This window comes from Emydura macquarii, unplaced genomic scaffold, assembly GCF_026122565.2.
Source record: "Emydura macquarii macquarii isolate MOO-44397 ecotype Brisbane River unplaced genomic scaffold, CSIRO-AGI_Emac_v2 contig_1451, whole genome shotgun sequence".
Classification (NCBI taxonomy): domain Eukaryota; kingdom Metazoa; phylum Chordata; order Testudines; family Chelidae; genus Emydura; species Emydura macquarii.
The window spans coordinates 24,966,519-25,110,697 of NW_027131588.1; the positions used below are offsets into that span (position 1 = coordinate 24,966,519).

A 144,179-nucleotide genomic window follows, 5' to 3' on the forward strand; every position below is an offset into this window, starting at 1 on the left:
GATTAATAATTGATGGCAACCGCCCGGCTCCTGCGGCGGTGGCGGCTGGAAGAGGGGCGAGGAGGGAGAAGCCGGGCGCGGGCGGGAGGCGCCGTGGCCCGCAGGGGAGGGGGCGGTGACCTCCCGCTGCTCAGCAGCATCCCTGGTTCTGGCTCCGGCCCCGGCCCCGGCCCCCGGGGGCCGCGTGGCAGCCGCGGCGCAGGGATGGTGAGCAGCCTCGCCCGCAACACGGCAGCAGGAGGGAGGCGGGGAGGGCGGGAGCCGGCGGGGGGGGGGGGAGGTTGGTCTTCCGCTCCCCGGCCCAGCTCTGCCGCCGAGCCACCCGCGGAGGGGCAGGAAAAGGGCGTTAGCCCCACCGGGGCCCGCCCGCTCGCCCGCGGGGATGTCCCCATGGTGGTGCCAAGGTTACAGCGCCTTGCAGCGAGGCGGGGAAGGTGTGTGTGTGTGTGTGTGTGAGACAGGGCGGGGGAACAGCAGCTGGCAACCGCAGCATCAAAGCCTTTCCCCTCCCGCTGAATCACTCCCCGGCCGTCCCCTGCTGCTGATGGCGGCGGGCCCCTTCCATTCCTCCCGCTCCCGCTCCGGGGGGAAGGCGGCCCTGCTGCCCGGCCGTAGCTTCACGGATCTCCCTGCACCGCGCCGTGCTCTGACCCACGCCGAGCCCCGGAGCAGCGGCAGGAGGCTGCCGGACAAGCCGGTGTCTGCTGCGAGCTCCGGGAACGCAGCACCTGGAGCGCGCGGGCGGTGGGCGCGGGGCGCAGGGCGGCGCGGGGGCTGTGTCTCGTTCACCGAGCTGGGCACCCTGCGAACCGCCCGGCAGCGTGTCCGCGCTGCCCCCGCGCATCTCCGGCTCGGGCTGGGAGCGGGGAGCCCAGTGCAGGCTCCGGCCGTGGCGGGGCGCCGGGCGCGGGGCGCAGTGGGGTGGCAGCGCCGTGGGTCCCGGCGCCTGAGCGAGTCCAGGTGGGCTTTGAGTGGAGCAACTTCTGCTGGGCCGAGGGACGCCCTGCCCTGCCCCTGTCCCTGCCCCTGCCCTGCCCTGCAGCGAGCGGCTCTGCCTGTCAGTGCGGCTGTTAAACCGCTGAGACTCGCACAGCTCGACCACGCCGAAGCCCGGTCCCTGGCAGCAGCCCGGGGCAGCGAGAGCTGGGCGAAGCTGGCAGCCAGACGGGATTGCCTGGGCGGCCGCGGCCGCTCGGGGGCCGGTTTTGCCGGCCGGCTAGCCGGAGAGGTGCTACCTCGCCTGGTGTTTGATGTGCGCCGGGCTCTGCCGGGCTGCCCGGGCAATGCGTGCGGACCTCTCCGAGCGGCTGTTTCAGGCGGTCCTTTTAAACAGGCGCATCCGCTGCAAAATTAGCGGGGAGCGGAGCCACTCCCGACCCGCACCCCCAGAAACGGAGCCCTCGGAGCTCTCCGAGCTGGGCTGGGCACAGCCTGGTGCCTGGTCCCTGTGCGCCAGGAGCGTTTGCCGGCGGCGCAGCAGCGTGCGGGGCTGGACTCTGGAGCCGGGCCGGGCCGTGCGGGGCGGAGGGAGGCGGCACTGCAGCGGCTAGCGAGGTGTGCTGCTCGGGCTGCCCTTACTCCAGCCGCCTGCTTGCTAAACCACGGCCGGGCCGGAAGGGCTGGGACGCCCACCCACGGGGAGCACGCGTGGGAGAGGCGCTGAGTGTGCGTGGCAGGGGGCCCGGCTAGAAGGGCGTTTGTCATTTGTCTCGGAAGGTGTTTTGCAGCCGGGTTGCAGGAGGCTGCTCGGTGTCCCTGTTGTGTACACACGCACGCCTGCTAAGGTCACAGCAGGGAAGCCAACGCCGCTCGGTTGGGTTCCGTGCACCGACAGCCCCCTGCGCTCCGGATCGCTCTGCTCCCCAGAGCCATCTCCAGCCGCGGTCCCCTCGGCACTAGCGGCAGCAAAAGTGGGGGGAGCCCAGAGGATAATGCATCTGCGGTCGTGTGATGGTTTATGCGTGGAAAGGAGGGCTCTGTGCAAACCAGCTGTGCACAAGTCCTGCTCGCTGACCCCCAGCAGCCAGGGCTTTGCTGGGGGCGGTGCTGCCCCTGTGCTATGTCAGAGCTCGGAGCTGTGTCAGCCCCCCCGTTGCGAGGGAGGCTGCATTTTGCCAGAACCGGTGTAGTGAAACACCTTGCGTTTTCTCTCCATGAAGGTTTCCCAGGCGCAGGCAGACTGGCCGTCCCTGTGGGATCAGAGGCAGAGTGTTGCAATCTCCCTCCGTGCCTTTCCTTTGAAACACACCAGCGAGAGGGAGCGCGCACTGGAGGTGAGGCGCTAGAGTAACATGTTGCAGTCCTGACTCAGGCAAAAGTCCTTAGTTCTGCTGGCAAAATCAGGACCATTATTTGAGCCCCAAAAGATGTGTGTGTGTGTGTGTGTGTGTGTGTATATAGAAGCCTAGGAATGTGTATTAGTTCCCCTGCACAGGGCGATCTGCTAACACACAGCGCTTTGCCTGGCGGATTGTGCACTCAACTGTTCCATTCTGGTGTCTTGATTTTTGTTTTTCATTTTTGGGTCTTTCCAGGAACAGCAGCAACACCTGTGGGTGATTGTGCAAGGCCCTCCTCCGGGTTTTGTTTTTGCTCTCCTGGCACTTGGCGAGCACTGCCCTGCTTTTAGAATATTTTAACATCACTTTACTATTAGTGGGGGGGTCAAAAGCCCCAAAGCCCCTAATTACTTTTCAATGGGACTTGTACCCCTAAGTAATTTAGGGCCAGATTTCCAAAGTTTAGGTGCCCAAAGAAGCACTAAGGTGTCTAGCACCCACTGAAATCCCTCTAGGTGCCTGCTGCACCTTTAGGCCTGTAAATACCTTGGAAAGTCTCACCCTGTATCTTTCCATGTCCTAAAATGGCAACGCACTGGAAGTGCACACTATTACATAACTGTAGCACTCCTCTGCTCAGCTCCCTATTCAGATGGTCAAAGGCATTTAGGTGCCTAACACCTATTGAAATCGACAGGAGTGAGGGGCCTATATACATGTGAGGAACTGGGACTTTGACCCCTTAGCACCGTCTTGGAATGCACAATCCAAAATCCCCATCCAGCAGACAGGAAATACGTGATCTGTATCGTGTCAGTGTTATTGTCAAGAGCTTAACAAGATTCAGTAAAGGATTAGGTGTTTATATTCGTAGGGAGAACATCCGCTGTTACGTCAGATAGAATACAAAAATCAAGGAAGAGATATGAGCCCTTATGTTTAGGGAAGAAACTTCCACTAGAGACACTGTGGAGTTTCTTGTACGTTCTAAAGCATTTGATTCTGGCCACTGTCACAGACAAGATAACGGGCAGCTGATCTCATGTGCTATGGCAATTCCTATGTTTCTTTGACAATCTCACCCTTTCTGTTTTGTTGGCTTAGATTGTAAGCTTTTTAGGGAAGAGACAGTCTCCTGCTCTGCGTTTGTGCAGCATCTAGCACGTTGGGGCCCCGACTTCCACTGGCATCCATTCTACATTGTTTATTTCAGAATCAGAGTCGTTTGAGGCAGTACTGACTTGCATAGGTTCAAGATGGGCATTAATGATGTTGGTAATGCTCCTGTTTCCCCATGGGCAAGTGGCTACTGTTGACCTTCTCCCACACTAATCTTCTCTAAAATGTCTGTGTGCCTCCCAAGCACCAGACTCAACATGCACAGCTAAGAATTCCACTATCAAAAGAACAAATGCTTAATTTATTCTTTACCAGTCTCTGGGGCTTTACTGTCGCTCTGTGTTAGCAGAATTTCCCTTATAGTTATTTAGCACTCTGCAGATTAACACACATGCAGCTAGAGGAGATAATACATACAGTAAGGTCCTTAATATATACCACACATCTTCTGTTCAACTCTCCTTGGGTTAAATCTCTGGGAATTCAGTAATACTACTATTAAATTATTAATAATAATAATAAAAAACCATGATAAGACCCAGTACTTTACTTTTTCAAAGCACTGCACAAATATTCCTCAAAGCTGTACCTTCCATTGACTCATTGCTCCCCTCTTACTCACAGGCAACGCTAGGAAAGCAAACAAACCCAAGAATGTTTCTAGCCTAGGAAAAGGTGAAATGGTTACAGCTGCTATGGGTCGGAAGGACCGCAGTTGGATCATCTAGGCCACGCTGCAGGAACTAGCCCAGTTGGGTAGCAGCTTCATGGTGGCAGTTTGCAGCAGGGAAGTTGGAGGAGGGCAAGGGAAGGATCTGAGGTGGCTCTTCCCCTCTTGCAAAGAAAGGCTGGTAGGCCTGCAGAGATCGCTTAGGCTGGAGTGACTTGACTTGGGTATGGTCTTTTTCCCTAGTGTGCTCAGCCAGGTATTTGTACCGGGGGCTAGGGTGTAGATCAAAGCACACTAGGAAACTATTCGTTCACGGCAGTAGAGTCCATACAGCCAGTTAGTGCACAGCGCACTGCTGCACTGCAGGTTTACACCCCAGCTTGCTGTGCACACTAACTCTCCACCAAGGCAATCCTTAAGTTTCTCTGTGCCTCAGCTGCAGAAAGGAAGTGGCAATGCTATTTCACATCGATGTTGTGAGGCTAAACTCATCGCTATTTGTTAAGCATATTGAGATCACCAGACTATGGCATCAAAGTGCAATGCATTACATTATTTTAGTGTCTACCTCTCAACCCACACTGCATTATTGCAAGCCGTATGTCATTATCTCTAAACCATCTCTGATAAATGGGTGTGATAGCTTTGAATATCTCCAGTAATGATGGCTATATAAACTCCCTTAGCTTACTCTATTGCCTAATTCTGATTTTCTGGTTCTAAAAAGGACATTGTCAGCTGTAAAATCCTCTCTCTACAAACAATTTTTATGTCCTATTACTACGCACACCTTAGAAACATGAACCTTTAGACATTTTGTGGTATCCCATTTGCCAGTGATTCAGCTCATTTTGTTCTTTAAAGTGTGATAATGGTACCCACTGCTTCTCATTCTGCTCCTCTCTCCCTGACATGTGCAAGGGCCTCTTGTGTAGAAGTCTGCCTGCTCTTCCACCCTTGAAAAAGTTTACATGCACTGAACTCCAGGCAAAAATGATGCATAATCATAGGTGTGACATCACAGCCATGAGTTATGAAAATGAACCAATCATATTTATGGGTGTGAGGTCATTATGAGCCTTAGCTGATCCTAGGACAGTTAGCGTCTCACAGCTCTTCTTTAATCTCTAGGAATGGTGCCTTGATGAACAGATTTTATCCTGTATTCTGTCCTCTGTTTTGGTCCAGGTTCAGCAGTCCAGCCCTATTCATGACAACATTTAAGCATATGCCTAAATCCTATTGACTGTAGTGGGACTTCAGAACATGCTTAAAGTTAAGCATCTGTTGAAGCATTTGGAAGGCCTGGGAAACTAAATTCATAACTCTCTTAGACACCAAAAATCATGGATTTAATAGAGACACTGGTAATAAATTACAGCAATCTGTAACCCACTATCCCTCCTTCATCCTATGACTGTAGAGATGTTAACTGCTCGCTTCACTTTGAATGGTCTCTTGCAGTATGTGTTAACTCTATCTGTTCCACCTTGAGCCTCTGGCCATGTCTACATTAGAGACCTTGCAAGCTGAACCGAAGCAGAAGCGCTGCTGTAAGATCTCTCGTGTAGCCACTCTGTGCCGATGGGAGAGAACTCTCCCACTGATATAATTAAACCACCCTTCCACAAGTGGCGGTAGCTATGACAGCGGGAGCTGTCCACACTGGGACTTCTGTTGGTGTAGCTCAGGGGGCATGTTTTTTCAAACCCCTGAGCGACATGAGTTATACCGACAAAAGTGCTAGTGTAGACACGGCCGCTGAGTATCGTTCCCAGACCTGAGACCACAAGACTAAAATGCTCCGATATGACATCTTCTTAGGAAGCCTCTCAAGGATGTTCCTCCAAAGGGAAGGTGGTCAGGAAAGCTTAGTCTCTACATTCTTCTGTCTCCAAGGATCATAAACAGGCATTTGAAAGGCCATCATCTTCTGGAGGGTCCTCAGAATCGATTCATCTGCAAATTACATCAGAAAAAGAGGAGAACAAGGTGAAAGAAGAGTCTTCCTTTGGCAGCCACTACACTGGATTACTCCTTAGTTGCATTCTGCTCTTTGAGGACAGTCAGGTCTTCCAGAAGACGGCTGGACACTTAGCTCTGGCCTTTCACATTCCAGTTGCTGTAGTTCTTGAAAAGGTACACAAGAAGTTGGATATCCTGGAGACAAAGGATTAAGGCCAGATGGCCCTACCAATAAATGAATGGATAATGGATCCAGCTGAGGAGATCTGGCAATGCACTCCTCTGGCTTCAGCTGCAGTTTAGAAAACCATCCTTGTGTATCAGATCCATATCTACTCTCCAGGATCCTTCCTTGGTGTTTTCTGCTACCTCTGAAAGGTGCGGGATGGGTAGTTCTTCCAAGATGATTCCCCAACCTAAAAAGCCATATAGGTTATGGTGTATTACATGAGAAAGAGAGCTTACTCCTTGGTCACCTTGTCTGGGAGAATTGTCAACTAGGAGGTATTGATGATGTAGTGCAACTTCCATCTTCTAGAGTAAACACCTCTAAATTATAGCTCTTCTCCCTGATTTTCACTTTCAGGTATGAAGACTGCCATTTAAAAGGGACAAGACTTAACCAGGCGTACATTAAGAATATTCTCTGATGCTTTCCATACTGTTGCTAATTCTGTTTCTTCAGTCGTTACTTTCAGGAGGCATTCCAGGCTCAGAACTTTTGTGTCATTCAAGGAGATCCATGAAAAAGAACAACAATTACCCTTTTGAAAGAGCTGACTTATTCAGTGGTAAAATTTATGCTGCCTTGAGCAGAGTCAAAGAGACCAAAACTATGGCATCATCTTTGCGGATATCCCCTGTCACTTCTTAGAAAGAATGACTTGTTGAGTTGGTGATCCTTACTGTGACCTGTCCGTGCCCACGGTAGCCCACCTGAAAATGCCAAGGTCAGGGCAGGTTGCAAAAGGAGAGCAGATTCTCCCAAAACTGGTGGGTAACACAAAAATTAGATTCCCTGACCAATCACAAACAGTGCTCCTGATTTCCCACATTGATTATCAAGAAGCTACAAGAAGAAATACACATTGCATTTCAGTCTCTGGCTCCCAATCAGCAACTAGGTCCAGTAAAGAGAGAAGTTTTTTAAAACTCCATTCCCTTTATCAAAATGTTCTCCTGATCCCCAAAGGGTCAGCCACATTACCAGGTCAGTATAAGTTTAGATCTTACTAAAAATACAACGCTGCCAGCCAATCCTCTAGTTAGTAAACTAAAGGTTTATTATAAAAGGAAAGAAACAAACAAAATGAGAGACGTTAAACAGTCAAAGCAATCAGATACATACAAATGACTTCAAACTCCATATATATCAGATTCTCAGCAGTATTGGAGTTTGCAGGCTTGTACAGTTCCTCTGGAGCACAACCAGTACCTGGATGGGTCTCAGTCCTTTGTTTCACAGTTTCAGGGGTAGACTAGTTAATCGAGAGGTAGGAAGCAGGAATGAAGACAAGATGGAGATAGTGCAACTGCGTTTTATAGTCTCTCGTCTGCCATGTGACTTGTTTCAAACACAAGTTCACAGCACATGGACAGGGAAAAGCACTTGCAGTCCTCCTGACCATAGGCAGGTCCCTGCATCTCCTGATGACTCATAGGTGCAGCCCTGACTTCTCTCCCGGGGCTCATTGTATAGGTGATGACCCTTTAGTGTCAGCACTGATGACTCATCATCTGCCTGGGGAGTGTAATCCAGTAGCACAGCACAAGTTTTTGGATACAGATATATCACGCATATCCATAACTTACAGTTCAAAGACGATACAAGCAGATAAACAATATTATCATACTTAGCAAATTATAACCTTTCCAATGATACCTGACATGGCATATCTTACAAGAATCATTGTAATTTTGTCATATTGGTATTAATAATATTATAAATGGTCACTCATATTCCAGACAGCATCACACCTACCACATCAGGTGCTAAGAGGGACATTCTTTACTCAGCCACCCCGTCTTCTATATAGGGACAGATTACATTAAACTCTGAACTGGAAGATGAAGGGAGGCTCAGCTGGTTCACCTCAGAGCTCACAGGCTGTGGAACCAAAAGTGTCTTTGCTGCATCTCAGGGTCCTGGAATTTCAGATCAGTTCTTCAGATCCTTTCCTATTCTCATTCAACATGGCAGCCATGTACTACTCGAACCAATGCGGGGGAGCTCCTCACCTTCTCCTGTGTTCAAAAGTGGGCTCCACTTGTGGGAATGGTGCCCGGAGAATTGTGTGCTCTCTTCTGTTCTTCACTCGGCTGGAAGAAGAGTTCCTTTATGAGACACTTGAGCCCCAGGTGTATGATCAGCATAAACGGTCTCGGAAAGCTATTGTCTTGACCTCCCTAGTTTACAGATAGTGTGCCCTAGAAACAGACTTGTTCCATTCTCCTAAGCAATCGTGTACAACAGTTTGAGATAATGTGTCGGGATTCCAATGTGGTAGGAGACACCTTTCCCCTTTATTGGGGTTATAGATTGTTGTATGCGTCTCTTCTATTTTATGCCTGCATTCCCATGGATTCCTTAGGATCATGATAGGGTCAGCTTGCCCATCCAGCGTCAGATGCAGCCGTCCCTTTGCTTCAGTACATCGGTTTCCCCTTGCTCTTGGGTAGTTGGGTGAATTTAGTGACTCGACTCTCTGACCAAACAAGCCTCCTCTCCTTCCAGGGCAGACAAGCCCTGAACAATAACAAACTGCACAGTACTTCACTGGCAGTCACCGTGCTCCGCTAGTGGACCCTCACACTCCTTCTGTCACCTCTTTTGGTCTGTTGCTTTCTTCTCTTAATTGATCCCCCTTTCAGGGGCAAAACCCTCTTCTCTGGGTCTGGGGCACTTCCCTTAGAAGTGTCAGCACAGCCATTTGTCCCCCCAAGAGCAGGACTCAAGCCCTGCTCCACCCCTGGGTTGCAGGTTTTTTGCACCCACCTCTATATGTGACCCACATCCTCCCTGTACTCTGGGCTCTGGCTCTAGGACCGTAAATCATGGAGTAGCTGACTGCCCTAACTCCAAAAGTGCACTGCTTCCCAGGGAGGGAAAGGGAGGGAAGGCAGAAGAACACCAAGCTTCCATGTGTCCTGCAGCTCACACAGAGGCCTCACAACACACTGCTGCTTTTCGGTAGCTGGCACTGGCTGTTTTTGCTTTTGTGCGTATTTGCATATGTTTTGCCTCTAAAGTTTCATCATAGTCCTCAATATTATACTTACTGTTTGTAGTTATTAAACAGGCTTGTTTCTAGATAACTCTCTGCAATATGGCACATGTATAATTAGGCATAATTAACTCAAATTAACCATATTAAATTTTGCTTCACTACTGTTTCCATATTTTGAAGCTGGATTAAATAGGCTTTGTGATTAACAAACTCATGTTCGAAGGGTAGAAGTATGCAGACTCATTCCGTTTCCAGGTTTCCCACAGTGTAGTTAAATAATGCTGTGCCTTGGAATGAAATCACTTGGTGCTCAGTTATTTGCCTAATTAACTCACCTTCTGTAGGTTTCCTCCTACTGAGAATGCAGAATCCTTGTGCTGTGTCTTCTGCACAACAAACTTAATGTGCAGAAGTCTCACAAGCATGGCGGGCTCCAGATAACCTGGTTTGCTAACTACACTACATGCATGGCTAAGTTACAGGCTGCTGCTCCGGCAGGTCAGGTCTCTAAACACAGAGCACAGGGAGTGCCGCTACACTTAGGTTATTTAAAATCTTAGCTGACGTTTTTTATTTTTTGTCCCCTTTGGTATTTATTTTAATTTTGTGCTATTGAAAAGTACTCTGAGGCCATGTGTTACAGGATTTGTATAAAGCAAAGTGATTGATTGAAAGACAAATTTCATTTGGCAGCACCCAAAAGATTCTAATATAGCTTGGTTGGAATGGGTGACCTACAGAATACCTACTGATCACATGGAAATCATTGGAGCTAGACATCACAGATCTCCTTGGAAAGAATCCACAGTTTCTCTTCTCAGCTCAGCCTAGAGTTCGACGGTTCTTCTGGGCGCTGTTAATCTGGCCCACTCAGTTCTCAAATCACTGTCTCACAGTGAGGAGCAACAGATGACAATGCTGTTATTTATTGTTGCAAGTTTTACCCTGGAACAATTATTTTTGTCCAGTTAATGAACATCTGAGAGTAGAATCACAATACAGAGGAGAAATGCTGACGTTCACAAAGCAGCACTTTTCAGTGCAAAAATAGCTTTTGGACAGCTATGGAGCAGTTCAGTCTCTCCTTCATTTTACAAGGCTGCATGGAGGTAGTCTCTCTCAGGGACTAATCAAAAACACTCATTGACTTTAATGGGCCATGGATCAGGCAGGCCCTAGGTTTTTTATGGTGCTCGTTAGTGTTCAGGATTTCAGTATTCAGAGTCAGTTATGGAACTTAGAGATTTCTTTTAGCTTGTATTGTTTGTTTAAATAAGAAATGATGCGCAATTTAATATTGACTCAACACTACTCACCTGTCAGATACTTGCCTGTGAAAACACTTACTTGCCTATGTGTTAAAGGCTTACCTACTACGTAAAGCATGACTTTTCAAAAGTTCTCAGCTTGGCATAACTCTGCACCTCCCAAAATCACTGGGAATTGTACCCTTGACTTCAACAGGAGCAGATTTGGCCAAAGCTGAGTGCTTTTGAAAATTCTGCCTGTAATTGAGATCATATTAAATCTTACTCCATTTGCAAAAGGTACCCGTGACTTTCATGAGCAAGTATCTGACAATTGAGTAGGGTTGGGTCATGAGAACTGCTAGCACAAGGGCTGTTCTTGAGTGACTTAGGGGCAGGCAGGGCTTGTTCCCTGGCTGACACATGCCACAGGGGCCTTGGGCAGCTGGGTCCCAAGTTAGGGCAGATTGGCAGATCCATGCCGGCCTCTAGCAGCCCCAGAATTATGGGGCACAAACCTCCCCTCCCCCTCCCTGTGCTGGGCTCTGCACTGGTGTAGGGAGGAATTTGGGGCAAGACTGCAGTTTGTACACATCACTTCAGCGGCGAGCACACAGTTGTTCCAGAAAATTTCATTTCCATGTTCTTATGTTGTTTTGTAACACACGTAAATATTGTTGATGCTGCTTTATCTGCTAATGGGCAGAGGGCTCCATTGAGTTATCCACAATGACCCAAAGGTCTTTCCCTCAAAGTTCATTCACAGCCCGGCTGCTTATGTAAAAGTTTGGACTGTTTTTGGCTATGTGCATTGCCTTACATTTTTCGTAGTTAATTTTCATCTGCATTCACTTCCCCAAATACTCCCATTTGCTTACATCTATTGGGAGTGTCTCAGAATCCTCAACAGCTGTTAGAAAGTAAAGCATCTTGTGTCATCGGCAGATTTAGCTATCCTGCTGGCTACATGCTCATCCAAATCCGGGAAAAATGTGTGTCCGGTATAGTTCCCATTTTGTCTATATTGCTGGTAGCTTTTGATTCAGCTATTATTTTCTGCCTTCAGTGTATGCTGTAATGGGTTCTATTCAGCCCATAAAGTCATCTTCCTTACCTCTTGATTTGATCACCTCATTCCCCTCTTTGAATCCCTCACTTCCTATCTGCCAGCACATCAGATGAAAGCTTTACATATCTCTGCCCCTTCCTGGTTACCCTCCTTGCCAAGATTCACATTACTCTGTCCCCTCCACTCTGCGGACATTCCTGAGTTTTGGCTGTCTGTTTGTCAACTTCTTGGAAAGTCACCTCTGTGCTTTCTTCCATGGAGCCCCCTAAATATGGTACAACCCTACCCCACTCCCCCACCCCTAGCTCATCTTCAGGAGTCCAGCCATATTTAAGTCCCTCTTAAAACCTCATTTCTGTTGGGCTGCGCGTAATGAAGCTAGCTGATCAGTAGGAAAATTCCCTATTTGTTGTTCCCCTCCAGTTAGCTGTCTTTAAATTGTGAGTGGCTCAGCCTTGAATGCATGGACAATGCCTAGCACCTCGCGGGCACAGCAATAAAATCATATTAATAATAAATTCCCTCTGAAATAAAAGTAATGCCAACCAGTGCCAGGATTTTTTGAACTGGGATTGGTAACAGTGAAGCCCTGCTGTTAAAATATTTTCTAAATGTCAAGTTTTTATGAATGAATTTGTTTGTTGTTTCTTGCCATGTCCCAGGACACTTTTGAAAATGAGACTTGTTTTTTTCAAGAGTCTTATCATGCAGTGAATATTTATATAAATCATCTTACAATAAAACAAACAATTTTCTCATTAGCACTGCAAGCTGCAAAAGTCAAATAACCTCTCTTGTGACTTTGCCAGGGAGAATGTACATCTGAAGGGTAAAAAAGACTTCATAAAGGGGACTCAAGAGTAACATTAGGCACTTTAATAAAAGTGGTGAAATTAGTCCCTTTGTCATCTCATATTTATTGTTTTAATTTCCTTGCATGTCAGACAGTATCAGCGAGTGATGTATGAATGCACTCATGTGCAGTATGCATATCCGAGCGAGAAGAATAACTATCGGAGGAGTAATTGGGCCAGGTTGTGGGCCCAAATCAGGCCGCTCTGTGTTAGTGGCACTGTGCAGCCTTAAAACCATAGGGGAGAATCCCTGGCTTTTGCGTAGGAGGTGTGATGTGTTGTGGGACTAGGCTGGGGGAAGGGACTATGACTGCACTCCAGCAGTCTTTGCCCATGGACTGGCTCCTCAGGGGCCATTCCAGCTATGTGTCCAAGTTTTGCTGGGGGCAAAGTCAGCCCCTACCAGTTCTGGGGGTTGGGGACAGTGAATGTGGCTTAAAGCCACCTTGGCCCCCTCTCTCAGGGTAAAGTTGGGGTAAAGCCTGTGCCCCCAGGTACACTGCTATTGTTACCCACACAAGCTAGATTAAAACTAGCATGGGGATGCCTACTTGTGCTACAATTGCACCTTCCCTTGCAGTGTAGACGGGCCCTCCACTGTGTCGCGCAGCACTCTGGTGCACGTGAGGATCTGACTTTTAACAGGTCATAGAGTTTATGTGGGTGAAAAGAGACATAGCTTCTAGCATGACAGTCTTTGTGATCTCTGCACTGCCCAGGCTGTACGGAACCAGAGAGTACAGGCAAAAAACGGTTCTGTTTGGGGCCAAAGACCTGCTAAACATCAGTCATAATCCTTGCGTGACTGGTATGGTAAGAGCTGGGCAGCCAGCCTGGCAAGGGGGACTGCCTAGCCAGAGAAATATGTTCCCAAGGAACTGTGGCCATTGTGAACTTGCTGGTCTGATCACCCCTGTACCCGGCAAGATAGCTCAGGACCTGGTAAGTCCATCTCTGGGAACACTAGCTGCTGCATACATGATCTGAATATTACCTTGGAGAGTGTGTGCGCGCGCGCACAGTATCTGCATGGGAACAAGACTGATAGCAGTCGGTGAGATATGCCAGACCTGACCCCAATTGTCCTCTTTGGCTGAATGTGCAGTCGGGCCAGCGAGAGAAATTTGGAGGATTCCTACACAGCACCTCTCATGAGAGTGTTCAGAGGAGATATCTGACTTTCAGAGTGTTTTCTCCTCTCTCTCTGCCCAGGACACAGAGGGATAGGCTCCGTTCTGCTGGCAGTCACAAGCCCCAGTTATTTCAACTTGGGACTATCTGCCACGATCAACATCACAAATAATACCGATCTTACCAGCTCCTGGTATCTCCTGCTGTGGCACTTCTGCTTCTGCTCCATCCAGGGATGGAATGATGTAGACCCCCCACAAAATGGCTCCGATGATCTAGTCCCGTCCCCCCCCCCCCCTCTCTGCACAGATTTTTATGGGCTGAAGTCAATCCTTTGGAGTAATGTTTTCAAGTCAGACAGCTACCAGAGATGTTAAATGGCACTAAGTTTGCCTAGTATCCCGCATTGCCATTTTTGTTATTTTGGTGTAGTTTACATAAACGGATCCGTTATTTAAAAGGTCTTTTGCAGACTGCTGGAGGGAAAGCATTCCAGCCAGGAGATTGATGCTAATCATTTGGGTCAAATTCTATCTGGAGCTACATACAGATACACACCAGAAAACATACTACTAGTAAAGAGATGAACGGGGATGATCACCCCAGTGATCCCACAGGCCCCAAATTGTGCTTTCAGGCATGATTGCACATTCAGCCAAAGGAAACAGTTGTGATCAGCTCTGGCATATCTCACCTACTGCTATCAGTCCCTTGTTCCCGTGCAGCTACTGTGCTTACACATTTTAGCACTGCTGGCCACCACACGCTCTTCAAGGTAATATTCAGATCATGTATGCAGCTGCTAGTGTTCCCAGAGATGGACTTACCAGCTCTTGAGCACAAATAGAGACTCGTACATGTGCCCTCTATTCTCTTCCTAAAACTGTCGGTTGAAGATAATGGGATGATCATTACTTCAGCTCTGGTATAACCACTGCTCTGGAGACTTTTCTTCCTCTCCAGATGGGTTTGTGTGCCTACCTTGCTCTGGTTCTTTTAATGCATCCCTCATTGTAGCACCAGATCACATGCCAGCAGTGAATAAAACACATGTAACTAGTATCTGTCACATGTGGTTATTTTCCCCACTCCCCTCCCCAGCAGGGCAACCTACATGAGGGCTTTTAAATAGCTGATGTTATAGGTGCTGGTGTTTCCTATCCAGTGAGTCCTAGCAATGGAGGTGTAGTGTTTGGTTTCGCTCCCTGCTTTCTCATAGACTGACACCCATTTGTAAGCATTTAGTACGGTCAGCCACTACGTGCATGCCACTGTTTTCTCTTAGATGAAATCAGCTAGTTGCATAAAGGTCAAAGCCACACACTTTCTCCCTGCACACTGTATAAGAGTTTTCTTCCATAGGAAGAATGACGCATCCCACATATGGAACAGTGCCTCTTTGGAAGGGTTGATCAACCAGTGACCGAATCACAAGGCATTTTTTTATTCAGTCTAGCAGGCTTTGGATCAGACCCTGAGTCTTTATCATAACACAGTAAATCGCCCACGTGTTTTTTTTATTCTTATATCTGTTTCACTAGTGCCACAGTATGCTACTCGCTCTGTAAGCATGCAGGATTCTGCCCTGAAAAGCTTGCTATCTAAAAGGGCAAACGCCAGAGATGGGGCAAGGGAAAGAAATACAAGATCCAAGCAAATTGCTCAGGGTGCTGAGTACGTGGTTGATTTGATCCGTTCAAATAAACTTGTTTGTGTATTCATTAGATTTAAATGATGAAAATGCAGCTTTCATTTCTCCAGGGGTTGGGGTTGAAATGGGGGCTGAGGAAGGGTAGGGGATGCAAAGAGAGAGGCAGAAAGTGGCACGTGAGAGCCACCCGAGGCAGGGAGAGTGGGACTGGCAGTTGGGGCAGGAACAGGGTGGGAAGAGAGGGGCCAGAAATCAGTGGTCATACAGCCACGGAGAAAACATTCAGGCTGAAGCGAATGGAAGTTTTGACACTGCATTCTCATAATGCTGGTTTCAGTGATGAGTGAGTGATTCCAGGAGGCTGGGAAAGCTGCTTCTTGCAGCCGCTGCTGGTCCGGTATGAAGAGAGGGAGGGAAGGCTACTGGGTTCAATATCCAGGGGGCGGGTCCCTCTGGAGCCAGTGGAGGGGATACACCTCTGTGCCCTTGGTTGTATGTGGTGGTGATAGCTGTGGGAAAGGTGCAGTGAAGGTTGGAGGATTGGTTATTTGTCCCTACAAGCTTCCCTGGTTCCTGCTGCTGTTCTTCATGTGGAGAAGGGTAGGGGGCACTGGTGTGTGTGGTCTATCTGGGTCAGCGGTTGTGGGGCAGGTTGTGGGTAGAAGGCCTTGACATACAGCTGGTGGTGGCTGCTTTGAGGTTGGAGCCTCTGAAAAAGGCATTAGGAGGCAGGACATTTCCTTTCCTACCCTTTTGGCTATGTTTGATTATTCTTTGTTCTGTAAACAGGCTCCCACAGGAAGTAGTTACATGCACTGTTACACAGCCTGATCCTGAGCACAACTGAGGAACCACAAGTTAATGTACACTCAGGATCAGGCCCACAGCAGAGGGGAAAGCTGTCTTGAGAGTAGTATGGAAATGCAGGGTGCGGGGATCAGAGTGGGAAGTAAATGGAACATGAGTTGACAGTGCTGCAAAACAGACAGATGGGGCTTTAGGAGGTAGCAATAGGAGCATGTAATGAACCAATCCTCTGCACAGGTCAAATCTCAGGAGTGCTGTGCTGTTCTGTTCTGGGCACCGCTTATTAGGAAAGTGAGAAAATCGGAGACAGTTAGGAAGGAAGCTGTAAAATGATAGAAGTTTGGCAAATAAGACCAATGGGGAAAGGTTAGAAGAGCTGGATGTGTTCTGTCTGCTGAAAAGGAAAGTGAGGGGAGATGGCCCTGCTTACAGATGTAGAAAATGCTGTTACAAAGATGAAAGGAAGGGACCAATTATTTTCAGTAGTCAGCGAGGGCAGCACGAGAAATAAAGGATTTAAGGTGCAACAAGAAAAAAAAGTAAAATAATATGACAAAACTTGCACATTTGGAGTGTTCACGGCCCAATTTAGCACCCATTAAAGCTGATGGAAAAGACTCTTCTTGACTGCAATGGGCATTGGATCAGGTTCTTAATTAACATTACAACAAGCAGTCAAGGTGTGTTGTGGAATGGTCAGCAGAGTCCTAGCTGAGATTACACAGCATGCAAGGAAGATCTGAAGCTGAACTCCACTGCCTACAGAGGGTGTGCATTTCCTGCACAGAGCCTCAAATCCCATCCTCTTCCAATGCAGCAGAAATGGCACTGGTTTCACTGTCATGAAGGGTAGGGTTTGCTGCTAATTCTGTAATCACGCAGTACTTCATAAATAATGCAATGCAGTAGGGTTTTCTCTAACCTCAGCTATACATACGCAGAAGCTTTCCATATATTTGTGTCATTCTGTAGGCTTACACTAAGCATATTAGCATAATGGTACAGTTTAGCTTTAGGCTCTGATTCTGCCACCCTTACTGATATTGAATAATAGTTGTACTTTGTGAGTAGTTCTACTGAAATCAATGAGACTGCGAACAGGGCAAGGGACCACTCACTATGAGTATGGATGACAGAGTTGGGACTTCAGTGAATTAGACTTAGGTTTTTAAAAAAATATTGTTAGCTCTACATCTTGACCTGATCCTCGCCCTAACTTTGGGTACGTACCTCTGAACAATAAACATATTATTCATTAATTTTATTAGTTCATAAAATGTTTCTCATCCTTCAGAGATTCATTGAGTATGAATTTTCTAATATTCTTCATTTGACTCTCTCTTTGTTCTGTCCCCAGATTTCTTACCCATGTGACCTCTTCCAAACGTTTAATAAAAATCAACAATTAATTCACTGAATATTGGTGATGCTTTCTATAAACCTGTTTCTTTAATATCCCCGGAGAACTTGTTGCATGTAGAATAGAAACCTGCACAGTAATAATTTGAAAGTTAAATATATTTCCACCTTCAGTCAGTGCATGAAAGTCAAAAGTGATTTTTTCTGATAATCTAACATGAAAGTGCGGGTCCTGATTCTCCACTCATTTACACTGTGCAACTGGATTTACTCCAATGGAGGTACTCTTAATTTACACTAGGGCCAATGAACTGTGGTTTGGGTCTCCATGGGGATTTCCCAATGATACAGTGAAGTAGTAAGAAATAAATAGTGATATGTCTACAGTGTGACTAATTCAGTAGTCCTTTGGAAGGCAACACTCCCTGTGAAATTAATAGGAATTCTATATGAAAGTAGGGATATTCAATATCTGAGGCTAAAAAGGGAATTGGGCACTAAAAGTGAAGTTTGTGACATGCCTAATTTACATGAAAACTGGATTAAACTGGAATGAGGGGTGAGGCTGTTCCTACTTTCTCCGAAATAAGGGGAATGGACATCCTAATAGGAACTCAGCATGATTGGGTAGTAAAGGGCTCTTTGATGTAGTGGAGAAAGGCATAACAAGTGTCTGGAAGTTCAAGTCAGACAACTTAAAAGTGGAAATAAGGCACTTCTTTTTTTTTTTTTTTTTTTTTTAATCAGGGAGGGTGATCAACCACTGGAAACAAACTACCTGGGGAAGTACTGGATTTTCCATCTCCATCGCTTGATGTCTTCACATCAAGACTGGGTGTCTTTCTGTAAGATGTGCTTTAGCCAAACACAGGGTATTGGGCTCAGTGCAGGGATAAATACAGGGTGAAATGTAAGAGTCTGCAATACACAGAAGGTCAGACTAGGTGATCGAATGGTCCTCCTTTTGGCTTTAAACTCTATGCTCTATGAAGGACTAAACTAGGGTTACAGGATTTGCCTTCGTGGTTTGATAAAGCATAGCTGTTAGTGATGGTAGGCATTGGAAGAATTCGTGTTGTTTAATAATCGTATGCATTCGCTGTTACCCTGTTTTACTATACTGCCTTTGAGCTATGTCGCTTCATGGGTTACTGCATACTTTCCAGTCAGCTGTTTTCACCTGCTCTTTTGCTATATGCACAGAATTGTTCACAATCTGGCAGGGCTGCTCTTTGGTGGCTTGGTTCGGATCTCAGTGGGCAGTTGTGGGTAACTGCTCCTCTTCCTGCAGAGTTCTTAAGTATTGGACGCCATGGGGCACCATTCGGTCACCATTCTTTTTCAAGAGCTCTATGGGGCCGTTAGGGTTAGTAAGGTGGCATTGGGCGGGGTGTCTTTGGTAGGCTGGTGGCACCACGATGTATGTCTCTGAGATCATGTCTGATTCAGGTGAGGTGCTGCAATGCCTCATCCAGATTGGGGAATGGATGAGAGCAAATTCAACTCAGGTGAGCCTGACGTGATAATGGGCTGGGGAAAGCAGCCAGAGGCCGTGGCAGAGGTCGTATCTTGGAAAATGTGGGAAAACCAGAACACTGGAAAAGCCTGGTAGTTGTTGTTGTTTTGTTCACACAGTGCACACTTCCTGCCCTCTGCAGGGACCTGAGCAGTAACATTGTGACATCAGAGATAATCGGCTACTCAGCACGCTCTCCCTCCAGTTCATCTGCATACGTGGGGAGAGGCACTAGGCCCTGGTTGTCATGGCAATGGCTGCCTTATACCTGGTTTCCCTCAGAGGACCATCATGTTCGTAGAAAGCAGGATCCCAGGAGGAGCTGGGATGGAGCAGACTGGGTTTGGAGCAGCTCCAGCTATGCTCCTTTGGCCTTGCCCTGGGTAAGTGCCATGGTTTCTTTCCAAAGTTGTTTGTTACTTTCCTCGAAAGAAGATGCACCATTCCAGCTCCTTTTCATGTAGATTCTTTAAAAAGGCGGGAGATCCTGGCTTTGAGTCTTGACTCAGCTTTCTGTTACACGATTTAAAAATGTCATTTAGAAGTGGCAATAAAACGTGTTTTGTTTGAAACAGTTTAATTTAATGACCTTCAGTATATTGGTCAACGTGGCATTGAGTGGTGAAATACGGAACTTCACAAAAATAACTTGGGGCAATGAAATATATATTGGAGACAACCAATGCGTAAGTGCTTTGTTATTTTAATAGCACACATGTAAAAGATTTTCTTCCTCTTAAAAAACTAAGGAAATTAACAAATAAACTTCATTTAATGGTATAATATACTAAACCATACAAATTAGGAAACACAAAGTAAAGATTAAAAAAGATATAAGGTTGCAAAATCAAGCACTCTCAAGTTAAGAAATTCCATACTGAAAGTTGCCTTGCAACCTTAATTTGTCCCCTTTTTGCATGTGCATTATGATAGTCTTTAATTACACAAGCCCATACTATGTGTAACGCAGGACCCCTGGTTCATTCAGTGCACGGGATGGATCTGCTCTGGAGATAAATCAGGGAAATATAGTAAAGAAGGCTGTTGTCTATAGGATCCCTGCCTCGTTTGTTGCAGAAGTTGGAAGGTTTGTAGTGAATGAGGCAGGAGCCTGCAGGAAGAAAAAAGATGGCTCTGTTGTTAGGACAGTTGCATGCCACCTTGAAGACTTGGATTCTATCATTGACTCTTCCACCAAATTCCTATGGGATGCTGGGCATGACACTCACACCAAACTTCGCACAGGCAATCATTTCTGCATGTTTATTAAAGTCTGCATCATAATGCACACGCACAAGGGGGCTGAATTCAGGCTGTCTGGGCAACACTTACGATGGCATTTCCTAACCTGAGACTGCTTGTCTCTGCAGCCTTTTAATTCCTAACTTTGCATTTCTTAATATTTTATGGTTTCGTTTATTGACGACAGCAACCTTAACTAATATTCAAATAAGTGTTTTGTTTGTGAATGAAAGACGGGGTGCCAGGCTGGCCAGTATGTGTCTGAGCTCTGGAACTTCATCTTCGTGTGTTCCAAAATAGCCTGAATTTGTTGACTTTCCAGGCATGCTAAAAGGCATCTGTTTGAGAGGGCTGAGGTTATGTTTCCTCATTGATGAAGGGGGTAAGTGGCTGGCTGGCTGAGTTCCTCTGGCACTGATGATTTTAATGTTGATCATCATTTGATAGTATTTTGATAGTATTTATTGTATAATTAAGGATCTTAGGGCATCTAAAGCCTTTGATTGGCATCTTTATTATTTTAAATCTAAATAACCTCCCCCGCCCTCCTCTAAAAGCAATAATTCATGATGCTTTGCATGTGCATTTAAGGTTGCAGGAAAAAATATTAGATTGCATTATTTGAGATACAGTATTGTTTCATAATGCATATGCTCAAAGGGTCAGCGTTAAGGTCGCCTTTCCAACTTTAATATTTGTGTTTTCTGACTCTTGAGTGTTAGTGTGCGCTTATTGCATTTATATAAATTTTTGCATTTAATTTCCCAATTTCCCAATTTAAAAATTTAATTTTTTTAAAAGGGTGCAAAAAAAAAAAGTGTTTGCAAGTTCCTCTATCTGACATATTGTTGCTAATGGGTCTTGTACCATAATCCTGAACTGTTTGGTTCGATGCTTCCTGAATGCTGCTATCCTTAACGAGGGCCACCAGACGTCACCTCTCTTGACTGAAGCCCCTGAGCACCCGGGTTAGTAAATATTATTGTCTGTTATTATATTGCCCCCTTCATCGATTGGGGTACCTGACCTGCAGAAAAGTTATATACCCAAAGTCACACATCAAGTAAATGTCAGTAGGAGAATAAATACATTGGTTTCCGAATTGCTAATTCACTCCCTGACTGATGGTGGTACCTCCCAGATAAGGCACATGACCTGTCTGTTTCAGTATGGCCATCTCTAAAGTGAATGTAATAATAATGCTTTTTGCTTACACTGTGTAACATATTTTCCCTGTAGATCACAGTGCTTCACATGTGTGGGGAAAATCCTGTTCTCCATATTTTTACAAAGAAGCTCTGGGAGGCAGAGTGATGGTAAGACCAAGCTGTAATGCCTCACGTTATGTATGTAAATCAAAAGTTTTTCAGAGGTTCTGAGGACCCCCACATTTCTCACTGGAGCTACTGGGCTCCCACCTTTGGAATATTGCCGTGTCTAAAATGACATAGCTAGTCAGTGGCAGTTTATATGCTGCAATGCTGGGCAGCACAAATGGAATGCATTGCACAGTCCTCATTTGCAGCCTAATGAGCACTCTGGAGCACAGATTAGGTGAAAGAAATTGCAATTCTCAGTGGAATCCCTCTGGTATCTCATTGCCTTAGTGTGCTCCCTTGCCAATTAAGGCAATTAGGCTGGGAAGTGCCACAGCATCCCTACCGGTATGTATATGTGTGAGGGAGAGGACTGGGGAAAAGGATGCTTAAAGGGGGAAGAAGGAGATTACTGTGGAACTCCAAAAGTGCCAGCGTTTTTCAGTTTGTCCACAGGACCAGGAGAAACGTTGGATTCCTAAGAATCCCACAGAGCTGCATTATTGTTTAGTAGATCCTGCCCTGCTCTACTTGTAGTGGAGCCGGGGCCGTTCTGCAGCACAGAGGCTGGATGCCAAGGCCTTGTGCAGGGAGTGCACATACCCTGTGTGTCACCTCGCCTAGATATCATGCAGCGGGGGCCCGTCCAGGGGGCCAGCGTGGAGACTGTTGCAGTCTCAGCTCTGGCACTACTATGGTGTGATATGGGAGGACATTTTCAGCCCTTGCCCCCTATGTCATTCCTCTGTACTCAGACTTGGAGCAGGGCACAGGGTTTGCTTCTCTCTTAGTGTGCTAGGCTGTTGTTGGATTACGTGGGGTATGCGGTACAATAACTTCCTAATGGGGCAGTCGATCGATCCTCTGGGGAGACAAGGTGAGTGAGGTAGTAATATCTTTTGTTGGCCCCACTTCTGTTATATATTAGGGAGAATTTAAAATAGCTGAAACTTCACTCTGAATCACCACCTTCTCCTATAAACTACATTAAAGAAACTGGGAATTAAAACCAAGCCTTAGTGACAGCTGGATGATTGATGAATGGCCAGTTTGATTAAAATGCGGAGCTGTTGTGCACATGAAGAGAATCAGCTAAAGCAAATCTAACTTGAGTTAAACATTTGGTTAGATTACGAATTCACTAGAGGAAGCGACAGAAATACCCCTTGTGCACTGGAGACTGCATTTGTCTACCTGGTAATCAGGCTGATCTTTGCTGGCTTTTCAAAGAGTTTAAAATTAGTCAGTTATGGATTTAATTTCCAGCTGTGCCATTTTTGCCTCCAAGGGTTTTCCTGGAAAGCAGGAGTGTGTTCCCTTTTCTGTTTTCTCTAGAACTCAAGTGCCGCTGCAGACATGTTGGGGAATAGATACAGACTTTGTTTGGCACCTGTAGGAGGTTCTCTGCATCTTTGCTTTTTTCCCCTTAGATTATTTTTCATCAGGGTTTTGTCTGCCCTAGAAGATTTAGGCATTGCCAGCACCAGTATTGGTCCCTGCCATACTTGGACCTGATCTCATGCCCAAAGTGCTGCCACACCACAAAAGGAGCTGCAACTCCCAGCTCTGGGGTGCTGTGCAATAGGGTTGGGAGAATTTACCCAGTGCCTTTTGGAGTTGCCATTTACTTTCACCAGTCCCACAGTTTCCAAGTTACCTGTGTCTTGAAACCTAGCCCGTCCCAGTCTCAGCCACCTGACCTCTTGCTCTCTAGTTGTCTCCATAGAGCTTCTGCTCAGGAGGGAGAAATTGACATACCAGTCAGCAGAAAGTCTCAGATTTTACAGTGGTGGTCCTAGCCTCTAAAATGTGTTTAACATTTCCTAGGAGTTTCATGTAGAAAGCAATTATACTGCTTAGTCAGTGATAACGTTCCACTTGTTCCCTCGTATCTTGAGTTTTATGGCATCGCCTTATTTGCCAGACTCAGGAAACATCCCTTTCCAGCCACCATCTTTCCCCAGATCCAACAGTCCAGACAAAACATTACTCTTCTTTAGACCTGTCTGGAAAACCTTAAACAGGACCGTTTTCCATCAGAAAAAACAGTTCAGTTATAATCAAAACACTTTGTCAAATTGTGTCAATTTCACCAAAATTTTGATGAGGGAGAAAAAGTTTTATGTGGAGGAAGTTCTGACAATGTTGAAAAGTCCCATTTTGACATTTTGTGGAATGAAACTTTTTACTTTTGACATAGCTTTTCATTTCAAAATTTAAAAAAATATATTATAACATACAATTCTTTAAAGCAATTTTAATTTTTTTGCTTTTTAGAGAATTTCAAAGTTTTTGGGTTTTGCTCCAAATCAGAATGAAAACAGATTTTGAAATCTCAATATCCTCTATGAAATGGCATTTCCATTCTCCACTCAGCTCTATTCCTGATACTTGGCTGGGATACTTTGCTACGATGGACTCAAACTCTCAACAGTCTGAGTTGGTTTCTCTACCTTTGATATCGTCCCCCATCATTTTGGGAGAGGAGATCACCCAGGGGATTTTAGGTTACAGATCAGCAATAGAAGTGTATTGACATTGACGCCTGTGTTTATTTCATGCATGTACATTTTTGCATGTATTTGCTTTCGTGCCTGAACAGCCCCTGCAGGGAGCACTGTCTCTTGCCAGTTGCTTGGCAACACGGCTGTGACAGCTTTCACACAATCAGAGCAAACCTGCAAGGGGAATTCTTGTGCTCCTGTTGTCTGGTGTTTGGAAGTGAATTCCTCAAGCAGGCTTGCCAGTTGATGTGAGAGTATTTGTGGGAGCACAGCATAGCAACTGGCAAATGGCAAGGCTCCCGGGCAGAGCTGGCCAGCAGAAATTTAACTGTCAATTACTTTCAGTGGATGTTTTTAAACCTACAGATACTGCATAGGGAGAGTTAATTGTCATCTACCATTTTCAGCCCTGCAATACATCTGCCAGGAACCGTTTTCCATCTAACTGCTCAAGGCCGAGTTGTGCAGCTGCTGATGGGCGACTCACCAGTGATGAGTCACTATATAAGGGGGCTCAAGTGGGGAAATGGATGAAAATATAAAGACCCAGTTCCACTGGAGTGCTGCAGCCACTTTGCATGGCGCTGCTGGCAGGATTGGGCCTTGGATCCAGCATATCCAACCCCAGGGTAAAGGGGACCCTCAGAAGGGGGTGAGCTGACACAGGCTTCTGTGCACCCCGCATCCCTCACCTAGGATGATCAGATAGCAAGTGTGAAAAATTGGGATGGGGGTGGAGGGTAATAGCCCCAAATATTGGGATTGTCCCTATAATATCGGGACATCTGTTCACCCTACCCTCACCCTCTTTGGTGTCAGCTCAGAGCCCATGGCTGAAGGAAAGGAGGCTCCTCTGATGCATGGCTCTCTGGCCTCCATTTTGATCCTTTTGGTAATTAGAAACTGGTAGAAATTAGAACAGCCTGAAGGCTGATCTAACTTATCCCTGGGGACTGGCCTTGCACACAGCAGTGACCTTAGTACCATCTTTGCATGCCCCTAGCCCTGACCTTAGCTCACTTAGGTCACCTTAGATCTAAGTGACTGTACACTTAGGCCTTAGCTGAGAATCTGGCCCAAGCTATTTACAATTATTATGATTGTGTTACTTAACTGCTGTTTAACTTGCCAGAATCTTCTGAAAGGCATAATGAGAGGGTGAAGTTATCCTTCAGTTCATTCAGTCTCATCAGCTTTCTGTCGATACTATAGATTGTGTTTGGTTCGGGCACACTTCAGGTGTTTGTCATGTGAGGCTGAGCAGCCTGGATTTCTCTGTTCAATACCATTTACTCTCAGGGAACGCTAGGAATCAGAGAGTCTGTTTTGCCCATGTGCCAGTCCAGTTCTGATTATCCAGGAATTTGTCCATCAGGGTAATATTAAGCACCACTACACAGACTCTGAGTGTCCAATCAATTATTTAAAATGACAAGACCACATATCCATTTCAGCCAGCTCCGTTTGGACTGTACCTAATGCATGAATCCTTGTTTCCAGAGTAGTAGTATTGCTAACTATTTGTATTATGTAGTGCCTGAGATTGGCACCCTACTATGCTAGCTGCTGTACTAACGTATAGTATGATCGTCTCCTGCCCTGAAGAGTGCATAGTCTAAAGAGGGTTGGAACTCTTCCCTGCTTACACCTCTCAAGCCTGTAGTGGCAATGTTACCAAATTTAGTGAAGTAACATTTGAGGATTTATGAACTAACTGAATTGGAACCACCAACTATTTTCACTTTACATGACCATCTCCTTAGGAGGTATAAATCCGTGTACATGCATGGGCATCATTATAGATGTGCATTACACCAGTTGAGAATCTGGCACGTAGCTTCTAAAGAGATTGGGAGAGGACTATATTTTGAGCATTTATAATATGAAAAATAACAGTAATGATCACAGATGAATTGTATATGTTTTTAAACAATTGGCATAGAGTTTTCGTGGTAGCTAATACATACACTATTTTTTTAAAATTGTAACATTAAATAGTCAACTAAAACATAGATCATTCTATTCCACAACAAACATTGTAGGGTTTTTTTTTTTTTTTTTTTTTTACCACTTTTGATATAGTCCCTTGAAATGTAAAATATTTTTAAGAATTGCATGTGGGGAAATTTGAATCTGCAAAGCAAAAATTTTATCAAGTGATACAGAGAATCTAGACTGAGAATACAAAGTGCTTTCATATATATTGGAATAGGCGCATCAAAAACAGTTAAACTATCAGAATTAAATCAGTAAAAACCTAAGCTTATGAAGACAAAGATTAAATGTAATTTTATTTCTGTCCAGAAAACCAAACATCAGGAATTTTTAAACCAAATCTAAAATGAATGAAACCAAGACAAATATTCTCAAGTTTTGATGGGGAAATAAAAGACTATAGAAATATTTGAGCTAGTTTCTGCCCCAAGTTACATTTGTAGAACCTCATTGAAGGCAGTGGTATCACACAGCTATGACTTGTCAACATTTCAAGAATTAAAAGTAGTAATTTCCTTAGGTTCATATAGACTGTAATCTCCTATTGATAATAATCATTAATATCCTATATAATTCTAACCGTCTGCAGCCCAAGGATTGCTTTTACCTGTGTTCCAGATTACAGCAGGGAAAATATAGCAAAAATAATCAGTATTCTTGTGAATCAAGCCTTCCAGGTGGAAACATTTGGGTGAGTGAGTTTTTATGCACAAATGCTGATTGTGGGAAGGCAATAATGTCATGAATAAGTATTGTGACTATTTGCTGTGGAGGTAAATGTGACTCTAAGAGTCCTGCAGTGCAACAGGCAGAGGGCCCACCATACTGTAACTCATATCAGGCCTGATATATACACTATCCCCAACACATTGTTGCCATAATATGTATCTAAAGGGTGCCATGTAAGGTATCATATGTAAACCGGTGACATGCTGGTCCTGAAAATCATTGCATGATGTGACCCTGGGTTGTGTACAAAGAGTTATAGATGTGTGCTGGAAATATGTGCTGAAAATGTGTTTGGGAGGCAGTGCATACACCATGCCTGACAAAGCCTAGACAAAGGAATGTGGATTTGTCTGTCTTGATTACGGGTAGAGGGCAATAAAAGTACATATACATTGAAGGTAAACAAAGCCGTCAAGCTAACAAATGGCAGAGTAAGCTCTCTGGGGGACAGAGTTTGTATGCCAGGATGCCTTCCGGGGTTTTGTGGCAGAGATAGTGGACTTTGGGTGATATAAGTGGAATGTGACGGAAGTGTACCAGGCCCTTTGAGACCCCTGCTGGAGGCTTTGTGGTCCTACCACTCTCCACCCCAGGAAAGGAGCAGTGAAGGTGGGTCCTCCAGGCGTGCCTAGAAAGGCTTCAGGGAAGTAGCCAATCAGAGCCCAGCAGGTTCAGTTAAAAGGAGCTGCAGGGCCTGAGCCCTTCAGTTGCCGGTTGGGACCAGAAGATTGAGGAAGGACTGGAAGGCTGTGAAACTCTCCAGGGAAGGAGGCCAAAGAGAGATCCTGCTCAAGCAGGGAACAGACAGAGAACCTTGAAGTAAGGTGAAGAGGAAGGGGCTACGTGGAAAGTGGCACAGGGAACAGCAGCAGCAATGGAGTTAAAGGAAGCAGCACGGGGCTGCTATTTGTAGAAGACAGGGTGCTGGACTAGATGGACCATTGGTCTGACCCACTATGATCATTCTTATGTTATGTTCATGCCAGACCTAACAGATCTCTGTAACCCCTCTGCACCTTCTTGCCAATTGGCATTCAGAGCGCCTTGGTCCCAGGGAGGTGATGATGGGGCATCCTTTGAAGGGGTATAGTGAGCTAGGCTTCCTCATGCTCCCTCTGAGACATTTCACTTCTAGGGGCTTTGTTTGAAAAGTATGACATAGCCCTAAATGTATAAATAGGTTTTTTCTTCTTCAGTAAGCTTTAATATTTTCTAATACAGCACTGCAGTGTGGTCTACTTTTGTTCTGCACTGGGGGCCTCAGTCTTCATTCAGAAGTATTATTCTGTAGCACCTGCTTCTAATTCCGATTTTGACTGTATTAGAGGCTTCATTTGGGTAATAATGCATTCTTATATTTTTGTACAAAAATGTATTTCATCCAATTCAGACTGATGTATGTTGCCCGAATAGGCTGATTCATTGCTGTGAGACCATTGATATTCTAATATGCAGCCAGGTATTTTAGAAAAGAGGCTTGGAAATAGACTAATGCACATGCCATAAAGGTGGACTGTGGTTATTAATTTGAATGGCAGAGCATTCTGAAAGAGTTCTCTGAAAATTGCAGCTAAACCTCGAGTTCTGTGGCTAACTACAGGTGAACTTCCTATTTCACATCCCCTAAATGTTTTGACTGATGACCCCCCAGCCTTCAATGAAGAATGCTCAAAAATAATTCACCAGGAAAGGCAGACCTGTAAATAAAGGGAACATTGCCTAGCAGAGCAGAGGACTAGGAATCCGGGTAGAAGTGGATTCATGTCGGCTGCACAAGTCAGACCTGTCAGGGACTGGCCATGGGCCAACATCTGGAGGTGCACTTAACAATTCCGACACCCTAGGACAACTCCCTACCTTTCTTCCAGCTCTCCCTGTCTCCTCAGCTCCTGCACACCCTGGTCCTTTCATTGGATCAAATGTTCTCATCTCCACGTTTTTCCAGGGGGTGCTGGGAAGCTGCTCTCTTTGGGAGAGCCTTCAAGAAATGCCAGGTAGGGGTCACTACCTTTTGTCAACTTTGCCTTTAAACTTGATTCCCATGTGCAGCCATGAGGTGTTTCCTTTGCAGCTCCTGACCACAACATACCCTTAGAGAGAAAACCCTTCCACCTGAGAATCGCAAGCAGGATAGGCTGCAATTACCCTTCCTTCCAAGCCTCTTCTAGAGGATGAAGGCTGGTGGAACCCTTCAGGGCTGTCTGTGTGAAATTCCCCAAATAATGGTCTAAAACCAGATCTATTAAGGATAGTGAGAAATTAGATTAATATACAAGAATGGGCTGTGTGGCAGACAGTATTTTTAAAACTGGGCGCCTAAATTTATGCTCCTTAATTCAGCTATGCTCACTTAAATAAGTGACCTAGTTTTCAAAATAGTTGAGGCTCTGCAGCTGCCTTTGAAGTCAATGGGATTTGTGAGTACTCAGCAACTCTGAAAGTCAGGCCATTTTTATTTAGAAACCTGATTTTAGTCCAGCAATAGCACTGTCCCAGATCCATATTTGCATCTTATTTCCATACAAGGATCTTTAGTCTAACTTAATATATTTTTGTACACTGGTTGCTCTGGCTAGAGGTGATATTAGCCCTTTTTTTTACAGCTGCATCACATTGTGGACTGATGTTCAATTAGTGATCAACTATTAACCCCAAATCATTTCCAGCAGTACTACTACCTAGCCAGTTATTCCCCATTTTGTAGTTAGGAATGAAAAATTAAATGCACAAGTGAAATACTTTGTACTTGTGTCTACTGAATTTCATCTTGTTGAATTCTGACCAAATTCTCCAATTTGTCAAGGTTGTTTTGAATTCTAATCCTGTCCTTCAAAGTGCTTGCAACCCCATGCAGCGTGGTGTCATCTGCAAATTTTATAAGCAAATTCTCCACTCCATTATCCAAGTCATTAATGAAAATATTGACTAGGATTGGACCCAGGATTGACCCCTGTGGGCCTCAACTAGATATGGCCTCTACTAGATATGGCCTCTCAGATTGAGAGTTAACTGTTGGTGAACTGTTGGTGCTTTTGAGATAAGAGCGAGAGAATGATCCATCTCCCACTATGAGACCTCAGTAAAACTGCTAATGCTTAGCGCAATAACTTATCAAGTTTGTGTGTGTTCTTACAGTAATATTCAGATACATTTGGTGTGTTGTGGCTAGAGAGAGACTTGAGCAGTGAATCTAAATCTGGGTGTGGCGCTCTACTTCCCAAAGCTTGAGTGTTTGGGATTAGGATTTTGAATCAAAATCTGTTCGTGAAAAAAATGTGAATAAGAAAAGGGGCTAATTTGTTAGCAAAGTCATTTGCTGCAGATAATATCCAGCTCATGTGTACAGTCTCAAGTAGTTGATGGACATTTGATTGCTCTATTTAGCCTTTGTTTTGATACTTATTACATGAAAATCACTTTTTAATGAGATCTTCCACTTTATTCCTATGAAATGTGATTTTTTTTTTTCATAAAATGCAACATCCAGGAGATCTAAAATGTTGGACCATTTCTGTTGGTCCTGTTTAATCTTTCTATTGACGTTAAATGGTCCAACATGCTCAAAGTGGTACTCGGGTCAGGTACAGTCAGGTCAAGTGACTTGACCTGACTGTACCTGACCCGAGTGGTACTCGGGGGGGAAAAAAAGGTTGAGAACCGCTGCTGTAGGCCATAGTATTGGGCATGCAAACTCATGCACCAAGATTTTATACATCCATTGATGGATCTTTACATGTTGCCAAAGTCATCTTTTCTAGGCCAGCAAGTCTTGTCTCTTTTTAATTCCTTTCTACATTTATTTGTGCAAAACTATTAGCTGCTGTTTCAACTATTTTTTGGAATTACCCCATATGTTGTGTATGGGCTCAAGTCTTTTTGAGGTTGCAGTTTTGCTTTTATGGTGTAGTCATTTCATATTTCCAATGTATAGATTATAATGGAATTATCTGCTTGTTAGCTAATAGCTGTTTACAAGATTTAAATAAATAGTCTCATTCATGTGCAGCGTTAATACATATTATGATATATTCCCCTTAAGATATCCTACCTTGCATCTATAAAGAATGTATCCAGGTCATATTAAATGCCATGGAAATCTAATTTAAAAATTGGCAGTTTAAACATTCTTTTGTTTATACCAGTACTGTATATAGTTTTCATTAGTTTTTTAAAAACTTTGTCACAAAAAGGTTGAACATTTTCTTTTCCTATATCAAGGGAAGTAGTTTGGACTGCCCACTGGTGGTGTCTGGAAACAATAAATACTTTGTGGTGATGAAATAAGGCCCTTCCATCTGACTAGGATGGCAATTTAACACCAGCTTTTAAAAATCTGCTCTTTTGCCTGTTTAAATGAACATGTTTTACAGGCCTATTGTATAATAGCTTGTTCAGGTGCAAATGCAAAAATCCCCCATTCGCAGACTGACAAATCAGTTGCACTAGGTTTTTTTTTTATGTAGAGATCCTTTTAAGAAATAAGGAAAATCATTGAAATTCAGTCCATTGTGTCCACCTCATTCCCTTTAGTCCATCCAACTTGTAACTGCTAGAGATAAAACTGACCTTAAAACGTATGCAGATGCTTGCTGATTAGGGGGTCTATTCAGCAGATATCTAGACGTTTCAGACTGCACAAGCCCAGCGATGATGGTTGCACAGCAGGCCGGCCACTTACAAAATGCCAACACATCCCTGTATAAGAAGTCGCTGAGCTGTGAGGCGGTTGAACTGCTCATCAAAACGAGTTCCTCATTTCCTAGTACCCTGTGTTCCTTTCCCATTGTTCCCTCACCAAGGAGACACAACCCACAGGAGCTGGTACAGCCTTGGGCTGTAATAGTAGGACTTCCCAGAGATCGCCCTGGGAAGACATACGTCATGGACAAGCTATTTAAAAACAGTTACATAGTTTCCTGGTTCTGGGAGTAGGGTTTTTCCCCCCAGATACTAGTGCTATGGACAGAAGGCATCCATTGCTTTTGTATTCAGACAACCTCCGATAACCATACGGAAAAGTTCCTTGGTCCTCAGCCCTATCACAGTTATCGGGGGTGAAGGAGTACTGTGAAATCTTTGGCCCAATGAGCCTTCTCTTCTCTGTAACCAAATAGCGCTAAAAGTGTCCCCCCCTTTCCAGGAGTAGTACTTTACTCCTCAACTTCTTCCATTTGTTACTATCTGTGAGTAGCATCTTACTCAGTGTCAGTAAGGATGGCAAAACCTTCCTCTTCCTAGGCAAAGGCAACCTTTATTAAAGTGTGTCACATGTGGTTCACGGGGACATGATGACAATCTAGTGAAAGTATCCTTTCTCAGTCTTTCACTAACAAATGTGCATTGTAGCTTTTGACCAGGAAACTTTAATTTCAGGTGTGTGACCCCTTCAAAAATTCCTTCCTGTCTGCCAGACATTTACGCAATGAGGGAAGACCGCCTGTATGGCAGTGGAGCTTTGTTGAAGAACACCACTGGCCATCACCTACAGCCCCCAGCTAAAATCTCTCCAACACATCATTAAGGATCTACAACCTATCCTAGCAGATGATCCCTCACTCGTTCAAGCCGTGGGAGGCAGACCTATCCTTGCTTACAGACAGCCCCCCCACCAACCTGAAGCAAATACTCACCAGCAACCATACGCCGTACAACAAGAACACTAACCCAGGAACCTATCCCTGCAACAAACCCTGTTGCCAGCTCTGCCTGCACATCGACTCTAGTGACACCATCACAGGTCCTAACCACATCAGCCATACCATGAGGAGTTCATTCACCTGCACATCTACTAATGTAATATATGCCATCATGTGCCAGCAACGCCCCTCTGCCGTGTACATTGGCCAAACCGGATTGTCACTACGCTAAAGAATAAATGGACACACATCAGACATAAAAAATGGTAACACCCATAAACTAGTTGGAGAGCACGTCAATCTCCCAGGACACTCTGTAGCTGACATGAAAGCTGCCATACTTCAACAAAAAAACTTCAAAAACAGACTTCAGTGAGAAACTGCAGAGCTGGAACTGATCTGCAAACTTGACACAATCAGACTGGGTCTGAACAGGGACTTGGAATGGTTCTGTCTTTACAAGAAGTAACTGTTACTGTTCACACATTCTCACCTTCTAATCAACGGTTGTGAATAGGCCTCATCTATTCTAACTGAATGGACTTTGCTAACACCTCCCCTCCCCATTGTTGTTCCTTACCCTTGGATGTATATATATACACCCACTATCTGATTTCTGTTTCTTGCATCTGACGAAGTGGGTTGCAGCCCACAAAAGCTTATGCCTGCAGAAATTAAATTTGTTAGTCTTTAAAGTGCTACAGGACTCTTGTTGTTTTTGCTGTATACAGACTAACATGGCTAACCCTCAAAAACTTCTATGTATCTCTTCCTTCCCCCCTCCCCCCCATGTGACATGAACAGCATTGCCAATCCTAGAGATGTTTTCAGAGTTAAAAACTAGTCAGGGGTTCCCCTCCCCTTGCTGGGAGAAGGAAATCACGGGTCTGTGAGTCAGGTATTAGTATAGTTATGAGTCAGAGGGATACAACCGTATAAGGTGCTACCATGTGTAGCAGAAACAGAAAACACAAGCTGGTTTTTGTTGTTGTACTGTCATTTTTAACATAGTATTTATACTTATAACATCTCTTACAAAAGGCTTGAACTCCACACTGAGTGATCAACAACCCTCCCCCCCCTTCGTCTCCCTCATCCACTATCACCGCCTGAGAAGTGAGGAGACAAGATTAAAGTAAAAAACTTAAAAGTAACGGCTTTGATAATATTGAAATTATGTCCTATTACTAAGCAACTGCTGTGACTGACACGAGCCATTTGATCACAGAGTAGCTCTCCTTCCTGCTACCGGCTGCTATATAGAAATATTGTCTCTATTTAACCAAAACAAATAGTTCTTAGTATGACACCTTGAGGAAATATTTCCAGGCAGTATGTAGAGAGGTGGGATCTGTGCAACAAAAATCTGTGGGTGGGAGCATCTTCTTCCGGCTGGCATGTAGCGTGGATTCTCTGCTCATGGATCTCCCCCTACTGTATGCAAGGCTGGGAGGGGGGCAGTTGCCTCCATGACACTGTCTCCCGCTCCTCAGACCCTGTGGAGGGAACTTGGCGGGCCTGGGATCAGTGTGGGGGTAGGAGCCGAGGTCAGGAGAGCCAGAGGAGATGCATGTTATCCCCTTTCTGGCCTGGCAGAGCTTAGGTGGAAAAGATCATCTACCCTGGGGCTGTTCTGTGACAGAAATGGGATGAAATTCAACAGGACAAAATACAAGGTCGTACACAGGGGGTCTAATAATAATAAATTCTGCTATAAGCTGGGGGCTTATTTTAGAAGAGACAGAGGTGGAGAGAGGCCTGCGTGTGTGGGTTGATCACAGGATGCCTATGGTCAACAATGTGATGTGGCTATGAAAAAGACACACGTGATCCTAGGATGAATCAAGTGAGGCATTTCCTGTCGAGAGAGACGCATTAATGCCATTGTAAAAGCATTGGTAAGCTCTCATCTGGAATACTGCGTGCAGTTCTGGTCACCCGTGTTCAAGACTGCTGAATTTAAATTGGAAGAGGTGCAGAGAAGAGCTACGAGGCTGATCGGGAATGGTGTGTCTCTTTGACGAGAGGAGGCTGGAAGAGCTTGGCTTGTTTAGCCTAGCAAAAAGAAGGCTGACTGGGGGATACGGTTGCTGGAGAGGGTGAAGAGCTATTTAATGTAAAGGACAGTTGTTGGTACAGCAACAGATGGCACAAATGTAAACTGGCCAGGCAGGAATTCAGGCTAGAAATTAGAACTCGCTTTCTAACCAGCAGAGGGCGGAGGTTCTGGAACAGCCTCCCAATAGGAGTTGTGGGGCAAACAAGTTGGTTAATTGTAAGAGCAAGCGGGGCACATTTATGAGTGCAACTGCACGATGGGATTACTCGTGATAATAGGGGGCAGAGCTCAGCAGCCCTCAGACTCCCTTCTGGTTTGTGTCTTATGTTCCTAAAAGCTCATGCTGCAGGGTTGCAGCTGGCCACTGCAGGGGTCAGGAAGGTATTCCTTTCCCTCCCCCAGTCAATGTATTCTGTTTTGTGTTTTTATCTCCTTCGTCTGAAGCACCAGGGATGGCACGACGAGATGGGACACGGGGCAGGGTGGGCTGGGGCTCTGAGGTAGCACCGAGCATTGTCTCTTAGGTGCTCACTGACTGGTTCTTGCTCACAAGCTCAGGGCCGAACTGGTTGCCATATGTGGGGTCGGGAAGGAATTTTCCCCCAGGTCAGATTGACAGTGACCTTGGGGGGGTTTCACCTTGTTCTGCAGCATGTGGGTGCGAGCTACTTGGCAAGGTTATCTGGGTACATCTCACTTAGTCATGTCCCTTTCACTGTAGGGGCCTCGGGCACTGGGGCACCTTGATCCCTCCCATTCTCTGCCTGCGACATATAATAGCCTAGTCTCCTGTGGGCTGTAATACTTCGGTGTAATTTTGCCTGCTGGGTTTAGTGTGCAGGTGCTGATGGCCTCTGCTGTACAGGAGATCAGACTGGATGATCTGCTGGTCCCTTCTGGCCTTAAATCCCAAGACTATGAATCTATCTGTGATGTGGGTGACACGCTATCTTGACACTCCCTGCTAATATGACTTGCTAGCCGGGAGCAGAGCCAGCACAGAGGCACAGTGCCTCTGCATGGTTAGTTCTGGTCTCCTGCAGCTTCCTGGGGATCTACCAGGTTTGGAGGCAAGGCCTCTAGCTATTCTGTGGTGCAGCAAACCCCAACTCTGCAAGAGAATGATCAGGAAAGAAGTGCATCAAGGGTTTCATTAAGGGAGGCACGATGGACCCCATGAAAACAACATTAACCAGGTGTAATCCAGAATAGCACATTCATGGATTTATTTGTTGAAATTTCAGAGAAAATTTGCAGCATGTATCGATGAGGCCATTGTATAATTGCACATACAGCGAGCTCTGCAGCTGCGGTACATTGGTGTAACCCCACTGACTGAAAGAAGCTTTGCTGTTTTAAGCCACCTGAAGGTCTACCCCATTGAATGGAGTCAACATTAATTTTATATTCATAGATTTTAAAGCCAGAAGGGATCACTGGGGTCTTCTGCTCTGATCTCCCACACAAAGAAGGCCATAAAAAGTCACTCAGTCTTTCATATTCAAGGTATCCCACCTTCCATTTGCCTCAGGTAAGACACTCACTTTCCCCCATTGACTTACATGGCCAAGTATTCAGCGTAAGCTGCCCTGAGTTGGGCCCTGAACTTAGAACAGAAAATATCGTATTATTTCAGGTCTTGTCTATGCACACACATTTCACTGATTTAACTGAATTGATTTAGAGACCAGTGTAATTAAATCTGTGCAATCCCCTTATGTGGACATGCTTAAACTGGTTTAAGAGTGCTTTAAATTGATTTTGGCTTCAGCTGGTAAGGAACTGATATTAGGCCTCTTAAATTAATGAGGGTCTACATGAAAGGGCTGCATCAATTTAAATCAGGTCAGCTTCTAAATCAGTGTAGCTAAATCGGTGCAATTTTTGTGTGTAGACAAGACCTAAAGTGGGTGAATGCTGACTTGTTTCACACACCTGCATTCTTTTGCCCTGGGGATGAGTCCTGTCACATGATCAACCCTACCACTGATGTGTCTCTAGTATCTAACGCTGATGGAACAGAGCCAGAATGCATACATAGAATACTTGACTGAGAACAACAGAGGCACTTTAGAGAGGAGTCAGGTGGAAAAAAGAGATTAACAAGATTTCATGATGTCTGCACTCCTTAGTAATGGACAATACAGGATTACACCTTTTCCAGATGGCAAGCGCTTTCTCAGTTATTCACTTGCTTTAGGTGATCAAACCGAGTTTCTAAAGTCAGATTGGCTTAGTGTTACAGAGACTGTCTACCTGCGTGCCAAACGTGTTGCTTTGCATATCATATAGACACCCTGGCACACACAGGTGGTATAAGCTACTTACCTGTGTATGTGGCTCTGCCCTGTCTCTGAACATACGGTGCCTTGGGCTAGAGGTGCTATGGGAGAGTCAGGGCAGGCTGGCAGACCCTTTGAGGCAAGCTGGGCTCAATCTTGCCCATGACTGAGCAGCTCTGCCTCAGTCTCACTGCTGATGAGCTGGTGTATAAGGCTCATTAGTGATCCCAGCTGGCTGTAGTAGGGCTTAATTAGAAAGACTGATGGCAGCTGTGGTGTGGAGGCCCCGAGAGCACTGCTTCAGTGGAGCTGGGAACACAGGGCAGGAGCCTGGAGAAAACGACAAGGGGCTTTCCTGTTGAAGCTGGACTGAGCCCCCCAGAGAGCAGAGTAGGAGGGGACACTTGAGTAAGGGCCTACGACAGGAGACCAAACCCCAGGGAACGGAGTATGTGCTCTTAGGGAGCCCTGAGGTAAGGCCTAGAAGGAGAGATTCCCAGAGGTAAACTGCTGGAGTCCCTGGCAAAGGGAAGCAGCGGGGGACTCCTGTTGGGGAAAAGCAGTTGTAGGGACTCTCTGCAGGACCAGGAAGCAGAGGATTTCACTCAAGCCTGAGGGGGGCAGATGTGCCATGAGTTTGGACGTTGTTTGTGCCCTTGGAGTTGGACCTTTTTGTTAACCTAGAAGGGGAGTGAACTATCGTGGCTAGATGGGAGCACTGAGCCAGAGAAGACCTAGAGAGAGGGTTGGGAGATGATGCTGGCTGGGACTGGCCCTTGCTGGCTAAGGAAGTAGCTCCTGGAGGTGTGTGAGAAACGAAGGTCCATGCAATGCTGCATCCAGGGACAAGGGGTGCACTGGGGGAGGAGGCTGTGCGCTTACAGGGCGGTAACGTACGCTGCTACTTTTGGAAGAAGATTGGTTGTTGTCCTCAGTGTATCACCATTCCACTCAGTGAAGACATTTGACATAAAAATATTTTGGAAAACTAAAGAAAAACCCATTTGAAAAACAAATTTAGGTTTGAGACTTTTAAGCTCTCATTAGAGACCTATCTTCAACTTATATTTTTTAAATTTTGTTTAAATTAATTACATCTTCTGTCAGAGTCTGACAGTCTCTAGAGAACTATTTTTCCCACAGGCTAGGAGCTCATTAAAAAGTATCTTTTCTTCTGTAAAAGAGAAGTCCTTTTTTTATAATGAAAAAATAAATAAAATAAAATGCAAAATTGCATAAGCAAGACACACAACCTCATTATTTAAAAAAATTGCATTCTGCACTGGTAACTGGAAGGATCAACATTTTCAAAGAATCTAAAAGCTTGTTTGAGTGTGCCAGTGACTGGGTATTAGAACTGCGTTCTCTGAAATGTCATGTTAATTAACAACTCTTTTCCAGTAACAGGATTAATTGCTGTACAGGATATTTTAATGAACATGCATTGTCTAGAAAAATTATACTAATTGTGAAGTAGGAGATTTTAGTGATACAAAAGCTATTAAAGGTACTAAATTAAAGTTATTAAATTTCAAAAACTTGCTTCCTCCAGCAAAATGCAATTTGAGATTATAAAGTAGAATTTGTCTGGAAGATGTTGAGGTCTGCAAAATTTATAAAGTTCTGCATTTGTAGGAAACCTGAATTTATCTATGTACATGTATCTTGAGATACTCTTGTTTAACTTTAATGTTAGGCGAGAGTTTTCCACCAGCTGTGGGGTTATTTAGTTGGTTGTTTTGTAACTACGCACAGCATTTGGATATTATGGCGTTTACTTTTTTACCTTGACTCTTGCCATTTGTGATGGGATCTGCTTGCTTGTCAATCAAGTGGATCCTACTGAGGGATGCAACACAGTTGCCAAAGATGATTGACAGAGAGAAAACACAGAGTAAACCATGAATAGCCAGAAAAGTGTCTCCATGCACCTCTAGATATATGCATTAACTGATGGGCCTAGCAATAACCGAGATCTCCCTTGTAGCTATTGCCCAGGTAGGCGAAGTTCCTTTTTCTCCTGGGGGTAAAACTACTCAACAACAACAAGGTGTTTCCTGCTTGCTGACTTAAGGGAATACCATCAACTTTATTTATTTATTTATTTTTTGAAGAGTTCTAATTTAAAAGATCCATTTTCTGACTGTATGCTCTTAACTTTTTAAATCTCACTCTCCCCCGACCACCCGCAACAAAATGGCTCATTTAATGATATTTATCAAGAGACCTGTTCAGCAAGGGCGAAATGGACTTAGGACCAAATCCTGCATTTTGATCTGTATGGACAGACTGCTGCACTCACACACATCTCCATGCAGTGTTGAGGCCTTGCTAATTATATGCTGGTCTCCTAAATACTTCTAAACATATGTAATTCCAGGAAGTATGATTTTACACTCAAGGAACTGGACCGGGATTCTGAAAATCTGGTTCTGGCAGAGATTTCCAATGTCATTCTGACCAAGTCACTTAACAGCTCCGTGCCTCAGTTTCCCATTTGTAAAGTGGGGATAAAACTGCTTGTTTTCTTCCATCCTTGGTCAATTTAGATTATAAAGTGTTCAGGGCTGGGACTGACTCACTATGTCTTGCAGTGCCCTGGCCATAGAGCCTTTGCATGCTACCATAATACAAAAAATCATGAGATAATTGAAGTCAGATGAGAGGATTGGGAACATTAATGGCAGTCTTCAGCTGAGAACCACATTAAAATAGTCCCCTTATCATCCAAATCCACCAGTGAGGTGTTGTAGTATGGGGACAACTCAGCAAAGCATTCTTACCAACTCTGTAGAGGAAGAGACAACAAAAGGGAATGGAAACCAAGCCAAATCCCCAATGAACTGTTCTTTTGCTGCTCAGCAGTAAGCTATCTTTTTGTTGCGGAGCATTAATCTAAACCTTTGAGGGAGTTTTTGGTGGAGTGTGCTAGAAATGCAGATTCAATGTGGCTCTTGTGGCCTCTTCAGCAGAAACAGCTGGTACAGCTCTGATGTGAACAAGTTCGCAAAGAAAAATAGCCCAAAATGCAGATGCACATAATGCTGCAGTGAGAAGCTGCAGGAAGAAGGAATCTTTTGCCACTCCACTATTTTTCCATGCATGAATCTTCTTTCACGTGCTAGCTATTTCAGTATCGATTCTGGGACAATAACTCAAACCCCTGATTTTCCATTTCAGCTGATCAATGGTAGGCATGCTTCAATCAGCTGATTATAAGCCAGTACTACTTATTTGTCATACAAGATAACAGGACTAATACAGAATGGGAAATAAAACAAACAATCCTTCCCCACCCAGATCAGGGCCTTGTCTATATGGGAAAGTTGTGCCAGTTTAACCGAAAGTGTGAATTGAAACTAAAGTAGATTCAGTCAACTGGTTTAGCTAAACTGCAGTAAGCCACTCTTCAACTGAAGGAAGTATGTCCACAGAGGAGTCTGCACTAAATTGGTTGTTAAACCAGTGCAAGTTAAAACTGGTGCAAACTTCCCATGCAGACGAGGGCTAAGTAAACACACCCACTCCTGTGTGGAGCTTTTTAAAAGCAAGTTAAGCACTGATTATTTTATCATGTCCTCCCACTCCTCTGCCTTGTGCATTGTCTTCCGTCTCATCCTGCCTTGTGGGGGCTAGAGGGTAAGAAGCTGCCCCACCAATGTTAAAACTGTAGAGAAATCTTAGAAGATTCACAGCCAAATCTTCAGATGGTGTAAATCAACATTAACATCAATGGCGCTCTGCTGATTTACACCTGCTGATAAACTGGCTCTCTATATCGGAGTTCATTTGGGAGATTCCAGGATCGATTCCTGTTTGGAAAACCTTATTTTTTATTAGTCTGTTAGTCAGTGGCTTGAAATGTAATGACTATTTAAAATTTAAAGTTATTTATCTAAATAAATAGATAGGATCTGATTCACCATTTCATTACTCCAGATTTATGTTGGTGTATCTCCATTGAAATCAGTGGAGCTAACACTGGCATTAAATTGAAATAACAATGGTGAATTGAGGATCTAATTCCTCTTCCCTGTAGGAAGCTACAGCATATAGCATAGCACACACTAGCTTAAAAAAAAAATCATTTTAACACATTTTAATAATGCAGTGTTTCAATTAATATGTCACTTAGACTTTGCTAGCAAGGTTTTTATTTGTGTAAACATCGGTGCAGATCTGTTCTGCGTTTGTACCTGGTCTGTGACCAGGACTCCTAGGCACTATGGTAAGACAAATATAAACGATCAATTTTAAATAAGGCAGTATTGTGACAGATTGTACTGGAGCATAACAAGTTGCTTACAGTGCAGTTCAATTCTGAAAACTACACAAACTGCACTGAGAGACAGACCTCCCCCCACACAGTGACTTGCAGAGCAAATTTGCTTAATTAACAGCTACAATTTTTTCCCCTCTAACCTTCATCCTTGCAAATGCAGACCCCGGGATCTGAAAGCCAAGCTGTGTTCTTTGTGGCTCATGCATGATTTCACTAATAAAGATCTTGCTAGCTAAAATCCACCCACAGTTATGCCTGTGAATTTGCGATTACACCTGTGGAGTTTGGCTCTGCAACCGGAACTTATTTAACAATCCCGTTGATGATGTGTGAACTGGAGCTGGATTCTGTCCGTCTCCCATAGTTATTTTGGCTTGGCCAAGCTAATAGGAGTAGAAGGTAGTAAAAACTTACTTTTGTCACTGAATTAATCAGCTATAACTCTGAATACATGCACAGACGTATTCAGATATTTGGAATAGAAAGAATGGCCAATTTTGTACATGGTCATAACAGTCTTTCTTCTCTCCAAACAAGATTAGCAGAATAAAGAAAATGGTGACATTTTATTACAGTAGTGCTACTCCAAGAGGCCTCAGTGGAGATGTGGTCTCCATTGTGTACAAACACACAGCTCTTTGCCCTGAAGAGCTTGCAGGGTAAGTAGACAAGACAGACCAAGGAGAAATGTAAGCACAGAGAGATGAGCAAGTCACTCCAAGATCACCCAGCCGGTCAATAGATGAGTAGTGAATCCCAGACTAGTACCCTCTTCAATGGACCATGTGGCAAGGGACTTGTAAAGAGCCTCTTAAACACATGTGTCCGATGTCACCTATATACTAGAGGTTTCTAAACTCTAAATTTCCTGATAAGCCTATGGTCAGGAAAGACACTACACATCACTTAAGTGATTTTTTTTTAATAATACAGTATCTGCTGCAGGGGTTAAAATATGAAAACATTATGTATTTATAAAATATGATGGTGTAGTGTCATGTGGCTGGGCTTGCAACATTCAAATGTTGCTAGAAAACACTTGGATTACTGGAACCAGTCAGCATGCATTCCCAGCAGGCATTAGTTCATGTCAGAAGCCACCTGATACATTCCCATTTGTATACTGATTGCTGTTTTCTCTTTTCTGTTGCATTCATTCTGTTCCTTGTGGGTTAGAGTAGGTGTTTCAAAATAATAGCTGTGTTCTAAATTGTGTTCAATGTTTTATCAAACACGTTATGAAAGCAAGGGTGACTTTTTGTAAGTGAGGTTGCCTTCCTGATAATTGGCCTGACACCTGTTGATCTGCATGGCCCTTGACTCAGTAAGCATAATTTCTGTCAATTACCAGGCAGTAGAACATACAACTGTGGCTTAATTAGGAACGAGGGAACACAACACACTGAGTTTCTGAATTCTACAATGCAATTGTGACATTCAAAAGGCATTTTTCTCTCTCCCCATAATGCAGCTTGGCTCTGGAAGGGGTCAGGTTCTCAGTGCTGGCTGAGACAGTCAGTCATGACCTATAATAGCCACTGGCAAGGCATTCTCCCATTGGGTGAATTTTATGATTAATAACTCATTGATAGAAAGTAGGGTGCCAGCCAAGATGAAATCTACCAAAGAGATGTATGTCCCCTCTTATTTGTGTCCTTTCAAATGTAACCACTCCGATCTTTAAATGAGAATTTTTCAGGCCTTTGATCATTCTCATCACTGTTCTCTGAACTAGCTCTAGTTCTCCAGTCTTCCTTCTGTGGGGAAGGTGTTTGAGCAGCTGGTGGGGGAAGTGGTTGGGCATCTGGACAACAAGCGATCTCATGAACATCTCCCAGTCTGGTTTCAGTCCTGACCTGGAGATGCGTGTTCGTTTGTGCGATAGATGGTCTTCTCTGAGGGATGGCTGGTGAGTGATAGTTGTGGATGATGAATAACAGTGCATTGAATTGAGTAGTATTGGGCCAGATCCTCAGTTGGTGTCAGTTGGCATAGCTCCATGGACATTAACTGAACCACACTGACTTGCACCAGCTGAGGACCTGGCTTCTGATCTATTTATTTGTAGTACATCAGGGCCTCGAGGCCCCACCACTGAGATCTAGACGTGATCCCATTGAGATCCCATTGTGCTAGACATACAGAGTCAGAAAAAAATGCCAAACACCACCCTTCACATAGAGAAAACCGGAAATCTGGTCAGTCAGTGGCAATTTCAAAAGCTGAGAAGTGGGAGAATTTTATTCTTGGTATGTAGATCTGTAGAGAATATATGCAGCTGGTCTAATCTTTGTCTCCTGTTATGTTAACCTATGCCCTGATTCAGCAAAACTGTGCATAAGCCTCCTGGTCTCCTAGCTGAAGACAGTGAGATCCCTCACGTGATTAAAGTTATTAAACATGGGCTTACATGCATTGCTGGACTGGAACCTTAGTTCAGTGGGGTAAAATTGTTGCTCATGAATAAGTACATTGTTGAAAGGACACAAGGAAGGCCCTCTCCGTGACAAACCTGTGACTAGGGAAGGGAAAACTCTTCCTCTTCCATTAGCCTGATGAAATCTGTGGTATCTTTCCAGACAAAACTGGAAATATTTTGGTTCCTTTTTTTAGTTTGTTGTTTAGTTTGTGTATGCCATATGCATTTTTTTATATTTCTGGTATATTTTATACCTACTGCTTATTGATTGGATAGAGGGGATGTTAGTTTTTGCATTTTGGACTTATTTGCTGCTCCTTTATTAATTTGATACAGAGATTAAAAAATGAACCTTTGTTTATGTATCATCTGTACACCATGGTTGTTTTTAAAGTAGATCTAAAGCAGAAATAGGAAAGTCAGCCAGTAGACATCTAGATGATGTGAATGTATTCAGGATATGTTGCCATCAGATCTAAGGTAAATTTAACTGGGTGAGAGTGAAATGTGTATCTGCCTTCCTAACGAAGGGTGGAATTCTAGGTATTGCCCTGGCCTTCAGCAAAGGGGTGAACAGCACCCCATGTGCTTCTCACGAACTGCCAAGGCATTTGTGAGGTGCAGTTCTCAAAGCAGTGCTAAATGCCAGTGCTTCTCTACCTTTACAGGAGTTGAGTGAAGATTAAATACAGAGTGGTGTGTCATGCTTCTTGTGGGCCTGATGTACCAGTTGAGTTCTGTGGCTCCCCTCTATAGGGATTAGTAGTCGAAGTAGGTATACCAGGGGCCTATGCACACCCCCTGCAAACTATTGAGGAGGACCTGAATAGGCTAAAATAGAAGGGTGTTTGAGGGGGCAGGCCAGAATGGGTGGCAGGAGTTGATCAGTGGGCTCGGAAGAGATGAAGCCACTTTCTCAGGCCCATTGCTAGAGTCCAGTCATCTGCCTATGGAGTTAACATCCTATCCCGTGGCCTTAAATTCATGTAACCTACCACCCTGTATTATGGTTAATCAGTAACATTCTTTATAGCTCCTCTAAGCTGTCAGTAGAGGAAAACAGGGAACTGTAGGTAATTCTGCTTGCTAAACACACTACTTTTAATTGTTTAGTTCAAGACAACAATTCAAATCAAGGTTTTGAAAGTAGTTCACCTGCTTATAAAATGCTGTAGAGCATTTCTAAATGGCAGTCTTTTCTAAATGCTTAAAATCTGTTGGGTTTTTTTGCCACTATTTATAGGCAACTAGTGGGCTGGTTATGAAAATTCTCATCCTACAGCATTTTTCTTCAGATTGGTGAATGCTTCTGTATTCTCTGTAGCACTAACTTTCACAGAGTGAGCTGCTCAATAGGGAATATATAAATGTCGTCTTCTTCCCCTAATTTATTATCTCTGTAGCACTTTCAAGATGAGCCTTAACAGGACATATGCACAGATCTGCATCATAATGATTGCAGAATCAAAGGCCTGTATCATATCCTTGATCCTTGCAAAAATCTCACTTCATTCTGGTTGTGCTTCAAAACTCACTTCTGCAGCATTTCCAACACAAAAATGAATGTGTTCATACTTCCATTAAAAAACTACAGCCATCTAGACACATGTACAAGAGGAGTCGCTGCATTATTGTAGTCCCATAACCAGAGTCCTGTTGCTGCTACTCTTTGCTGTGATGTGTTTTAACCTCCCTTGTCTGTCAAGCCCATCATTTGGGCACCAATCATGCATTGGGATCCATTATTACAGATCCCTGTGTCCAGCTGAGCCCTGTTAACTTCAGAGGGAATGTGCTCTAGCGACACCAATGCAGGATCAGCGCCATGGCCATCTTCTGGGAGTGACGTTGTGCACTGAGGCCTCAGTGAAGTGGGGTCTCGCTGGGATGTCTCACGTGCTTAAAGTTAAGCATGTGCTTGGGTGTTTTGCTAGTCTGGTGCCTCAATGTAGCCGTGCTCCATTGAAGCACTTCTCCTCTTTAGGGCTAAAATCTGATCCCCGTCAAGACAATGTGAGTGGTGTCGTTAATTTCAATAGGATCTGGATTTGGCCTTTAATGGGTATGCAGATGAGCCCTCCTGAACCAGACCTATGCCCCTGGTGCAGAAACTTTATGATCCCAATCTTGAGGTGAGGTACAAGCAAGCCATTTGGTTGCTTGGAATAGAGATTTGGATCCACAGCCCTTGTAAACCCAAGGGACTACAATTGTACCTAATGTTAAAACATCAACTCTCAATCTCGGGTGATGGCATAGTCACCAAAAGACTTTTTTTTTTTTTTTTAAATATACTGGTCCCCACGAAGGCTAATGGTGTTGGGGTTCATAAATGCTGAGCGCTGCTGGAACTGGAACTCCCTGATGGCTCCATTAGCTCACGTGTTTTGGGAGCACCCCTATGTCAAGAATATCTGGTATGAGGTGGGTCAAAGGACCCGTTTGATACTGGATGCTCAACTAGAGCCCTCCACTTTCAGTTCATTCTTTGGTAGACTCCTGATAGCCAGAGGTTACCTGGTCACAGGGTGGCATGGTTCCAACCTGCAGTTTCAGTCACTAACAATTTAATCCTGCACAAAAGGAAAAGTGGATCCCCTCCAAACACTGATGCCTGGCTCAGTGATAGGGCTGTCCTTGCAGCTAATCAACGACTGGCCTTCTGCAGAAGGGGAATGCCTGAAAAACAAACCAATTTGGGCTGAATCATTAGAGGGCTACAATTAATGTAGATCCCGACAGTAGATATGGTGCTTCGCTTCCCCTCTCTTTAGTCTAACCCTCTTTACTTACTTGATGTATTATAATGAATCTGGTATTTTGTTATGTTTGGAAAAATTAATAAAAATGTATAAATACAAAAAAGAAAATAAGCTGGCCCTTGTGTCTACGTGGAGTCCGATTAAATCCAGTAGAACTATGCAGAGATACAGGAGTCGAGCCCCGAGGATCTGATAGCAGGATCGGGGCTTATGATATCGTTTATAATGACATGCTCATATACCATTATTTTTGCAGAACCCTTGCCGTACTTCGTGCATAGGCAGGACAATGCACAGTAAATGAGGCCGGTTCCTGTGAAGGCAGCAAAATCTGGTCCTCCAGGTAGGATAACGTTCTATTTCCATTCTACATGGATTCTTACATGGTCCTTATCATCATAGTATCTGAGTGCCTTCCACTAGTGTATTAAGCCATGTAACTATCATCTCTCATGTGCGGGTTGTTTCTTTTCTCCTCCTCATGTGTGCAGGGCGATGGAGTGAATTAGGCAGAGATGCACTCTTTGAACAGTCAGGATAAACAGAATATATTTTAAAATGAGGATGTATTTGATTTAAAAATAAGTAACCTGGACCAGATATGTAGCTCTCTGAGGTCAGTGTAGCTATGCTGACTTACAGCAGCTGAAGATATGGCCCTTAGTTTCCATAAAGCAGAAATACTGGAACATGTGTGCAGTCTGACGGGCAGAGAGCAGTGCTATATACACTCTCCTTGGCTTGCTTTAATACGTCATTTAGGTTGGGATTTTCAGAGGAGCCTAAGTTGGTCAGGCCATTGGAAGTCACTGGGCATGGCGTGTCTTACATTCCTTTGACAACCCCAGTCTTCAAAATGAAATGTTGTCCCCCACTGTCCAGCGAGTGCAATGAATGAAGCAGTAGTGTCAGACACTCTTTCATGATGTGCACACATGGGGGCTACCTTAGCAGATACATTTTCTGGCTTTTGGCCCATCTGATGTTGAGCCCCTCGATTTCTCTCTACATTTCCCAACAAAGAGTTCTTGATGAAAATTCTCTCACCCTCATGATTTCATTTCATGTTAGTGGCCTAGATATCTACTCTGTGGTTGTTAGCATGTCTCCATTACCAACTCTCACAGTCTACTTTTGTGCAACTCTGAATTTAGCCTATCCATCTTCACGATGTCCACATCCTCCGTTGCACCTACTTGAGCTTCAAGGCAAACGTGGAGATATAAGGTAGCTTTTAAAATTGCAGCAGAACAAAGCAGTGACTCCGAAGTGCCCAAGTCATACTACATTTCTGTAGGCAGCATTTTTCACAGTGTACTTAAAGGAGCCATACTTGTGTGCATAGTTTGGCTCTAAATCTCTGTACTTTGTCCCTCTTGACTTCTCCCATTTAGATGGTTTCTGCAGTTTGTTGGTATTCCAGTCATGTCCCAGCTCATCATGTCTGAGTAACATTAGTTAGAGCATCATTTGTATTCATGCATGAGAACATCTTGCGAGAGAGTGAGCAGTAGCTGGTTTTGGAACACTCACACTAAAGCTGACATGATGTGAGAGAGAAATGAGATGTAACACGCCGGTTTATTTTGTGGAGGGGCAGTCAACCAGCACCTGTTTGCTTTGTAGTTCTCTAAGAGCAAGTGAGACACACACCATAGACGTTCATTTTAATGGTGCAAAGATACTGCAGTGAAAACAGAAAGTTCAAAATGTACTTTTGCTAGACCAGCCAACGTTTCTACTTGTGGGGGGCTAAAGGCTAGTCAGCTAAATTCCTAGTTAGGCTAACTAAATAAAAGGACCTGATTTTAGAGGGGTAATATGTCCACTGCATCAGGCACAGCATTGGGACTCTGAGGACTTGGGTTCTCCCACTGACCTGTTGGGTGAATTTGGACAAGTTACTTCACTGCTCTGTGCCTCAGTTTCCCCGCTCACCCTTTGCCTGTTTTCTCTGTTTAGATTGTAAGCCCTTGGGGCAGGGACACTCTCACAATGTGTCTGTATAGGGCCTAGCACAATGGGACCCTGACTGGAGTTGGGGCTCAAGGCACTGCTGTAGTTCAGACAATAATTACTTGCAAAGTTGCTGAGCACCCTTCATTCTCACTGACTTTAATGGAAGCCATGAGTCCCCACCATCTCTGAAAATCAGGCTTGGTTTTAGGTGTCTAACCATGGACCGAAGCATAACCTTTGGCACCCACATTTGAAAATCTAGGCCGCCATCCTCACCATGAGTCTCAGCAGTGTGAGGGAGAAAGCGTAAACCGCCTTGCTGACAACACGTTCTCCCTGCAGGCTGTGTTGTCCCCGGGTGAGCTGCCCCAGTTACAGACTGTGCATCACCGGTTGCCACTACTGCAGCTTGTGAGAAGGAGCTATGGCTGCTCTGCCAGTGCTTTGCTTCGGTTACTCTTCATCGATCCCTCGCAGTGCCAGTGAGCCCTGTGAAATGGTTGTGCTTTTCGACGCTCTACGCTGCATGGTCCTGGAGCACCGGGCCCCTTTGCGGCTGTGGCTTTATTCTGCTGCTGTGTGCGGCTGGCCCACTGTGCTCTGTCAGGCTCTGTCGAGCTGTTTGTTTTTATCCTGGGCTTAGGTTTAATATTGTGCCCTTTTTGCCTGAAAGCCCCTCAGTGATTCAATATGCTCTGCTGGGTTTCTTCAGCACTTCAGCTTGTCTATCTTGGCTTTCTTATTATCCACCAATAGCCCCCAAATGCCAGTTTGATACCTCTGTAGATGCTATATAAATCACCGTGCCTGGCTCCTGAATGGGTGTGCAGAGCTGGGGGAGATGGTGTCAGGCACCCTCGTGGCCCCTGTGCTTCCCTGCGTGTAGGAGCTGTTTCCTCTCTCCCCAAACCACCCCAAAAGGGCAGAAGAGGGGCAGGAAGAAGGTAGGGCAGCTGTCTCTCTCTGGTTTTTATTCTGACAGCACTTCCAGCAAGGTGCAGAGAAGATGAGTACTGCAGAGATCAACTAGTCCCACGGTCCCTAGTGGAGCTATGAATAAATACCACCCAGCAGTTGGATACAGTAAACCTGGTATTTTTTATTTTCCTTTTATAGCACAGAAGATGAGGAGAGGAGTGCCTCTTATAGAAACAGCTCAGACAATTATTTTTTGTAGGCATAACTCTCGCTCCTTTTCCAGCATTCACAGTGCGTGGAAATCCTACTCATTTTATTTTGTGCACTTTAATATTCACCAGCCACCAGTGTGGCGTGGACTCAATCCTCACATGCATTGTGCTGTATCAGGAGCTCACAATCCTGTTGCCAATTGCCCTGATAAAGGTGTTTTATACAGAGCTCAGAGCTGGTTAACCATTTTTTTATGAAAAATAGCTTTTCAGTCAAAATAAGTCATTTTTGGTTTAAAATTTTCCATTTTTTGATGAAAATCTGAAAAGTTTGGGTAGAAAATGTTGGTTTTGGTAATAAAGAAAAATCAGTTATTGGTTTCTGGAAGTTTTCAGTTGTCACTGAAAACCCTTTTTGATGAAAATTTTTAAACACTGAAATAATTTTCAGGTTTTGGTTTTTCACTGAAATATTTTCCTCAGACACTTTGAAACAGATGTATTTTTGTTTTCAGCCAGGTTAATATTGGTCCTGTCTGGGCCTCTCCCAGCGAGCCAGCACATTAGCTCCTCCCCAGCACCTGTGATGGGGGTTCCTGAGGCATCTAACTGAGAAGGCTGAGATGTGGCTTATGAAGGCTAGGGCACCCAACTCCCATTGACTTTTAGTGCCTAACTCCTTTAGGTGCCCTTGAAAATGTGAGCCCAGGGCTGAAGTATAAAACACTGCATTAAAAATGAGCCTTTTCCCCCCACCCCCAAAACCGGGTAATAGGGAAGCATCTTAGTGCATTAATGGTGCTTTCTCTGGCTTATTTACCTAACACTCTGAGAGCAGTCATTGCATGAATTGAGATTCAAGAGCCATTCTGGGCAGGCGGAGGAGTAGTCTCTACTATGGCCAATCCAAGTGCTCAATCAGAATCAGACCCACCCCCTTACCCCCTGTCCCCAAATCATGAGATTTGAAAAATAATAAATGTAGGGTTGAATTTATTAACATTCTGGTTTTTGGTCCTTGGCGGGTTACATTTTCAAGCTTTTCTTGGAAATCATGAGGACTAGAAAGTTATTTATATAAATAATAAATGCTGGTTTCTCACAGAGCTCCAAGAGCTGGGGCTTTAAGGATAATACCACTATTGCGAGACTTGGGCTATATCTCAAGATTTGGCACCTGTTCTTTCTTTCAGTGGTGGTGATAAGGGAGAGGAAAGGAATCCATACGACTGCACAGAGGGTAATTTTCTCCTATTTGTGCTCCAGATAATAGTTAATCCCAGTGTTATTAAAAGAACCTTGACACCTCCTGGAACATCCAGCATCCACCTTCTTGCTTCTGAGAATTGACAATATGACCTTCAGTGAACATGAGTGGCTTATGTGTTTTAACTGGTCTTTGGGACTGCCAGTTCAAAGCAGTTTTCTTCCTAATCTCCCTACCAGCATTACAAACATTAGCCTTCTATCACGCTTTATCTTCTGTTTTTGTTAGGTTTGGATGAGGAGGAATTGTTTACTGTTCTATGAATAACATTAAACAACTTCTGCAGTATATGCACTATGCCATGCAACGTGATCGAACATTAGCATTGTACGGGAAAATATGTAGAACTACATACTTATTAATAGGGACAGAGAATTGGACACCTAACACCTCTCATTGGCTTTATAACTGCAAAAGATTGTATCTTTCTTGGGCCTCCAGAGTAACACAAAGTATCAGGACCAGATCCTTGGGTCACCCCGCATGGGGTTTGTGGCTGAGCTTGCATTGTACCACCTTTGCATTCTACCAGTTCTAGGGGCAACTGGGACTAGTTAACCCACTGGCACAAATTAGAGCAGCCTCGGGACTGCTTTAAATTACCCCTGATGCAGTGGTCCCCTAAGAGCCCTTCTCCTGGTCCAGGATGATCAGAGGTCAGTGCAATCTAGCCCACTCCTGTCAAAGCCCCAGAACATCCATCTTCTATACCACAAGGGCCAGGAACAAATGATGACTATCAGTTTGTTGTCTACAGATTCTCATATGCAAGGGGAATCCTGAGCTGGCTGTTTAAGCCTGCTTTCCATCTCCTTTGGGTGCCATAATACATCTTCATTTGTTGCTAAGATGAGATCTACCAGTGTAGTTGCCAGGACATACACAAGGGCCAGGGAGATAACTAGAGACTCTGGAGATTCTCACCACGCTCTTTTCAATAAGCTTACCCAGAAATGAAAGATTAGATAGGTGACACTTGGCAGAGTGTCCAGTAATATGTTTTGGGGATGTATAAAAGCTTCCTTAAGAGATGCCTCCATCAGGGAGAGACTGACAGCTCCACGTACACTGGACCCAGCTTCTCTCCACTAGCTGTCACCAGGCAAGGTGGACGTTCAGCTGAAGCACAAAATCTGCTCTTGACACCTCTGAACCCTAAAAGAAAGAGACGAGCTGAAAGTCTAGCAGGGCTGATTTAGTATTTGTCCCCTTACGATCTTGCTCTGCCCCCAGGCTGCTGAGAATATCCATGATTTTATCCACCAATTAATCTGATGTTCCCTCGCAATGGATGGCAGAATTTTGAATCAGCTGCTAAACAGAAAATCTGGATTAAACAGACTAGCAACCATCTGAAAAAGCATCTGCTGGTTGAGACTGTAAAGTACTATAGGCAAATAAACTGCCTTTTGTTTTCCAGACAACCCTAGCATAAAAATAAAACAAAAAAATCTTTGTTGCAGTTGGTCAGATTCACCAGAGATTTCCACCATCAACACTCCAACTGTCCTCTTCTCTTGCTTCTTGTTAGAGGTCATTTGGAAAAACAGGGTCTGACCTAGGGCAATGAAACTGGGGGAAAGAACCATCATAATCTCAGCTGAGGACAAAAGATCATCACAGAGCCTTACCAAAGCATTGAGAGTGGTCGCTGAAAGGACAATATTGGTCCTTCGATGCCCCGCAGGGAATGCTCTGGATCCACTTAACCTGTGAGCTCAAACCATCCTAACTGGTGCTGACCGGACAGGAAGGTTGCTCTCCAACCTCAAAGAAACCATTTGGAGATGTGCCTTCACTTATTGGCTGAAGGCAGGTCTGAGGTTATGACCCAAGGTATGGACTCAACAAATGGCTATAAAATTATTCCTCCTAACGTAAAAAAATAGATTAGTTAAATTTTGGCAAAGTTAGAGGTGGGACAAAATTAAGCTTATAATGGAAAGTTAGTCACAGCCCTAACTCTAAAGAGACGGCCACCACTCATAATTCCTCTTCTTTGGTTTCTGAACCTTTTTAATGTGTTTGTTGTTAGGCTAAATTCTAGCTCCAGGCATGAAACTGGCAGGTGCACTCCCCACAAGTGAGTGCTAGTGCTGCATGAATCCTATCCTGGTTGCCCACAGTCATGTGAACTGTCCCCCCTGAGTAGCCAGAACAGGGATGTAGTGGAACGTGTGAACTCTAGCCCAGTCCTTAGAACCCCATCCAAGGACATCACTCAGCTTTAATCAGGATTGGAGTGGAGCTAGGATCAGGGTAGACAATGCCTGTCCTGCAGTTTCCTGGCCGTGGTTTTTTAGGGATGCATAAGTGTGTAGATCAAGCTAATGTATGACCTGCTATGCACATGGGCGCCCACCTGCACATGCTATTCTAGGCAGCATGGTCTCATGGATTGTGCATAGGTCTGGGACTCAGGAGGCCTGGTTCTCTTCCTGGCTCTGCCACTGACTTATCTTATGACCTAGGGCAAGTCACTTTGCCTCTTCTTCCGCCAGGCCTCTGTCTTGTCTGCTTAGAGTGTAAGCTTGTGGGGGCAGAGAATGTCTTTTACTGTATGTTTGTACAGTGCAATGGGGCCCTGATCCTGATTGGTGTCTTCTACATGCTATCATAATACAAACAATAATCACACTTCAGACTTAGCAATAATTTCTCTTAATGTTAGGCATTAATTTGCTTTAAAATACTTTCCCAAATGGGCATGTTACCAAGCAGCAAAATGTCCAGTGATTTCTGTTGCTATACACTGCACCTGGACAATGTATTTTTAGAATGAAGGCATGGATCAGAAAAAAGTCTTTCTAAACAAAAGACTTTCTTTCTTGATGATCTCGCTTGATATTACATTTTAAGAATTTAAAAGTAAAACTGCCCCCTTTGCAAGTTCATAGCTTTGTATTTGATCTCAGAGTATGCATTATTGATTTTGACTGTGAAAAAATATATAAAATGTCTCTGATGAAAATGCAAAGATTCAAAACACTTTCACTGCTTTTGAAATTAAAATAAATTTTGTATGCACTACCTTATGGGAGAACTAGGATTTGTTAAGTAGGTTAAGTAGTGGGAGGAATGTTAGAGGGAAAAAAAGTAGTATTTCATTGTAAAATAATTCTACAATTAAATGCAGAAAATACACTAATGCATCATTCCATGTAAGTACTCAGGAATCAGGCAAAGCTACAGTTAAGGTTGATCATTCAGTGGGAACTCTGCCCCTTTGTGTGAATGCATTGTGAAAACCTTTCATTTAATTACATGATCACCTGCTCGAGCTCAACAATACTCTTCAACTTCCCCATTTCCCAGTCTTGGAGCCATTATGCAGCCTCAAAGCTGTATCAACATAGGCTGGTGCAAGGCACTCACCTGTCTGCGGTTGGCCAGCTCAGAGGGCCAGGACTGCGGCACTAGTGGACAGGAGTGGGAAACAGTTTGTTCCCCCCATTGTTCCTGGACCCTTATGAAGGTGCATATAAGGAGAGGAGGGTGGGGAGAAGGTTCCTTATGTTGCCTTTCCAGCCCATGCCCTGGCCCTGGCTTGGGCTGTGCATTTGAGCTCCTCAGCCTTCCTGTTTCCCACCTGCATAGAACCCCAACACTTGGTCTCGGGGTGTCTCTACACTCCAATGAGAGACCTACGGCTGGCCCGGGCCAGCTGACTCAGGCGTGGGGGGCTCGGGCTAAGGGGCTGTTTAAGTGCAGTGTAGACATTCTGGCTTAGGCTGTGGCCTGGGCTTTGGGACCCTCCTACCTCACAGGATCCTAGAGCCTGGGCTGCGGCCTAAGCCTGGCTGTCTCTGCGCAGCAATTAAGCAGTCCCTTAGCCCGAGCCTAAGGCCTTGTCTACACTAGAAAGGTTTGTCGAGGGTAGTTACGGTGTGGATCAAAAAGCTCTGCAATTACAGCACTCATGCCCATCCACACAGCACTCATTTTGTCGTCAAAATGCGTCCACACTTGGCACTGTAGCATTGACCATGAGAGCAGTGTACTGTGGGCAGCTATCCCACCATGCAACTTGCCACCTTCTGCCAGTAGGACTTGTGGGAAAGGGGAGAGGAGTGCAGAGCAGCATGGGTGCTGGCACAGCATCCCATGGTGCATTGCGTTTTCGTCCCATCAGTCATTGCGTTGCTGGCAGCGATTTGCGCCATTTTTTTCAATGGCTCCCCGCTGTTTCCTGCACGCCCGCCATCTCTATCTGAAAAGAGACACTCTCCACTGTTGCTTTCAGCGTTCTGAACACATTGGAGCTGGTCGTGCAGTACATCCTGAGCTCCGAATCGGAACAGGAATCTGAGGAGCCTGACCTGCTGAGTGACGTGGACAAACAGCACCGCATTACTGTTGTCATTCATGGAGCATCTGCACATGCTGAACAGCTGCTTCTGGGTGCGTGAGACAAACACTTAGTGGTGGGATTGCATCGTTATGCAAGTCTGGAATGACGAGCAGTGGCTTCAGAACTTTCAAATGCACAAAGCCACTTTCATGGAACTCGGTGCAGAGCTGGCCCCTGCCTTGCAGCGCAAGGACATCAGAATAAGAGCTGCCCTCTTGGCGGAGAAGCGCGTGACAATCGCTGTGTGGAAGCTGGCAACTCCAGCCTGCTACTGGTCAGTTGCTAATCAGTTTGAAGTCAGCAAGTCCACCGTTGAAGCTGTGATCGCACATGTGCAGGGCCATTAATCGCATTCTGCACTCTGGGCAATGTGCGTGAAAGAGTGGATGGATTCGCCGCCATGGGATTCCCTAACTGTGGCGGCGTAATAGGTGGCACACATCCCGATTTTGTCCCCAGACCATTTCATGATGGAGTACATCAATAGGAAGGGCTACTTCTCTATGGTACTGCAGGCGCTTGTGGATCACCGGGGGCGTTTCACTGACCAACGCGGGTTGGTCAGGAAAGGTGCATGATGCTCGTATCTTCAGGAACACTGGCCTGTACAGGAAGCTACAAACAGGGACTTCCTTTCCAGACCAAAAGATTCCAATGGGGGATGTTGAGATGCCCGTAGTGATCCTAGGAGACCTAGCCAACCCACTAGTGCCATGGCTCATGAAGCTTTACACAGGCAAGCTGGAGAGCAGCAAGGAGCGCTTCAATAACAGACTGAGCAGGTGCCAAATGACTGTTGAATGTGCGTTTGGCAAGTTTAAAGGCACGCTGGAGGTGCCTTTATGGCACACTGGCCCTTAATGAGGACAATATTTCCGTGGTTATGGCTGCTTGCTGTCTGCTCCATAATTTATGTGAAGCTAAAGGTGAAAAGTTTGCCCCTGGTGGACTGCAGAGGCGGATTGTCTTGTATCTGCATATGAGCAGCCAGATGCCAGGGGTATTAGAGGAGCACGACGCTGGGCTGTATGGATAAGGGAGGCATCGAGAGCCCTTTTTGAAAATGAGAGCACATAACATGTTTTTAAACAGCGCTGTGCCATTCTGATTGCTATCCAGCTTTAGCTGTGTCAGTGGCAGGTGAAAATAGCATGTGCAACACAGAAATAAAGAGTGCTTATTGTTCTCAGAGCTTGTTTTATTATTAAACACAAATCCATTCACAACAAAAATAAAGTCCTGGAGAGGAGAAAGTAGTAGGAGGCAGTGCTAGCTATGACAGCTGCGTGTAAGTCCAGTTATCGTTCTCATAGCTGTCTAAAGGGGTGGAATGTAAGGGGTAGCGAGATGTTCCAGGAGTTTGGTAGGAATGTGTTTGGGGGAGTTGGTGGAGTGCTGGGAAAGAAGTTCTGCTGCAGCTGCAAAGTGAGAGGGGGCGGGAATGGGGGGCGAGCATGCATGAGCTGTCTGCAATGAGATTATTGTCTTTAGCAGCTCTGTCTACTCCGCCATGGCCTTGATCATTCAGTCATGGGCAGCCATGATCTGCTCCTGGTTCTCTTTCTATTCTTCTCTCTCCATCTTTTGAGATTCAGACATTGATTGTCTCCATGCCCTTTTCTCTTTTTTTGGCCGCCTCAGAGGACAGGAGGAGTTCCTGGAACATCTCCTCCGGGTCACTTCCTTATCAGTCAGAGGCAGTCTGCTGGCGTTGGGGCTTTGTTTGAAAAGGTCACATCTGTGTAAGAACAAGAAACAATGAACAAAAGCATTATTGTGGTTGCCCTAACACTATAGATGCATGATTATGAAACCCAATTCATTCCCACTGTCCCCTTGTGCAGAGTACAGCTCCTTGATCAGCCTGGGAATGGTGAGTTTGGGGGTGGGGGAGAAGATCATCCAATTGTGTCGAGGTTCTGGGTGAGTGGGTGCTTGCTTGGGGCATACATGCAGGTACGTAGAGGAAAAAATTTCAAATTGTGCCACCATTCTCCACAGGCAGGGGCCATAGAAGCTGATATCTCACTCCTGAGAGTCGGTATGGATGCTAGGATGCATCTCCTCCATGTGAGCAGCTTCAAACTGGGTCCCTATGCTGCACGCCTGTGTGCTGCTTTGGTCCCCGCGCAAGTGATTGCCGATTGACGCAGGAAAGTGTCCTACAGGGGAAGAAACAGAGCTGCTCTGTCGAGGAATCTTCAGCAGAAAATTGGAGAGTACCTTCAGGAAAGTTTCCTAGAGATCTCACTGGAGGATACCTGTGAAATCTCAGTGTGCATTAACATGCTTTTCAGTTGCACTGCCTAGATGTGCAAGAGAATGGGAAAGCACATGGAAACACAACTACTCTTGTGCATTTCTATCCCTTCAACTACCTTTATGTTTTAGCCAAGCTAATGACCCCCGTGCCTCCTGTATGCAAGCAGCATCAGCTTCCAAACACTTACCAGAGCTCCCCTCTCCGGCATCCTGAACGCCTGAGTTGAAGGGCTGGGGCTGGCTGTAACCTTCTGAGATTGAGAACAGCTCCTGACCCCCAACCTCAGCAAGGGAACTGCTCTCCGGTTCCAGGTCATCCTGCAGCTCCACTTCCTTATCGACGACCTCTTCATCAGGGTTGAGTCCGGTGTTCCCGGGGCTGCGGAGATGTCCACAGGTGTCTTGGGGGTGGATGTAGAGTCACCGCTGAGGACGGCTTCCAGTTCTTTGTAGAAGTGGCAGCTCGTTGGCTCTGTACCAGAGCGATGGTTTGCCTCCCTGACCTTCTGGTAGCTCTGCCATGGCTCCTTGATTTTCGCTCGGCGCAGCAGTGTGTCCTGCTCTTAGTCCTCCTCTGCTATGGCACGAGAAATCTGGCTGTATGTATCAAAGTTCCTTTGGCTTGAGTGGAGCTGAGGCTGCATGACTGACTCTTCCCAAATGCTGATCCGGTCCAGCAGCTCCGGAGTGCTCCGAGGGGGAGAGCATTTGGTGTGTGGCGCTCCGTGGTCATCTAGGAAGACGAGAAGCAAGCTCTCCATTCCAGCCAAGCAGGAAGTGGAATAAAAATGTCAAAACTTCCTGCAACTTTAAAGGGGGAGGGGCAGGTGGCTGCAGAGCAGCGGCATTCAAATGGATGTCCCGAGTGGTCAGGAGTGGCAGTGTGGGACACTTCTGGAGGCTATTTACCATGACATAACCATACAGCAGTGTGTACACTTACGCTTTTTCAATAAAAGTTGGGCGAAAAAAGCTCTCTGCCTCTCAGCGAGATGGTTTTATTTTGTCGAAAAAACAGGCCAGTTTTGTCAGCGGGGGCCTGATTGTGGTGTGTACAGGACTGTTTTATCGACAGAACTCTCTAGTGAAGACCAGGGCTTAGTCAGCTGGCAAGGACCAGCAGCGCGTTTTTTAACTGCAGTGTAGATACCCTGTGAGTTGTGATTCTCCCTATAGTGCATACAGATTTATAAAGGTTGTTCCTTGTCCATTTGCATTTTCAAGGTGGTGTGTATCTGCCGTCCTTATCAGCCAGTCTCTGCGTTAATTGAAATGGGAAGTGTTTCCGAGTAAGATCGCAAACATCTTTGTTATTCCTGTTACAAATCTGCAACCCACCCCTTTAGTTGACTCTTTTCCAGAGAGCTGAGTCCTTATGTACCTACAATATCTGCATGAAACTTTTCAATGTAGTTTATTGCCTTTCTTCTCCACCTCTTTCACTGGTTTATTAGACCCATTTTCATTCTGAGATCTTTCTAATCGTTATGTGGTAGAATTAGAGAGAGAATAAAGGCAAAGTGTACCTGATTTTTTTAAAAACATTTTTTTTTTCTGTAACGTCATCACAGATAATGCGGAGAGAACAAGAATACCTCTATCGAATTGAACATTTGTCAGTGGAGGAAGAAAGAAAGGAAATAGAGGGGAAAGAGGAGAGCATGACAAAATGAACTCATAGGCTCCGATTCAGGAAAACATTTCCAACTTTAAGCACATGCTTAAGCCTCATTCAAGTCCATGTGAGTTAAGAAAGTGATTACCGTTAAGTATATGCTCAATTACTGTCTTGTATAGGGATGGAGCTAAGCACACACTTAAGTGCTTTCCTGAATAATGGGCTGTTTGTGTCTCTTCCTTCCCTTCAGAGATAGTTGAGTGGGTACATTTACATGCCAACATTAATTTAGTTCTAATTTCTTATTTGCTTTTATCTCTCTGCTTTCAGAAGTCTGTTTTCCAGTCCCCATCCCCGTCCAGATGAGGCCTGGGTGATCACACAAACTCATTAAAAGAAATTGCAGAATATGAACGAGCTCTTTTGGGGGCCTTTGTTTTGTTTTGCTGCGCTTAGCTCCTGGGCCAGACAGGAATGTTATCAATAGCACCTGCAACACAGTTCTGTCCAATCACCACCTGATCTTTAATAGGCAAATGGAGAGGGCAAAAGAGAACCCCCTCCACTTGGCCCTTGAAAGTGTCCTAGTGGGTAAAGGCATTAGAGTAAGACTGGCTGTAGGTTCAATGCCCAGCTCCACCAACAGAGTCTTATGTAAACCTGAGCAAGTCACTTTGCCTCTGTTTTCCCTCCCACGCTTGTATGTTTAGGTTGCCCATACCCATACCCATAGGAAGGCACAACACCCAGCATAAAAGGGAGCTGATGGCTCTTGGGGCCTCTCAATGCGATACTAATACAGATGATCATTGAGAGAACTTGGAAGGATCCCCAGCAACCCTCTGCTTAACATCATTTGTAAGGATTTTTATTACATTCTCTGTTTTGAAGCATCTAACTGATCTGATTTTAATTAGTGATGAGGAAACAATTATTCCCATTCTCCTCACTGTAACCATATTGTCATCCCGATGCAGTAGGCATATTTATGATTATAATTTCAAACACATTTAAAACATTTGCTTTCTGTGTCACTGTGTACATTTTCTTTATTCTTTTCTTTTTTAAAAAAGAAGAAAATCTACCAGTGTGTATCTGAGCCTGTAGGAATTCAGCAATGCTGCTCTGATCTGGCTTCTGGGCTCATGCATTAGTTGTTTAGCACCATCTTGAATCTTCTAAAATATCCACGAATTATGCTTTTTCCTGTGGAGTGCTGGATGATTTAATTTGATTGGACCCCGGCAGGATTTAAAAGTCAAAAGAGCGAAAGGCTTTTCCCTCTTCCTTCAATCTTCTTTTTGCAAGAGTACACAATGTTCTTCTCCTTAGTGTTAGTACAGCTGTCAGGGAGGCAGGTGATTATCTCCCCCTTCTTTGTAGATTATTGAGCCCAGTTGAAAAGCAGTGTGCTCTGGTGGACTAGAACTCAGGACACCTGGGTATTAGTCCATCATTGACTTGCTGTATGACTTTGAGCAACTCACCCCACCTCTGTTTCCCCTCCCAGTGTTTATCCATCTTCAGGGCAGGGGTTTTTCTCTTACAATGTGTGCAGGACCTACGGGGCCTTGGTCGTGGTGGGAGCCTCTACGCAGCGTTGACTATAACAACAACATTCCCTTGGCTATCCAAGATACCTTGTCTTTGAATTTCATTATCACTGTCCTGTCTACTTGTCTGTCTCTCTATCTAAGCAGTTACACCACAGCAGTGTCTATTCAGTGTTGCATTTATTTCTGAATGCAGGGCATTCCATGGTCATTCTTATCTCTTACGGGGAGTGAGATCTGTAGCAGAGTTTGAGGTTTGATGAGCTTGTTCTATGATAATACCAGCTTCAGGTCGTCTTTTACAAAGGTTTCCCTTCTTTATGAAAGAGAGACTATCTCCTCCTCCTTCCCCTTCTGGTATCAGATTTGATCTTGTTCTGTCCTCCAGGACTTCCAGGCTTTTCTGGATCCTAGCAAGTACACTTTGATTTTACTGATTTGAGCTGGAGCTTCAGATTCCATCTCAACTGCCCCCGATTCATGTTGCACTGCAAAGCACTTTCTTGGAAGTCCACTGTACCAGCTCTGGAACTCTTTACCGGTTTAGACACAGAAGTAATTTGCTCCATAAGGAAATTGAGACCCTTCTGTGTTTTCCTGACAGCTGTGTTGCCCATGTGACCATACCTGCTCCATGTAAAAACACTTGGGTGCCTCCTGATTAAATCAATCCTGTCACCTTTGCTTTTTCTCTAAATTGGCTTCACTCTGTTCTTCAGAGTTGCCATATTTATACTGGGGAGATGGGACTGGGATTAGTGGTCAGAGTGACAGAGCCAGGTGGGTCACCTGACCTCCCAGTGCCTCTCTCCTTTAGTGCACTTACGCTTTGCAAACTATTCTGCCATGCATGCTAAGTCATAACTTAAATTCAAAGCCAGTTTTTCTCCAACCAGACACTTGCACTCGTCCATCATAGGGACTGTCTCAATGACTAGCATCAGTCTTCAGCTGTTTCTGCTTCAGTTCTGTCTACAGAGATAAAATAGACATCCAAAATACCTAAATATCCCATGTTCCTTTATTGTGAACAGGTACTTCACTGTACTGCATCTTAACTTCGCTTTCAAAAGCAGCTCCCCAGAAACAGATAATTCAGTGGCTTGCATAGCTAACCGGTTTAAAGGAAATCAAGCTGTTCTCTAACATGTGTATAATTCTCCATGAAACTATATTTTTCTTAGTCCATTGCAGTTAGCTTTCATTCGCTATGGGAGTTTGTGATTATGCAAAATAACCAGATCATGAATAGATTAGCATAATAGAGATTGCAACAATAGTGTTTTTTAACAGATCATTTAGTAGTGCTTTGATGTTTTTTAACAATCCTTAATGGTGCAGCATTAGAAGTAATCCCAAGCTTCTAAGTGCTCAGAAGTCAGGCCTAAAAAAACATAAAAGGTGCTGTCGTTACAGAAAAGATACTTATTGATCTTTGTCACTGAACTGCTAGGGTATTTCTCTCCATAATTCTCCTGAATAAATAATGGCATTTGACAAAACTCAATGCTGGCCAAGTTCGAAAGAGATCTTCTCAGAGAGGGAACATAAGCTAAAATGGAGTTTCACAGTTTTTAAATGAGCTATTAAAGGTGAGGGTTGCCAGTGGCAGATAGAGTGCTCTTCTACTGCATTCCTGCTGTATCTTCCATCTGAAACATGAGCTAACAGCTTCTTGCAGAGGCAACAGCCAGTCACTAGTGCACAAACATCTGAGAGGATGTGGAAATTGAAAAGTAAATCAGACCAGCACACTTTCTCAAGGTTAAGGGCTTGATTTACTGCTGAATTACTCCAGTTTTACAGTGGTGGAAATTCATTGAGTTACGCTAATTTAAAACTGAGGTAATTCATTGTTAGACCTGAAAATTCCAAGCAAAAAATCAGAATCTCTGCTATTTTCCCCAAGCCAGCAGGTCTCACACCCAGCCTCTTCCACTGGAGTCAGAAAATGCCCTTTGTGACCTGCTAGAGAATATTAATGATGCTAAAATAGATTTTAAAGCATTGTCACTACTGCACAGAGAGCCAGGACAAGCCTGTGCATCACTTACGACCTACTTCCGCCCTTAACATAGAGCTCAAAGGGTACTTAAGTGGTGCGTAGCCTTTGCCTTCACCCTGTACATGGAGTGAATGATACCCTTTAAGAACAAACTCCTTCAATGCAAATAATCAAGACAGGTGATTAAATAATGTAGTACACTTTCGTAAGTGATTGTCCGTGGTGCAGGTCTAGCTGCACCTCTCTAGTCTCTGAGTGCAGCCCCTTAGGTGTCAGGCCTTTTGCTTTTCTCTCTCCTGGAGTGAAATCATGAGATTCTCCTGTAGGCCTTCCTGGGGCCCTATGCATAACTAACAGTGTGAACCAAAGGCTGTGGACCAAAGTAGTCCTGGCTTTGGCAAAATAACAACACACTAGGTATTAGCTAACGCCAAGTAAGCACATTCCTGGGACTGGAGAGGATGATACAAAAGCACCCAGATCTCTCAAGTAACTACGTAAATGCATTCCTGAGATGGTACAGAACACACCAGACCTCAGAAGATAAGGATGACAGGACAGGATAATGGATAAGGATGTCTTGTTTGAACTAGTAGATACAAGAAGAAGAGTGGTAGCTAACAACAGCTGGCATGTAATACATAACTTGTTTTGTATCAATTTATAAAAGGAAAAGTCGTCAGAGGGGCAACTTTGTACTCACTGAGTGAAGTCTTTCAGACATCCCAGTGTGTCCTGGGTATCACCTGAACAGCTCCCCAACAACTGCCTGACCTCTGGACAGAGAAAGTCTTAACTGTTTCGATAGTCCTTCTGATCTGCTGGCTCCCAGCACTGGCAAACAGGTTTTGTAACTTGACTGGAGCCCAGAGGTAGCATCTTCATACTTAATAGCATTGTCTCTTAACATCTCTGAGGGGTAGGTGTGTGAGTGGGTGGGGCTTGTCTCCAGCAATTGCTTTGCTTCCTGCTTGTTTTTCCAGCAGCCTTATTGGTTTAACCCAATATAGTCCTACAATAAATATCCAGGATTTAACCCACTAGCATCATCTTCCTCAAACATGCATAGTCTCCTAAGGACCATTGTGCCAGCCAGAGTGACCATGGCATCGCACCAGGCATTGTGTAGTGAAGTTCCCTGATCTGGCTCAATCCTGCGAATCCACATCACTCTGGGGTGGCCCTGCAGGTGGTGCCAGGGTCAGGGCGTGCCCCCCTTCACATGTAAATGGAGAGTTTGAGAGCCAAAGAGCATGCAGTGCCGCTTTGGAATATAATGTGCAATTGAAGGAAGGCCAGATCTTTGCGAGGCTGTGACATTTTGCACAAAGTCAAACAACTTTATGCTCCGGTTTTGGTGCTGAGTACACATGGAGTGCCCCTAGCCACTCCAAGTCTGCCTGTAAGTGGGCCAGGTTTCTGACCCATAGAGCAATACAGGTAGTACATGGATTTGACAGATCCTGACCTTTTCTCTGTACAACAGTGTTTCTGTGCCCATAAGGAAGAGGTGGACTTCATGAAAGAGGCAGCAAGCCTATTCATTGAATTCATCTGGTTTGCTGCGACTGTGTACCTAGGCTGCAAGCTGAGTGCAGATGAACTTGTCATTGCTGTCCATGGAAGTTGACTCCCCTCCCCGCACTGGGGGTTATATGGTCATACAGTATTAATAAAGTGTGTGTGTGTGTGTGTTCATAAATGATTACAGAGTAGCTCCACATCTGTATTGCAATATCCTCTAATAAGAGAGCCTCTGGCACAGGAAGCCTAAAAGTAGTTCCGACGTAACCATGCTCTACATGGTTTCTGAAAACAACTGAAGCGCGTAAGGTATATTAAACCCAGTAAGAGATGCTGATTTTGTGCCTTTCAAATCAAATGGATATATTGTCAGTGCAGGTGCGAATAAAAGATTGTTGGGTCACGGAGTGGTCCTGGTGATTTTTAAAAACCCTGAACGTAGACCTTTGAGACTCTAAAGCAGAAAGGACTTTGGATAAGACACAGGAGCTGGATGATACCCTCCATACCCTGGATGTCAGACGAGCCATTGCATTTTATCTAGAAAGAAAAACCTATCAGGAAATCTCCCAAACTTTTTGTATCAATTGGTAAAAAAAAAATGTTTGGCTTCCGCTCCCAAGCATGGGGACCCTTTTGTTCACAATAAGGGAGGTACCACAAGCTTCGATGAGGTTCCAGCTCTTCTAACTCTTACATTGGCGACAGCCTTGAGGGATATTGCACCTTCTGCATGAGGGCTGGGAAGAGCAAGACCTGAAAGTGACCAGTACACCCCAGTATGTCCTCCAGCTCAGGGAATGTCTCAAGAAGCTGGGGAATTTTTCCTTATGAAAACCTGTTGGGGCACAACAGCTGCAAGAACAAACACATAACTGAGGTGCACACCTGTGACCTTCCAGTCTGGGGACTGGGGCTTGTTAGTGATTCCCAGCACAGAAACCAAGCTGCTAGCCAGATGACAAGGAACTTTTTTGAAGTGGTTCATCAGGTTGGTCCTTTTGACTATGGGTGAGCCTACTTGTGAGGCGCAAAGAAACGAGGCTGTCCCATATGAACCTCTTAAAGTCTTGGAAAACCAGGGAAGGGATGTTAATAACTCCTTAACTGCCAGAGCTGGAACTGGGGCCTCAAGAACCCATTCACCAAGAGATAGCACTCGTGCAGATGGGTGCCTGTCTCCAAGGGGAAGCTAGAGAGGTAGAGCCTACTACAGCATTCAGTGCCATTCTGTAAAGTGATACCCAATGCCCCACGTACATTACATAGACAGCCAGCGTATCTGTGTGTTGGCATCCCTACAGCGGCAGAGTAAAGTGTGTGGATAGGCACCAGTAGTGGGCAATGGGCAAATGAGAGAATGGAGCAGAGTCCAACATGGTATGTGGGGTGAGGGGAGAGTTAAGAGCAAACACCAAAGAAGTGCAGAGAGAAAGGGGAAGTTACTCCAGTCTGGGGGGCAAATCTTGTTTTTCTCACAGAGAAAAACTGGAAAGAAAAGATTAAAAGGCGAAGAGGGTGGGTAGGGTTAGGATGTCAGGGGAAGGAACCACAGAGAATTAAAGAGGAACAGGGAGACAATGGGGGGAGGGGTTTAAAATGCCAACATAAAGAAAAAACAGGAACAGATGCACACAACTTTTAGAGCTGTGATTTTTTTTTATTATTTATGTTCTTTGTTTTTTTTACTGACAGCCATTCTAGAACTCTGTAAGTCTGTTGGGAAAGGAGCACTGTTGGAAAATGTAGTTGTTGTCATACTGCTGGGTACAATCACTGTTGCAAATATGGAGCTAAAGATATATGTCACAGTGGCAGGTAATTTTTTTCTCTGAATTGAATTTCCCTAGGATGAAGGGGGAGGTTCCAGAATAATTTTAAAAATTGGGGGGAAAGGAAGGGGACGTAGTGGGGCTTGGAACAAATCGTTAAAGAGGGAAACTGAAAGGAAGATGGGCAATAATTTGAGATCAGGAAGACCAACCTCCACGAGCACCAAGAGGGAAGGAGAGCAAAGCTGATGCAAGAATCAATGAGGAATAAGAGGACAACTAAGGAGAAAGGAGTTAAAATGTAGATAGAAGAAACATGAATAAAAATTGGGAGTTCTTTAAGAAGAGTTTATTAGATGGCCAAAAAGCCATGATTCCACAATTTAGAAAGTGTACAACTTTGGCTAAAAGCCTATTATGGTTCAGGGGTGAAGTGAAATCAGCAATTACAAATTTAAAAAAAGCAATAAATATCAAATGGGGGAAAATGGAAATAGATGGCTATCAATGTAAATTAGAAGTTATGGAGTGTAGAAATTTGATAAGGGAGGCTAACATGATCAGGGAAAAATTCATGGCTGGTAAAGCTAATTGGAGTTTACGTGTGTTAGGAACAAAAGAAACCCCAGCAGAGGTATAAGCCCATTACTAGATGGAGATGGTAAAATTGTTTGATGATGCAAAAAAGCAGAATTTCAATAAATATTTCTGTTCTGTATTCGGAAAGAAGCAGGATGATGTGCTCATATCACAAGAGGATGATGAAATATTTTCCATCCATTAGCAACTAAGCAGGATGTTGAAAAAAATCTAATAGGGATAAATGTATTTAAATCAGCATGCCCAGATAACTTGTACTCAAGAGTCCTATAAGAGTTGACTGAGGAGACCTCTGGCCTGATGGTGTTGATTTTTAATAAATTGTGGAATAGTGGGGAAAATATTCCAGAATAATTGGAATTGGCACAAGATTAGCACTCTTCAAAAGGGCAAGCAAGTTGACCTGGGTAAGTATAGGCCTGTTAGCCTGATATCAATCCCAGGCAAAATAATGAAAAAGCTGATACAGGAATAAATTTAATAAAGAATTAAAGGATGGGAATATAATTAATGCCAGTTAGTTAATGCCAGTAACGTGGTTTTATGGAAAATAGGTCTTGCCATTCTTTGATGAGATTGCAAACTTGATTGATAAAGGTAACTGCATAGATTGAGACATTTAGACTTTTGTAAGGCATTTGACTTAGTACTGCATGGCATTCTGATTAAAAATTAGGACTATACAATATCAATAGGGCACATGTTAAATGGATTTAAAACTGGCTAATTGACAATAATTGTCAAAAAGGAATAATTGAATAAGGACTTTTTAAATAGGGTTCTGCAGGGATCAGTACTAGGCCTGATGCTATTAAACATTTTCATCGGTGGTCTGAAAGTAAATATAAAATCACGGCTGATAAAATTTGCGGCTGACACAAAGATTGGCGGAATGGTAAGTAAGGCTGACTTTCACCATATAGGCATGCTTTCCTTATGCAGTCAAATAGGAAGAATCTTTGAGGCCATATTTGAAACACACCCAGTAAGTGGTCCTGCCACATCTTATGCCACACCCATAACTCTGGGATCTGAGTGCTGGCTAATAGTTGGCCAACTCGTGCCCCCATATTGCTACATAGGTGTGAATTGTGCAGCTACATGTACAGTGCCTGTCTTGCTATTTCAGTTGGCCAATGAGATTACAGGTTTAAAATGGCATTTAAATAACTCCTATAAGGAAAGTGGAGTTGTGTACATGTTTAACTATATACTTTTTTCCTCCTCTTGGCAGGCCTAAATGAAGACATTGAACAATTTTACAAAATAAAGAGGAATGTAGCTTTAAATTGTCAAAAATAATTCTTTCTGCTAAGTTAATGTAATGTCATAGCAACTGCCTTTTTTTTTTTTTTTTTCTGATTCTCCCTTCCCTTTGTCCCTCAGGTACTAGTGACTCAGAGTGGAAACTTATAAAATATGAAGAAGAACATGCAAAGACTCTCAAGAATAAACATAATTATTTCCTGACAAAACTGCACACTGACAATTATTGAGCAATGGCATGAAATGATGAAGATATAGAAATACTAAAAATGGAACTGACGTGATCATCAGACTCCTACATAAATCAGCAGAGCAAGAGCTTCACAAGTAAGGATCTCAGCAAAACTCCCTTCCCTAGCAACTGGTGGGTTCTATTTTGTGGTGAGATGGAATGTTTATGACACGGGATGGGGATAGCGGCTGCGGTTTCTTGATATAAGGAGCTTGTTGCTTTTGGTGGGTGGATGTATTACTTAGTCTTTAGTAGCTGGATTTTCAAAAGGGTTCTGCCTTCATAGCTGGGGGCAGGTTTTCAGAAAAGCTCAGTTCCCATTAGGCACTTCTGAGAAGTGATCAGATTTTCTGAAGTGCTGGGCCTACAGCCACACCCATTGTTCTCTTCTGCTTGACATTCTGTCATCCCTGGGCTTTCAGGACTCAGTCCTCTCCTGGTTCTCCTCCTGCCTCTCGGGTTGCTCCTTCACTGTCTACTTCTCCTTCTGCATTGTCCTTCTTGGTGGTGGTCCCTTATAAGACTTCATCCTTGGTCCACTTCTTCTTCTACAACCAATCTCTGGGTGATCTCATCTGCAAGCATGGCATTAGTTCTCTTTATGTTGCTGACTCAGAAATCTGCCTCTCTACTCTGAACCTGTCACCCTCCATCCAGACTAAAATCTCGGCCTGTCTCTCTGACGTCCCCTTGTGTCCAGCAGTTCACAGAAACTTAACACGGCCAGAAAGGACCACCTCATACTTCCTCCACAGCCTTTCCCATGTGACCCAGTCCCTCTTTGATTCTTACTAAATTCTTGGCCTCAATCACCCTTGTCTCTTTCTCTGTCACAGCAGACTGTGTGACTATTCGCCATGCTGCTTAAACATTTAATCTCAGCTTCTCCTTTGACCTGCACATCCAGGCTATGTAAAAAATTGTGCCACTTCTTCTTGCCCAGCATCTCCAAGACCCAGCCTTTTTTCTCTGCCCATGCAATCAAAATTCATGTCCAGACACTAAGCATCATCTTGCACCTTGACTACTGAAATCTCCTCCTCTCTAGTCTCAATCCCTGCAAATTTTGCTCCCTTCTCCCTTTCCTCCCCCACCCCCACCAGGTCATTCAACATGCTGCTGCTAGATCATCCTCCAGTAAACTGATAGTCTTTTGTTTAAAATCCTATTCTTTTTGTTGCCCTGTTTATTTCTCCCACCCCTGCCCTCTTGTTTCTCATCCACCTGGTATGGCTTCTCTCTTAAGACTTGTTTACATGGGGACACTCATGAAAATTTATATCAATTAAATTAAAGGTGTGAATTCAAAGTGTATTAGTTAAACCTCATTAAACCCTGCATGGATGCTTTTTACTCAGAATTAAAGTGGCCTTAATTTGGTTTATTTTAATTCAGTTTTAGAAAGAGAGTTAAAATAGAATTACAGTCACTTTAATTCTGAATAAGAACGCCCACATGAAAAGTTCCAGAGGGGTAGCCGTGGTTTAATGGGGTTTAATGAATCCACTTTAAATTCACACCTTTAGTTAATGTGAATTCACTTGCAAGAGTGTCCACATGTAGACAAGCCTTAGACTGCAAACTCTTCGAGGCAAGGACTATCATTCACTATGTGTTTGTACAGCTGCTAACACAATGGGATCCTGACCTTGTTGAGGCCTCTTGACGTTACCACTGTATAAGGACAGTAGAGTTACAAATGTGTAGTTTACATGTACATAGAGTTCAGCTGAGCTCTCTTGACATTGGCATGTCTCTCAGAAACCTTGGGAAATGGGGTATTTCCTGGGAAATGGGGAGGACCAGCTCAGAATGTAGAAGGGCTAAAATAAAACTCATTGAATATCTGTTTAAATGTGTGATAGTCACAGCAATCCAGCACTGCAGAAATCTAGCCTATTTCTATCACTGGGTCCTGCAGATGCTGCCAAGGCAGACTCCCCACAAAGCAAGTCAGCCACGCTTTGAATGTGACAGGACTTTAATCTCCACCGCCAAAAATGAACAACTGCCCAGAAAGAAAGAGATCTGGTATATCCGTAGCACCTGTCCTTGGGCAAATTGTAATCATGCCTTCTGTGCAATCACAACATTTCATTATGCTGCTGGCACTCATCCTCATGACAGCACTTCCAAAGGCTCCTCATGTACTTTGCTATCCAAGAATTGTTCAGTATAATTCTCTGATCATATGCTAAAGATGGGCCCAGACCAAAACCCTTTATCTGAGCAGTGCCAAATGTGGAGGAAGTTTGGATGCACATCCAGTTTCAAACTTGGCAGCTGGCTTCTATGTCAGGCTGAACTGTAACTCTTGCTAGGAAAGTCTCAAACTTTGCAGCTCAGGCACTCCTCTATCCTGCACACTGAGAAAGTATTAGAGCAGGAGTACTGTGGCCTGGACTCCATTTTAAAGAGCAGGAGCGGCCCTGACCCCGTTCTAACACCCAGGTTTGGGTCTTTCGGAACTCTGAAATTTTGACTTCTCTGTTTTTGCCTGAAGGTGATTTTTTCTTTTTTGAAAGGTAGGAACAAAAACATTTCAGCCATGTCTGAGTTCAAGGACAATGATAAATATATTTTTAACAATACAGGAAATCTTCCTGTGAGATTTTTTAACAGATCTACAGATGAAATGGTGGGGGTAGAGAGCTGAAATTAGGCCTCATTGAGGAGACCTGCCTTGGAGATTTTCCAGTGAAATTTTGTTTTTAATTGGGCTAGGTTATGACCCATGCCCAGTACATTTTGCCTGGGCTTTTACCCATATTTATTAAGAACCCAATTCTGCTATTCATTTGCACACAGATGCAGTGCCAAAGTGTGCAGCTAATGATGGTGGCTTTGTGTGTGGCTAACTTAACTACATATTGAATAGTATACTGAAGATGTGAAGACGGTGGAAAGCCCTGCTCTGCATTTGGGAGATTCTCCAGGGAGCACCTCGCTCTTGATGCATCTTATTTATATTTTGTATCATCATAGTGCCTTAATCGGTACCCCACTCCTAATGCTCAGCCCCTCCTAAAGTGCACAGAATAAATTCTGCTGCAAGTGTCTAGTTAAATAGTTCCTGGAAACGGAATTTACACACCATGTGTAGGTAATGAGATCTGCACTGCACATGAGTGGAGATCTGCTGGGTTAAGGGTGGAGTCCTCTGATCTTTATTGGTTGGCCGGGGGGGAAAATCTCATGTCTCTTTCTCTCCTTCCAGAATCTAAGTATATATAGAAATCATGGGCATATTTGCTTACACTCTGGTATAGTTTCATCTCATGTAGTTTAAAAGAAGTCACAAAGGGAGAAAATAGGAGGTATTTTCCTCTGATGCTAAGAGACGCAGGTTAGAGGATTTGTTCTCCAAAAGCCCTCTGTGTCTGAGGTCCGAGTGTGACAAACTATAATTAACATGTGCAAGGAATTAAAGTGAGCTTTGAAAATGATGTTTTCTATTTTACATTAAATAAGAATAGGGCCTGCACATAATCAAAAACAAGCACTTACCTGCTATTTATTTTCTTTGAGTTTACAGAAGCTGTAGTTTGCTTAAGTGGTGAGAAAAAAGCTGTTTGAAAGCGGTTCAGTGCCTCCAAACGAGAATATGCATTGGAAAGGACACATTTGCTAATGAGCAAAATGTTCTTGGTCAGTGTGCAAAGGTAAACCCAATGCCTTCCCTACTTCCCCAGCAAGGCATTCCCAGTCTGATTCTTTTGCGTGTGCATTTGGGAAGGGGGAGGGAGAGCACTAACCTAGGAATGGGATGTGTTTCAGTTGCACATGGCATTTCACGTCTACTTCTAGGAAAGATTGCTCTGTTGTGTTCAAAGGTCAGTTCTAGTAACCAGCATCCAACCTCCTGAGTATCTCAGCACACTGAGGAAATTCAACAGGAGGAAAGGGAAGTGGAAGTTTCGCAGGCAGCAGTAGAATTTCCAGCCCTAATGTGCACCCCTGGGACTGAATTGAGGAGTAGGAAACAAGTTATTGATGTTTCTCCTTTGTCCTCCAGCCCACATCACCTTGGCAGTCTTTCAATAGTTGGGGCGGATACTAGAAGACCCAGCTGTTCTTCAGGGTGGGGATTTAGCTTCTGCAGGGTTTTGCTTGCAGTTCCCTCTGGTCTCTCTCCTTTTTCATTTCTGGCATCACTCTGGGGAAAAAACAAAGGCATAATAGCCATTACCCACATTGTGGAAGATCCAGCTCTCAGTCTAATTTAATACGTATGTAATGATGCTTTTCCTCTATACCCTTCTTCCCTTCCTTTCCTGAACAGGTGCAGGGCTTTTTGTTGGTCAGAGGAGCTGCCTCCCACACTCTGTATCCCTTGTTTAGCTGTAAGCATACCTTGAACTCTTTGTATTCCTTCTGAATATAAACTGTGCTGTGTGGCTTGTGAACCTTCATGCTAGACCTTCACTAAGATTTCTCTGTATTCCTGATCAAAGACACCTGCCACGTTAGCGGTGTGCATAAACATGTAACATAAAATCTGTGGCCAAAAGGGGTCAAATCAGTGCTTAATTTGTGCCGGGACTTCCTAGGGCTGAAAGCAGGTAAAATATTCTTCCTTATCTTTGGCTAACAATGTGTCCTGCTGGTAGGAGTGAGAAGTTTAACCCTCAGTCCAGCGTTTCATAGTCTCCAGTATTAGGCTATTGTTTTGTCACAAAAGTAAAGATCTTTCTGAAAAAACACTGCATGGTGAGTATTGCCAAGATCTTCAGCAGTTATGGGCACAGTCATTCATTTGAGTATTGGACATCAGTGGCCTAGTCTTTATGGCACTGTAAGCTTCTCCTAAATAGCTGTCTACCCTGGAAGCTAGAGAGCAGCAAAACCCCCTTTGGAAATTTCAGTTAGACAACTCCAGTGATGATCATCACATCCATCCCCATTAGTCTGTTCTCTGCCACCTATCTGTAGGCTTGAGTTGCTTTGCTCCTGCAAAAAGACAGTCCATTAGATGGACGAGTTCTTTTCTGCTGACCTGTAGAAAGAGACGGAAAGCATCAATGCCACGTTTTCATTACGAGACAATGGTCTGTGATTGAAGCCCTCCACAGTGTGTCCCATCCCCAGTGGGTGTATCTCTTTTAATGTCTGGTCAAATGGCCAACCAGAGCTAGGACACGTGGCAGGGTCCAGTTAAGCTTTGTGCGCCCACTTCATTTTATTCAGTGTGTTTTTCCTGCAGCTGGATGAGTGGGATAATGTAGAGCTGGGGCTAGGGGTCGGCGATTAAGTTTAATTTGAACCATATTTTTTCACTGCTGACTTTTGATGTGTGACAACCATAGATGGATTTGGGATTAGAAATGGGGGCTTTCCTCCAAGCCATTACTTGTGAGGCATACAATGACTTCTGCCTTCTAACCATGGCTGCACAGTAGATAGCTTTTAGACATAGAATGAGCATTGCACTGGAATCTTTTTTTAAACTATGAGAATCTCAAAAGCTTTCGTCACATGCTTCTAATGGGGGCAAACTCTGCGACCATCCAGAAAAGTCCTCCTCAGCTTTCCTTTTCTGGGCCAAATGTGCACGATCTCATGAAGAAAACGGTTGAAGCAGTCAATGGGAGTGTGCCTGGAGTCCCTCAGTGATGTATTGTGTATTGCTATCAAAGAATGCTCCTCATGCGAGTCCTAGTGAAGCAATGCCGACATTCCAGCTGCTTTTGGATGTTCTCAGCCATGCCTGTGGTGGATGAAATGTTCAGCGTGGAGCACTGCCCTTTTCTGCTGTGTGTGTCAAAGCCAGTATCTTTGCGTAGTGATGGTGGTGCTGCTGCCAAGGCCAGGAATGGTGCTAGAAATAAGACCACTTCACTTCCCTGAGGCTCAAAGTGAGATCAGTGTGATCGTAGAGAGAGAAAAGGAGAGACGGGCAAACATTTGGCTGCTTGCGCACATCAGTGTTAAATGTACAGTGTTTCCCTCTGCTTCTCACTAAGCATCTCTCATTTTACTCACTAAGTTATAGATGAGGCAAAGCAATGGGGGCGGGGGTGTGGGGGGAACATTTTCCGCCTCAAAGGAAATAGCATGGCTGGATATGCTTCTTTGGAACCTAATTTTCTGGTTAATGGGCTATGGCTGGAGATCAAGGGTGATCATTTCTGTTACTCTGCAGATGATAGTGTGTTGGATTATTCAGAGAATATGAAACTTTCTTGTGGGAAATAGAAAGGGAAAGAGAACTTTCCTACCTCCTATTCTTTGTCTTTTGCCAGGTAGTTACTGTATGAGGGGTGAGGAGTCGTAGCAGCTCTTATGCATGGTGACAGTGATACAGAAATTACTGCTGTGGAATCTGTTGGAAAACAAGAGGGAGTCCCTCTTCGCCTAGCCTCTTCCTCTTTGTCACATATCTGTGCTGCTCTTTGCCATGCAGAAGTAGGAGTACAGAGACAGTTTTTCCAAAGAAACAGGGTCCAGCAATGACGGCTCCATTGAACTGCTACCACATTATACCTCTGATGCCCCGTTTTCCCTCTGCTTTAATTTGTGTGTTTTTGCAATGAATGCTAACTCTGGGATGTGGCATGGAGCATCCCAGTGCTCCAGACAATGGTACCTAATGCCTCTTGCCAAACACCGTTCCTCTAACTCTGGTTTAGTACCACTGCCTCAGTTGGCTTTGAAACCTGGTCTCATCTTATGCTGTGTTCTCCTGGCACTGTCATGATGGAGTGGAACTTCCCAGCCCTGGCTTCAGCCATCTGGTTGGGAGAATGTTTTTACATCTTCCATGGTGGGAAGATTATACTTTTTCCCTCCCTTACTGCTTCATTGAGCCTATTTAAATCCATGCACGTACAGACGTGTGTTGGAGCTCATACGGCATGTCCCCCGGTTTCAGTAGAATTCTCACTGGTTCTCCTTTGAACAGGTCACTTTACCAAACCCTGACTCAACTTCCTCTGTGTTTCAACAAAGCCCACCTTAAAGGCTGTGATTCAGCCTAAGAGGTTACATGTGCTGGTCCCATTAATGACAAAGATGTCCAACTCATGCTCCCTGCCTTTGTAGCTAGTACAGGCTTTGAATTGGCTTCCAGCATGTTAGTAAGCACTGTCTGGGGGCTTTTCCAGTGTAGAGCTAGTGCTCATCTTCTTAAATCGCTTTACAAATTACAGTCACGTATGCCCCCAAATTAATTGACATTTCATAGTATTGTAAATCTTGAGGCTGACAGTCCATGCCTGTCTTTGGACACAGGTGCCATGGGACAGGTGTCACTCACCCTGCTTGGAGACACACTCTGATTCTTTTGTTTCAGCACACATACTCTGAGTATCCTTTTTTCTTGCCTTTTCTGCACATGCTTCTGCTGGCTGGGCAGGCTTCATCCCCCTATATTCTACCTTGCCACATTTCTGCAGGGCTTGCCTTTTTTCCCTAAGGAGACGTTTCTTTCTTGTTTGTTGCAATATGCTGCCACTGCTTTCCTGCTGGATGACTTCCATTTTCACTAGTTCAGACTGCCTTGCCAACTGCACCTATTCCAGAGGTAGCTCACTCACAACGATGCACGTTTTTTGAAAATTTCTTGCTTAAAATCCCAGCTACTGGATAATCTCTCAGGGGCTCTTCCTTACCAAACCCAAGTTACAAAGGCATCTATGCTTTTTCCTGGATTTTGTGTGTGTGTGTGTGTGTGTGTGTGTGTGTGTGTGTGTGTGTGTGTGTGAGAGAGAGTGAGTGACGTTCCTTTTGGAATGAAATCGTCATCAAACTTTTAAGCACTAGGTCATACTTATGGCTGACCACTAATTAAGGAAGTTTAGAAAGAAACTTTCCCAGTGAGAAGTCCAATGGGCAGATTATTCCATAATAGAAGCTTCTCCGAGAGCCCTCCCCGTCTGTTACAGTTTTAAAGAATCAGTGCACACATCCTCACGGCCCATTTATCGGCTTCCCTCATTAATCTCTCCTTGCTTTCTCCCATGCTGTTCCTTTCCAGCCTCAAACTGCTTTTCGTTCAAATAACTCCGAAGTCCTACCTCTACTGTGATGCCAAAAAGAAACCCGCTAAGCAGCGTTGGCTAGTTTGAACAGCATGGGTTAGCTGATCATATTTATGAAAGAAAAGATACTGTCAGATGAGTCAAAGTTGGTGATATGCGTATAGCTAACTAATGTGATAATGGGATCGCCTTGTTGCTCTACTTCCCTCCTGTTGTTTTGAAACAAGACGAGTGAGTTGAATAGTTCGATTGTAAGGAACATGCCTTCCCATGTGTTCGAGCGGCATCCAGAATTCCAGACCAGCGAGTCCCCTGTCCTGAAAGGGACATCTGAGTGATGCTATTATACAAATAAGCCAATGTCTTTTCTGTACTGGGACCTCTCGGGGATCCTCCTCCCATTCAGTATTATTGGAAGGACAGGGTAGTTGTGACCTCCCAATTGCAGAATCCCATAACAAGGGCTGAGAGCTCATCACTAAAGGTCCCAGGTTATTTGCAGTCCCATCACAGCAACTCAGGACTGGACTTGGGAACAGTCGTTACCACGGGTGCCTTGATGTTTGGGAAGAACACTCCCCCAAGCCAGCTGTCCGCTCCGGGAATGCTGTCATCCAGGCTATGACTATTGGCACCAGGGCCACTGCAAGTTCCCTGTCAATCCCTGCCTGCAGCTGAGTCAGCCCCTCTGCTGAGCAGCCGTTATGACCTCCAACCACAAAGCGGAGTAGCTTGAGAAGCAGTATGATCTACTGCCGTGTTTCTCAACCTTTTTGATACCAGGGACCGGCTTGCTGCCTTCCTAAGCTGTGTCAGGGAGATCTCAGGGAGCAGCACCGGTCCATGGACCGGTTGTTGAGAAACACTGATCAATCACACTCCACAAGGGACTGAGAGCAAGGCTGTGATCCCAGCTGTGACACATGCTCACTCTGTCTCTGTCAAGTCACATAGGCCATAATTTTCAAGCTTTGGATGTCTATAATTAGGCACCTAAATGTAGAGGTGATGAGCGCCCCCTGCTCCTATTGACTTCTGTGGGAGCTGCAGGTGCTCAACACCTCTGAAAAATCTGAAGATGCTTTCAGTGAGATACTTAATTCTTGATTTAGGTGCCTAATTTTATGCACCCGCGTTTGAAAATTTTCCCGTCAACCTCTCCATGCCTTATTTTGCACTCCTACAAATGGGTGTAATACTGCGCTACCTCATAGGGAAGCTGTAATAGTTAAATAACTAATGTCTGCAATGTGCTGGATAAGACTCCGAAGTCATCCACCTGCGCACAGACCCCCTCCAGTGAGTGGCTAGGTACCTCCCCTCCCCCAAGCACTCCATCTTGTTTGGACAACATACACGTAGGGTGGAATTTTCTAGTTTGTATCTCTGCAGTGCAGTATTCATGAAGGAGGTCAGACTAGATAATCATATTGGTCCCTTCTGACCTTAAAGTCTATGGGTCTGAGTCCATAAAGAGGACAATGATCAATTATTCTCCATGTTCACTGAAAGTAGGACACAAGAACATAAGAATAAGTCATAATGGGTCAGACCAATGGTGCATTTAGCCCAGTACCCTGTCTCCTGACAGTGGCCAATGCCAGGACAAGAAGTAATGGGCTTAATCTGCAACATAGGGGATTTAAGTTAGACATTAGGAAAAGCTTTCTAATTATAAGGGTAGTTAAGTTCTGAAATACACTCCTAAGAGAGGTTGTGGAATCCCCATCATTGTTCCTTTCAAGGTCCCTTCCAGTCCTACATTTCTATGGTTCTATATAATGCTCAATACCATAGTTTCTGAACATCTCACAATCTTTGATGTATTGATTATCACAACCCCCTTGTGAGGTGGGGAGGAGCTGTTATCTCCATTTGTAAACTGAGGCGTAGAAAGACCAAGTGACTTGCCCAAGGAAGCCTGTGATAGAACAGAGAATTGAGCCCAGCTCGCCCAAGTCCCCAGCTCGGACCCATACCACTAAACCATTCTTCCAAATTGGGAAGGCCAAATCCTGAGAGGTGTTTGCCCTGTGGCGCTCCCAGTAAATAGTGTGAAGGGCGGGTGCCTCAGGCCTCTTGTTGTTTGTAATCTGATTACAGTGAGATGCTTGGATAAATGACCATATCCAATGTTGCATTTTCTCATGTTCAGCAGCAACCAAAGCCAACTGCACAGGTTGGATTTCAAACATGCTACAATAAGCGCTAAGCCATCCGTACGTCCCCGAAAGCACAGAGCAGCTGTTGTGACCGAATCCTTTTTCAGCTTTGTAGTTAGAGTGTCACAAACACGTTGCCAGAACTAATGAATATTTCAGCAGAAATCACACACCCGAAGAAATTATCTCACAACCGGTCTGCTGGTGCCAACTCGTGCTGCTGATGTCATTGCCCTGTAGGTTCCCTTCAAGGCACAGCACAGACGGGAGCAAAAACCCCTTCATCCCAATGGGCTGTGGATTGTGCAAAGTCTAAAGGCGAATAGATGGCTGTGCCCTTTCCTCCCTAGCCACTACACCCTCTCTGCAGCCCGTGTATGCTCACTGTAATTCACAGTAAGATTTAGTCCACGTGGAGTCAAGTTCTCCCCTGAGATACACATGCAAAACTCCCGCTGGAATCAGGTGGGAGTTGCATGTTGTAATTTAGGGAAGAATTTAGTCCCATGAGTTAATTTTATAATTGCCAACGTCAAATTCTGGCAACAGATTCACAGATGTGTCTCCCGAAATACAAACACCATCAACTATTTAATTTAATTGAAGAGCTGCAGGATTTTGCCATAGTCCTAAGGAGTGCTAGGCTCCATCTCGTCTAACAGTGGAGCTCCAAGAGGACGGTGATGTGGAAGCCTTTGACACACAGTGCTTTTTGATTTCTGTAGGGCACTTATCTTTATTCAGTTTCAGGAGTGTAAGTTATCTAGTGCACAGGGTCGTGTATGACCCCTCGAGTGGTGCTGACTGTGTTCTATGTTTTAAACGCAGTCAGAAACCAGCCAGGGCAGCCACATGTATGTAGCTAAGCCTGGCTTCTTTGTGTGTATTTAGTTAACACTGTTATTTGGGACCCAACTGTGCCCACGTGGCTGCTTTATTTGTTGTTGTTTGTTTGTTGTGTAACACAACCATAACAACACAAGTTATTCTTGCTCTTTTGTTGAAATAACTCAATCTGAACAAATGAGTAGCCATTAAATGGTCAGTTAATACACCACAGGAATTTGAACCAGTTGCCAACTTTAAAGAAGTGTTAATGTTTCTCCAACGTGTTGATTATGTCCAATATTTGTAATTATTTATGGAAGGGGTTAAACTGTTTTAACAGAAAAAGTATATCAGGCTTGCTGTGGGGGGAAAAGCTGGGCAAATAATTTATAGCAAGAAGTTATTTAATTAATTGTCTGGAAGCAGCTTAATTGTTTTGAATTTGTTATTTGTTATTAACAATTATTTGCCAAATAATTTCTGTGAATTATTTTTGGCCTGTAAATTGTTCATTGTGAGTAGTTGGTATTAACAATTAGAGCTGTACTGGCTAAATTGGATTGGTTACATAGGGGACATTGTATGTTCCTGTTCCCTTTTATTCTTAGAATCAGGCTGCAGTGCAAATTATGAGTTCAAAATGAACTTTTCCTGTGTATGCTTCACTTTTGCTCAAAACTAGCTGATTCCACAAATATTCCTGCCAATAAACTTGTTTGCTAGAATATTTTGAGATGTGAATGTATAAACTGCACAAATATAGTCCAAGTGAATTTTGTAAAAATGTCTTCACCCGGCTCGTGCTGGTGACTTTGACATTCTGGAAAAGAGATGGGAGAATATTTGACATCACGTTACAAAACAATCACTTGTAATTACTTTGGTTAATACAACAAACAATCTTTTCAGGCTGTTTTGATACTAGGTAGAAGAAGAAAGGTTGCAATAAGAATCCGTGTTGTTATTGGAATTATTGAAAGAAGCATTTAGTATCCTCTTGTTCAAAACCACCTAAGTGTTGGTAAGAGTTTAGCAGAGAATAAACACGGCTTTCTGTAGCAACATCGCTAAAACACTCTGATTTTCAATTTGAGAAGATTTGGAGGTTCTAATAATTCTAAGAAGGGAGTTTTTGTTAAAAGTAACTGCAGTTGCTAAGAAAATCTTCTCAAGGCACTGAAATACAGTAGATAAAGGGACTATTGCTAAATGGTGCAATGAAACAAATGAGTTGGTGAGCCTACAAAAAATAGGAGCAGATTCTCAGCTGGTGTAAATCAGTATAACCCCTCTGAAGTCACTAGAGGTACACTAGTTGACATCAGTTGAGGATCTGGCTCGTATTTCTGAAAGGGAAAAGCTGGTGATTTGGAAAGCTTATCGTCCTTGTTTTCAAACCTTTATGACTGATTCATTGATCAGTTACATCTGTTGTAAGTACAGCTTTTCACAGTGGATTTCTGGTACATATTGGGTTTATTTTGACCAGTGCTGTTAATGACACAGATCTGATTCTTCAGCCCTTACTAAAATACGTAATTCTTATGCAAATAATCCCACTGAAGTCAGTGGCACTGCTTGCATGGGTAAGGATTACTCGCATGAATATTTGATGCAGGATCAGGGTCATATATATTAGAATGTATATATAGTTTTGCTTGATTGTGTTTTACATTTATGTACCCGTCACTGCTCCATGTTCTTAGTATTCTCTTATCTACTTTAGGATTTTTTCTGGGATCTCCCATGATAATAGCTAAGTGCTTACCAGGTACATTAGATCCACATAGCAAAGTCCTTCCTGGACATATTGGGGTATTCTGCTTTTCTCCATTGTCTGGTTTAGGTCAAAGGCTCTGCTGGGGCTGAATATATTCTAGGTAATGCTGGTAGCACCACCTACGGACGGACACTGTTTTCAGTTGCATATGCCTTTGCCAAACTGTAACCATTTGAGCTGCAATTTTCCATGCTGAGTGTCCGATTGTTAATTTCAGACAAAATAGTTCAACCATTTCCAAGAATGAGGCGAGGGGAAAATACCCGCTTTGCCCATGTTAAAAAAATTATCGTGGTCTTTCTTTGAATAGCTGTGGTGTCCCCAGGCTTTGGAGCTGGGACTTGAAATTTGGCAGGGAGTGGTGTTTGTGTCAAGGATTGTGGTGGTGTGCCTGCCCCTCACCGGCCTGTAAAAGGATTAAGAGGACCCATGGAGGGGCTGCGTGAAAGGTTGCCGATAGGAAGGGGCTGCATGGCAGCCAGTCAGGCAAACAGACGAAGGGGAATGACTCCCAGGAGCTCAAAGGGGAAGGACTGTCAGCACCCTGGACAGAGCAGTGGCTGGCTGCTCTGACTCAGCATAGCCCAGCGCCCTGAAGCAAGGGTGGAGAAGATACTAGGGCTCTGGGGAAGCAGCCCAGGGAAATCCACTGAGGAGTTGGGGGGAAGGAGAGGGGGAGACGCAGCGAAAGGCTGCCACACACAGTGTCCCTGGGCTGGGACCTGGAGTAGTGGGCAGGCCCAGGTCCCCTCCCATTGCCATTGGAGTGGTGGCAGGACTGCAATGGCCATGGTGGGAAGTGGCTAAAATGGGTGTCTGCCCAGCTGCGAGCTGATTCCCAGATAACCAGCAGGAGGTGCCAAGGCGGTGAGTCGAACCGGGTTACAGGGATGTGCCTTTAGGCAGTCCAGTGAAAATCTACCTGTACGAAGGTTGCCTGTCCCTCTCCGTTCTGAGCTCTAAGGCTCCACACAAGCAGAGGTTAATAGCCTACTGAAGGCCCAACCAGCCGAACTTGAGACACTGAAGCAGAAGCCGGGTTTCCAGGGAGGGGCTTGAGGAGCAGGCAGAGAGAACAGATGTGGGGCTCTCACTGCAGGAGAGAAGGCAGCCCAGGGCCGAACTGACACCTAGTAGATCTCCCAGAGGAATGGGAGACATTTATGTTGATCTTACTTGTGGCCTTTGAGTTCCCTGAAAGGGTTAAAACAGTAAGTGACCTAGCCAGAGACCCAAGTCTCTACATCTACACTAGAAGCGCTACAGCAGGGCAGCTGCACCGCGGTGGCGCGTCTAATGAAAAAACAACGAGTGTTCGGTAGCACTTTAAAGACTAACACATTTCATTTCAGCAGGCATAAGCTTTCGTGGGCTTCAGCCCACTTCCTCAGATGCACTTCCTCAGGTTCCTTCTAATGAAGATGCTTCAAGCTGATGGGGGAGAGCTCTCCTGTCAGCTTAGTTACTCCATCTCCCATGAGAAGCAGTAGCTACGTCAGTGCAGAAAGCGGTCCCCCCAGCATAGTGTTATTTACGCTGGTGCTTAGGTCGGCATAATTTATGTTGTTTGGGGTGTGGATTATTCACACCCCCTGAGCAATACAAATAATACTGAAATAAGTTCTAGTGTAGACAAGGTCTCTGCCACCCAAAGATGTTGGAGGCTGGGCAGATCAGCAGAAAACCAGCTGGTAACTGAGGCTGAGCAGCGGCTGCACAGCATAATGCTCCGATGGGACACTCTGATATGGGCCTGCTAGAACACTCCTGTTTTCATTTGTTTATAACTGTGCCAGGTTTTTCTGGTTCAGGCTGAAATTTACCATGCTGGCTTTCTGCCTCAGGCTAATTTATTTTTGTAGAGTTCCAGTGAAAATTTGAGCTATTTCTAAGGAGTTTTGCAAATATTAACTTTTTTTCCCCTGTAAAGAACCCTAGTGCTCCATGCTTTGGAGCAGGCACTTAATGTTTGGTAACGAGTTAATGCTGGGGTAAGAGAAATGCCATGTGCTGTCTCTTTGGCTGAGTTATACATTTTTGGAAATCACCATGTATGCTCATACACAGTAGAACTTCTCAGAGGCTTGCTGATAAAAGCTTTGAGCATCCTATCTGAACTGAGCATACTACAGCTTCACCGACCTTACATCTGCACTGAACATCCCAACCCTACAGAGGTCCTATGTGTCAATGTACTGAGCAGTTTCCAGCCTCATGCAATTCCTATATGCCAGTTGCACTGTGTGTGCTCCTAGGTGCTTTTCACAGGCAAATCTCATAAAGTTTTGCACAGGCAATGTTAACTCTGGCATTTCCTAACTTTTGAGCTCTTGACTTTGCAACTTTAATGTTCTTTAGTGAGGTATTTTAGATGTGTAACATATATAGTTGTCTGTTTTCTGTGTGTGTACGAGCATGCATACGTGTGCTGATTATTTAAAAAAATTAGTTAACCCTAGACTTCCAGTTAAGTTTATTAATTAGAACAGAGAAATTAATAATTTGGATTCTTGATATTATTCTTTTTTATTTTATGCCAGTTATTATATAACCTAAAATATTCAAAGCATATAAACACCATTGAAATGTGTAATCACAACAGAGAGGTTTTTATTGAAAATACCTGATTAAATGGATTAGAAGATCAAGTTGTCAAGGGAAATAGTTGCATATTTCAACACCTTTTCCAGTGTTTTCTGTCACTTCTCCATCTCACTTGCTAAAACCCTTTTCTGTTCCTTGTTCATCTCTCACCTCAGCAACTGCAAGCTCCACCTACCCAAAAGGTTTAGTCATCTTCCTCCTCTGCTGCTCTGACCATGCCATTCTCTGTAATAATTTCTTCTCATCCTACTCAAGTTACTAAGCCTTCCCTTCAAAGCTCTGAATAACTCTGATTCCATTCTTGTTTCTTCCTACTCACCCTCTCTGTCTGCTCATCCTGCCCACCCCTTCATTCTAACTGATCCCATCTCAAAATCCAGGTAGGTAAAATCTGAAATATAAATAAGGAATTCTATTATGCCTGCATTAAGTTAGTACAGGAAAACATAGATTTTAAAATGGTGTGTACAGATACAACACTATTTGAACATTTAAGATTATTCATTGGTCATACTGGAAATTCCAAGTTATACTTAATGAAACTGTAATAATGGTTGTGACTGAAATTTGGAGGTTTTACAGCTATGAGGTGTTTATTTCCCAAACAGAGAATCTTTTCTTAATTAATTAATTTAATGGTAACTAAGGCAGTCCAGTGCCATATCCCAGAACAGCATTTTCCAGTGTCTTGATGCTCAACTCTTGCTTGTGAGGTGTAGGGATTCAACTGTTAGAAAATATTTTGGGCAGCGTCTTTGGAAATACTCGGTATTGGCTGTATTGCTCAGAGAAGAGCTGGTGGAAAATTCATGACATGATCCTTGTGAGACAGTCTAGATGACATTTGTACATCTAGGGACAGATTTTCTAAAGAGCTTGGTACCTTGCCGCTCCCATGGGATGCTGAGGACTTTTGGAAAACTTGGCCACTTCACTTAGATGCCTCAATGGAAGCTGATCGCTTTGGAAAAGATGGCCCAGTGGTGGGTGCTGACTAATAATTTGAAAAGCTGCCCATGGCATGTGTACCTAAGGACATGTGCAACAGGAACAGAGTTGAAGGGGGTATTACAGTGACCTGGAAGTGCCCCATGGCATGTGAGCAGCCCATCAGGATACAGGGCTGAGCACTGGCTCCCTAGTGTGCTGTTGTAGCTCAGCTAACAAGCAAGGCTGCACATTTACACGATGTTAAGGGGGGAAATTAATATTGAGACAGAAAAATGGACCTACCAGTGTACTACCAGCAGAGTGCCAGCGGGTGGCAGCTGTTTGCCACACAGCCAGGTGTCTATGGCCATTGGACAGAGGGCTTCAGGGGATGGTCTGTGACCAACAAAGACGACAGGTCAACAGGGCGATGTAAGCGGTCTAGTTGCTGCTTCCAAGTCAGTGTTTCCTTTTTCCTCCCCGAGAGGGGGGAGGACATCACTTTTTTGCCAGTCCCAGTTGGATTGCCCCTAGAGATGAGCCCAAAGCCCAGTCCCAGAATTTACTCCCTTCTCCATGAATTTTGGGGGAGTTCGAATCTCAGTCCAGACCCTGAACTTTGAAGCCCAGGCTTATTTCTATACTGAGCCTGAACTGGAAACATTGCACCTGATCACCCTTGGAACTGGGGTAGTCCAGATTCAGATCCAAACCCAGATTGGCCATCTGACCTTCTTGTGGGTGGTTGTCAACCACTAGGAGGTCTCAGAGAGCCTTGTGGGTGAGACTTCTGGGAAATTGAGTCATGCCGAATGAATAGCAGCACAAATTGCTCTTCATTGTGGCCCTTAGCCTGAATGCCAACCCCTGCGGCATTGCTAAGCATGAGCATGCAAAGGTGAGACCCCAGAGTACAAGAATAGGCGTGAGCCCAAAACGTGTGAATTTTGGAAGGATGCGTGGAGCCTCATTTCACTGCGGCTGTGGGAAGAAGAGTGAGCAAGAGAGCTTTTTTTAAACCTGAATTATGTGATTTTTTTTTTTTTTTAGCCACTGCTTTGAGGAAAGAAGAGACAGAAGAAAACATTTTTTAATCTGCCTGAGTAATTTAAAGTGACAGACTCTGGTGAGACACAGAAAAGTGGTGTTAGACATAAAACCCCGAACAATATCTTGGGGGCGTAACCCCGAGACAGAGAGAAAGGAGGCACACGGAGCATTGTGCTGATGAGGATACATTTTTGTACTACTCTTTTGGTTGGCTAGTGTCAGTACATACAGGTTTGAGTATAAAAATGTGTCCGCAATCACTGAGGGAAGGTGAGGTAAGCAATGCAGAATCAATCAGGAAAGCAGAGGCTTCCTCCAAATGTTTGTCCTAAAGCTAAATTCCAACTTCACTCCAATCTGGAGGAAGTAATAAAGGGGAAAAGAGCTCTCATTTCTGTTCTCAGCGTAATATACGAATCAGAAGAAATTTCCCAAACAATCTGTGTATTTACTAAAAACAACATCTGAAGCAGATGCTACCCATGGGGAAACAACTAGGTTTTCTACCAGGTTGACAATGAAATGCTGAGGTCTAAAATCCAACAAGCACTCGAATCTGATATAGAATCAAGTACCAGGGAAGTATTAGCAACAGTGCAGAAGAAAAGGAGGTCATGAAGGGAAGCTTCTGCAAAGCAGAGGATGGGAGGGAGTCTGTTTGGATGACTCATGCAATACAGCTGTTCCTGCTTGTGATAGCATCAGGGGGACACGAAGGGCACTTAGCTGTAGTTGCACTAAAACTCAGTATGAGGGAGCAACGTCTCCTGTAATGGCGCAAGGAAAGAATCCTTGGCAAGTGTGTACTGTGTAAGGTGTGATGAGAATGTTTCAGTTTGCAGTTGATCTGTGGGTAGTAAGTGGAGATCAGAGAGGGTTTGTACTTTAGCCTGCCACATATACTGTAGGGTATGTCTATGTTGCATTTAAAAACCTGTGGTGTTTAAAACCCTAAACCCTCGGGGTTGGCCCATGCCAGCTGATGATTTGTTGTGTAGAAGTTTGGGGTCAGGCTGGAGCCTGGGATCTAGGACCCTGCACGGTGGGATGGTCCCAGAGCTCAGGTTGTTTTCTGAGCCTGAATGTCTACACTGCAGTTAGACAGCCCCTTAGCCCAAGCCCCAGGCGCCTGAGTCAGCTGGCACAGACCAGCCATGGGTGTCTGATTACAGTGTAGACATAGCCTGAGAATATGCAGCAGTGAACTATCGTCCGTTGTTAGTACTAAAGATACAGGTCACCTCGCACACACACATGGAATTCATCCAGTTCCTTGAAGGCAACTATATATTCTAGCACACTGGGCCCTTTAAATAAATTCTCTGTCCTTCCAGTTTACTTTAACTGTTTCACAGTCCTGTGTCTGCGTCCCTGGGGTTGTTGCATCCTTATCTACATGTTGTTGCTTCGTGACAGAAATGGGGTAATCCCAATTGTATCGCTAAACTCCATTAATCTTTTCACCTGTAAGTGAATTTATTTATTTTTTTCTTACATGCTATTGGGCTAACTATATACCTGTATTCTGGTACGTCTTTTCATCCATCCAATTTGTATTGCACCAGCCTGTTTAATGGAGAGAGGACCTTTCTGCAGTATCTCCAGTAGAGTGATGGCTCCGCTATGAAAAGCATGCCAACGCTGGGTATCAGTTGAGTGGGACAGCTGCTTAAACTGCGTGCTTTCCATCCTTTCTTCCTGTTCCCTCCATCCCTCTTTGCTTAAGGAACCAATACGGGGGCTTGGTCACTTCTTTCTCTCCTGGGAACCTTTCGTGTAGGCTTTTGCTGATGACTCACTATGGGTACCAGCTAAGAGACTTGTGTGTAATGACTTCTGTTTTAAATTGAGTTCTGAATGTGGTGAGGAGCGCAGTCACGCTTGTCTTTTGCAAGGCTGAGTTCATTGTCACTGTCCAGCTGGTCTGAAAGTTCTGGTTCCCAGACTGTGATTTCTAGAATGTGTAAATAATGAAATAAATCAGTTGGTGGGTTTTTTTTACTCTCCAAGTAGATGAGTACATGGCTGTCCTCACTAAAGAACAGCTGTCTTTTAGATGTGATGATCGATAAGGAAGCTAACATTTGAGAGAGGCGTCTGAGCTTAAACCTGTGTGATAAAGATTGTGTTATCAATGTATTTGAATGATGAGAGCAGACTAATTTGCTAAACCTCTGAGATTATGGCATGTGATTGGTAGCTGAATTCATACATGCTTTCTAAACCCCATTACTGCCATACAGTTAACTTGGTTTTGATTCCTTGTACAAACATACCTTAAGCAATATTTTTCCTCAATCCATAAAGCCATTATCCTGCAAAGCAGGCCACTGCAAAGTTAGCAGTCATGGGATAAGAGGGACGGTCTCTCATGAATCAGTACTAAGTTAAAAGACAGGAAACAAAGGGTAGGAATAAATGGTCAGTTTTCAGAATGGAGAGAGGTAAATAGTGATGTCCCCCAGGGGTCTGCACTGGGACCAGTGCTGTTCAATATATTTATAAATGATCTGGAAAAAGGGGTAAATAGTGAGGTGGCAAAGTTTGCAGATAATACAAAATTACTCAAGATAAGTCCAAAACAGACTGTGAAGAGTTACAAAGGGATCTCACAAAACTGGGTGACTGGGCAACAAAATGGCAGATGAAATTTAATGTTAATAAATGCAAAGTGATACACATGGAAACATAATCCCAACTATATATACAGAATGATGGGGTCTAAATTAGCTGTTACCACTCCACTAAGGGGTCTTGGAGTCCATTGTGGATAGTTCTTTGGAAACCTCTGCTCACTGTGCAGCGGCCATCAGCAAAGCTAACAGAATGTTGGGGACAATTAGGAAAGGGATAAATAACAAGACATAAAATCTAAAATTGCCACTATACAAATCCATGGTACGCCCACACCTCGAATACCGCGTGCAGATCTGGTCACCTCATCTCAAAAAAAGATACATTAGAATTGGAAAAAGTACAGAAAAGGCAACAAAAATTATTAGGTGTAGAGAACAGCTTCCTTATGAGGAGAGATGAAAAAGAATGGGACTGTTCAGCTTGGAAAAGAAACATCTAAGGGGGAATATGACAGAGGTCCACAAAATCACGAATGGTGTGGAGAAAGTGAATAAGCAAGTGTTATTTAGCTCTTCACATGACACAAGAACCTGGGGTCACCCAATGAAATTAATAGGCAGCAGGTTTAAAAGCAAACCAAAGGAAATACTTCTTCACATTATGCACATTCAATCTGTGGAACTCATTGCCAGACCATTCATTGTGAAGGCCAAAACTGTAACTGGATTCACAAAAGAATTGGCCGGCTGACTGTGGCTGAGCTAGTGGCTAGTAAGGATTTCTAAAACCCTTACTATTTCTGCCTTATTTATACTCTTAAAGAAATTGCTTTGATTTGAAAGTTGCTACTGTCACTTGGCAAGTTTGTGCAGCGTTGTTGAAGCATGTTGACCCCAGGATATTAGTGAGACAATATGGGTGAGGTAATACCTTTTATTGGGCCAACTTCGGTTGGTGAGAGAGACAAGCTTTTGAGCTTACACAGAGCTCTTCTTCAGGTCTGGGAAGCTAAGGCCTTACGTACACTACAGAGCTTACAGCGGCATAGCTGTACCGATGCAGCTGTGGGACAGTAGGATCACTCATGTAGCCGCTCTGTGCCAAAGGGAGAGAGCTCTCCTGTCGGCATAATAAAACCGCCTCCACCAGCGGCGGTAGCTGTGTTGGTGAGAGAAGCACTGTCTACACTGATGCTTGTCTCAGTGTAACTTATCCTTTGGGAGTGTGTATTTTCACACCCTGAGCGACATAAGTTACACCGACAAAAGTGCTAGTGTGGGCACGCTCTAACTCAGAGTGCCATGCTAAATACAAGGTGGAACAGATTGTGTGGCATAAATACACACCTTTCAGGGAACCATTCAAGGTGAAGCGGCTCAACAACACCCCTCCATTCATAGCAGTGTTGGGGGGGGGAGGGTCATAATAAGCCATAAATCCAGTGTCTCTGGTCAGTCCATGGTTTTTAGTGTCTAGCAAAGTGATGAATTTAAGCTCCCAGGCTCATCTTTTGAAGGTGTTGTGCAGAGTCCTTTGAGGATGAGGACAGAAACACAGAGTGATCGCTTTGTGGAGTGTTCACCCCCAGGTGATAGTGTTTTTGTCTTTTATCATTTTCATATGTGAGTTCATTCGAGAGCAGAGTGATTGTCTGGTTTCACCCACATAGTTGCTATTGGGGCATTGAGAGCACTGGATGAGGTTCACCATATGTCGTGATAGGCATGTGTAGAGTCAATGGATCTGGAAAGGTGTGTTGTGGGAGGTGTTGAACATTGTATCAGTGGAAATATATCTTCAGGCTTTGCATCTGTAGTTGTGACAGGATCTGGTGCTGCTTTGCTTTGGTGTGTCCTGGTCTGTGGGGAGCTTACTTCTGATGACAAACTTGGAGAGGTTGGGAGTTGTTTGAAGCCGGAAGAGGAGGTTCAGGAAAGACTTCTTGCAGGATGGTTCCCCATTGAAGAATGGGGTGTAGTTGTTTGATGATACCCCATGTGGGTTTCATTGTGGGGTGGTAGGTGGCAACTAGGGATATGTGGTCGGGGGATGTATTTCTGTATTGAAGCAGGTTTTCTTGGGGTATTTGGATGGCCTGTTCCGTGATGCAATCTACTTCTCTAGTGGAGTGTCCTTGGATGGTGTTCTGAGGGAGGTTGTTAATGTTGCAGAGTTTGTGGAGGAAGTAGGTTGTGTGCTAGAGAAGCTGGCCCTATGTGTGATGAGTGGTTTGAGAATGGTTTTGATGAGTCACAATATTCCTTCAGGAAGAGTGCTGTGGCCAGATGTGATGGGTCTGTCTGGGTTCCCTTGTTTGTGTATCTTGGGAAGTGTGAAGAAGTGGGGTGGGTTCATGGGGAATGAGTTTGTAGAGTTTCCCTTGAAGCTGTTTGGGGAAGGATTTGATATCCTTAACTTTCTGGGTAAATTGTGGTATGGGGTCTTCTTTGAGAGCTGTCAGTTGGCCTTGTTAACGTAAATTGGCAAGTTTGTGTAACCACATATTCTATCCCTGTTATCCTCATACTCCCTATTTCAGCTCGTCCAGTTGTCTGTTAGAGCCTGTTGTTGTATCTTGTCCTAATTTAGATTTAGTCCTTTCCCCACAAAGTGCTTGGTTTTCTTTAAACTTGTTTTCTGTACAGTGCTCAGCTCCATGGGCGTCGATTCTGGTTGAGGTCTCCAGAGGAGATTATGCTATGCAAAGAATAACAATAAATAATACAGATCTTCAAAAGACATAGTTCTGTTGAATCAAATTCAGATTATAAATCCAAATGTTCTGTAAAGGAGGAGAGCAATGCTTTGGGCTAGAACTGAGGTACCAAAAAAAAAAAAAAAAGCATCAAGAACATCTTGAAAGAACGATGAAGTATTTGATGAGTCGTAGCTCTGGAACTGACTTCAGAGCATGAGCAGACCTGGATTAACCCATGTGCACTCTGTGCCCTTGCACAAGGCCCCTGATCTTCACGTGCTCCTGACCAGGTTTGGTTCTAGAGTTGCCACCTGGCCGGTTTTTCACCTGCCTGGCCAGTTCCAGTGTGCCAGGGATTTTTTCACTTGTAACTTAAGTCACTTGTAGGGGAAAAACCCTGGTACATTGCAACTGGCAGCCAATGTGTATGCACTTGTGTGGGGGCTGCTTCCACTATGGTGCGCAGGTCACATGGCTGCTGTGAGGGGTGCTGGCACAGTACCCAAGTCCCACTCCGCATTGCCAGCCCCTCAAAGTGTGAACGGCAGCTGAGGCGCCTCACGGTCCTAGAAAGCAGTATGGGTGCGAGGCTTGCCAGCAGGGCATAGTAAGGAGTGGGGACCAGGATGGGGGAGGCAGGAACTCCTGGGAGGGCATGTGCCGGGATGAGGATCAGGCTGGTTGGGGGCTGCTGAGAGGGGAAGAGGAGGGTCAGCCTGGAAGGGGCGGTGCCCAGTTTTTCTGCCACTTGGCTTTGGCAACCCTATAATTGGGTCACAGTCAGGTGTGGCCCAGCTCCCCCGTGTGGTGACTCAGGATGCGGGGAGAAGGGGAGTGGACCAAACTTGAGTGAGCAGTGTTGTGACTCGGCGCATGGGTCACAGCGCTGCTCAGGTTTGGCGCCCTAGGCGATCCACAGGCAGTTTTTTGCCCTGGGTTTCTGGGTCTCCTCTTGGTGCTTCCCCAGATGCCATGGCAATCAGACTATGTCAGAGTAGGGGGAGGGATCTGATTTCTCATCTCCCTTAAGGAAGCTGATGGGGGACCTCCAATTTCCTTAGAGCCCAAGGCCCCAAAATTCTTTAATTCATCCCTACTAGGAGGCTACCGGCACTTTCAGTGTTCTCAGACTCTCGATAGCCTCTTAATTTGTCTGTGCTCTTTACCCTGGCATCTTGAGTGAGGCTGGCTTGTCTTTGTGTTTACTAAAGAGGAAGAACTGATACTGCTTTGGCAGGTAACTGCAATTTAATCCGTAAAGCCACCCTTAGCCAGCGTGCCCTAGGCTGCGATTCCAAGAGGCAGAGCCCAGAATTTCAGCCATAGAATAAGATACATCCTTGTCCTGAAAGGTCTGTTTCAGCCATTTGGCTCAATCTTTGCTCTTTCTCCTCCCCAGCCACATGTATGGAACCAATATTGGCTCATGGTTACCTTGTCCCATTTCTGTCTGTATCCATCTGTCTCCCGTCTTACACTTTGGCCTGGTCTACACTGACCAGCAAATTCAGCAGCAGTCAACAGGACTTACACAAGCTACGTAGAGGAGCTTGCATAACTTACGTCAACTTCCTAACCTCTGTTCTACGCGCCATTTCCACTACACTGCACCGCCGGGAAATGTGTACCTGTTGATGCAGAGCTACGCTTTTTCTGGAGGTGGTTTTAATAGGTCGACTTCTGGATCGATTGAGCATGTCTGTAAGCTTGGACCATCTTTCTGTTCTGTGTTTGTACAGGGCCTAGCGCAATGGGTCCTGGTCCATGACTGGGATTCTTAGCTGCTACCACACTACAAACAATAAATAGTAATAGAGCCATTTATAGACACAAAGCGCTTTAAGTCACTGAATTCAGGGATGCCCATTAAAAAGGGGATGGGTGTTGGAGGCAGACCGATAGCAACCCTACAAGTTATAAAACAACATGAATAAGAGGGGCTTCCATTCTATTAGTCCCCTGGATACAGAAGGCATTTTGGCAGCTAATCTGGATGACTCAATTTATTCCTGCTATGCATTTATGGCTAGGTAATTCTTAGGAATGGGTTTTATTTATCAGGAGTTGCCTCAGCCTAATGGCCCATGCTTACATGAATCTTTCAATGAAATACATTCCCTGGCCCCCCAAAGTATTCGAGCTGCACACAATTGTCCTTTGAAAATTAACCCTAAAGACACATTAGCAGTACACAGCAAAATAACATCACTCGCATTTTTAGCAGCCTGAAGAATGCATTGAAAAGGAAACAATGCAGGAGCTAATGGTGGAGCATTTCAGAGAGCATTTTGTATCAGACTTGGCAAATAACTGAACAAAACAAGGTGCAGACTCCAGGCCACGTGTATTGCCCGTATTTAAAATGTAAAACACTGGAGTTGTTTCTAATCTGATGTAAGGAAGAGATATAAAAAGGAATTGGGAAATTCTTGGGGATCATCCCAAGAGTGTTATAGTACAGTCTGATTGGGGAAGAAGCTTGATAGACCTGCTGTTTATATTAATTGGGGAATAATAACATGGGTTTGAAGCTCACAGCTTGTAACGTCGATGCTTTTCTTTCTGTGACAACACAAATCACAAAGGCACAATTAAGGTAGAGGGAAACTTTCAGAAAGTCATTATTTAAAAATCCTTTGCCTTATTTTCACCAGTGCAACAATTGTTTCCATGGAGACAGGAGCAAACCAAGAGCTGTGAGACAGCATTCTTCTGTTGGTTCCTGTTTCTGCAGAAACACGCACACTGGATTGACAAAAATCAAGTTAGTGTTACACACTTGAACCAGCGCAGTATTTGAACACTAAACAGAGCAACGTTTTCCTTCCAGTGCAGAGAGTTTTTTTCTCTAGATCACATGTCAACCCCCTCCAGAATGTATTAGAAAATATTTAAAATCACACCTTTAGTTAAACCAGTGTAACTTTGGGGATAGACAAGACCTATATCCATCTCTAGCTCTGTAAATCACTTCACCAGCCAGTCAGATGCAGCCACCTCTGGGACAGAGTGAGGTAGCTGTGTAACAATGCATGACAGCTGACAATAGGAGATGTAGAATAATAACACTGTGTCCAACTGAAACCGTCCACAGATTTTGGACTGATAGGCTGTCATTGCCCTAGCTGGTTTTGGTGCAGTCCCTGGACTAAGAGCCGCATACACACTTCTGGAAGACTAAGAAAACCGAACCACTGAACTTTTTGAGGTTCTGCTGCTGCTGAAAATGTTCACTCTGCCCAGACTATGTGGGATGACTACACTAAATGAGTGTAGTCTTGTTGTGTTCTATAAACTGACTAGGAGTTAGGAAGCAGACAGCCAGCTGATCTGGACTTTGACCTGTGTCATTTAGATGTTGTACTGTAGCTGTCGGCCACTTTCAGAAATGCAGTTCGTTGGAAATGTGGGAGAAAATAAGTTTTGCTGTTACTGTTATATTGATCCTGATCTGAGTTAGAATATATGCAACTGGTGAGCAACGGAAATGCCCATCCTGAAATCCTTTGGTTAGCTCCCATAAACTCTCAGTATCTCTGTTTAAAATGTTTTCTGTACATTGACATCTGTTATAGCTAGACAACATACAATTTTGTTTACAGTTATTTTGTTGCCCATATAAATTCCTGACAGTGTGTGTCACTAGAGGGATTTAGAAATAATTTCCACCTTAATCAGTGCTGCAGTCTAACAGTTTCACAGATTTTACATGGACCCAAATTACATTAGTTTAACAAATTGTATTTTCTTTTAATTTTGGGAAGAAATGAGAGACATTAAGAGCCAGATTCATAGATTTTTAAAGCTAGAAGGGATCACCCAATCTGACCTCCTGAATAATGCAGGCCAGAGAATTTCACTCCGTTATTCCAGTATTGAGCTCTATGGCTAGGGATCTTATGGTAAAGAATCCAGTCTTGGTCTGAAGACTTGGAGAGATGGAAATTCCACCACTGCCCTTAAGTCCTTTCTTCCAGGAATCACATAATACATCTAGGAACAAAGGTATTTGTGCTCCTAATGCCCATTGGTAGGGCTAAAGGGTGCAGCCTCATTGTTTGATTTTAAAAAATTGTGCCTACATTCTCATTGGCATTTGTCTGGTTTTAACATCCCACCAGTGGTTCTTGTTATGGCTTTCTCTGCTAGAGTAAAGAGTCCTTAGTTCCCAGTGTTTTCTCCCTGTGAAGGTACTTACTCACGATACTCAAGTCATCTCTTGATCTTTTTTATTTCTTGATAGACTAAAGCGATTGAACTCTGTAAATCCCACTGATTATCAATCATTTTCTCCAACCTGTGAATCATTTCTGTCGTTCTTCTCTTCACCCATTCCAATTTTTCAACATCCTTTTAACTATGAGGACACCAGAACTGGATGCAGTATTCCCATGTTCATCTCCCCAAGGCTGTGCGTGGAGATAAAATCCCCTCCCGACTCTTACTCACTAGACTCCTGTTTACACATCTAAAGATCTCATTAGCCTTTTGTGCCACAGCATTGCACTGGAAGTTCATGTTGAGTTTTTTCCACTATGATCCCTAAATCCTTTTCAAAGTCACTTCTTTCAGGATATAGTCCCCCAGCCTGCACCCTTTAGCCTTATCAATGGGCGTTAGGAGCACAAATACCTTTGTTCCTAGATGTATTCTGTGATTCCTGGACTTAGTCTGAATATTACCTCACATGGCTTATGTCAATGGGGCTGCATGCAGACCTGAGTCAATGCATGTTTCACTTGAAGCATGTGAGCAGTCTCTTTGACTTCTGTGAGTCTACTCATGTGCTTAAGTGCTTTGCTGACCCAGGGCTATTGAGTGGGGCCTATCACAATGGTGGGTACCACTGAAAAGTGCACGGATTGATAAGAGAACTCACATGTGCATAGGACATGCGTGTATTTCAGAAGAATCACATCCCTGGAGCAGAGAGGGTTGAAAACGCTCTTGGCACTGAAATGGTTATCTTCCCTGGAACAGTTACTGATTTATTAGCGCTCCCTTGTACTACACTCTGCAGGCTTTCATTTGCTGCCAAGAACATTTATTTCTTTAACAGATACTCATTTTCAGTAGGTGTAATCTATTTCTGACACATCCATTTCATATCATTATAATATCACCCTTAGGAGTCATGTGGGTTTTTTATTTATTTATTTAATTCTCAGTTTCTCGTACCTGTTAGTGCTTTGTCATCTTTCCTCCATGCAAGAAGGGAGGAGTACTGGCTCCTTCAAGTCCATCCATGTGTTGTGTGTGTCAGCTGGCAGGACTACATTAACAACAGTGGAGCAAAACAATCACTCCCAAGTGTTCTACATCTCAGCTGGTCAGAGAAGCATGAGGGAGCTCACAAATCTTGTATAAATATCAGGAAGCTGAATGGAGCAGAGAATTAATGCATCATAGTCTCACCTCTTGGCACCTGAGTTCCAATCTTAGACAATTTGGCCATCCTGTTTGGGTACCTCAGCATCAGGGGACAAAGCAGCTCTGCCTGACAGAGCAGGTATGCTAGGCATGAGGCATCAGCAGCAGGATGCAGCAGGGACTGGATGTATTCTGAATGGGCTCTCATCCTGTCCAGACTGCCCTGGCCCTGTCCAGGAGTCTGATCTGCCTTGCGCACCCCCCAGTTTCACCTCATTTAAAAACTGCTTCCTTACAAAATCAGACCTAAAAATACAAATGTGTCCCAGCCCACTGTTATGGAACAATTGCTTACTTTCTCGCTTTCACCATATAATTATCAAATAAACTGATTGGAATATAAATATTGTACTTACATTATAATTTATAGAGCAGTATAAACAAGTCACTCTCTGTATGAACTTTTAGTTTGTACTGATTTCACTAGTGATTTTTAATGTGGCCTGCAGTAAAACTAGGCAAATATCTAGATGAGTTGACGTATCCCTGGAAGACCTCTGTGTTCCCCAGGGGTACATGTACCCTGGTTCAGAACCACTTCTGTATTTCATATAAATCAGAATCCAGTGGGACACAGCCCTGATACAAAGGGTCTCAACAAGAACTGCTTTCATCTGCATTTTCCTGATCCAGGTAATTGTGGGTGTCTCAAGCTTCTGACAGTGAGGAGGATGATCCTTCCTACTACGCTAACAAGCTCCTTCAGAGATTAACTGCTTCCTTCCTGAATTCTCAGTACCTAGTTGCAAAAGGCACTATCTCATCCGTGGGAAGACGATGAGGAGAATAAACACCCAGTAAGGGGGAAAGAGTGCTAAAACTTTGGGACTTGTTAAGACACTGCTGTATAAACTGCAGCTTTTCATAAACAGCTGCTTGAGACAAATCCTTAGTATCTGATGGCCAGAAAAATTACCAGTGAAGATCTTTGGAGAAGGACAAAACAGAAATGGATAGGAGAGGACATTATGGAATGAAAATGGAGTTGGCCAGAATACACATGGAGGAAAGACCAGAACAGGACAGGAATCCTCAGGGTCAGCAGTGAAGAGGTTGACCAAGGACAAGATGGAAACACACAACTGAAGCTGAATTGAAAGGTAAGACTGCCACAAGAGTTCGTCAAAGAGGGAAGTCATTTGTGAAGGCCCTATGTTCCACATGGAATAAAGAGGGGTCTGTGTTCCAGGGGGTAAAGACTTGTGCGATGGGCAAATAATTCCATTCTCCAGTTTGGGCTGTCTTGTGGCTAATGAAATGCCTGGCGTTGGCCACTGGCAGAGGCAGGATATTGCATTAGATGGACTTCAGGTCTGATTCTCGACGGCCGTTTCTATGGAAACGGATAAAGAGATAAGAAACAAAGCTGCTGGGGAGTGGAGAAAGGCTAATGCTGAGGACCGTGTGGGATATTGGGTCCAGTGTTATTTCATATTAGAATTGGGAAACAACTGAAAATTATTCACTGATCTACCTTTTAAAGTATGGGGAGATTCATAAAACCACAAATTATTCCTCCAGCTCTGAAAGTCAGGCAAATAATGGAAAAATGTGACTAATTTATTACAGATGTATCATGAATTTTGTCAGCTCGGTGATTCCGAGCTCTGTGGTGCCTGTGCGTTCTCAGGTGTGCTGCATGGCCGATGCTGTGACCTGCAGAGTGGAGCGCTGGCATTCGGCCATGTCACTGCACCGCCGGGGTGTAAGACTCGGGCAGGGGCCATCACGAGTGCTCTCAGAGCAACAGCCGTGATGACCGTGCAAGCTGTGCTCTAAGCCCTCTGCTCACATAGTTCTGTGGTGCCTCTGCTGCAGGTCGGTTCACGCTCTCACCCTCTGCTGGCAGGCAGTGTGACAGCATCGCACCTGAGGGTACACACCTGTCATGGACATGTGCATGGACCCTATTTCCACAGGCCTCACGTGAAGAGCTGGTTTGTTTACAAGTTGTGCACCCACTCTGGAGAAAATCATTCCCAGGACTGCATATGGCCAAGATCCTGTTTGTCTCACACCAGGGAGCACCGAGGCTAAGCCCTATGTTTCTTCTGCCCAAGGCACTGCCTCAGCTTCAGTCTGTCTCCGTGTGAAACGTTCCGTTTGTCTGGGCCTCAAGGCAATATCGCCAAGCAGCCGCTCTGCTCTCTGTGCTCTCTGCTATTCAGCGCCATAGGCTCCATAGTTGTCCTGTCCTTTGCAACATCCCTTGTCCAACACAGTCCATGGCTCAGATCATGTGCACATCATGCAACGTACATAGTGCAGGACCTGCTAGATTGCCGTACTAGAACAAAGCTCAGTGAACTCTTTCTATTGTCACTGATACAGGCTCTACCAACTATGTGCCTGCCTGCTGGCCCCGATGTCGGATGCACGGCTAAGGGAACGGGGCAAGACTGGAGCATATTTTGTGTTCCGGTGTTGCCTGGCTACCAGAAGAGGTCCTTGGTCTACTTGTAGTTTGGCGCAGTTTAGACCAGCTCTGAGGCTGCTTTGAGTTGCACCAGTGACCAGTTTGGTTCTTGTAATCCACAGGATCAGGAAGCTGCAAAGGTAAAGCCAGAAGCAATCTTGGCACAACTGAGAGGATCTTGCCCTTAGTCTTAGACATTCCACGGACTAGTCCAAACGCATGTGTAAAGTGGTATGCTGGGGAGCTGCACAGTGATGCAAGACTCTGGGAAAATGTCATGACCCACTAAGTTTGAGAATATATTGTTGTGAAAGGAGTGTAACAGGTGGTGCTGTTACAAGGAGACTTGCATTCTTTTTCTTAGCAAGGGAGCGATGTACCTGTCCTTGTTGTTACCTTTTTGGTACAACAACTTCCCTGAAAAGTAACTGCAGGAGAGTTTTCTCTGCCGTCATCTCTCTCACTAGAGTTGACTCTGGCTATAGAGTTGCTCTGTGGGAACCTGGCATTGATGTTTGGGCGGTGGGTTCTGAAAGACTGGATTGGCTGCATTCCATCTGTGTCTGCCAGAGGACTGGTATGTGAATAAAACCAGTTACAGACAGAAAATACTGACTGCACATCCGGGACGGATTCCTGATGCTCTATGGAAATTGTGCCCCTCCACCCCCTTTCCTTAGACAGAGCATGTGATGTGCAGTCTGTAAATATGAGAACATCTCCACTTATTGATTAAAGAGAAGTCTTTTTTTAAAAAAAATCTAATGAAATATATTAATAGATCTAGAATATTTAATTTAAATATGCATGACAACTTGATTTTAAAAAATCTAATACCCTCTCTCTTGCTCGCTCGCGCGCTCTCTCGCTCTCTTTCTCTCTCTCTTTTTGCTCTGGGAAACATTTGCTAAGTAGGCTAATTGCTTGGGTGTATGTATGTAATGTGACTCAGCTGTGCCCAGCTGGCTCCCCAGTCAGAGGGGGAGGGTTCCTGATTAAAGCAGGACTAGCTGGAGACCATGGAGAGCAGAAAAGAGCAAGTACCTCAGTGCATTCCACAGCTGAGTGTTCTGAGCCAGAGGAGCTTTCCTGCCTTTTGAACCCCCGGAGAGCTAAGAGAAGCTTTAACAGCTCCTTAGGGAAAGGGGGACTGCGTCTCAGCAGGCTCGGGACACCCGCTGGATCCAGTTCACTACAAATAAGGGACTGACTCTGGCACACTGATTTGAGCTTCAGCAGCCAAGCAAGCAGGAACGTTGGCCCTTTTCCTTGGGCCGAAGGGTGGCCGAAGGGTGCCATGATGGCCAGCTGCCAAGACCCCAAAGAGGACAGCACAGCTCAAGACTGTCACCAAGCCCAGGAAAGGGGTAGAATGAGCCAAAGACAAACAGAACCTTGAAAAGGGACCTGAGAAACAGGACCCCTCCCCAGGAGTCCCCCTGTTGTGACATGGTCCGATTGCCATGGCACCCGGGAGAGTGCCAAGACAAGACGAAGGTGCCTAGGGTGCAAAAGCTGTCTGTGCATCTGCCTTGTGCACCAAAGTGACCCTGTGTGCCAGGTTGCAGTGCCACTCACTGAAGTGTGGACCACCCACCCATACTGTGGGCCATGATGAGGGGGGCAGCCGGACCAAACCTGCCTGGGAAAGAAGTAAGGTTGTCACCTCCGAGAGGCAGAAAAACTGACCACTGCCTCTCCCACCAGCCTGACCCTACTCTTCCCCTTTCAGGCATCCTCCCCCACCTGGCCTACAAGGCACTACACCCACCCTCTCCTAGGAGCCCCTGCTCTTTCTCCCTTCCTGCTGGTGAGCCTGGTCCACCCTGATTTCCACTGCTGAGAGGAGCAGGTGCCTCAGCTGCCACGTCAGCACGGGGAAGGCCTGGCAGATGGAACAGGACCCAGCTGCTGTGCTGGGAGCACTCCCAGCGGCCATGCAACCTTCACGCCGTGGTGGAGCAGCTGCTGGCGCCCCCATGCACTTATACAACAGCGGTTGCCATTTGCCATTTGTGTAGGTTACAAGTTGAAAACTCTGGCACATTGCAGCCAGCAATGCAGGAGAAAAATCGGCGAGGCCGGTTAAAAACTGGTCAGGTGGTCAGGGGCCGGAGCAAGTGCATCCAGTGCACATTGGTTAAGCGAGGCCTGCTCCATGGGGCTGACATTTTTTTTCCCCCCTCCAAAACCAGCCTGCCGATCTCTGGCATCCTCTACTGCTCAGCAAAGGAGTATTGGTATTAATTACTAAATTACACTTAATGGTAATCACATAAGATACTTCATATGTGAGCTAGTCAGTCTGTAGTTTCCTATAGCAAATATGTCTGTTGATTATATAGACAGATTATATAGACAGGACTTCAGAGGCTAAAAGCATGTGATTTTTCTTCCTCAGAACACAAGATATTGATAAATAAGTGTTTTATTTATTTTTATACATAATCAGTAGGTGTCTGATATAAAAATGCAAGTGCTGCTGCACCAGTGGAAAAAATAGAAATGTTTGTCTTTCCAGTAAATCAAAGATATCCATATATATATACGCAAGAACATTCTTAATTCTGATGGATGCTTCTGCTTTAAGAGTGTGCTTTAATTTGGTGATGAAAATGGCCACATATAGTGTTACTTTGAGCAGCAGTATGGGCAGGAGGCCACGTGACAATGAGGGGGGTAAGTAAGGAAAACTAATCTAGTGAACAACAAAGGCAAAATTAAAAAAAAAAAAGATGTGAAGCAAAGAGAGTGGCTCTCTGAGAGACCCAGAGGTCAGCAGCAGAGTGTAGACAATTGGCAACAAAACCAGAGGCATTTGCTCTCAGTGGACACTCAAACCTATTCAAAATGTAGGTGATAGTGAACGCAAATCTGAGTGTAGGTTAACAGACAAGATCAGCTCCCAGACTGCTTCACTGGGTGGCACAGAATGGGGAGGTCCCTGAGGACTGGAAAAAAGCAAACAAACGGAGGATTGGGCCAAAAAAAATCTAATGAGGTTCAACAAAGAAAAGTGCAGAGTCCTGCACTTAGGACGGAAGAATCCCATGCACAGCTATAGACTGGGGACCAACGAGCTAGGCAGCAGTTCTGCAGAAAAGGACCTCAGAGTAACAGTGGATAAAAAGCTGGATATGAGTCAGCAGTGTGCCCTGGTTGTCAAGAAGGCTAATGGCATATTGGGCTGCATTAGGAGGAGCATTGCCAGCAGGTCACGGGAAGTGATTATTCCCCTCTATTTGGCACTGGTGAGGCCACATTTAGAGTATTGTGTCCAGTTTTGGGCCCCCCACTACAAAAAGGATGTAGACAAGTTGGAGAGAGTACAGCGGAGGGCAACAAAAATGATTAGGGGGCTGGAGCACAGGACTTATGAGGAGAGGCTGAGGGAACTAAGCTTGTTTAGTCTGCAGAAGAGAAGAGTGAGGGGGGATTTTGATAGCAGCCTTTAACTACCTGAAAGGGGGTTCCAGGCAGGATGGGGCTAGGCTGTTCTCAGTGGTGGCAGATGACAGAACAAGGAGCAACGGTCTCAAGTTGCAGTTGGGGAGGTCTAGGTTGGACATTAGGAAAAAGTTTTTCACTAGGAGGGTGGTGAAGCACTGGAATGGGTTACCTAGGGAGGTGGTGGAATCTCCATCTTTAGAGGTTTTTAAGCTGAGGCTTGACAAAGCCCTGGCTGGGATGATATAGCTGAGGTTAGTCCTGCTTTGAGCAGGGGGTTGGACTAGATGACCTCCTGAGGTCCCTTCCAACTCTAATATTCTATGATTCTATGATTCCTTTTTGCATTCATAACCCTTAACTCCAAAAGTGTCTCTATATATTACTTTAATGTTTGTCTCTCCAGATCACTGCATCCTTACACACACTTACATTATTCAGGGTGGTGGATTCTTTATCACCTGGAGTTTTCAAATAGATATTGGATGCCTCTAAAAGATACACTGTAGTTCAGTCAAAAGTAATGGGCCTGATGCAAGGTTCAGTGCTGTGAAATACTATGGCCTGTGTTATGCAGGAGATCAGACTAAATTATCATAGTATTAGGTCCCTTCTAGCATTTAAATCTATGAATCTGTTTATTGATGTAAAATATATCTCAGTGAATGATGCACATTCTATCACACACACACGCTCTTTTGAAAATATTGTCATAGACAGATATAAAGTACAGTGTTGAGTTTTCTATTTTAAATTTAAATTTGCTTCTTAATAACAACGTGCCAAACATAGCATACTCAAAGCTAAATTGCATTTGCCTCAGTCTAATGTAGAAAATGTTAAATAAATACATCTAAATAACACCCATCTGGCAAAGTTCATACTGTAGCATTATGGATAATTTTGTATATGGTGCAGATGTGGCAGACAAGTCTAACAAAATTTATCAGGAAGTGTCGGATGTAAATTGGGAGCAATTAGTTAAGAGAAGAGAAATCGTGCCTAAAATAGAAATTAAGTTCAGAGAGTAAATATGTGAGAAAAAGCAAGTACCCACTATTTTCTGAGGGAGAAGTTTAGGATCATTTAAAAATCTGGAAAATTCCAAAAACTAGCGGTTTTTTGTTTTTTTTTAAGTTTTCAGAGAATTTTATCTCTTTAAAAATGTATCCTGTGTCCTTGTTTATAAAAAGGGATCTGTGTGCATGTGATCCAGGTGACGCTGTTAGGGCCCATCCAACTCACACTGACTTCTTTATGCCGGTCTGTCCATTTATCTGAGGGCCTCTTGGCTCAGGTCCTTAGTTTTTAGAAGGATGGGTACTAAAGGCTGGATTGTGATTAGCCCTAGTGCAGAGGAGTAGGGGGCCGCAAGGATTCCCCTTTCCCCATTCCATATCATTTACTTGGATCTAAACTCCAGGTGCTGGGTGGGGGAGTAGGCAGAGTCTACTGGGGTGTTGTCTCAAGGTGAGGTAGCTTCCAGGGTCACTTCCTGCGCATAGGTTCCAGTTGCTGATGTTCAGAAAGGATCGGTGGCAGACACCACCGAGGGGTTCAAACAATAGCCAGCTTGCATCGGCAATCCCCTGTCTGTGAGAAAGGAGCACTTTTGATGCTGGTCAAATGTATACATTTATACGGACAGTGAGAATGCAAAACACGCTCCTATTGCCCTGAGATCATCCCTGCCACCCCCTATCCACACTCAGAGCCTTAATCTCCAGGCATGAAGCATGCAAATCTATTACAGAGCTGGGTGTTGATTCTCATGTCTGTGTTTAAGGCCTCTGGTCTCACGCTAGCTGTGTAAAGGGGCCTTAAACTCAATGGAGATGTAGTTTATACTCACTTTCAGCAGCCCCCTTTATACTCTCAGAGAAGCATAAAGGAGCCGTAGTGTAAATGAAAATCAAACCCTTGGTCTCTATTGATACTTATCTGTGATGCTCAGAAATCACTAGCATGGCATTTCTCTTCCTGGCATAAGCACCTTTTGCCCACTTTGCTTCCTGCAGGTTGTCACACATCTGGTGCCCATAGGTGACGGGGGCTGAAAGTTCCAAGCTTCTGACTCCAAGAGCAAGATGCAGTGATGTTGCCTGCTCTTCAAGTGGTTGTTTCGGGGGCTGCTGAGATACAGGGTGCTGCTATCATCTGCTCATAAATATCTTCTGTTCTGCCTGTACCTCCCCTCTGGCAGGAGTGTGGCTGTGCAGCTGTGGCCATCACTGGTGTCAGTTATCAACCTGTAGTGATCCCATGCACATGTGATTAAAAAAAGAGACAAAAAAAATTAACCCCCCACCCCCCAGTGGAGGCCTGGTTGTCTGGTCACAGCACCTTTTGTCTCTTCTGTCAATGGTCTTTCAAACACTAGAAGACGTACATCTGGATCTCTGCCCGGATCAGGGCATGTAAAACACTGATGTTCCTGTATGAATGTGTCAGCCGTTCCATCCAATTATGGGTACCTGAACTGGAATAGTTGAGTTTCACTCTCTGAAGCCTTACAAATGTACTGCGCTGCTGGTTGCCAAAATGGTATGTAGTCCTTCACTCGTTCCTTAGTGAGACTGGTGTAGGTTTTTTCAAGGGATTTTGGATGCCTCAATTTGTAAATGCGCAACTCCAGGCAGCTGAAAAGTGCCTCGTTTTCAGAACGCAGGAGCTTGGCCCTTTTTGAAAACCAGGTGCCTTTAAGGTGTTCTTAATCTGGGTACACAAAATCACTAGTCGCCTTCAAAAATTTGACCTGCTATGTCCCAGGAATTTATTTCTGCTTTGGAAATTGCTGCATTTGCTGATGTATCTGGTAAATGTAAGTTCTAGATACTTGGAAGAGTCGTTTATTATGAGTAAGGCTAATATTTGGTCATGGGTATTTTTAGTAAACGTCAAGGATAGGTCACAGGCAATAAACAAAAATTCACAGCTTGGCACCTGTCCATGACTCTTACTGTCAATACCCCTAACTAAACCCTAGCTTCTCCTGGAGCACCGCTGCTCTGTGCAATCCTGGGGGCTGACAGCTGGCCCCTGCTCCAGTGGCGGGGGCTGACTGTCCCCCTGCCGCCCATTGTTCCAAGGCCACTGGGGACCGCTTTCTGATGGCCTCTGCGGCCATCCCTGGGGCCGCTGCTCTGGCATCTAAAATAATTGCAGGTGATCTCCTCACTGTAAGCAAAGGGAGCAGTGACAGGAATCTGAATGAGACCATGGGAGAAAACTACATGCTTTCCCACTGTGATTCAAGGACAAGAACATAAAACTCCAGCCCAGAAAAATGTGGCTCAGGGAGCATGAGGTGACATACGTTGGGCATCTGCTCACAGCAGAGGAACTGACTGCAGATCTTAAGAAGATCAAGGTAGTCAGAGACGTGCCAGCTCCAGTGGATGGGGAATGATAAAGTTTCAGTCCAAGTTCTATCCATACCTGGCTGTCGTAGTGGAAACCATACATGAGTTAACAAGATGGAATGTTTAGTGGGACTGGGCAGCATGCCAACAGCAAGCATTTGACACACTCAAATAAAAGATAAGATGCCTCTATCCTTAAGTGCTACCAGCAGGAGAGCTACTGACTCTCCAAGGTAATGGTTTTGGGTGTAACTCTTTTGTAGGAGCAGCCAGTTGTTTATTCCAGCAGAGCCCTCGTGGAGACTGAACAGGAGCGCTCTCAAATAGACGAAGAGCTTCAGGATGTGGTATTTGAAATGGTACAATTCCATCAGTACACCTATGGCCGCCCACTCATAGTGCAATCAGACCACAAAGCCGTAGGCACAGTCGTGGCCAAGCCCCTTCTTAGTGCTGCAAAGAGATGACAGCACATGATGCTGCACCCCAGCACTACCAACGAAAGATCAGATATCATCCACAATGGCCACTGGTGCTGGCTGACCCCCTGAGCAAGGTGTACGCTCAGCATTAGCAAGCTGGAGGAGGGGCATAAGGACACTGAATCCATTCACATGTTGTGCTGTCCCCCAGTTTTGACTGCAAAGTTGTTGGAAATCAAAGAGGCTACAGAAAAGGACATCCAACTACAGGCAGTCAAGAGAGTGATCTTGGCAGGGCCAGACAACAAAAGCCAAATACCGGTTGGAGCAGAGCCATGTTTTGAAATTAAAGATGAGCTGAGTGTACAAGATTAAATCCTATTTCAAGGACAGAGAGCCAGTGTCCCTGCTTCATTACGCAAGGATGTCCTTCAGAAATACACGACCCACATCTGGATTCCAACAGCTGTCTTAGACAGGCTTGAGAATGTGTTGACGGGCTGGACATGATTACGCAGCTCTGCTCCTTGAGAGCAGGGTGTGACATCTGCTTGTCTCCTTCTGCTGCCAGTTGCACATAAGATGTCTGTCCAACCACAGGAAAAGGTGGGAGCAGACTTATTTACCTCCAAGGAAACGCAGTACTTGATCACACTGGACTGCTGTTCAGATTTTTGGAAGGTTGATGCCTTGCCTGATGGAAGCAGTAGATCAGTGATTGACAAACTGAGGCCCACAGTATTCCGGCTACTGTGTTCACTGACAACAGACCCCAATTTGCTTGGAAGAATTCAGGGAATTTGCACACAAATGGGAGTTTTATCAGCACACCCCTTCTGCAGCATGCCACAGAGTAATGGGAAGGTGGAATCAGCTGTGAAAACCGCTAAGAGACTTTTACACAAGGCTGTTTCTTCTGGTTCAGACCCCTTCTGAATGCTTTTTGCACACAGAAATACCCCATCACAGGGGCACCAAAACAGCCCAATGCAGGCATTGATGGTACCAAGGCCCAAAACCTTGCTACTGATAAAAGGAGATCTGCTGTAGCCAGAAGGATGGACATACACTGAGAGGAGATGGCTGACAATCAGTGAAAGCAAATATGAGTGTATGACAGGTCATCCACGGCCCTGCCGGCCCTGCAGACAGGCTGTCCTGTGAGGATCCACTCAGTAGAGAGTGGTACCCAGTGCGTACAAGGGACAAGTGGTAGGAAAGAACAGGAAGCCCTTATGAGCCGCAGAGACAGCAGCCAGGGAGACACAGAGATCCTCACAGAACAGAGACAGAGAACCACCTGGAGGCCAACCTCACTGGACAGGAGGAGACTCCGCAGAGAGCGTCTGCTAGGCCCTGGTGACAGGGAAACAGAGAGAGGCACTTCCGGTGTGGTTGCCTGGTGAGGAGACCAGACTATGTCAAGCTACGTGACCAGCTGAGTCTGTGGTACAGACAAGACTCGGACTAGGCTATGTGCCTCTGGCCAAAGGGACATGGTAGGTGAGGGTGATGTCAATTATCTGTTTTTAATGGTTCCTTAAAGTGTTTGTAAAATAGGGAAAACGTGTCCTGATCAGTGACTTTACAGGGCTTCCGGGGCCCTGCAGATGTCTATCACTTTTTGCAAGCGCAGATCAGGCTCCCTTAATAACCTTTCCCTTCATTTTGTCAGTCACACAGAGGACACTTTTCCCTCTAAGCATATCATTTTCAGTAATCTCTGTCTCTCACTCTCACTCTTTCTGTCTCAGTTTGGCTACAGCTTTGTCAATCCTATTTGCTCCCACATGAAGAGACTAAAATTGATGCCACTCAAACACAATGTTCTTTTTAGGGTTAGAGTAATTCTTAAATATTGTTAAGACTTCCTGCAAAATACATTTGTCTTCCTCAGGCAGTGTCTGTTTATAGACTTCAAGAGCTTCCTCACCCACCGCATGAAATTAAAGAGCTACTTCAAAACCCTTTTCTATTTTATCTGCCCTTAAAGCTTTCATCACACCATGAAAGCATTGCTCCAATCTCATCCAGGTCACTGCTGCCTTCACAGAACGGTGGTGATGGGCTGAACCTGTCCAAGTTAAATTGCATTATGTTAGCTGTGCCTTCAATTTGTGTTCCTTCCTCACTTCACACATTTCAAATCCGCTGCTGAGATTTCCTCTCATGTGTATGCTCGTTGGGTCCCACCGTCACTCACAGTCTGCTTGGCTCTTCCTGACCACGCCATTTTCATGCTGTTGCTCACCAGTTTGCATTGCTTTTTTTAACCCTTGATATTAGTCTATGACTGGACTCAATGACCCCTTCCAGCCCTAGGTCCTATTTTTCTTCCAAGAATCTCTTCAGGCAGATGCAAAATTGCTCCCTGCCTTGTAACCTCCCTCCCTATCTAGTGTGCATTAGGGGCCCGTTATCTCTCCTTTCAGCCCCTTCTTCAGAAATCACTCTCTGCCCAGAGCCTCCACCCACTCTGTAGGTGAAGAATTTCCAGGATTCCAAATGCTAACTTTTTAATATTGTCATGTTTGAATCTGTGCAGCCTTACCTGTTATCCAGGTATCTTCTGGCTAGCGATAACACGCACATATTTTATCTGAAAGGTAGTATTCTGCTCAGCATTTTTTTGTCCTGCTTCTCATTCATTTATAAATTCTTTGGGGGCAGGGACTCTGTGTTGCCCTGTTTGTACAGTGCCTAGCATAACAGGGCCCCGATCCTCATAAGAATATCATAAGCCAGTGCTTGTTTTGAGAACTAATATGTATAGTATGTCCTCAAGGCAATTGACACTTTATACACACAAAAGCCAGTATGTGGCCCACCTCATGCACTGGCTATGTGTATCAACGGTAGCAGCATAGGCTCCTCCTCAGTCTGCAGCTGGCAGAATTGGTGCACCGTGGGAAGTCAGGTTCAGGACTGGCACCAGTTACTTTCTCCCGTGAAGCCATGGGGGAGCCAGGAAGTAGATTGTGACTCTGAGCCTGCTCCTAGGCCCACATCGCTGCCTGCTGCTCCTTACTCAGAACTTGTGGCATTGTCCCCCTGGCGCGCCAAGCGATGAAAGAACTAACTCCATGGAGTGCAAAAAGAGCAGAAGAGCAAACCCCAAGTGGGAAGCCACAAGTGCTTTTGGCAAAAAGGATACGTGGGTTAAAATCAATCCAGACCCGAAAATCTCCCTGAATAGACAGCGCTGAGAGTGTGACGATTCTCTTCCTGCTCTATTCAACTGCTCCCCTCCATCTCATTTCAGCAAATTCCCAACTGACTTCCCTACTCAGCCGCAGAGTGCAGACATAATTATGACAAAAACAGTCCAGAGCTTTTACTGGTAATAGGATCCATGCTCCATATTGGTTTGACTGCGCTTTGAAGAAGTGGAAGTGAATCAATTACGAAGCTAAGAATAAAGACAAAATTGTACATCCTCATTTCAATAAGAACCTTTTTACCATGACTAGACTTTGTTCCCCGCATAGTAATTTTCATGTCTCATTGCCTCTGCGAGGCTAGACTGGGGTTTTCAGAGGAGCCAAAGAGAATTGGGGCCCAGATCGCACTGAAATGAGATGGGTTTGGATGCCAAACACCCGTGAGCTCCTTTTGAGCTTCCCAGATTTAATATTTCCATTCCCTGCTGCTCAATGAACACACGTCCCCACTGAGTGCAGCTCAAGCTCTGCCTGCCATAATTTGGCTCAATGGTGGGTTTTTTTAATAAAGCATTTTAAGAAATGTTCTTTAAAAAGCAGAGAATCAGGAGACATGTCAGCACAGTTCTTATTATAAGATGGCTTAAATGAATGCAAATATAGTCTGATGCACCAAGCGTATCTGTTTCCTATCCTCTCCAAAGCCCTCCTTCCCTGCAGGCTGGGAATGTCAGTGCTACTGGAATCTATCCTGCAGGTCAGGCAATCTCTGCTAGAGAAACAGGCAGCATGATCTGCGGGATAGGGCACTGGAGTGGGAGCCAGGAGACCTGTGTTTTGTTCCCAGCTCTGCCACTGCCCTGCTGGGTGACCTTGGGCAAGCCACTTCCCCTCTCTGTGCCTCTGTTTCCCTTCCCATCATGTCTGTCTTGTCTATTTGGATTGAACACTCTTTGGATTGTCTCTGTGTTGTTACCAAATACACAATGGGGTCCCAATGTCATCTGAGGCCTCTACCCCCTTCTGTAATGCAAATAACAGAGTCAACAGAACTGTATTGTCTTCACTGCCTTCCAGAACCACCTTACCTTACACACCTGCTCCAACAACTGGACAATACTCCATCTCCTAGGAGATTTTGTGTTCCCTAACTTAGGGCCAGATCATGAACATTTTCTTCCTGTGGTGAACTGCTACTCTCAGAAGTTCTTTACTTGAACTCAAGGGGAGCGCACACGTCATGACGGCTCATAAGGTGTTCACAGGCTGGCCTTTGCCTTGTGGAACTCTAGCAGAAGTACATTAAGAGCCAAATTCTGCCACCTTTCCTCAGCTGGGTAGGACCTTAATCCTCCCAGAGTAAGGTTGTGATGGGGTGGACATACCCCGCACTGGCCCAGAAAGGGTTACGCCCACACTATGGGCAGCAGACGTCCGGTCCCACAGGCTATGCTGGGCATGCTCCAGCTGCTGCCTCAGTACAAAAGACAGCAGCCCAGCTCATTCCAGGAGCACCACTGGGGGCCCTTGCTGCGGAGATGCTGGAGCCCTCCTCACCCGATGCTGCCTGAGACCCAAGCAGGATCCCCAGACCCTGTATCAGTATCCAGACCCCTGCCTGGAGTCAGAGTCTCGGGGAGCTACATGTGCTGAGGATCCTGGAGGGGGAAGCGGCTGTGATGCCTGGAAAGAGTCAGCGTGTTGCAGGCGGATTCCCTGCTGACTCGAAGGCAAGCCACCTTGGCACTGCCAGGGCCCTGGGCTGGGACCTGGTGAAGTAGGGAGGGGCCAAGTCCCCCACCCCCACCAGTGATGGCCCCCCTCACTCTGGCCGTTGGGCCGCACAGCCCTGATCCCTAGGGCTGCCATATGGACTCTGGCCATTGGGATATCCAGCCTTGAGGCCAAGGACAGTCAGATGAACACTTCCCGCGGAGTCGCCACACTCCCCAGCCTGCCTCCTCGGAGGAAGAGGGGGACGTACCCCGCAAGGCCGGCACTATGCAACGTGAGGGTGACAGAGCCTGTGCAGCACACGCAGGCAGCGCTTGTGTGAATGTGCTCTTCTGACATGGGCCCTGAGGGGTTCATCCCCTCCGCACGCTGCTGTGATGGCACTTGTTATCCAGCTGCTGACACCAGGGCATGTCTTCACGTTCTCAGCGTGAGGAGACGTCCTGGAGCTAGTGTGCTAAAAGTAGAGCGTAGCGCCGGCGGCAGGGGGGCGAGCCCCTCGGTATGCTTTCATCAGCGACACGGGGCCCGTTCTCGAGAGCTAGCTGCTTGCGCTGCTGCCACAACGCTTGATTTTTAGCGTGCCAGCTTGATGAGTTAGGCTGGGTATATCTCCTCGGGCTGGGAATCGTCTCTGAGAAGGGTAGTGTGATGGGGGTCCGGCCCGCACTGGCATGTAAGGGGTTGAAGGAGGCCTAGGGAGGCTGCCCGAGGGAGCAGCGAATCTGGGCTGTGGAGGCCCATATAAGAAGAGCAGCAGGGCAGCGCAAGGCCATTAGGTGCTGGGAGCTGGAGGAGGGAACACTGCGTCCCTAATAGGCTGCAGCCCTGTAGCCCTTGGATAGAGCAGTGCAGGCAGGGACCCGGGGAGGTGAGCAGGAGCCTGGCTGGGCTCCTGGGACGGAGTTAGGGTGCTGTGGCTGTGGGGAAGCGGCCCAAGGAAACACAGCGGTGGTCGAGGCAGAGGAATGCAGTAGGTGACTGCAGTTCAGAGGGTCCCTGGGCCAGCACCCGGAGCAATAGGTGGGCCAGGTGGGTAGTGGTGAAGGGCGTGGGAGAAGCCCACCAGACGGCAGTCCTGGAAAGACCGAGATCCTCTGGGAGGGGAGGACATAAGTGACCTGGCCGGAGGTTCAAGCCGTGAGAAAAGAGAGCTGCAGACCCGCGACTGAGCAGAGCAGCGGCTCCCGCCAGGAAGGGTGACACGGGTCAGAGAGCAGAGTGATGGCGGGCGAGACGGCACCGGGAGAGGGCATACCTACCTACCTGCAGCGCTAATCCCCCGATGGCCCGGGGGAGGTACCAGCGTGGTGAGTGATTCCCCTCGCAGGTAGACATAACCCTGGGGTTAGAGCATCACGGCCCCTCTTCAGCTGTACAAAGCAGTAATGGGGAATAAAGGTCCCCTGTACTCGCCTCCTGCCTGCTCCGATGGCAGCTCCAAGCGGTGGTGGGAGCGGGAGCTGCTGGCCCGGTACCTCCTCATTTGGACACATGGATGTAGAGGAGGCAGATCAGGTGGGTGCTGGAGGAGCCCTTGCTCTGCTTACTCCTTCCCCTATTCACTGATCGGCAGCAGTAAGCTATTCCAGTTCCCTCTCTAGTCCGCTCCTGGCGCAGTGCAGCTACTAAGGGTCATGCTGGATTCTCCGTCATTGACAGGTTTTAAATTGGGCTTGGATGCTTTTCTAAAAGCTCTGCTCCAGGAATTATTTTGGGGGAAGTTCTGTGGCTTGTGCTATACAGGAGCTCAGACTAGACGATCACAGGGGCGCCTCCTGGCCGGGGAATCTATGGCTCCATGAACCGTCCCTCGCCCGGGATAGATCTGACGTAGCATCCCAGCCCCCAATGGAGAGGCAGGTTTCCTGTTGTAACGGTGCCTCCAGTCGTCCGTGACCAGCACGGAACATGCTGCCCTAGCCACGTAGAACCATCAACAGTGTGTAAGTCATAAGAACGACCTTGCTTACAGTGGAACAATTGTAACTGTAATGTCTAATATCGACTCAATGAATATTTAGAAAAGATGTCAGACAGCTGCTCACTATTTACCCACACTGTGCTGTATGTTTACAGGCTGGAGATGTGATAGTTTCAGAAATGTGTCTTGTTCTGCATTGGTATGACTGACCCTGCTGCAGCGTGGTGCGGTGGGATGGTCACGAGTTCTCTGTACTGTAAGCTTAGAAGCAAGCACTGGCCCCGTGGGTTTCCATGAACATTCACACACTTTAAGCAGGGGAGCGTTGCTGTACTATGACTTCCAGAAACAAAGCCCACAACAACACCGCAGATGCTAACAAGATCAGCCTAGGAGTTCATGGGATGCCCAGTACAGGATATAAAGGTTACTGCACCCTATGGGTTTCCTTAGACTGTGCCCGGGCTACTCCAGGGTTGCCTGCTCTCACGTTTTCACTATGAGTCATGCGGTATTTGGTGTTTGTGGTCCCAGCTCCTGGAGTCAAGGGATGATACGAGAATCTCAGTTTACTTATTTTTTCAAATGGAAGTTTCTAGCCCTCAGGTTTGCAGAGAAAAGCCTGAGAACGTGCTCTGGGAAGGCTCAGACACCAGAAGTCAAACAACAAGCACCCACAATGTATTTATATTTTTAAAATCTCAGTGTTTTGAGGACTGACATGCCTTTGGCAATACTAGTTGCTCCCTCTACTCCACTTCTGTCCTGTCTACATCCAGGCAGTGGCCTGCAGACCCCATTGGCCAGAGCCCAGGTCTTTTGGGGGTATGACCACATTGCAAAAAACAAAACCCCCAAACCGGTGGTACTGACTCTCTGAGCCGGGGTCAATAGACGCAGGCAGTGGGGCTAAAGATAACAGTGCAGATGTTCCCACTCAGGCTGGAGCTTGGGCTGTGAAACCCAGTGAGGAGGGAGGGTCTCGGAGCTACTGCTCTTTTTAGCCCCACAGCTCCAGTCAGTTGTCCTGGGCTCGGAGAATCACAGCTGCGGATTTTCTTTGCAGTGTAGACGTACCCATGGCTGTGTCAGGGCCCCCCCCCCCCACCGTTCTCCTGCTGTCACACACGCACTTATCCCCACGCCTCCTGTCATAAGGCTGCTGCCCTGCACCCTTCTGCTGTGGCTACTGCTGGCGCCCTGCCACTGGCGACAGATGGCTTTCTGCTTAGATCTCAGCTGTTCAGCTGTTTAAAAATGCTTTAATCTCCAGGAATTATTAGCTCCCTGATCGATGTCTGGAAAGCACAAATCACGACTTGGTGATTCAGCAACAGGTGGACAGTATGAAGGGCTAGTCTGTAACCTTGCAATGTGCCTGGACTAACGGGGAGCATCTACCACCCTAGGAACAGAGCAGAGAATGAGTAGCAATTCCTCCCCTGCTCTCCGCTCTGCTTTGTGTGCAGGATAAATTACCTCATCTTCTTGTCATGGAGCAGTTTATTCCAGCCCACTGCCTGATCAGCAAGTAGAGAAGGGTTCCTCCCCCACTCCTTGCCCCTCCTAACGAGGGACTAGCATTGGGCAAGCCACCCCTCCGCTCATCCCTATGGCTAGAGTCTCAATCTGAGCAGAGCTGAGTAAGGGAATAAGAGCAACCGTACTAAAACGTCAAGTAAGAGTTCTGGCACACTAGCCCCAAGGAGAGAGGCCATCGGGCTGTTGCAGGGCCTGTGGATGGAAGGGGAATTGTGTGGGGAGGACAGGGTGCATGCATTCTGAGATTTCCATATTCCTACTTCTCTGTGTTTTGCTGCTGCGGCTGGTTACCTGGGCCTTGTATGGTTTATGTTTTGCTGCAGAAAGGCTGGTTGCTGCATGCTCTTCGCCCTGGTCTCTTGGCACAGCAGGTGTTTGCTTTTTGACCCTGGTAGCGCTACAAGCAGCCAAGAATACCTGAAATGAGAAAAGAAGACAGCCATTTCCGGCTGGGTATTGTAACTGGGTGGGAGGGATCTGTGTGTCGAAAATACTCCAGAGTTCTCCAGCCTTTGAATCCAAAACCTAAACTACTGCTTCCCGCCCATCTCTACTGGCAGAACTGACCAACAGTTAGATTTGGCGGCTCCTTTACACATACACCGTCTTTGAACGAGTGGGTCAGGGTGAGCCTTGTTTTTCTTTTCCATTACTTTAGGGTGTATATTTCATACGTGGTGGGCCAGATCACTCCCAAAAACCGAGAGAGCTACGTCCATGTAAACCAGCTGACGATCTTGCCTGATGTTCCATCACCGAGCCTCCCTTCAGTCTCTAAAACGTCTGTGGTCTCCTGCTGTGTAGGTGAGCAGCCAGTCTGCTAGGGCTGCTGCTGGCTGGTGTTATCTCATTGTTTAATCTGCTACTCCGTGCCCGCGTGCAGGGCACTTCCTCCACAGGCTGCTTGCAGTAATATTTGGCTTGAGTGTAAAAACCAGTGGGCAGCCATCCTTTATGGGAACCAGGCCAAGAGGTTGATCTGTTGGTGCCTTTGTGCCAACCGGCGCGTGTTCGGGCTGGTTACCCTCCTTCTCACATCCTGTGTATTTAGAGTAATGTCACAAGCCTTCACACATGGTGGACTCACTCCAGACCTTGGATGCTCTGGGACGGATCCTCAGCTGCTGTAAATTGTCCCAGCTATGACAACTATACACCAGATGAGGTGCTGCCCCTCTGCCTCTCTCTGCCATCAGTCATCAGGTGCATCCTCTTTGCTTCCTTCCTCCTTGTCTCTTTCACTTTCCAGCTTCTCCATCACAAAAATATAACACCTGTCTATGTAGTAGTACCCTCCCTTTACTGAGACTGCCTGAGAGAATAAAAGGATTGGTGTTGCCAATTCCACAAAGCATTCAGAAACTGCTATCCAGGTGATCTAAATCTCTGGAAGAGGCTACTGATAGGTCTTCCAAAAGAAATAAGGACTAGAAATCTCCTTGGGATCATACATTTTTGAAGCTTTTTCCTGTGTATACAAATGGTTCTTCCTTCCATTTGCACTCACTTCCTACATTATAATTATATGGTTCCTGCACTTACTTAGCTCATAGTATTACACTGATCGTACACGTAACCACATCATCACCTTGTTTCTGTTTTTAGGAAAGATTATTTTGAAGAGGGAGGAAAAACAGTCAGCTGTAACTATCCTGGAAAGAGACTGCTGCAACCTCACGCAGGGACCAGTGAGGAAACACTCAGAATATGTACAGCAAAACAAGGGTTGCTTGGTGAGAGCGTCATTCATTTTTAATTTTCTTTCTACATGTCAAACACCAAATTCCCTGTAAGGTATTGTGCGGGAGCTGGCTGTGACGTTAGGCAGATTCTGTCTCTCATCTGGCTAGCATCATTGTCCTTCTCTGAACCCTCTCAGTCTCCTTCTTGTTTCCTCCATGTGTCCATTGTTTAGAATTTGATTGCAATGGGTCATGTGAGGGCACATTATATAACCTTGTTTTGCAAGCCTGTTGCTAGTGGTTACCCTTTGAAGTCTTGGAGTAGGGTACCCATTCTAAGTCCCCTGACACCTGTATGGGTGAAGCAGAACAAGTCTTATAATATTATCAAGTTGGTCTATAGAATAGATTTAGAACATACATGGAATAGTCACTTTAAAAAGAAATAACTTCAGACGTCTGGATAGGTCTGGTGGGATGAGTCCTTCACATGGGGAACATCAGCAGCCTAGGTCACAGAGGCAGAATAGGTGCCTTAGGGCTCCTTCCTGAAAGCAGCAAGCTCCTACTCCAGCTGTCATTGCAGAGGGCACAATTTTGAACAGCCCCAATGTTGGTCTGAGTTGTTTCTCACAATCAGCCTAGCTCTGGGCGGCAAACAGCTGGTTCTGGGGAACCGGCCCGGTACTTGTATTATAGGGTGTTGGTCTGAGAGGAAAAAAGACCGATGGAGACAGAGGTAGAGATGAGGATGGGTGGAAATGTACACAGTGAAATAGAGTAGAATAGAAGTGGAAGGACCTTCCATGGAACATCAGCTGAGGCATGAGAAATGATGCAACAGTTTTACAGATATTCAGCTCAGTTTCTCTCCTAGCACAGGCAGGTGTTTTGCGTTCTCCCAGCATTCAAGTTCTGGACCTGGAGGCTAGGTGAGGCAATGAAATACAAACAAAACCACTGAGCACATAGCAGAGGCCAGTCTGTACATAACCACCCAGTACACATCCATAATGGGCTCTAATTCTGTCCCAATTCACACCCCCATGCCAGCCCGTTGGCTTCAGTAAAAGGGACGAGGGATGGCACTCAAGGCAGAATTTAGCGCTTACCACCAGGTTCTGCTCCAGCTTGAGTCTGAACAAAGCATTTCTTCCTCTGATTGTGGTACTGAGATGACGTATGGCTGGATCTTCAGCAAGGGGTGACATGGTAAAAGTCTCTTTACAGTTATGCTGCAGGGCATTGTCTGGTGATCAAGATATCAACTGATGTTGATCAAGGAAGCTCATTGGGAAGGTGGACACACTGTTGTTTAAATCCCTTTCATTTTTACTCAGTTTTCTTTTTTGCAAGTTTATTATCTAGAAACAATGTGTTTTCCTTATGCTATACATACAGGCAGCTATATTTCTAAATATTCAAAGTTCTCCTCAGTATCTCCTGCTGGAGCTCACATAACCATTATGCTGCCTCTCCTCCCATCCTATTAAACAGCCATTAAATGACTTTACGGTAATTACCTGCACCGCTTCTTTTCTCTTGGGCTTCATTTGCAGGACTGTCATGCTCTGAATACGTTGTGCAATTTCCAGGTTTCTAAGAGGAGATGCACTTTGGATGGAAGAGCCCTCTGATTTTCGTTTTACCAGGAGATGCTGTTTGTTTGACTGCGTGCGGGATGTTCCCACGGTTTCTCAAGGAGAGAGAGAGAGACAGAGATGGCTACTGGTTTCAACAGCAGTTGTGCATGCATCTCTGAGGGCAGAATTTAACCTTGTGAGATGAGGTACAAGAAATTCCATGCAGTTATTAGGGTCTAGGATCTATTTATGTAAGAATCCCCTATCTGACCAGTAATGCTGTGGAACCGTATAATGTTTTGTTTGCTTGCCTGGTTATAATCTGAAGGTAGCTGCAACTAGGAATTATTCTAGTCAGTGATATTAAAGCAGAACAGATTTCGGTGGTGGTAATGAAGTGCTTACAACTGATATGAAGCATTTTTCCAAGATCTAACTCCTATACATTCAGAAAAACAGATCTGTTTTCCATCTGCAGTTCATCTGCAGTACATATGATGACGACCAGTAATGTAACATATCTTGGTTCTCCAGTGATTTTATTCTTGTTTGTGGGCTCATGTTTGCTTTAATTAGCTTTAATTCAAGTAGTGATTTCAGATGCGTTGGTTGCAGGACCCATCAGTGGAGTTTCCAGTGTCTGTGCAAGGTGCTTGGCTCCCTCCAGTTGTCGATCCAGATCAGTAACTCTGCCTGAAATTTATTTAACCTTGTTTCTAGTAAAGTCCTTGTGGACAGTAATATATTGGCTCTGACCTGGATGAAATATGAAAGCCTTATTCTCATTAAAAATAATAGTTTTGTTCCAGCTATTGGAAGAGTTGGTTTCTTGGTAATTTTTCTTCATGAATAAATTGTTATGAATGACTAACATATTTCCTCTCTTTTTTTCCTTCTATCTTGAATAAGCATCTTGAAATGATTCCACCCTTTTCCCTTTGAAAATGATTGGGTCGCTAGTTTATCGAGATTGGTGCATAAGATATCTGATCCACTGGAGTTCCAGATTTGCATACAAAGTCGTTGGGCTTTTTCTCCTTTAATTTAAAGAGTTATAAACATTTCTTGCCAGTAGAAAAATAACAGCAAGGAAGGTTGTACATTTTATAAGATTTGGCATTTTTATTCTGTTTTCCAATACAGCCTGACAGCTGAACTATAAAAGAGTCAGCAGCAGTGCAAAATGGTTTTCTTGAATTACAGAAAAATAGTCAATGGGAAGTCAGTAGAGATTGCTTCTGGGAGTTAATGCTCACCAGGATGAGTAAAGGGTTCACAGTCTAGCCCAGAACTGCCATCTCTTCCTATTGTGCTATTGAATCTTGCTTTCTCTAAGCTGGGCAGGTGTGTGGGGAAATGAGCAGTGGAGAATGGGTCTCATGCCTTCCAGATGTGTTTGTCTAGTCAGTGCAATACTAGAGGCTTTAGGAACTGTCTAGTCTATTGCTTTGGGCTCCGCCATGACGTCGCCTGCCTTGCCTCTCTCCTGTTGCTTTTAACATGGGGCAGAGGGCAGCTCTCTCTCTCTGGCCTGCCTTTGCTGAGGTGGTGTGCAGGCGCAGTTCCAAGTGGTGGGTTTGATTGATAAAGTTCTAAATGATGTCTAGTCGTATTTTCCACACACCAAGAGCAAAGCACGTTTTGTACTTTCCACTCCGTGACTTTTTTTGCTTTAGATTGAGACAAGAAAGAAGAAGCGAGAGTGTCTCTTACACTGGATCTGAGCTCCTGCTGCATTCCTAGCCTGAGCTCCCGGCCACCCTTCTACCAGGCTGCTTCAGCCAGCTCATGCGTAAAGACCAGTCGCCTCTGGCTAGAAATCTGTCTGCATTGGGAGTCTGCTAACACTTGAGTTGTACCTCAACCGAAGCTAACACTTCATGGAAGACTAACCCCCAGAATCTCCATTTTGAATTGCCCTGCCCCCTCACAGACAGACAGGCCAACTTCTTGCCTCCAAAGCTGCAGTACACAGAGAACAGTCATAGCTACGTGCTCCACAGATTTGGGTCTGGGCTACCTTAGACCTTGGGCAAAATTTTCAAAAGTGAGTTAGGCACTTAAGCCCAACTCCTCAAAGGTATTCAGGCTCCCAACTTCCATTGATATTGAAGATTAGGGCCTTAGGTTTCCTCCCAAGACCCTGAGGCGCTTTTGAAAACTGAATCCTTTGCCTAGATTAGGAGAAAAAGGTCTTTTGAGCAGACATTTGAATTGTGTTGTTTAAAAAGGTATACACAGGTTTGAACAAGTATAATGTGTTAGTGAGTCGCAACATAATCTTGATCACTTTTCCTTGTCTAGACATTCCCCTAATTTAAACCATGTTCGCTAAAATTCAACTTTTTCTGCTAGTTTAGACGTGGTTTAGACTCTGGCAACTGAACAAGTTTCAATTGGTGGGGTTGTGTGGCTGGGCATTTCCAATGTAGGGTCTCTGACACTGGAATTTACAGAATTCCCACCCATTGAACTGACAGAGGTCACATTTGTTTACCTTAAATTTAGGCTGCAGAGCCTAAGATATCTGTTGTTTGTTTGTTGTTTCCTTTGCTTTCTGGTACAGGGGAGCGTGACTGAGTGGTTAGCAAAGAAGGGTGTGGGTGTGTTGTCTCTGGTCAGGAGGGTGGATTATATGGCCATTGGCCCAGCATGACGTGTGCATGCACTTTTGTATTTAGGTGTGTGCGATTTACTTAGAGCATTAGGTAGGCATGTTTTTTAAAAGTTCAAATACATTTAAAAACAGTTGAGTGCTGCAATCAAGACACTCTATAAATAGCATGGATCCTAGGAAGTTCCCAGAGAATATATCGGGAGCTGTTAAATGTTCCTGATTTCACCTTTTTACATAAAAGTTCAAACTGCAGCAACTCGCTCATTAATGTGGTGGCTAGGTGGAAAACATCAAAGGAAAACACTCCTTGTAAACTTCCCTCTTCTTTGGACAGCAAAGTTGAGGGGCTGCGCTGCGCCTTCATTAAGACTGAATTTCCCTTTCCTTCCCCTTCCCCTTTTATTGAGTTGTTTGAAAGCAGCGGCTGTTTGACAGCATGCAGTAATTCATGAGGATGCAAACTTCCTCTTTTATTTTTAATGAAAGCAAAGTTCCTCACATGAATCCAGGTGCTTTAAGAAGAAGAAAAAAAAGAAACCTACAACCACACACTGAGACTCTCATGAGCAGTTTGAGAGAGTTGGCAAGACTGGAATGCTGATGAGACAATTGTTTACAAACATGGGTGGTAGTATTAAGCCACACTCCCAATGTAAAGCAAGCACAAGAGATGCTTTCGGGGCATCAGAATTGGGTTGACAATTTGATTAATTGGCAAGGTTTAATTTGCTCACAAAGGCTGAGCAAAAAAGCTTTGCCTAATTCTGTCCTGATATCTGATATGTTGCCCCCGTCACCAAAAATCAGGTTTAAGCTATGTACAGAGACCTTATGTCATGAATTGGGGGGGTCTCACTCTATACAGCAGTGCTGCACTTGCTTCTACAGTACTGCCTGCAGGGCTTAGCACCTCAGGACCAGAGAACTTGTTGGCAAAGTGGAGGGAGTTGGGAGAACAGCAACAACGCTGATTTAAGAAAGTGAAGGGGGATATGGGCAGCTGCTAAAAAGCTGAAGGGTATAAACACTGAGGCCAAGATTGTCAAAAATTGTGTCTAAAAGTAGACTCCTAACTTTTATTTACGCACCCGAATAAAGAGCCTCACTTTCAAAAATGCCGAGCCCTTCAAAACGCCAGTGAAGTCCTGCGGAGCTGCTGGGTGCGCTGCACTTTGGAAAAATCTGGCGTCTTATTTAAGTGCCTTCTTGTGATTTTAGGAACCTAACTTTAGGCTCCTATTTTTGAAATCTTGACCTCAGGTCTATGTTGTGTGGTTTGCATACAGCCTTTGCCATTCTTCCCCTGGTGCAGCACTAAGATGTGAGGTTGTAAGCTCTTTAGGGAAGAGGCTGTCTTTTCTTTAAGTATGTACAGTGTCTAGCACAGTACGGTTGCCACCTGTTTGTGGCTTCTAGGCTCGTCTATAATACAATCATGGAATCCTAGAAGATGAGGGTTGGACGGGATCTCAGGAGGCATCTAGTCCAACCCCCTGCTCAAAGCAGAACCAACTGCAACTAATGCATCCCAGCCAGGGCTTTGTGAAGCCACACTTTAAAAACCTCTGAGGATGGAGATTCCACCACCTCCCTAGGTAACCCATCCCAGTGCTTCATCACCCTCCTAGGGACAAAGCTTTTCCCTAATGTCCAACCTAGACCTCCCCCACTGCAACTTGAGACCGTTGCTCCTAGTTCTGTCATCTGCCACCACTGAGAACAGCCTAGCTCCATCCTGCCTGGAACCCCCTTTCAGGTAGTTAAAGGCTGCTATCAAATCCCCCCTCACTCTTCTCTTCTGCAGACTAAACAAGCCTAGTTCCCTCAACCTCTCCTCATAAGTCTTGTGCTCCAGCCCCCTCATCATTTTTGTTGCTTTCTTCTGGACTCTCTCCAATTTGTCCACATCCTTTTTGTAGTGGGGGGCCCAAAACTGGACACAATACTCCAAATGTAGCTTCACCGGTGCCGAATAGAGGGAGATAATCACTTCCCTCGATCTGCTGGCAATGCTCCTACTAATGCAGCCCAGTATGCCGCTAGCCGTCTTGGCAATTAGGGCACACATTTCCAGCTTCTTGTTCACTGTTAACCCCAGGTCCTTTTCTGCAGAACTGCTGCCTAGCCCATCGGTCCCCAATCTGTAGCTGTGCATGGGATTCTTCCATCCTAAGTGGAGGACTCTGCGCTTGTCCTTGTTGAACCTCATCAGATTTCTCTTGTCTCAATCCTCTGATTTGTCTAGGTCACTCTGTATCCTATCCTTCCCCTCCAGCATATCTACCACTCCCCTCACTTTAGTGTCGTCTGCACACTTGCTGAACTGCAATCCACTCCACTCTCCAAATCATTAATGAAGATGTTGAACAAAGCTGACCCCAGATCCGACCCCTGGGGCACTCCGCTTGTGACCGGCTGCCAGCTAGACATGGAGCCATTGATCACTACTTGTTGAACCCTATGCTCTAGCCAGTTCTCTATCCATTTTATAGTCCATTCATCCAACCCATACTTTTTTAACTTGCTGATAAGAATACTGTGAGAGACCGTATCAAAAGCTTTGCTAAAGTCAAGGTATATCACGTCCACCGCCTTCCCTACATCCACAGAGCCAGTCACCTCTTCATAGAAGGCAATCAGGTTGGTCAGGCATTACTTTCCCTTGGTGAATCCATGTTGATTGTTCCTGATCTCCTTCCTCTCTTCCAATGGATTCCTTGAGGACCTGCTCTATGATTTTTCCAGAGACTGAGGTGAGGCTGACCGGTCTGTAGTTCCCTGGATCCTCTTTCCTCCCTTTTTTTGAAGATGGGCACTATATTTGCCTTTTTCCAATCATCAGGGACCTCCCCCAGTTGCCACGAGTTTTCAAAGATAATAGTCAATGGCTCTGAAATCACATCAGCCAACTCTCTCAGCACCTTCGGGTGCACTGCATCTGGCCCCATGGACTTGTGTATGTCCAATCTTTCTAAATAGTCCTGAACCTGTTCCTTCAGCACTGCGGGATGTTCACTTCCTTCCCATTCTGTGCTGCCCAGTGCAGCAGTCTGGGAGCTGACCTTGTCTGTGAAGACAGAGGCAAAAAAGGCATTGAGTACCTCAGCTTTCTCCACATCCTCTGTCACTAGGTTGCCTCCCCTATTCTGTAAGGGGCCCACACTTTCCATGACCTTCTTCTTGTTACTGACACACCCATCCAATGAAAGGACAGGGTAGCTAAGGGAGCACAGTCTCAGGCTGCTCAGCGTGCATGGGTACACATTAGGATAGCACAGATAGTTCCTTCAGTGGGCCAAAACCCTGGTCCTGTCTCCTCCTGACCCTTTCCCCTGCTCCTGGTCCGAGGTCTTCTAAGATGTATTGCCCTTTTGCAGGCCATGCAAAGAGACCCAATCCTCCAGCACACCAAGGGAGATTCCCAATCTAGACCTAAGCAGGGGGGACAGGAAGAATTTAGTGTATTTGGGGCCAAATGTGATTTCAAGCACCCTTTTTCAAATCTAAAAGTGTTTTAAAAAATTGTAGTATCTGTGAAAAAGAGTCACTGTTGCCAGCTGTCATGATTTTTATCATGAGTCTTGTGATACTTGGTATTGTTCTTAAAGACCTCCTTGCTGGGATTATGTGCATACAAGAGAATGTCGGCTTTCTTTTTTTTTTAACATACATTTTATAGCCCTTAGGGTTGCAGAAAAGATATTGAAAATATGAACACTAAAGACTCAAAAAGTAGAAGGCGAATAAAAAGCAGGGGAAAAAGGAGTAGTCCTGTCATGGCAAATTGTAGCCTTCCAAAATTACTTTCTGTTCCAAAAATCAGAACAAGAAGTCTAAATAGTGAAAATTTTAATGAAACAAAAACTCTGAAAAGTTTTGAATCAGAAATGTTCATGCAGGAAACTCAACATTTTGACTGAAACCAAACGATCTGACGTTTTGAAACACATTTTCTTGTTTTGAATCACCTAATAGGAAAATTGAAAAATGTAGTTGAAATATTGAATTTGACTAAACCACTTTTCCAATAAGAAGACATTTCCATTTGAAAAAAAAATTGCACTGACCCTAGCAAAAGGAATCCAAGTCCCATAATTTTAAAAAATCTCGTGATTTTGGGGGGACATGCCTTTTGCTTTGTGAATGTTCAGGGCTGACAACACTATTTTGCATTTCAGAGACAAGACTTGATTAGGCAATAGAGGACCGAATGCCCACACTGCACAACAGGGCAATGTTAAAGTTTCATGTACAATATTAACTGCCATTTCCTGACTTTTCGTTGCTTAATCATGCGACCTAAATGTTCAGTTAATGCAGAGTTTTTCCCATGGAATATACTAAAAATAATAATATTCATTGCAGTAGCACGTAGGGGCACCTACCTAAATCAGAGCTTCATTGTTTTAGGCACAGCACGGACACATAGTAAAGGGCAATCCCAGCCCTAAGGAATGTACAGTTCAAATAGCCTGACAAAGGGTGAAAGGGCAAAACAGCGGCAGAGTGGTGAAGTGATCTTTTTAAGAGAAAAAAGGGGAGATCATAACAAGGAACTTCATGCTCCAGGTCTTGTTTTGCAACAACATGTTTAAATTCAGTAATCTTGGTTTATTTAGCTAGTACCCTGCTCCTGTGCAATGGGAATACGCACATGGACAACTTACTCCTATGCAGTTTGCATGATTAGGGCTCATAGGAGCTCAGCAGCAGGAGAAATCACCAGGAGCTCATGCATTGCCTTATAGTTGGCATGCCCCAGTGTACCTTACAAAGAGTGCTGGACGCCTTCCTCAAGCCCTTTCACACCTTTACACTACAGCTATTGTGCAGGTTGCAGATTTTCAGTCTGGAGTGAAGACATGCTCTGCAGGCATGTGAACAAACATTTAGTTATGCCCTTAACAAGTTTAGTGAACATAAATCTACTGCATATGCTCGGTGTCTGATTTTCAAAGGCTTGCAACTTTACCAAAACCAAGTCCCTCCAGAACAATGAAAGGCACTGAGTGGGCTTCTTCCATGCCAAATTTCACCTTCTAGGTGCCAAATATTTTGGCTGGAGGCTGTTCAGATATGGAGGCTGTTTTGGGTAATGGGAAGTGCATTTTATTCACTCTTCTCACAGGCAAAAATGACTGAGCTGCTTTAGTTCAGACTTCCATAAAAAAAAAAATCGTAGGATAGAATCAAGCATGAGAGATGTTAGCCAACTCAAAGCTTTTCCATAGATGTGCCATTTTGTATTGACTAAATAAAGCGTGAGGCAGACGTTTATAAAACACATACTCCCAGACCTATGTACATAGAATTCATTCAACCCAGGATAAATTACCAAGTAACTTTACAGACATTTTGCAAATCAGGCCCATTCAACCACACAGAATACAAGACATTCGCATAAGTGAGCACTAAGTGGGCAATTCTGGGTCAGTAAGTGTATCGTGTTCCTGCTCTCTCACTGGATTGAAGGATACTTGAATGTTTTCTTAGCATTCTTGAATTGATTAGTATTTTCTAAATCATTCTGTTTGGGATGAGCTCTGCCGTTTGTTTGTAGGCCCAATATGTCATGCTACTTTTCATGTTTTAATACATCATTTTGGGGGGCGGGAGAGGAGATTAAATTACATATCATAATGGGTAGTCTCTTGGATAGCGATCAGCACAGAAGATACTAATATGGAGAGAAGCTAAACGTTAGTTCCTCGGCCACAGAGACCCTCTGCTTCTAGTTAATAAATAAGTCATGCGGGTATGCTGATTTTTTAAGTGTTATTTCTGAAATGAGACATTTTTCCTGTCACATGCACTGAACCTCAGAGAAGCCATGTGTCTAGTCTGGGTGCATGAGATGTGTGCTATTCAGTGTCAGTTAAAAACCTGGCTTCCAGAAGCTGCAGTTTGGATCAAGGGTATATTTTATTATCGGTATTTCCACGAGGGATGTGTGAATCCAATTTGCCAACTAGCATAATGGTTATAGCCAAATACAAGTTCCATGCAGCAAGCTGAATATAGCTCTGATGGCACCAACTCATTTCAGATGGGCTGCAAAATGATTGTTTGGTATGGGGCCGGCATTTGACCTGCTGCGGTGAGGTACTGCTGTCCATGGCCACGCCCAGGAGCCATCTACACTCGTTCCTCCAGCCAGGTTGTCTCATCCCAGGTTTTACTTTACATTCTGTGTATTTGGAATTTGACATTTGCTTTTCTGACTTCTCGAATGACTCTTCATAATTGCTAATACCACTCTGGGTCAGAGCCTCAGCTGGTGTAAATCCACTTGGGCTTCAATGGAGCTAGGCTGATTTACTCTGGCGAAGCATCTAGCCCAATATTCTCTGCCTGATGGACTGCACCACTTGTCGCCATCCAGAGTCGCATGTTTTTGTTCCTCTGTGAAAAGTCTGGATCTGACAGTGAAACACTGCTATACCGCTGCACTCATTTCCTGAGGATGGACTGCAGTGTCTGAAAATGGAGTTTACCGTTAGTTCACATAGTCCATGTGGCACTGGAGACATTTATTTGACAAAGGCCTTGAGCAAACAAAACATTCAATGATGTGCCTTCTGGTGTTCTAACTGCCACTTACTGCTCATGGAGGGAGGTAGACGAACCTCAAAAGTCTGTGTTGTTCAGTGTAGGCAAGCAACCAAAAGCAAACCCAAAATCCAGATGTGGAAATATGTTCCCCTTGTAATTTTGGATCTGAGCTGGAGTTTTCCATTGCTCTCAATGACACATGCTAGATGCTGAAAGCTTTGGAAAATATGGGCACTTATTTAGATGGCTAAATAGGAGCTGCTGGTGCTTAGCTGTTTTGAAAATCTGGCTCTTAGGGTTACTTAAAATTTGGATACAAAAATATTACGCATATAGAGCAAATTCAGAAAACATAGTTGGAAAACATATTAACAATCACTATAAAAGATGCAGGATCAAGACACTTGAGAACCAGATACGTGTGAAGGATTTTAGACTGGTGGGATTTCCAGTAGTGGTGCTGGGGGAGAAACTGATCTCTTTCCTGGAGGGTTGGGCCCCAGAAAGCTCTGAAATTAGAAATTGCAGATCTGCTTAGTATGAAACAAGTCTATTGCCTTGTCAGAACTTTGTCCCCCCACCAAAGACAGCACTCTACTCAGCAAACAATAGGAAGAGCACACACCTGATAGACATGACAGATGTTGAGTACTGGTACCCACCAGAAGTATGAAGAAAACAGTCTCTGCTTTTTCTCAGACTGAAGGCCAGGATATAATGAGCGCTCACGCCTGTCACAGGTCTTCATGGAAAAGACAACGGAGGCTTCCTTCTTCTTCACATACATTGCCCAGACAAAGAATACATTTTGGAGAATAACAACTGGGGCCAGGAAACTCTTGAGGAAGTCATCAGGGATGTCAATCCAACCACAGCAGGATTCAGACTTGATTTAACCTGACACCAGATGACTTGACCTTTCTTTTGTATTTGCCCCGAACTTTCTACAGCTCTGTTACAATCGCCCATATGTGAACCAGATGGAGGAAATGTTTAATGCAAGTCTTAGGGACACCAGCTTGTACTTAACATGTTGAGACAGTTGCATTTGTTGCGGTGGGTACGATGTTTTTGCTGCATAAACTGCCACTGTATAACCTAAGAACATTGATAACATAAGTATAACCTCCCTAAAGAGCAGGAACAGGTGTGCACAGACACATCGACTTGCAGTGGGCAGGGGTGAATTCACTGTCCCATAGCTAGTATAAGCAGGCCTTTAGAGAAGTACCACTGTCTGCCTTTGTCACCAAAATGGTGGGCAAATTTAGAAGACATGAATTCACTAGATGTGCTATGCTGTCAGTGTGTGTGAGTCTGTGTTGCGCTGCCGAAGTCAATAGAACTAGGCTGGGTTAGCCTGCTGCTGGGGATCCATCTTGTACTCTAGTCTGATTTTCTTTTTTCATCTTGCACAGCTTGCTAAAGATAAGGATGCAGAAAGGAACAATCCTGTGCACATGCAGTCAATTTACAGAAGCATCATTGTATTGCATGGCTCAGTTTTGTACCATTTATTTCAGCAGAGTTATTGCTGATTTGCATTAGTCTAATCAGGCATTGTTTCTACATTTAGGCTTCTTTTATTCTTTTATGGTGCATTTAAATAATGAAAAAAATCCCTTTAAAAAAAAAAGCTGAAAATAAAGACATCCAGGTACATTTAATTGTAATATTATGTCACAAATGAAATTGGGCTAGACATGCTGCCTTGAGGAATACATGTGCTATACTTTTGCATTTTATATTTTTAACCTAATATCTTATAGATTCCAAGGCCGCAAGGGACCATTGTGATCATCTAGTCTGGCTTCCCGTATAACACAGGCCAGAGAACTGCCCCAAACTAATTCCTAGAGCAATCTTTAGAAAAAACATGTCATCTTGATTTAAAAATTGACAGTGACCAAGAACCCACCACAACATTCGGTAAGTTGTTCCAGACCAGGATGAAAAGGTGTAACCAGTATGCTATTGGAAAGGAAAATCATGTTTCACTAATCTATTAGAGTTCTTTGAATGTATCCATAAAGTAATGGATGAAGTAGAAACAGTTGACATAATTTATTTAGACTGTCTCTTGAACAGATCCTTCTTATGCTAGGAAATGCAATAATATGTATTGAACCTGCTCATCATATATAGATGAAGTGGTTAAAGGCCAATTTGTATTTCCTGAGCAGAAAAGACAGTTCAGTATTTACATGTGGCTTATTGTAGTGTCTTCATTAAACATTCATGCCATTTTCTTTTCTCTTCCATACTAGTCTAATAAATATACCATTAAAGTCATTAAGCTTAAAGACTTGAGTTGTTTAAGTGCTATAAAATATGCCCAGCAAAATTGTTGGTTTCTGAAATATTGGTTTTCTGTCTAGATATCTGGTATTTTCACTATCCCTTGAAACTACAAATCGAATCATCTCTGCAGCAGAAGAAAAGGTAATTGAGACATAAGGCACAGCTCTGTCCTGCTGGGAATAAACAAACAAACAATAGATATGCTGACGATGGTATTCTACAAAGATAGCAGCCTTCTCTTTTACAAAAAGCCAGTTTTATTGATAGAATCGGAAAACCACCTCAGCTAGAATTTTTAATTTGTGGGAGGATAGAAGGGGTAGAACAAATCTTGTTGTTTTCCATAGAAGCGACATCGAGACTATTGTGCTGGTTTAACGGAAGGTGCAAGTAGCCAGTCTGGTAGACAAAACTGGCCTCTGGGACCCGTGAAACCCCTGGTCTTTGATCCTTCCTGGGTTTGGGGAGTCGAAATATGTCAAAGCTAATCTAAACATTTCTGCTGTGTGGGAAAGTCTGTTTCTTTCCCTGTTAATCACACAGCCTTAAAAATGGTGATAGTTTATTCTTTATTTACAGTAGTGCCCACTGTATGCGAAGCACTTCCCAGGCACTCAGGAAGGCCTGGGTCCTGCTCCGAGGAATTCACAATTTAAGGACTGACAGGTCGACACAGTTTAGGGGAAGGGGACAATCAGTGCTTAAAGTGTGCTGGGAACTAGCGCTGACACTTGTTTAGGGTTTCCCAGGATTGTCCCTTTTTTGAGGTGTCCATCCTGGGAAAGCTGTACAGGTGCTCAGTACACAATGCTGGCTGTCCAGTTTTGTGGGCTCAGGATCATCCCGGATGTCCCAGCTTTTTGTATCTCAGAGGTGGCAAATTTTGACAGCGAGCTGGGTCACTGAGGGGTGCATGTTTTTTGTGCCAGCTAGTGGAAAGCTCTCTGATTGATTGGCTGTCTTCCCTTACTGCGTGCTTCCTGGGGAAGAGAAACCAATAAGACTGCTGCACAAAGCTGAGGGCATCTCTGCTCGCTCCTTTGTCCCCACCCCCATCTCCCCGCCAACTCCATGAGGAACAGGATGGCTCCTTGGCTCCTCCTCTCCCTCCCTGCAACACGGGGCCTGGGAAGGGGGAGAGCGGACCCCATTGCAGCCCCCTCCAAGCCGGGGATAGGGGGGTGAAGAACCCCAAGAGCTGCAGAAGGAGCAGAGGGGAGGCAGAACAGATGGGGGATAGAACGGATAGGGGGCATGGCAGGGACAGGATTAATCTGAGGGTTGAGGGCAGAATTAATTGTTGGGCAGGGGGTGGGAGGCTGAGAGAGTGATGATGAGATACCCTGCTCATTTTTCAGGCCCCTTTAAGAACTGGGGACAATAGGCAATTTATGCACAAGTCAACTCCGCTCCCAGTTGGCAGCCTGGCAGAAGGGGGGTCGTTAAGAGAGAGTTAAATACGAACAGAGCAGGGGTCTTGCAGAGGGCAAAGGAGGGGCCATGCTGTGCTCAGAGGTCATGTGGGGATGGTGGGGAGCCAATGGAGGGATGCGAAAAGAAGAATGGCATGACCAATTCAGCTGGCAAGGAGGGCGAGCTGAGCGCCTGCAGCGTGTGGTGGGAGAAGGGGTGTGCTTCTGGGAGGCCAGATACGAGGGTACTGCAGTAGTCGATGCAGGATTTAATGCTTGAACAAGAGGTGTCTGTGTAAAACAGCCAATGGCTGGGGATGAACATTTTAACAGTGATATGCCTTAAATACAGTGGGGATTGACTGTCTCCTTGAGTAGCCAAGCTCTGGGCACTGAGGTCTTGGAAACCCCAGGCCCCGACTCTCCCGATTAACTCACCGCTGTTACCGAGGTGCCACTCGGGCTGTTGGCCTTTTGTCTGCAGCTGTGCCAGCACTTCTGCCAAGCAGCCGGGTCGGCGTGGAGAAGGGCAGGTCAACAGTGTGAGAGGCAGGGGAACCAGGGGATTTCGCATGGCCGGAGGAATTCCTGCTTTCTAATACCAGCTCTGCCACTCACCCCTCCCTCAACGTTGTTGATTTGACGGGTAAGGTCCTTGCAGCTTATAGGCTAATGTATGTCTAGGAGAGCTGCTGTAGCTCACCCAGAAGCTGTGGACTTAATGCAGGAATCACTAGGTGAAATCCTCTGGTCTTGCTATGCAGGAGTCCAGACTAGATGGTCATCATGGTCCCTACTGATCTATGCATGTGTGACCCCCCAGCCACTTACTGTGTGTATTCTCTGGTGACTTCATGACTGGATGAAAAAACTGCCAGCTCTTCTCCATGAGCTCCATCCTGGTCATAGTCTTGATCCCCGCGCTGGGTGTTTTCTGTGTGAAGTGGATTACATCGTTCCCAGTCACTGCGTGGCTGCAGAGTATGACCGTGGAATTAGGTGACTCAACGCCCAAATGTAGATTATTCTTGTCACCTAGCCCGGCTTGTGGATAGGAGACAACTGATGATGGAACCCAGTTCGTTCCTGCATTGCGCTGACTACAGAGACCATAGGCTTGTTGGCTTTTTCAATCTGTTGCACTCCTGTGGCTAGTCATCCTAGGAGGTTATAAATCTCCCTGCAGGAGATGCCTCAGCAATTTTCAAGCAGGGTTTTGCTCCAGACCCCTGTCCTCCAAGGCTGTGCCTGTGCAGTGTGGTTTGTGAAGCATTTGCATTCCTCTGAGCCCAGGCCTTGTATTTCACTTTCCTGGCATCCATTCTGAGGAATGGGCTCTCTGGAAAGCAGTGTATCCCTCAAGAGCACCTCAGAAAACCACTGCTTATGCAATTCCTTCGCTGAGGGATCTTCTGCAGGAAGAGCTATTCTCCTTATGCTTTAGGAATGCACACTCCTTTCTTGCATCCCTGGGATGCTGTAGGTTTCTCAACTGTTCTGCTTCCCACTAACCAACTGGATCCTTCTCTAGTATAACAACCTTCTTGCTTGAAAGAAAAAGGAGCTATCTTTCCCCCATCAGTGTCTTTTCTAGTAAGTGATGCCTTCCAAAGAAACAGGACTAATTGAACAGAAACTTTCCCCAGACATCCCTGACATCGGTCATTTTCATCACCTAAGGAGTCTGTGAGGTGAGCTTCCCCTTTCATCTTTTGGGACTCTCCTTCAGCAAGGTTAGTTCATAGATTCCTAGGTTTTAAGGGAAAAGGGCCATTCTGATCATTCTGAATCACACAGGACAGACAATTTCATCCAGTAATTACTACATTATCTGGTCAGCTCATTTCCTGGGGAACGTGCTAGCAATGCACATTGACTACATGAATCCATCACAGTATTACGACTACATCTAAGATATGTCTACACTTCAAGATGACAAAATACTAGTCTGAAAACCGAGATTGAAAGTAACCATGGGATTTTCAGAGGCACTCGAGATTGGTCTAATTCTGCTCCCATTGATGCCAATAGAGTTTTAACAACAGTCGGAGCAGAATTAGGCCAATACTGAGCATGTTTGAAAATCTCAGCCTGTGGGGGCACAGTTCTGCAGACGAGTCCTTTCCAACGCCAAATAGAGCAGGATAATTATCTCCCATGTCTCACATACAACGCTGCTATTAATACACCCCAGAATGATATAAGCTTTTTTCACAACATTGTTGTCTGAATCAATTTGTGATACACTATAACCCCAGATCCTTCTTAGCAGTACTACCACCTAGCCAGTTATTCCCTATTTTGTAGATGCTCATTTGATTTTTCTTTCCTAAGTGAAGTACTTTGTACTTTTCTCTACTGAATTTCATCTGGTTGATTTTAGACCAATTCTCCAATTTGTCAAGGTTGTTTTGAATTCTAATCCTGTTCTCCAAAGTGCGTGCAACCCCTCTCATCTTGGTCTCGGCCTCAAATGTTATAAGCATACTCTCCACTCCATGATCCAAGTCATTAATGAAAATATTAAATAGTACCAGACCCAGTAATGACTCCTGCAGGACCCCACCAGATACGCCCCTCCCAGCTTAACAGTGAACCATTGATAGCTACATATCTGTTAAAAAAGTGACAAGTGAGAGCAGGGAAACTATACAAGAATGTGTTGCATTTTGGTACCAAGAAAAAGAGGAGAGAAAATCATTAAGGATGGAATTATAAAGCATCCAGATAATCATATTATTACCAAATTAATTATGCTTCTGTGACCTGTTAGAATTCTTTGAAAGAGTTAATGAACTAGTGGGTACAGGGAAAGTTGTGCTGATAATTTACTTAGAATTTCAAAAGGCTTTTGGGTAAGAAACCCTGGTAACAATGGGGTGAGAGGTTAAGGCTTGTTATGGATTAAAAACTGGTTAAGAGATAGGAAGCAAACAAAGAGTAGCAATGAATGGCCAATTTTCAGCATGGGAAGAGGTTAATAGTGAGTTGCTGCAGGGATATGTACTATGCCAGGTGTTTCTCAACTTATTTAATATTGGCCTAAAAGATGGGAGTGAATAGTTTGGTGGCAATATTTGTTAATGCTACAAACAATTTAGATTAGTCAAGCCGAGAGAGGATTATGAAGAATACCAGAAGGACCTAACAAAATTGATTACTGGGCAAAAGAATGGCAGATGAAATTCACTTAAGACAAGTGCATGGTAAATTGGTAATGGACAGTCCAATGTGCAGCAGCAGGGAAAAAATTAATGAGATGTCAGAATATGTTAACAATACAGTACGGAATCATCTGAAACTATAATTCAATTACATACATTGCAGATATGTCCTCACCTTGAATCCTTCGTTCAGGTTGAACTCCTCCTTTCTTCCCAAAATCTTGGAAGAAAGAGAAGAAGTGCAGACAAAGGCAATGAAAATTATTCAAGATATGGGAGAAGGGGAGGGATCCCACAGGAAAGATTTAAAAGCTGAGGACTACTTAGTTTGGAAAGGGGAGCAACAGAACGTTCTGGAGGTATGGTAAATAAAATAATGTGTACTGCATGTGTACACTCTTCTTCCGACTGGATGAAATCCTGGCTCCGTTGAAGTCAATGGTAAGACAATGGCGCACTCTTTGTTTCCATACAAGAAGAAGGATGCGAACTAAAAGTTACTTTAAATTCAAACTCTCACCTTCTTCCTATGTTTTGCATGTTTTAGTGAATTATTTTAAAGTGAATTCGTGTATCCAAAATACAGCAAAAATAGGAACACCCAGAAAAAGCTCATATTTATAAATATCTTAACAAAAAATACTTAAAAGTAACTATGTATTTTTCCTCTTATGCCCTTCTCTGCTTTTACATAAAATCTGGTGCAGTTCCCTATTCCTACAAACATTTTTACACTTGCTTGATCAAGGCTATTGGTAATCATCCTTTCATTTCCACCAGATAGAGATACTAACAATATTATATTATGTATTATATTATTTATTATATATGTATGCAGTTAGGGTTGCTATTAGGGATAAATTCATTAATTTGGATTTTAAAAAAATTGACTGAAGCCTTTGCTCCATCTTGAACTGAACCTGGGCTTTTTATGAAATTCAGAAAAGACAAGCGAACTTTTTAAAAACACCTCCCTGTAATTCCCGGTTTTAGCCATAAGTAGAGGTTGTACAGATACTCTTCAGTTTCCTGCAGGTCTTGAGGAACATCCAAAACTCCCATAAAATCGGGAAAATACAATAGGTTACTATCAGACCAGGGGCATAGGCATTGGGATGACAAAGGGTTTAATAGAATCGGAGTTCACAAAGTGGGGATTGCTTCTCTTCCTACTGATCAGAAGCAGAAATACCCAATGCTTTGGAAGAGGGTACCTTTATACTATTTAAGTAGCCTATCAGAAAACAGGAAGTACTGAAAATCTTTCGAGAAAGTCTTATTCCATGAGATTGCTGTCTGCAAAGACATCTGGGTGTCCTGTTGTGCCTTAGTAAAGCATCTGAATGTTTGGGTTTTTCTCTGACGTCCCTCCCCCCACACTGCTTGGAGCTTTATCCATCACTGTTTACACTCAGGGCCTGATTTTCAGGGGTGGTGCGCACCTGCAGCCTGTATCTACTGGAGCTGTCAGTGCTCAGCACTGTATGGCTATGCTTTGAGTGACACCTTCTTCCTCTAAACAAGTAAAAGAACTTTGGAGAAGGGGAAGGTCCTTCACTTTGTGCTGGGTCACACCAGGCAACCTCACAGCACCTTGCACATTTAATACATTCCTTTTTCCTGGTCTTGTACAACTGGGTAGTAACCACCATAGGTACTAAGCGCTTTTGTGATTGAAGGCAAAGAATTACAAGTGGGTAGCATGATTCATCTCTCTCATCACTGGTAAATATAGGAGAGAGAAAAATACAAACCCACAAAATCAAATGTCCCAACCTACCAAAAAAATCAATATTAAAATAGATGCAGTCTGGGCAAAGTTCTCCTAAAAGGGTAGGAGAGCACTTTCTGGTTTTAAATGGATAGTCTGCTTTTTATTATTTACTATAATGGCAGGAAACAGCTGTGCTTTGCTTTTTTTAAAAAACAGTTAAACATGCAAGATAAAAGCAGCTCATCTTTAGATTAAGCACGTCTCAATGACTCTTCCTCTGTGGCCACCTCATTTTGAACTTTTCCTTTTCACTGCAGTTGCTGAAGTACGAGTCATGAACATATCCTGATTTAGCTTTTGTGTCCAACTGGAACAACTGTGCGACTAGACTGCAGGTCAGCAACCACTGAAAACTGTTGTGGTAGTTGGAACTGGGAGGGATTGGATGCTCAGGCAGTATAGCCAAGAGAAGGCAGCATGGCATAGTGAATAGTGCAGGAAACTGAGGTTCCTTTCCTAGCTCAGTCACTGACCTGGTGGGTAAATCACTCTTTGTTCCCTCTCCTTCCCCTTATCTGTCTTGTCTATCTAGACTGTAAGCTGTATGGGTCGGGGACTTCCTATTACATTGCGTATTTACAGTACCACTCCAGTGCGGCCCCTAGGCATTACCGTAATACAAATAATAACTAAGATTTATCCAGAACGTCTAAAAGACCAAAAATACAATGAAAACAGTCAGAACTGGCCACCTGAGGGAGTGGCAAAAATCAGTCATAGAATCATAGATTAGGGTTGGAAGAGCATCCCCTGCTCAAAGCAGTCACCTCAGGGACACCATGATTCAGTGGAGAGTGCATTGGACTGTAAATCAGGAGACGTCTGTTCTGCCCCTGTCTCTGCCATGAACTTTGTGTGATCTTTAGCCCTTCTGTGTGTTTGCTTTCCATCTGCATAATGGGATAACAATACTTCCTCCACCTGCATAAAGTATTTTGGGATAGACTTAGACGCTAAGGTCAGAAGGGACCAATATGATCATCTAGTCTGACCTCCTGCACAACACAGGCCACAGAACCTCACCCACCCACTCCTGTAATAGAGCCCTGACCTACGGCTGAGTTATTAAAGTCCTCAAATCATGGTTTAAAGACTTTAAGATACAGAGAATCCACCAGCAAGTGACCTGTGACCCATGCTACAGAGGAAGGTGGAAAACTCCCAGAGCCTTTGACAATCTGCCCTGGGGGAAAATTCCTTCCCGACCCCAAATATGGTGATCAGCTAAACCCTGAATAAGTGGGCAAAACTCACCAGCCAGACACCTAGAAAGAATTCTCTGTAGTAACTCTGTAGTAACCCCATCTAACATCCGTTCACAGGCCATTGGCATATCTACCACCAGTACTCAAAGATCAGTCAATTGCCAAACTAGGCTGTCCCATCATACCATCCCCTCCATACATTTATCAAGCTCAGTTTTGAAGCCAGCTCGGTTTCTTGCCCCCACTGCTCCCCTTGGAAGGCTGTTCCAGGACTTCACTCCTGTGGTGGTTAGAAACCTGTGTCTAATTTCAAGTCTAAACTTCCTGATGGCCAGTTTATATCCATTAGTTCTGGTGTCCACATTGGCGCTGAACTGAAATAATTTCTCTCTCTCCCTGGTATTTATCCCTCTGATGTATTTATACAGAGCAATCCTATCTAGGGACTGCAAAGTGTTAAGCACTAACAGAGTATAAGATAAAACCAAAGAGAAATTAATGGGAAGTATTGAGAACCCTATAAAAGTGGTGTCCTGAGACCGGGGTTACCTTGTGAAGATTGTGCGTAGTGCAGAGTTCACTGTCCTGTTAAACAATAAAGGTGCCCAGAGAGGTAATGTTTTCCCTGAATGTGTTTCTGACAAAATGAATTTTGAGGTAATGTCTTGGGGAAAAACCGCAAACCTATAACTCTCCCTACCCCACACTGTTATGAAACTGTTGCTTTCGGATTGGTTGTAGTATCCCAGTGGGACACAGGGCCTACCTCGCCCTGGCTGCTACGAAGCAGCTCCCTCATCTTTAGCGTCTCCACATCTGGTAGGAATTGTTGTTCTTCATTTTGGCCATGTCTTCTCCATGGAAATCTGTGTTTAATATGTCGTGCAAGTATTCTTTCTGGAGCAGTTTGTTCAGAATCCCACAATGTATAGTGCATGGTGTCCCACAGAGACCTTGCAGCACCCTATTGAATCTATCTCTAGTGCCCTACCTGCCAACTTTATCTACCTAGCCTGTCATCCTTCCTCTCTCTGGTTTAGGCATTTAGTATGTACCCCTCATTGTAATACAGACAAACTTAAGGGTGTACTGCAGGGCATTCTTCAGCCTTTGCTATTCAGAGAAGGCTTTTGTGAAGAGCTCTGCCAGTGATCTTCCAACAGCTTATTCTGATTTCATTCCACTGATGAGTTTTACCCCTGTTGGTTCGGGGATTAGAATATACCAAACGTACCTCCTGCGTGTCGTAAAAGGCGACTAAAAGGAGTTGGCGGCAGGAAGGGCATCCGGCTGTAAAACTAACTGCCAAATCAATATGGTTTATGACCATAATGAACCTCTTTGGTGATCCTGCTTAGTGCGGGAAAAGCTGTAAGAAGAAGAAGAAGAATGAGTTTTACCCTTGCCTCTGTCAGCTACAGCATCCTCGCTGAGTACAGCTACGGGTCGTGTATGGGGAGATGGTCTTTGAAATAGTCTCAGGAGTCAGGACTAGGTCCTTCGTGGAGCAGCATACACCCTCCCCACCGTGAAGCTTGGTTATTGGCTTCTCTACCACTGCTATTTAGGGCCTGATCCAAAGCCCATTGGAATCAAAGGGAGTCTTTCTAGTGATCAGGCTTCTAGTACAGCCCCCAGCAGCACAGCTGGTGATAGGACTGTGACCGTAACAAGGCTGTCCAGTGTTTTTTATACTAGCTGCCTATGATTTTTAAGATTGTCTTGCTGTTTTTTTAAAGCCCAGAATAACACTGGCCCTGGCTATGTTTGAGATCCCTTTCTTGAATCATGAAGACTGTCTGCACTCTGATGTGACCTGGTGTCCAGGAATTCTGCTGCTGCACTCTGGGTTGACAAGAGACAGCACTTTTGCTGTGGTATCTCTCCAGGTGTGGAGCTTGTCCTCCATGACTAGGTGGACGCCGTCTTAGAGGTGTCTTTAATTGTCAAGCCCCATCCTGGAATTGATTCTTCCAGGGTTGACCTCTGTGCTTATGTCGAGTTCCACTGACATGAACAGGGCCTTGTGCCTTTGCTGTTCTCTACACAGGATCAGAGCCATCATCTGTCCCTATATAAGAGCCAGGGGCAGAGCTTAGATCTCCTGAGTTCCAGTCTCGTACCTTAGCCTCCCACTCCTCAGTCTTTCATAATGACTTCAAGTTCTGATTGATTTTTTTGTTTGTTTTACATTTTTCATTTTTTAAACTGTGTTTTACACTGTTGTGCAGAACTCTGAGCGTTCCAGTAGGATTGTGGGTGCTTTATAAATATAATGATGGATCATAATCATTATTAATCCTTAATGACAGTGTGGAGCTGGTTTAAACCCTTTTTAAAAGCTTCTTTTCACTTTGGTATCATAGGGCCTTTTAAAGAATGCTAACCACGTGATCCAGTCCCCAGTGGTGCAGGGATTTGTTCTAGCAGGAGCCGGGCCAAAGGTTCTTTGTAACTGGTGTTGGAAAAACTTAAAAGAGGTTAGCTGTTCCAGCCCATCCGGATTAGAAAATTCCAGATGCCCATTCAGAGTTCCCCTGAGCCTCCTGTCCCGGGACAGAATCCAAGCAGCTTTCGTCTTGTAGAGCCATGCTTCTGTCCCAACCCCCACCATTCCCACTCCATCCTTCTGTGTCCCAGCACAGGAACCAGTTCTGTGGTGTTCAGGAGCATGCTCTTCAAAGAACAGTGATCACTTAAGAGTTGTGAAACTGGCTTGATCTTTGTTCCCTATCTAACAGCGCACATACCTACACTACAGCTTATGTCAGCACAACTTACATCGCTCAGGAGTGTAAATAAACCGCCCTCCTGTGTGACGTAAGTTACACCGACATAAGTGCTAGTGTAGACAGTGCTATGTCAGCAAGAGAGCTTCTCCAGCTGACATAGCTATTGCCTCTCCTGGAAGTGGTTTTATTATGCCAACAGGAGGGCGCTCTCCCGTCAGCATAGAGCATCTTCACCAGACGTGCTGCACCAATTCAGCTGTGCCGCTGCAGCGCTATATGGGTAGACAAGTCCTCAGTTCCTTCTCCTCTCTTCTCAGCCGTTTGCCACTCTTTCTGAACTAACTAAATGCAAACAATCCTTTCAATGGTGCTACAGAATGAGCATACAGAATGAGCCATCTCCCTGAAGAAGCAAACCATTACCAGACCTAGTTTCTGCAGGCTAAAATGTCTTTAAGTTTAAGGCAGAGGAGATTTAATGAATAGCTATCATAGCACTAACAAGCAATTATTATACTGATCCCTGCTCCTCCTTGTGACAATGAATACCTCCGGACTACAATATGGTCATTGACCTGAGTAGGTCATGGGCGGATAGTGAAAGCTCTCTACTGGCATTGGCAAATGACTAGATCTACAAGGAATGCAGTGCTAAATGTGCAGCAGTCACCAGTCGTCACAGGACATTCCCTTTGGTGTCGAGAAGCTGTATCTTTATCATATTAAATAACCTTTGTCAAAACACAGGTCTGATGCTCTAGGAATCCTTTATCAGTTTGGACATAGGTTACTAATAAAGTGAATGTACCGTTTTTGTTGTTTAATCTTTGAGGCCGAGAGTCTCATAAGTAAATCTCTGTTCTCTGTAAAAAGTAAATAGGCTGTTGGGAAAATGATAAATTCAATGAAGAATGCTTGCTTCTGAGTTGACTGAATGTTATTTGTGCTTCTTTTCGCTTGCCTGCCTGCAGCGCTAGATTGAGTTGCAAAGTTCAAGTGCTGATTAACACTTTTTGGAAGCTTGAAATGAGGAATTTTTTGTCCATTTGTAAGGTCCCCAGTTCCTTCTGGGTCAGATAGTTCATGCATATTTTCTGAGGCTCCAAATAAATTATGCTGCAAAATATGGGTAGTTTATTTCTTAGCAGTTATTTAATTCCATTTTCTGGGTGACTTGATCTGGTCCAACTGCTCTGTTGTTTCAGATATCCAGCTCAGACTGAAGATTGCCTGCTGGTACCGCTGACAGAGGTCACAGTTCAACTCCCAGGAGAGCCCCCGAGAGCGTGCAATATGACAGGTACAACATTAATCTATACACTGAGTAGCATCATGCCTTTCTCGCTTACAAAGCAGAATGTAGGAAGGAACATGGGGCCTTCATAAGCATAGGCAGAGCTTTCAACTGGTTCCTTTAACTCAGAACGCTTTGGGAGTTACACTGGGCCCTGGATTTCTAGAATGTCAGCAGGGTCAGTGCTGCAGAATGACCAGCAGTTGGGTAACGTTCTTGATTTTGCCTACCCTATCCCAGAAGTCTTGACTTAATGTGCCCTCTCCTTGTTTCCCTTCCGAGGGTCCTTGCAGGACTGTCAGCAATGAACAAGAGGGAAGCAGAGAGAGACAGAAGACGCACTGTTGGCAATAGAAGGCCAACTTGTAATGCCTTGATGAGTGAAAAGTGGGGGAACGATATTTTCAGCAGGAGTTGGATAAGAGGCTGTTTACAGCTGGTGTTTAAGATAAAACCAGGAAAGCGTTACATATGAGCACAGGGACAAAAAACGTATTTTGTTGTGGAACATACATGTGGAGTCTTAGATAAGTTGAAAGTTTCTCTTTAAAGGGTGGTTATGGGAAAAAAGGACAGTCATCTTTGGTTTCCATATTTGTTCTTTATCAGTAACGTCTGCACCAGTTTTTCAAGTTATAACTAGATTATTCTAGCTGCCAGCACTGCATAGCTCAGCCAAATGTCTGGAAAATCAAATTGTCTTACAGACGTAATGGCCAACAAGAGCTGTCTTGGTCTCACGTTTCAGTAGCGGCTATTCTGATGATGTAGGCATAATAGGACATCATTTTGCACATCCACAGCTATATTGTCTCGCTTTGCTGATAGTAAATATTTGTGTGGTTTGGCTGTTGTGTTTTATTAATCCGAAAACACAGGGGGAGCAGACTTACGCAGTAATGCTGCAGGGTGGCAGAGGCACTGGTGGAAAGTTTCAAAGCCAATAAGGGGACTTAGCCATACAACTCCTATTGAAATTCTTGGTAGTTATGTGACTAAATCGCCTTGGGGTATGTCTACACTGCAACAGAAGCCTGGTGTCTACGGAACTCAGTGTTTATAAGCTGGGTGTGAGCATCAACACTGAACATTATTCCTCGGACTAGAATTTCTGGACGCCAGATCCTACACCCTGCTCAGGCGTCTAAGTGCTACGCAGACCTGCATCAAACAAGCCTATCCCAGGTAGGAGACTTTCCCGTGCCACTCAGCAATTACTTCAGCGGGAACCATTGCAGCATGCAGGCTGTCAGCATAAGGCCTTGGTATGTAGCCAGACACCTACAGGAGCTGTTCCCTTTCAGCCTCCATTACCTCAAGAGTGAGATCAGCTAAAATCCCCACTGCCGGTGGAAAACGGTGCCAGTATTCAGTTCAGTTGCCCTATACACACAAACTCATGGCCATGAGCTATCCCCCCTCCTTTTCCCACTTTGCCCTCCGCCCCAGGGCTGCACTCACCATGGCGGATGCTGCGACTGCTGCCATGCTGTATGAATCCCAAGGCGCAGTGCGAATGTAGTGTTACAACTTGTGCGAATCAAGGGGAGTGAGTTCAGTGTCCTACGTTTCGATTTATCTCGTGAATACACTAACAATGGTACCTCTAGGCTTTGTATCTTCAGCCGCTGCAAATGTGGCCTTGAGGATCTCTCCATCCACACCAGAGGAATGGCTGAACCAGGTAAGGAGAAAAAGGAAGAGGACTCGGGGTGAGTTCTGCATACAGATTCAGGAATCTGGCCCTGTGCATCTGGAAGTTCTGCAGCCCCTGCTCATCATCCCAAACCTGCATGACAATGTGATTCCAGTAGTCAGTGCTCATTTCTTGGGCCCAGAACCGGCACTCCATTGTATGAAGCTGCAGCATGAGCACCGCCCACAACCTTGAATTGTTTCTATCTATGTCCCACAGCAATCTAGCCTCCAAAGAATCGTCATGTTCCTTGCGGCTCCTCTTGTGGCTCTGCCGATGCTGCAGGATCAGGTGGCTTGTGCTCACAACGCTCATCACAATAGTACAGCGCTGTGCAGGAGCCATGCGTCTGTCACAGATGGTGGTCAGCAAGGAGGGACACGTGTCTTTGTGTGGGTGATTTTGAAAAGAGGCGTGAAACATTATGGGATGCAGATGAAATTATGGGATGGAGAACACTGCATTATGGGACACTGAACCCAGGCTTCCAGTCACGCCTGAGTGACCCATTTCGGCCCCATGTGGCATTGCAAAGCCTTCCCAAAACACCCTGTGCTACATGGTGGGGAGTTGCACAGTGAGGTAGCTACCCACGATGTGATGTTCTCTGCATTGACACAAGCGTTTCTCATGAGGACGCCAGGCAGTGCCAACACAAAGAGTGGACGTACACAACTGACGTAATAACTGTGGCAGCTGAATGCCAGCGTAAGTCAGGTCGACACAATTCTGTAGTGTAGACATGGCCTCGGCTGTAGATATTGCACCCCCACTGCGTTACTCTCTTCAGCCCACCCCTCCCACAGGCCAGCGAGCTCAAAGGCAAAGCATCACTTAACTTGAGCTAGAGATTTTTGTGTGTGGATGGGTCAGGATTAAGGCCAATGCTCAGGTTAGACCTCGAGCTAACCCTGTAGTGAAGACACGCCCTTGGAGTAGCAGTGCTAAGAAAGGTCTGACACTGATGTAAAACAACGTACATGTCTGTGAACTAACACCAGTATCTTAAAGCTCTCAGAAAACAAAGCTCTTTGCCCAAGATGATGTATACCAACTTCTTGTCGTTCCAGTTCACTTTTACATAACTACTGTTTTGGCCTGCAAATCTGACTGGCTGTTTCATTAACAAAGTGTGAAGCTGAATACAGGTTAAGTCGAACAAGTGACATTTTATTAAACCCTATGCAGTGCTCTGCCTAGGTGGCTGAGTTGCTTCCAGCCTAACTTCCCGGGTTCCTTGTTCCACAATTACAGTCCCTCCAGTTCCAGCATCGAATAGCAACCTGACACAGTGCCCCTCTGGGTGGACACCAGTCTGTTGTGAGTGGACCCAACTGCCGGACCCTGCATGCTCCTCAAACAGCCAGGTCACTCGGCCTAACTCTGGGACTCTAAGGTGCACTCCTTGTGTAGGCCCCATGGCTGTCACTGTGGGCACTCTGAGCTTCTCCATTAGCCACGTCCGGGACAGTCTGGCAGGCAAGAAAGGAGGGCTGGCTTAGCAAAGGAATTTCTTACGCATCATTGCTTTTACTCTGAAATAGGGAGGCCACTTGTCTGGTTTTGAACCAGACAGTCCTTTCTCCGGGTGGTTTGTCCCCCCCGGTATTGGATTGGGGGTGTGCCATTTTGAAGAGCATGCTGCCCTGCCCCCACCCATGTGACCTGGTACACACCGTGCGTGCAAAGTCTCGCCAGCCACGGCAGGCCCTGGCTGTTCCCAAGAAGAAGCAGAATGTCTGGTGCTTTTAAAGCACTCCCTGGTCACAGGTCTTACACGCAGTCCTGAAACGCACCCTCCACGCCCAGTCTGATTTCACACTTTCTGTGAGTCCGAGTCCCTCTGGCTTTCGCTCTCTCTACAGCCCAGATTTCTGGCATGTGGTGGTGAACATCCATCCCCCTTCGCAGAGAGCATCCTTCATACATAGAGTCTCTGGCCCTAGATTATCATATGCCCATGTTGGGAAGTTCCACCCCCCACTGGATAGACACATCCCCCCTCTGCCACGCCGACATCAGACTCTTTGGAAACTCTGCAGCTTCAGGATGTTCTCTCATTTCAACACCAGAACACACATCAAATATCGATGAGCAGGAGATCCTTCACAACTGTGCAGTTGTTGGGTAATTCAGCTAAATTCCATGAATCATGCTGTTGGGGTTTTCTGGGAGCCTGATTTCCTTTAATTTTAAATGAAAATTGGGTATCCAGTTGTCTTACATAACTGCAAATCTCAGGCTATGCTTGTATGCTTTTGGAACCTGTGTTGTTGCAGGGAATGCTGCTGTCATTGGGACCATCTCCTGCAGAGCGTTCTCCCATTAGTAATCTTTTCTCATGCAGGCAGTCTTATTCAGGACCTTGGGACAACTTGCATGAGATCAGATTACTGATGTGAGTAATGATCTCAAATAAGGTCCCAGAATTATATATAAATGGCTCTGCATTACGATTGAAT

General features: G+C 44.9%; 1 long non-coding RNA gene across 5 annotated transcripts; it reads left to right on the top strand.

The window, feature by feature from the left end:
* Positions 1-36,917: 36,917 nt before the first annotated feature.
* On the top strand, positions 36,918-103,913 carry LOC137156594 (uncharacterized). Of its 5 annotated transcripts, XR_010920840.1 has the most exons (6): positions 36,918-37,130; positions 46,377-46,463; positions 58,661-58,831; positions 65,485-65,607; positions 67,548-67,754; positions 70,468-70,720. It is a non-coding gene; the product is annotated as an uncharacterized lncRNA (long non-coding RNA). The 5 variants fall into 5 exon arrangements; XR_010920838.1 differs by lacking the exons at positions 65,485-65,607; positions 70,468-70,720 and adding an exon at positions 103,579-103,913 and having other exon boundaries at positions 67,548-67,791; XR_010920839.1 differs by lacking the exons at positions 65,485-65,607; positions 70,468-70,720 and adding an exon at positions 103,579-103,912.
* The last annotated feature ends 40,266 nt before the right edge of the window (positions 103,914-144,179 follow it).